The 107,120-nt window shown below is 38.0% G+C and overlaps 9 protein-coding genes and 3 long non-coding RNA genes across 31 annotated transcripts in view; 4 read left to right on the top strand and 8 right to left on the bottom strand.

The window, feature by feature from the left end:
* Window positions 1–5,713: 5,713 nt before the first annotated feature.
* LOC310737208 lies at window positions 5,714–8,386 on the bottom strand. Its single transcript, XR_014536782.1, has 2 exons — window positions 5,968–8,386; window positions 5,714–5,838 (listed from the first exon to the last, which is right to left on the bottom strand). It is a non-coding gene; the product is annotated as an uncharacterized lncRNA (long non-coding RNA).
* Window positions 8,387–8,774: 388 nt separating this feature from the next.
* On the bottom strand, window positions 8,775–27,334 carry gdpd2 (glycerophosphodiester phosphodiesterase domain containing 2). Its single transcript, XM_083560375.1, has 16 exons — window positions 27,232–27,334; window positions 15,647–15,858; window positions 14,560–14,663; window positions 14,280–14,373; window positions 14,123–14,182; window positions 13,357–13,455; window positions 13,098–13,191; window positions 12,679–12,818; window positions 12,148–12,230; window positions 11,910–12,069; window positions 11,615–11,812; window positions 11,172–11,311; window positions 10,648–10,795; window positions 10,422–10,504; window positions 9,545–10,157; window positions 8,775–9,376 (listed from the first exon to the last, which is right to left on the bottom strand). Exons 2-15 carry the CDS (start codon window positions 15,731–15,733, stop codon window positions 10,094–10,096), a joined length of 1,554 nt encoding a protein of 517 aa, XP_083416501.1. The 5' UTR covers window positions 15,734–15,858; window positions 27,232–27,334; the 3' UTR covers window positions 8,775–9,376; window positions 9,545–10,093.
* On the top strand, window positions 23,386–27,327 carry LOC310736737. The gene is made up of 3 exons (XR_014536642.1): window positions 23,386–24,688; window positions 24,878–25,515; window positions 25,685–27,327. It is a non-coding gene; the product is annotated as an uncharacterized lncRNA (long non-coding RNA).
* Window positions 27,335–36,838: 9,504 nt separating the features above from the next.
* pdzd11 (PDZ domain containing 11) lies at window positions 36,839–42,880 on the top strand. Its single transcript, XM_083560485.1, has 6 exons — window positions 36,839–36,978; window positions 37,577–37,675; window positions 37,766–37,906; window positions 38,669–38,767; window positions 40,411–40,471; window positions 41,285–42,880. Exons 2-6 carry the CDS (start codon window positions 37,583–37,585, stop codon window positions 41,317–41,319), a joined length of 429 nt encoding a protein of 142 aa, XP_083416611.1. The 5' UTR covers window positions 36,839–36,978; window positions 37,577–37,582; the 3' UTR covers window positions 41,320–42,880.
* A 2,927-nt stretch (window positions 42,881–45,807) lies between these two features.
* On the bottom strand, window positions 45,808–50,059 carry stard14 (START domain containing 14). The gene is made up of 6 exons (XM_083560458.1): window positions 49,362–50,059; window positions 48,575–48,722; window positions 47,954–48,057; window positions 47,653–47,770; window positions 47,097–47,149; window positions 45,808–46,300 (listed from the first exon to the last, which is right to left on the bottom strand). The coding sequence occupies exons 1-6, from the start codon at window positions 49,548–49,550 to the stop codon at window positions 46,094–46,096; spliced, it is 819 nt and encodes a 272-aa protein (XP_083416584.1). The 5' UTR covers window positions 49,551–50,059; the 3' UTR covers window positions 45,808–46,093.
* A 595-nt stretch (window positions 50,060–50,654) lies between these two features.
* rab41 (RAB41, member RAS oncogene family) lies at window positions 50,655–59,050 on the bottom strand. Of its 6 annotated transcripts, none has more exons than XR_014536617.1 (9): window positions 58,414–59,050; window positions 57,256–57,314; window positions 56,746–56,799; window positions 55,557–55,662; window positions 55,122–55,233; window positions 54,377–54,470; window positions 53,915–54,008; window positions 52,933–52,999; window positions 50,655–52,641 (listed from the first exon to the last, which is right to left on the bottom strand). XR_014536617.1 is itself a non-coding variant. In XM_083560476.1 (8 exons), exons 1-8 carry the CDS (start codon window positions 58,490–58,492, stop codon window positions 52,577–52,579), a joined length of 636 nt encoding a protein of 211 aa, XP_083416602.1. In that variant the 5' UTR covers window positions 58,493–58,899; the 3' UTR covers window positions 50,655–52,576. The 6 variants fall into 6 exon arrangements, 4 of the variants coding, with proteins under 4 accessions (XP_083416602.1, XP_083416601.1, XP_083416604.1 ...); XR_014536618.1 differs by lacking the exon at window positions 55,557–55,662 and adding an exon at window positions 56,259–56,364 and having other exon boundaries at window positions 58,414–58,600; XM_083560476.1 differs by lacking the exon at window positions 54,377–54,470 and having other exon boundaries at window positions 58,414–58,899.
* On the top strand, window positions 54,470–57,199 carry LOC310736730. Its single transcript, XR_014536634.1, has 2 exons — window positions 54,470–54,610; window positions 54,865–57,199. It is a non-coding gene; the product is annotated as an uncharacterized lncRNA (long non-coding RNA).
* A 1,428-nt stretch (window positions 59,051–60,478) lies between the features above and the next one.
* On the bottom strand, window positions 60,479–79,214 carry septin6 (septin 6). 9 transcript variants are annotated; one of them, XR_014536551.1, is made up of 12 exons: window positions 79,058–79,214; window positions 77,282–77,396; window positions 74,068–74,263; window positions 73,656–73,842; window positions 71,098–71,259; window positions 69,619–69,715; window positions 68,272–68,440; window positions 68,000–68,132; window positions 67,524–67,714; window positions 66,352–66,408; window positions 65,996–66,043; window positions 60,479–61,654 (listed from the first exon to the last, which is right to left on the bottom strand). XR_014536551.1 is itself a non-coding variant. In XM_083559912.1 (11 exons), exons 1-10 carry the CDS (start codon window positions 79,085–79,087, stop codon window positions 66,040–66,042), a joined length of 1,284 nt encoding a protein of 427 aa, XP_083416038.1. In that variant the 5' UTR covers window positions 79,088–79,214; the 3' UTR covers window positions 60,479–61,654; window positions 65,996–66,039. The 9 variants fall into 9 exon arrangements, 6 of the variants coding, with proteins under 6 accessions (XP_083416038.1, XP_083416034.1, XP_083416036.1 ...); XR_014536552.1 differs by lacking the exon at window positions 60,479–61,654 and adding an exon at window positions 63,490–64,390; XM_083559912.1 differs by lacking the exon at window positions 66,352–66,408.
* A 6,530-nt stretch (window positions 79,215–85,744) lies between these two features.
* Window positions 85,745–89,474, top strand: sowahd (sosondowah ankyrin repeat domain family d). 5 transcript variants are annotated; one of them, XR_014536613.1, is made up of 3 exons: window positions 85,745–86,052; window positions 86,144–87,568; window positions 87,711–89,474. XR_014536613.1 is itself a non-coding variant. In XM_083560425.1 (2 exons), the coding sequence occupies exon 2, from the start codon at window positions 86,326–86,328 to the stop codon at window positions 87,391–87,393; it is 1,068 nt and encodes a 355-aa protein (XP_083416551.1). In that variant the 5' UTR covers window positions 85,745–86,043; window positions 86,222–86,325; the 3' UTR covers window positions 87,394–87,599. The 5 variants fall into 5 exon arrangements, 3 of the variants coding, with proteins under 3 accessions (XP_083416551.1, XP_083416550.1, XP_083416549.1); XR_014536614.1 differs by having other exon boundaries at window positions 85,746–86,052; window positions 86,222–87,568; window positions 87,711–87,764; XM_083560425.1 differs by lacking the exon at window positions 87,711–89,474 and having other exon boundaries at window positions 85,745–86,043; window positions 86,222–87,599.
* Window positions 87,778–89,943, bottom strand: rpl39 (ribosomal protein L39). Its single transcript, XM_083560493.1, has 3 exons — window positions 89,787–89,943; window positions 89,372–89,475; window positions 87,778–87,999 (listed from the first exon to the last, which is right to left on the bottom strand). The coding sequence occupies exons 1-3, from the start codon at window positions 89,787–89,789 to the stop codon at window positions 87,951–87,953; spliced, it is 156 nt and encodes a 51-aa protein (XP_083416619.1). The 5' UTR covers window positions 89,790–89,943; the 3' UTR covers window positions 87,778–87,950.
* Window positions 89,944–90,973: 1,030 nt separating this feature from the next.
* upf3b (UPF3B regulator of nonsense mediated mRNA decay) lies at window positions 90,974–97,038 on the bottom strand. 2 transcript variants are annotated; one of them, XM_083560383.1, is made up of 11 exons: window positions 96,974–96,988; window positions 96,602–96,851; window positions 95,540–95,646; window positions 94,556–94,662; window positions 94,262–94,360; window positions 94,078–94,188; window positions 93,921–93,964; window positions 93,472–93,663; window positions 92,631–92,791; window positions 92,118–92,436; window positions 90,974–91,705 (listed from the first exon to the last, which is right to left on the bottom strand). In XM_083560383.1, exons 2-11 carry the CDS (start codon window positions 96,713–96,715, stop codon window positions 91,574–91,576), a joined length of 1,386 nt encoding a protein of 461 aa, XP_083416509.1. In that variant the 5' UTR covers window positions 96,716–96,851; window positions 96,974–96,988; the 3' UTR covers window positions 90,974–91,573. The 2 variants fall into 2 exon arrangements, with proteins under 2 accessions (XP_083416509.1, XP_083416508.1); XM_083560382.1 differs by having other exon boundaries at window positions 96,602–97,038.
* A 6,828-nt stretch (window positions 97,039–103,866) lies between these two features.
* Window positions 103,867–107,120, bottom strand: part of nkap (NFKB activating protein) — a 3,826-nt gene continuing 572 nt past the window's right edge. The window contains exons 1-8 of one of the 2 annotated variants that reach the window (XM_083559955.1): window positions 106,782–107,120; window positions 106,591–106,671; window positions 106,418–106,482; window positions 106,120–106,212; window positions 105,707–105,746; window positions 105,312–105,497; window positions 105,027–105,176; window positions 103,867–104,230 (exon numbers count right to left, since the gene is read on the bottom strand). The exon at window positions 106,782–107,120 is cut by the window's right edge and continues 572 nt beyond it. In XM_083559955.1, coding sequence (XP_083416081.1) covers window positions 104,056–104,230; window positions 105,027–105,176; window positions 105,312–105,497; window positions 105,707–105,746; window positions 106,120–106,212; window positions 106,418–106,482; window positions 106,591–106,671; window positions 106,782–107,120 — 1,129 coding nt within the window. In that variant the 3' untranslated portion in view covers window positions 103,867–104,055. The remainder of the gene's footprint in view (window positions 104,231–105,026; window positions 105,177–105,311; window positions 105,498–105,706; window positions 105,747–106,119; window positions 106,213–106,417; window positions 106,483–106,590; window positions 106,672–106,781) is intronic. The other variant, XM_083559956.1, reaches the window with a different exon arrangement.

The raw sequence follows: 107,120 nt of genomic DNA, 5'->3' as shown, positions 1-107,120 counted from the left end.
TAACATAAGGTTTAGAGATCGAATGTACAGCTAAATATAATAATTTCCTTGTATAATACACTGTGCTAAATAAATTAAGATCAGAACCTTATACACGTTATTTCTGACCCACCATAGAGTACAGTTGGTATTATTCTTTATTTCTCTTTGCTCTTACTCCTAATCCATTGACAATAAAACCTTTACTTTTTTACAATGTTTAACCCTGCATGGTTAAATGTAACAAATGGTAAATGGAGACAAAGACAAACTTTACATTTTAATTCACACCTTTACAAATAATTTTAAGGTCAGCTTATCTTTGTATCACCCTGAATATTTGTATAAATGTGTTTTATTGTAAACTGTATAAATTATTTAAGTACATGTAAAAAAAAAAAAAAAAAGAGAAAGTCATGCTTGATAAGGTAATAAACAGATCTGATTTGTGAGTGGGTATGCTCTTTCCAGCACACACCTTAAGCTATTGGCAGTTACAAAGTTTTGTTGTAAACAATGTTCTAACAATGATGTTCACATTTTTTCAAATATATTGCTCCCATCCCAATACTCCAACATCTGCTGCATCCATTTGTTGGCTGAGCATTCTGTAAGGATTTTCCCAGAAGATTGCTGCAAATGCAGACATATTATTCCAGCTAATAAACATAAAAAAAAATAAAAAGAATTAGCAAAACGAAAAACAAGAAAAGCAAGTCAATTTTGACAATTGATAGACTACTAATGGAACCCAGCCATTAGGGTTGCACAAGACAGTGCACTCTTACTGCCGGTCCCAACCCTGGATAAATGGAGAGGGTTGCGTTAGGAAGGGCATCCAGCATAAAACATGTGCCAAACAAAATATGCGGCTCACAAATCAGAAATTCATACCGGATCGGTCGAGGCCATTACCAACAACCGCCACAGGTATCGTTAACCAACAGTGGAAATTGGGCTACTGTTGGCTGAAGGAGGAGAATTAGAGGAGGAAAATGACTACAGAGACAGCAGAAAAAGGATAAGTGCAGGAGTGGAGGTTCGGTGGACACTTAAAATGTTGGCACTCTGACTGGTAAAGGGAGAGAGGTAGCTGATATGATGGAGAGGAAAAAGTTAGATATGTTGTGTGTTCAGGAGATCAAGTGGAAAGAATGTAAGGCCAGGAACATTGGAGGGGGTTTAAACTGTTCTTTCATGGTGTGGATGGAAAGAGAAATGGTGTAGGGGTGATTCTGAAGGAAGAGGACTGTAAGAGTCAAGTCAAGTCAAGAGGCTTTTATTGTCATTTCTACTATACACAGTGGCACACAGTAAAAAAGCGACAACGCTTCTCCAGAACCCTGGTGCTACACCAAACAACATAGAGCTACAACACACAACATAAAGCTACATAACATAAAGCTACATAAAGTGCTTCCAGTGAAACCTAGTGCAAACAATGCAGATGAAAAACAGGACAGACAGACAGACAGACAGACAGACAGACAGACAGACAGACAGACAGACAGACAGACAGACAGACAACACAAGACGGTGTGGGACAATACACATAACACAAGATAGCACCGACCAGTAAACCTGTGTAGTGGAGGTGAAGAGAGTTTCTGATAGGGTGATGAACTGGAACTGAACTGAACTGAAGCTGGAAGTTGAAGGGGTGATGATAAATGTCATCAGTGCTTATGCTCCACAAGTGGGTTGTGGAAGAGTGGAAAGTCGGTAGGACCAGATGACATACCGGTAGAAGCATGGAGATGTTTAGGAGAGATGGCAGTGGAGTTTTTAACAAGATTGTTTAACAAGATTTTGAAAGGTGAGAGGATGCCTGAGGAATGGAGAAGGAGTGTGCTGGTACTGATCTTTAAGAATAACGGAAATGTGCAGACCTGCAGTAACTACAGGGGAATAAAGTTTACAGTCGCACCATGAAGTTATTGGAAAGATTAGTGGAAGCCAGGCTGAGAGAAGAGGTGACCATCTGTGAGCAACAGTATGGTTTCATGCTGAGGATGAGCACCACAGAAGAGTGAGTGGGTGGAGAAGAGTGATAGCAGGAGTGATCTGTGATAGAAGAGTATCTGCAAGAGTGAAAGGGAAAGTTTATAGGACTGTGGTGAGACCTGCAATGTTGTAAGGTTAAAAAAGCTAAAGAGCTAAAGATGTCGAGATTTTCATTGGGAGTGACGACAATAGACAGAATTACAAACAAGATTATTAGAGGGACAGCGCATTTAAAAAGAGGACGAAGTGAGAGAGGCCCGATTGAGATGGTTTGGACATGTGCAGAGGAGGGACATGAGGTATATATGGATAGAAGAATGCTGAGGATGAAGCCGCCATAAAGGAGGAAAAGAGGAAGACCAAAGTGGAGGTTTATGGATGTGGTGAGGGAAGACATGCAGGTAGTTGGTTTGAAAGAGGCAGATGTAGAGGACATAGTGGTATGGAGACGAATGATTCGCTGTGGCGACCCCTAGTGGCGATGGGAAGAGCCGAAAGAAGAAGAGACACTGCAAATGGAAATATATTCATATCATCACAATATAACAACATAAACAACAAAATGCTGAATATATGAAATAACAATATTAAGCATGGATAAACATAATATGCCTGATGTTTATAAGAAAAAGTATTTTTATAGACAGAACTTACAGATTTATAGATATATATACCTCATATACACTCATTGTAAAATGGTTTACCAAATATTTACAAAAATGGCCTCTTTAAAAGAAAATAAAAAAACCTCATGAAAGTTATAATAATTTTAGAAATTAAGGTAAACATGTTCAGTCACCAAGTTATATTTCAGCCAGAAATGCAAAAATATGTTGTTAAATTTGTATGTATGATTAATACTGCATTGCACACATCAGTTGGCTTGGGGCTGAAGTAATATATCATAACCCTATCATGATCCAAATATACAACCAGTCCCAAAACTTTAAAACTTTACACTGATTAAAACCACATGTTGCCTGAGAGACAAGTTAAGCTTTTCTCTACCCTACATTGCTCTGAAAACACACATTGTGTTAGCATATAATAGTTTCTGTACTTTCTATAGAAAATGGCAGTCATTTACTTTCTAATAACAATAGAAATTTGTCAAAAATGTATCTGTGTACAGGGTAAGAGTTAAATTTCTCAAGATTTGCTCTGCTGTTATCATGTGTGGTTTCTAAACCCTTGATTCTGCTACTAAATTAAGAGTGTTTACATTATCTGTTAAACAAATAGTTTGATTAGCTAGGGTTAGGAGGGCTACAGGTGCAAGAATATATTCAGGGATACAAGAAAATGGACAATCTGCAACCTGGCTTTCACAAACAGCTAAATTTATTACATAATGTATTTGAGAAATGTATAAACAATGATTGATCATGCACATGATGATGGAAATCAACAAAGACAAAGAAGGCAGAGATGATGATGAGGTGGAAAAGGTGAGCTGTGGTAATAAAAATTATTATTATTATGTTGTACCAAAAAAAAAAAGTCACGTTGAGCCACAGACTGATAATTGTAATTGTAATTGAAAATTGCAGTGTTGCATTTGCCAAAGATCAAGGCAATCGATGTATATAGATGCAGAAACGTGCAAGGGAAAAAACTTGAAGAAATGAACAATTAACCAGTTTGAACAATAAACCTGTTAACCGCTAACCAGTTTCTCATGCTGCTGCTGATTTTTGCATACAGCTAAGGCCCTGTCACCTTCCGTACCAGCGCTCTAACATCTGTCGTCAATTAGTGAGCTAAGCATTTTGTAAAGATTTTCCAAAAGGCAGAAGCAAATGCAGACATTTTATTTTAGCTAATAAATGGCCCAGAAACACTAAGACAACACAGAGTACTAACAAAACAAGACAAGACATTGAGAATTAATTTTTAACAGATACACTACTTATACATTTATTATTTCATTTAAACAACATGCTCAGAAACAAGAGTAACAAACAGCAACTAATCAGTAGGAGTATATAACCAATGAGTATGAACACAGGAAGTGAGATGGATAGCAATAGAAAGGGCTGCAAACATGTATGGTGTCCCTATAGTAGTCTGAAGATGGAGACACAATTTACTAATATTGTAACTAACAAACTGACATGAGTGAGCATAAATAAACACTTGGTACTTTGGAAAGATTAGCCAGTCACTCATTTTTAAACAAACTCCAAACAAACTGTCCTGGTTTATTTTGTGTAAATGTTGACTGCTGCTTATCAGTATTTTCAGCTTAGCTACTGGCATTACTATGATTAACATAATAGATAAGCTTATGTCAGCTAGCTAGCAGATGATAGTTCAGGCATGACTGATTTAAAGCTATAAACTCCAAACCTGCCGATGGTAAAATAAATATACTTATGTAAAATAAAATTAACACAAATTAAAAATTTTACAATGTTAATAACATCACTTTGAGACATTTGATGTTACATGTTAAGCTGCTTTTAAGGTAGCAATGTGGCCACTCCAATGGAGCAGGGGTTATTAAAATGATCAGGTAAGAGGTAGATCTTCTGTGTAATCTACTGTGCAGACTGCCAGCAATTTTTCACCTGCTGTAAAAACTCAGTCAGTGAGGGTAACTTTCAGTCTAACCAAATGGCTTTCAAAACATACAAATGATGCTATGCTATACAATGATGCTATACAATGATGCTGTGTTGCCAACACTTATGTAGTCATGATCAAATTGCCTGAATGCTAGGTGCAAGAGGGGAACCTTTCTAAATTAACAGTACACTTCTTGATGATAGCAGTGAAAACAGCTTTGTGTCTGATATTACATGGCTCACTGTTTCTTGCTGACTGAAATCAATGATATTTTAATTTTGCTGATTTTCACCAACAGAGGGCCAAAGTGGTGGTAGTCTCAAAAACAAACTAAAAAAAAAACCCCTCAAAATGTAGTAAAATTATGTATGGCACTAATATAATATAACAATAATACTGTACGAGACTGATCTGGTGACATTAAATTCAATATTGAATTTAAGTGTAAGTTAAATTTTGTTAAAATCTGTATAAAATAATCTGAGACTCAAAGCACTTTTGTACGTCGCTCTGGATCAGGGCGTCTGCTAAATGCCGCAAATGTAAATGTAAATGCTGAATCAACTCTTTTATTAATGCTGGAAACACTATTGCTTTTTACTCCAAGTAAAACATGTACTGGCAATCACAATTTTCAGAAAAAAACTAAACTAAAACAACAACCTCCACAAACTTTCACATTCACTTTTTGACTTCACACCCCTGGACTCAATTTCACAATCACACTCCACAGTACATACTTATAGTCATTCCATTCTTTATTAAGTTTACACTCATTCTCCTTTCTTTGTGATAACAATCCTTTGCTGTTTCTGTGTTGTAATGCATATCTGGTTTAAAAAAATGTGTCTGTCGTTTTTGCCCAGTTTTACATTTACATTTACTTTTAGAATTGTGGCATGAATAGCGTTCCATGAAGACCTGCCAGCAGAGAGTAGTCCAGTCTTGAAATGTCAAGAGACTGAACAAGCACCCGGGCAGCCTGTGTGGACAGAAATGGTCGAATCCTACGGATGTTGTAGAGAAGATATCGACAGGAACGAGTCACATTAGTGACATGTGAGAAGAAGGACAGTTGATTGTCCATAGTTACCCCAAGGTTATGAGCAGTGGCTGAAGGGGAGAGCAGAGAGTCATGAAGAGTTTTTTGGAGATCTTGACCTGAAGATGAATCACCTGGGATGACCAGCAGTTCTCTTTTGCTGGGTTTGAGTTTTAGTTGATGAACACTCATCCATTAAGATATTTCTGTCAAGCATGCCGAGATCTGAGCGGAAGCTGTGGTATCTGATGGAGGGAAAGAAAAGATGAGTTGAGTGTCATCTGCATAGCAGTGGTAAGAAAACCCATGTGAGGATATGACTTCACCAATAGAGTGGGTACAGAGGAAGAAAAGTAGGGGAACAGATACCGAACCTTGTGGGACACTAGTGGTGTGTCTGCACGAGGCAGATGTGGATCCTCTCCATGGTATGGGCGACCTTCCAGGTAGGAAGCAAACCATTCCCATGCTGTTCCGCGGATACCGAGGCTCTTCAGTGTTGACAAGAAAATCTTGTTGTTGACTGTGTCAAATGCTGCTGTAAGGTCCAGGAAGATAAGTACAGATGACAGCTTGGCTGATTGAGCAGCATGCAGTTTCTCAGAAATAGTTAAAAGGGCAGTCTCTGTGGAATGTGTCACTTTGAACCAAGACTGGTTTGGATCATGGAGTTTGTTCTGTGAGAGATAGACAGACAGTTGGTTAAAAACAGTGCGTTTCAGAGATTTTGAAATAAAGGAGAGAAGTGACCGGTCTGTAGTTGTTGATATCTGATGGGTCCAGAGCAGGTTTCTTTAAGATGGGAAATTTTTTTTCAATGTCAATATCAATATCAATGTGCTAAATGTGTTTATCGCCAATGTGTGTGTTGTTGAAGATTTAAAATGTATTAGTAGTATCATAAGATTTATTTAGATTTAGAAAAAAGTATTGGGACACGAGTTTTCAAGCCATATATGGTTCTTCCCCAAAATTGGAGGCACACAATTCTATGGGATGACTTTGGATTTTCCCTTCACTTCAACTGGGCCATAGCACGTTTGCTATAGCTCAAGAAATACCATTGCATTGTCTTTGCAGTTCCATATTCCCAGTTTGATCTTGAGTTTGGGATACTGTGCTGAGTTTTACGTTTTCCCCATGTCTTTTAGGTCTCCTTTAGGTTCTCTGGTTTCCTTCCACCTCCCTAAATCATTCCAGTATGTGGACCGGCTCCAAGTTGCACTGTAAAATGATTGTGTATGCTCTGCAAATGGACTGGTATCCCACCCAGAGTGTAGTTATGTCATGTCTTCAGTGTTCCATATTCTTTTTCCAACCTGCTATTGCAAAACCATGTTTTGAGATGAGGAATGCATTTGGGAAATGCAGGTAGATTGTTTAAATAGTGGCATAAAGTGTTTATCACTAAGATTGAAACCGGCATTTTTATGCATGAATTAAATTGATTAAAACAACAGATAATTCTGGTTTTCAACTGGTAAAACAAGAACAAACCTCTTACACCTGTATGCACCCACTCAACCTTTTAAGAGAGGATTCAGTGCCAGTAAGAAAATAGTTTCAATTATAGATCAAGATAATAAACAAATTTTATATTCACACACACACACACACACACACACACACACACACACACAAAAAGAAAAAAATTAAGCATTTAAAAGAAAACCTTTCGAGTTCGAGGTGTTTAGACTCGAACTTATCCCGTAAAAAAATAGGCAAAAAACATTTTGGAGTATACTGGAATGGTATTAATTTTGTTCACGTACATGGTTATCATTGGGTTGTCAGTGTGTACTGACTTTAGTTATTGTTCTGCTTTTATTTTAATGTTTACCTTAAAGTAATATTGGTGACAGGAGACTACCACTTTCTTTCTTACACATTCCCAAGCAGATCACTGTTTCAATAACCACGTTTTTTTAAACATGAATGATCGAATAAATGTAAATTAATCTGCAAAACAAATACCACTGTAACAACAAAGACAAATGTAACAAAAAATTATTTATTTTTCATATCATTCTCAGAAAAAGTCGAAAATGTAGTGATGCAAAAACCCTTATGACACATAATAAATTCAGTTGCATTTCACAACCTTTCCTCAACCTTTTTTTCTACATTATTCTGTCATTAAGGTGCAGCAGCTATGATTCTATGCACAGATCATGCACAAAAAAACACCCAGAAAAACTGTTCATGTTAAATTGTCCTTCTTCTGAACACATTAATTGTTTTAGTGAACAATCTAAAAAGAAATAGGCAAGCTGAAATACCAAGTTATTTAGTCTAATGCTCAAAAAATACCATAATGTATTAAAGGCATAAAAATCCTTTAAATTGATGGCAAATTAAGAAATAAATTGTAGAAGTCCTGTTAAGCAGAAATAGAAAAAATAAATCCACAAGCCACCAACATTTGGTGCAGTTTAGTCCATTAGTCATTTAGTCCAGTGGTGTCTGGGGAGAAAAAAAGCATTGCTCAAATTAATCAGAGCAAAACCCTAACAGCAGCTTTCAAGCATGGATGAATGGAGTACAAAAACCTAAACCTAAAAAAAATCTAAACTAGGTTTTAAGATACAAACAGACTCATGAGGTGTCATGAGGCGTCTGATTAATCCAGATATACACTGGAATAATTTCACATTAATATAGAATTTAGGATGAATACTTTTGCAATGTGTAAAATTAAAACCAGTTGCTCATTAATACTTAATATTTCTACATATTAAATATTTATACCTTTTTAATATTTTAATACATACATTATATACTATTTATATATATATATATATATATATATATATATATATATATATATATATATATATATATATATATATATATATATATAAATATATATATATATATATTAGGGCTGTCAAAATTTACTCAAATTGATTTTAATGGCAGTAATTGTATTAACGCTTGATTAATGCAGCGTGCATTTCTATTTGACCATTTTTATTGAAAATATAAATAAATATATATATAAAAGGTAAAAAATAAAACACTTCAGTGCAACAAACATTTATTTATGATGTCCTTTCTTTTTATACGTTTAAAATAATTTATATATATATATATATATATATATATATATATATATATATATATATATATATATATATATATATATATATATAATATTTTATAATATATATATTTTTATACATATATGAAAAATCCACCAAAAAAATTTATTAATCACTAAACGCTCGTTTTACTGAAGTCTTAGATCAAGCACCAAAATCTGCAATGATGCAAACATCAGTCAACTGAAGCCGTCCATGTGGAAAAGTTAAATTTGGTGTCCTGATGATTTACTTCATTGAAAACACCATACTTACTTTAAAACATTTACAAGAATATTTTGTCTTCATGCTCTATGTTGAGTTTGGTTTCACTCATAATTAACATACATTTGCATAAAGCATCCATATCTGTCCATGGCCATGTTCAATAGAGTATTAAAAACTTGAAAAGTATTAACTTAAGGTACATTTATAACATAAAATGTGCGTTTAAGATTAATCGTGAGTTAACTCATTATAATCGTGCGATTATTCACGACTAAATATTTTAATCGACTGACAGCCCTGGTATATATAAAATGTGTTTGTGTATAATATATTCACTATTTGTTTATTTATTTATATTATATTACATTTTTTTATTTGTAAAGTATATGCATTTTTAAGCATTTTAATTATATACAGTACAGACGAAAAGTTTGGACACACCTTCTCATTCAAAGAGTTTTCTTTATTTGCATGACTATGAAAATTGTAGAGTCACACTGAAGGCATCAAGGGCTATTTGACCAAGAAGGAGAGTGATGGGGTGCTGCGCCAGATGACCTGGCCTTCACAGTCACCGGACCTGAACCCAATCGAGATGGTTTAGGGGTGAGCTGGACCGCAGAGTGAAGGCAAAAGGGCCAACAAGTTCCGCATTTGTTAATTCATAGTTTTGATGCCTTCAGTGTGAATCTACAATTTTCATAGTCATGAAAATAAAGAAAACTCCAAACTTTTTGTCTGTACTGTATGTATATATATATATATATATATATATATATATATATATATATATATATATATATATATATACACACACACACACACACACACACACACACACTGAAATACTCTAAACTAGACATTTCAAATTACAATTATTTTATGTTTCAATATCCAGTTTTTTAAGTCTGTATCCATGATAGCCACAAATTCTTGTTCTTTGATGACAAGCATTGTCACTCACTGAATGTGTTTTTTACATACATTAATTTTTCCCCCATGTTTTCCCCCAGGTCCTTTTTTGTGTTTTACCCTGAAACTATGTGGCTGATGTACATGTGATTGTTTGAGAACTGGGGTTTGTGAACTGGAAGCCAATTGTTAGCTTCCATCTACACCTCTGATTTGAAGCACTCATCTTTCATTATGGCAAAGATTACTGTATTTATTCATTCCTCTGTGATAGAACCATTCAGAAGGGAAGAAGGGGGACAGTCCTTTCCAATTCCAGGACAAAAATCTGGTTCCTTGCTTTCCTGTACACAAACAATTAAACACATAGTGGGTGTAATTATACTATCCTCACTGAACATATTAAAGTAAAAAAAAAAAAGAGTAATTGTAAAACACAAAAATGTTTTAACATTCATACATGTAGGATTTGTTTTCTTTGATGGATAGCATCATTGTTTTTTGTTTTTTTTTATTACTTTTACAAAAGAAATATAAATTAATTTATGAATAAATTGATGCATTTGGGTGTATTCATTTAAAATCAGTAACATTTAAATTAATCTTACCCTTGAACCAAAAACATGGTGATCATCACAAGCAAAGACACCGCATCAGCAGTGATCCATATGATTCTGTAAACACTGGGAACCTGAGGAGTTTCAAATTCACAACACACCCACCGACCCATGCACACACAGATACACACCTTGTTATAAGGATGTCTTATTCTAATGAAACTATGACATTTATTTCATATGAAACAGAAATTAAACAGGTAAAGTGGAAAATTACCAAATGCCAGTCAGGTTGAGACATGTCTTTAAAGAGATGGCATGTGTTAGTGGTCACTGAACTGGCCCCTGCGCACCACAGTAACGAGAAAAGCCAGCGCTGATTCACCACCCACAGGTTGACGGTCACATTATTTCCTGTGATGTTTCTGTACCATAAATGAACAACAAACATGTTTAATATACCTTTTCACCAAAACTGTTTTCGTCTCTATTTCAACCTCACAATTTTCATATGATTAAAGTTAATAGATCTTTTAATACAAAAGAAAACCTGATTAATTCTAGAAAAACCATGCATGACAGTGCTCCAAAACAAACAAAAAAAAAATTAACTACTGAGATCACATAGATTTAATGGATTCACATCATGCTTAGTGAAATAAACTAAATAACCTGAATAATTTCTCTGCTACATACAGCTCACGGAATTTCCTCATGGTGTCAAAATACAGTCTCTCAAGCCAACATTCTATTATGATCATGTCTATGCTTGCCTCAAACAGTGTGCAAGTTATTACACACCTAATCTTTTCAGTACTCAGTGCGTTGTAGTTTGCATTAACAAATTGTACATCCAATCCTTCATTATATTTGTAGACTTGGCGGAACCCTGGGGCTTGTTTCTCAACATATTTTCTACAATTTGAAGGAAGCCACCATATCTGAAAGGCAGTACAGAGTGAAGGATTTAGAACTTTAGAATTAGAAAAGCACAGCAAGATTTCAAAAGACATAAAAAAAAAAAAAAAAAAAAAAAAAAAAAAAAAAAAGCTTGCCCATAGGCACTACACCTGTGTATTTTGATTTGATCTACAATGTTTATTGTCACAGTGATTAGCTGATATGCACAGTATCTAGAAAATCTAAAATTAAGAATCGGGTATGTGAGATATTTAGCAGAGATCTGCTACTCTGAAACTAGCTAGCTGAAAATGAATGCAATACAGTTCTTAAGTTCGGCTTACCAAATTTTTTGAGATGCCAGATTTCAGGATGGTCATAAGTATGTGATTGCAGTCATCATTGTTCTTTAAATCAAAGATCACAGAGATGTTGCGCTCTTTTGCAACAGCTAAGAGTTGTTCGAGGGATGGTACTTTCTGCTCACGTGCAAGAGCCTTGTCCCGTTCCGAAAGTAATGACGATGACCAAAATGGGTTTGTCTGCATGCACAAAACAAAAAACATTCTTATTCTTAGAAAAATGATTCACATCTCACTCAGGTGTAACAAAATGATGGAAAAAAATCCCCTGGTTTACCTTAACAAACCATTCGCCTGCATTTAACATCTGTAGCTCGTCCCAGGTGAAGTCGCTGCTTGTGTTGTAAGTTCGATTTGGAAACACAAGATCTACGTTAGTTGTCCTCTTTAGAAATTTTTTACCATGGTCATGCATCAGAAAAGGAACATTGTCCTTACTGAAGTGAGAGAAAAAGTCGAATTAGAAAGCAGAGCCAAGACAAATAGTAGAAAAATATCACTTGGATTCGATGTACCTTAGCTGCACGTCTGTCTCAAAGGCTATCACACTGCACTCGGCACTCTTATTGAATGACATGATGGTGTTCTCTGGAGCCAACTAAATAAAGAGATTTACAATGTATTCAATACTTTAGTCATCTTAATCTATGCATATAATGCCACAACATTTTCTCATTATGAAATTTCTACACTACAAGATCAACTACTGCAAGTGACTTATAACGCAAATCGTTTACAAATCCATCCAATTTGAAGAATATTCCCACATTAGACAACAGGGTTATAAAATAATGACTTTGATTTACTGTCTTACAATCTGGGAGTGATTCCAAAGGTGATTCAATCTAACAGGCTTCAAACTGACAACTGCTTAAAAAAAAAGAAGTTGTCACACTAGAATAACTAAACATGAAACACATGAACAGATACACTGTTGCAAAACAGCCTGTCAGGTTTAAGCAGGTGTAACAAGATCCTGGCTACTGTTATATGTCAAAATAAATACAACACCACATAAATGAACTTTTAAATGAAGCGGTGCTTACCACAGGTGCACCACGATGGCCCACAAGACTGGGTTTCGGGGGAAGTGTATCAGTAAGACATGGACTGTGAATCAAGAGAGGACTGAGGAAAACTGTGAGCAAAACTGCCAAGAATATGCCAATTATGAAGATCTGTGAAACTGTGCCAACACAAACACACCAACATGCAGTGTTTAGTGCTTGTCAGAGTAACAATAAGAGAGAAAATTTTTAAACTTTATCATCATTTTTTTAAAATATCTCAGAAACGCAAAAATGTAAGACAACTTAATCACAGTATTAATATTTAATAGGTCATGTCACCTAGCCCTGCCGTCTTGGTAATTACAACTGATCTGAACGCTGTTGAGATCCTTACCAACTGCAATCTACAAAATGCCATGAGATATTTATGGGCCATATTGGGAGAAAAAACTCACTAGTTCTCCGAGCTCTGTAGAAACTTTGGAACACAATCCAGCTGATGATAGTCAAAGCCACAACAGCACCCAAATGCAGAAATGGAGCTGTGGCCTGTATTATACAGAATAACAGAGACAGTGGTACAACAAAATGCTTCTATTTCTGTACTGTCAAGATTTTAGGCATGTGCAAACAAAAGCTGTAAAAATGCCTTAAGTTTTTACTTAAAATGCTATAATAAAGAGCAGTAAACAGCAACAATCGTTTAGGGATTACCTGCAGTGATAAGTGGATAGTGGACCATTCTGTATCCCAACGTAAGCTCAGTGCAACTACACCAAGCACGACTATAATCAGACCCACAAACAAGAAAACCTGCAGAGTTAAAAAAACAAAAACAAATAGTAAGCAGTCGTTCAATTAGTAATCATTCAATTCTGTCTAGGAAAGAATGTTAACTAAAAAGTCTTCTAATCTGAACTGAAGTGCATTGTTAAAGGTCATGATTTAAACTTGATCCTTTAATACAGTGGTCCCCAACCCCCGGGCCGTGGACGGGCACCAATTCATGGATCAATTGTAACAGGGCAGCACAAAAAGAATACATAACTTACATTATTTCCGTCTAATGTACTATCTGATCATGGTTTTGTTTTGTAAAATTACAGGATTCTCTTCACCACATTTGTCTATGACTCACTCTTGATGCCTGTCATGTTACTTGCCTCGGTCACATGTCTTACCTCCATCCGCTACCTTCTTAAAGGGGCTGCTAAGGCCGCTAACACATAATACATTACCGCTAAATTGAAACCCCCCTAAGCTAGCAAAATGAACAAACAACATCACAGTGGATTCACATTTATTATTATATTTAGAAAATACCAGTTTTTATGCCAGTTGTATCATTTTATTTTGTTTTGTTGTATTTATCCACCACACCTTAAAGGCCGGTCTGTAAAAAAAATTGTCTGACATTTAACCGGTCCGTGGCGCAAAAAAAAGGTTGGGGACCGCTGATTACAAAAATTCATATCTGTACCTTGTGCAGCCAGTGTAACGCCAAAGGTTCTTTGACAGAAATGTGGACCAGTGCGAACACCTGAAACAGGTAGACCACTTTTGGTACAACAAAAACAATGCATTACAGGCATTTACAGAAAGAGAATTATTGTTAAAAATCTCTTCTTCATTCTTACCAGGATCAGGAAGCAGTAAGTAGCTAATACTGCTGACAGGATAGTAATAATCATATACCAATTCACCCAAACACTGAAAATACTAAAGGCTTTCCTGTTAAAAAAAAGAAATAATGAACAAATATATGTAAAGATAAACAGATTTAAAACGTGTATAAAAAACACACATTTTATATATATATATATATATATATATATATATATATATATATATATATATATATATATATATATATATATATGTATTTATGTTTGTGTGCACGTGTCTGTCTGTCTTCACCAGTTGACGTCGTCATGGTCATTAAAGGCAACGAAACACATATATATCCAGCCTAGTGTCAAAATGGACACAAAGAAAAGGAAAGCAAACCAACAGCAGCCACACTGTAAAAAAAAAAAAAAAAAGGATGAGAGAAAAGATGGTACAAGTTTCTACATGAACTTTCACTTGAAATCATCCAACCGGCTAAACAGGTAAACTCCATTACTCCCACAAACACGTCAATCTTTCTGTTTGGCTTTTAACAGTTCACATGCATTAGTAATTTATGGATAAAAAAAAATAAAAAATCTATCTAATACATTCTTGTTTTTTACAATATGTGCTCAGGTTACATGAAGTAAATAATAACTGCAAAGAACCTCCACCTTCTTGACTTGTAGTTAAGATCTACACAGCAGAAATATATGGAATTTCATTCTAATATAAAACAAGGATAAACCAAATATAAAATTATTAAATGCATTTTACACCTGTTTTAGTCTTATTTAGACTGATTAGTCATATTTCGGAGACAGATAAAAAATTTTTTACAGTTATTTCTAGAAAAAAAAGCAATATGAGAAGAGAAGAGATATTTATAAAATATATTTATAAAATAGAATAGATATTTATAGAAAAAAATATTTTCATAGACTAAAATAAAATTTTTGCAGTGCTGTAATCAAGTACCCTAAAATGACTATTCTCTTTTGATGCACTTCCTACTAAACCTTTATTTAAATATGGCATTCACAAAATGCTCTCATCTTTAATGTGTAAATATCTAACGTTTGTGTCTCAAAAATTCATACAGCCATGCCCTGATTTCTTCATGTTGAGTTTTGCTCAATCATGAGTGATGTGACACAACATGCTGGATGCATTCCACTAAACATAAGGTTTTTGAAGTTTCTGAATACATTCTAATTAACTTGTAAAAAAAAAAGATCTTCCGTGCTCCAGTAATCAGGCTTTCAATTAACACATCAGGACTAAATCATCTGTCCGGGAGCACTAAACCAAGAAACACAGTGTGAATGCTCATTAAGGAAGTATTCAATGAAATTACTGAAAGATAACTTGAGAGAAAATGATCAGTGCTCACTTTTTGTCTTCGTTCTTCTGAACGCTTCCAGGAGCAACTGTAAATCCCTCTGAGGCAGGTTCTGGGGATGCCTTCTCTCGAGTGCATTGCGTTGTTTTATTTCTCAAATTCACACACAGAGTGAAAGGTGAATAAGAGTTCCTTCGTTAGTTTAGGGCAGAGTGTGCGTGCGTGCGTCTCTGTGTAGGTATCCGTTAAATGACAAGTCAGACCTGAACGGCAGAAAGGCAATATATTAATGAAACACACCTCCCAACTTAATAGGCTGCTGACAATGGTTACTTAACACTTGTGGATGACTAAATACAGCTGTGGATCAACAGTTAAATAAATAAGCAGCAAGCATAGTGATGACTCTATTATGAAAGATAAAACATTTTAAAAATGCCTAATTTTAACAACATAACGCAGGGAAAGGAGGTAAAATAACAAATTCTTGAGAGTTAGATCTGCATGCCATTTATTTCATATTCATCTAAAGCCATATTTATGTATCATCCTGTGCAGCTACAGATTACAGTATATGGTTTACATTACTAGAGAGTATTTCATGGCCAGAAAAAAAGTCTGAAAATGATCGACTATGGAAAACACACAGCACACCAGCAATTATAGCTAGATTTTATTGAGATACAATAAACATAAAACAATTCAACAATCCTTTGGTCACCTAGTCCATAATTTTGTACTACTGGCAAAACATCTTTAAACCAAGTACACCTGGCCTCCTCAAACCAGGGCAAAGTAATTAACTTGCTCTGTGGTCCACAGTGGTATTATTCGGTTTTATTCAGCCAAACGAAGTACTTTCAATTCAACTTAATTCAATTCATTTTTATTTGTATACCGCTTTTAACAATCTCAAACAGTCTCAAAGCAGCTTTACACAGATAATGTGGTGATAAAAAATGAATATGTTCTTTATAAGTGTAAGTTTGTCCCTGATGAGCAAGCCGGTGGCGACTGTGGCAAGGGAAAACTCTCCGAGAAGGCATAAGGAAGAAACCTTGAGAGGAATCAGACTCATCTGGGTTGCACAGAATGTCTATTTATTGCAGATATACGATGTTGCGGGGTACAGTGATGTGATCAGAAGCAAACTGTAGTCCTGAGTCAATGTAGCAGACCGTTGACATTAACTACAGTCCAAATTCATCCTCAAAATTCCCCTTTTTACTCCGGAATTTCATGGAACCACCCAAGGCATTGATGAGAAACCGTCCCCAGCTGCACAGAGTGGCCTCCAAACGAATAGGACACTATCCAGAGGCAGGCCTGGAAAAAGTGGGAAGATCCGCAGAGGGAAGAGGGGCAGGAACAGTGGTCAAAGTACTGAGTAAAGGATCTGAATACTTATGTTGTTATGTTTGTTTTTTTATTTATTGTTTAAAACAATATTGTTTAAGACATTTCTATAACTCTGCCTTGACTTTATGGGGTCATTATGGGGTACTGAGTGTAGATTATTAAGAAAAAATTTATCTGAACAATTGTAGTAACAGGCTGCAACATAAAATTTGTAAAAGTGAGGGTGGACTAAATAGTATTGTACACAAATACCAATATAATTGTATGTGGGACACACGCTGAAATAATATTGGAAACAGAGTTATGCCTTAAAACAATTAAAATAAATGCATTAATTTAACAAATATCTTTACTTTAAGTAAGCATACAATAACAAAACCTGAAATATACGACCGGACACGTTCCACCTTAGGGGATGAATTACTGCCAATATTTTGTCCTGTAATAAAAAGATTTTTTGATTATAGTAAGTCAAAAAAAGTTTGGCATGCTACACGTGTGGATTCCTTTAAAAACAATTATCAGTTATAACAAGCAGGCTACAAGAGTTTTAAAACATGGTATGCATACTTCAAGTAACAAAAATAAAAAAAATAAAACAGTAAAAATAACACTGTTTTCAAAAACTACACTTAGCTATGGATTCTTGCATCTTTCATGCTTCCATGCAGACGTTTTTTAAACTTTTGAGCACAGCTTTATACAAAATAGGGGCTTTGAATTCAAAGGTATCTATTTCAACTCCACTGTTCTAACACGATGATGATCATGCAAGTATATTATGATATCCATTTTTAAAATTGTCCTTTAGACAGGTTTGTTCCTGCAACATAAAAGTATTTGCTTATAAAGGTCCAGATAAGCAATTATCATGCTGGTATAGTACAGGTGTAACAGTATACGTATTCATACTGAAATTTTCGGTACAGGGCTTTTGGTTCGGTACACACGTGTAACGAATGCATACCTTTTACCATGCAAAACAGAAAGTAAAAATTTTAGTTCCCTCAGGAACGTATAAAGTGGCGGACTACAAGTTTGTTTAGTCACCACCTCGCACTTTGAGCACTTTTATTTGAATTCTTATTATTACACTTGTAAACATACACAACAATGCCAGGGGTATTAAAAAAAAAAAAAAAAAAAAAAGGGAACAGTGTCACTGTGGCTACTCACTCTGTACCAGAAATAAGATAAAAAATGTATTTGTCACATACAGAGTATGACATATAGTAAAATGCTTTTATAACTGTCCAACTTGTAAAGATTAAAGAAATACAATTACAGGCCACTCCTGAGTTTTTCTTTTGGAATCGTCGTGCGTTTAAAAATCACCATCGGTGGAAGCTTTTCTCCCGATGCCTTGCAGCTCAGAACACAGGTGAAGTGCGTTTTTTCATGCCCGGTTGTTTTCAGCGTGATGAATGATTCGCATATCCTGTTGACAGTCTGAGTGAGCGGCAGGTCAAACGTCTGAGGAACCTCATCCATATTTATGATGTGGTGCGGCCCAATTCAGTGGGAGCGCACCCAATGTAATACCAGTTTCATTGGTCTAATATTATGGGTCTCAGTTTTTTGGCATGAAGCTTGTGAAACCAGGAAAAACCCAGGAAAAATCCATAAATTAGCCGCTTCGCTGTTTAAGCCGCGGGGTTCAAAGCGTGGGGAAAAAGTAGCGGCTAATAGTCCGGAAAATACGGTAGTCTCTTTCTTGTTTGTTTCTGAATTTCTTTGGACTTCGGCATGATGTCTAGCTTTTGAGGATCTTTTGGTCTACTTCACTTTATCAGGCAGGTCCTATTTAAGAGATTTCTTGATTGTGAACAGGTGTGGCAGTAATCAGGCCTGGGTGTGGCTAGAGAAATTTAACTCAGGTGTGATAAACCACAGTTTTAACAGAGGGGCACTTTTCCACACAGGGCCATGTAGTTTTGGATTTTGTTTTCCATCAATAATAAAAACCTTCATTTGAAAACTGCATCTTGTGTTCACTTGTTTTATCTTGTACTAATATTTAAATGTGTTTGATGATGTGACAAACAATAAGAAATCAGAAAGGGGGCAAACACCTTTTTACACCACTGTGTATTAAAGTGACTCGGTGTGATGTAATTGCCATTAAAGTGTCCATGTGCTTGTGTAAAAAAGTAAGTAAAAAGTGAAAGTAATGCTGTGCTAGTCCAGTGGAGTTAGACTGCCACTAGTGCAAGTAATGCAAATAAAAGTGAATATTTGTATTCACTATTAATGTGAATAATAGTGTACACCTAAGGAAGTGAGACAGAGAGAGAAGTCCAGGTACTAGTTGATGGGTGTCTCCTGGTTTAAACATCCAAATAGCCTGCGGAAAGAAGCTCCTCCTCCTCCTCATTCTCTCTGTGTTTGCTTTTAAGGAGCGGAAGCGCTTCACTGAACACAACAAATAAAAGAGTCCATTGTTGGTATGGCTGCACAATCTTCCTGGGAACCACATGGTGTAGATGTCCTGCAATGCAGGGAGAGCGGTGTGGATGGTATGTTCAGCTGACCGCACCACCTTCTGGAGGGTTTGTCTGTCCTGCATGGAGCATGGACGGTCTCAATGGTGCAGGTGTAGAAAGTCTTTAGCAACTGAGAGGGTAATTTAAAGTCCCTTAGGCATCTCAAATAGTACAGATGATACTGAGCCTTCTTCACCAGGGTGTTGATGTGACAGGACCAAGACAGGTCCTTTGTGATGTGAACACCTAGGTACTGGAAACTGTCCACTCTCTCTACTGGGTCCTGTTGATGTTTAGCAACTGCTTCGTGCTGAAGTCCACCATCAACTCCTAAGTCTTGCTGGCGTTTAGGAGTTTGTTCTCCTGGCACCATCTCTCCAGGTTTTTATTGTTCTGTAGGTAGGCCGTCTCGTCATTGTAGGAAATGCAGCCCACCACAACAGTGTCATCAGCAAACTTGATGATGGTGGTGGAGTTAGAAGTGGCCACACAGTCTTGTGTGTACAGTGAGTACAGCAGGGGGCTCAAAACACAGCCCTGAGGAGCTCCAGTGCTGAGGGTGAGAGTGGATGAGGTGTGTTTGCCCACCTGTATGGCTTGTGGTCTGTCAGTCAGCAAGTTGGAGATCCATTAAGACACCGTCAGGATGAGTCCCAGGACCTCAAACCTAGAGGTGAGTGTGGAGGGAATTATGGTGTTAAACGCTAAATTGTAGTCCACAAACAGCATTTTCACATAATTCCCTTTTCTGAAGTCCAGGTGGCTCATAGTTGTGTGGAGTTGATAAGCAATGGCGTCCTCAGTAGAGCGGTTCTGGCGGTATGCAAAATGTAGTGGATCCAGTGTGTCCCGTAATAAGTGATGATGTCTCTGACCACTCTTTTAAAGCCCTTCATCACTACTGAGGTCAGAGCTACAGGGCGATAGTCGTTGAGGCAAGTGGGCTGGGGTTTCTTTGGGACAGGAACAAATGGTGGACTGTTTAAAGCATGAGGGGATAACAGACTATTCAAGGGAGAGGTTGAATATCTCGTTGGACACCGGTGCTAGTTGGTCAGCGCAGGCTTTCAGAACCCGACCTGTGATGCCATCTGGTCCTGCTGCCTTCCTAGTGTTCACTCCCCTGAATGCCCTCCGCACGTCATGCTCTGAGATTTTAAACGTGCCTCTCTCTCAGCTTGCATGTTGTTTGTGCAACAACCGTGCTAGCGCCGCTAGCACGGTTAGCTGCAGCCTTGAAGCGAGCATAAAAGGTGTTTAGCTCGTCTGCCAGAAAAGCGTCCGCATTCCCCATTCTGGAGGATGGTGTATTCTGCGTATTCATGCATGAAAAGGCTAAAGAAACCATAGTGCTGGCGTTAGCCACTAACCAGGAAGTGGCCAGCTACTAACGCTAGCTCTATGGATTCTTTAGCGTTTAATGTCCAGTTTCAAGAATTCCTCTTAAAAGTAGAAATTCCTGACAATTCCACATATCGAGGGAACGAATTAATTAAAGATGGAAGGAATGAAGACATTTGTTAAAGTATGCTGAAATAAGTAACAACAAGTAGGAAATAAGAGCAGTTAAGTAGAGCATATCTTTAAATATTATATATATTAAATGTAAAAAACAACCACACACACACACACACAATCTGTATTGTGCCAATCTAATCGATTACTTGATTTTATCAATATAATAAAAAAGTATATTACATTAATTTCAATGATTATTATTTTTTTTTTATAAAATAACATACCCCTAACCATACCGGAATTGAATCGAACCGTGGATTTTTTTGTAACATTACACCTCTGACAGATTAGAATCTCCGGCGACAATAAACATTCATGCAAATCTTTCGACTGTACTCCCTAAATTCCATCAGAATGTGGACTTTGGCACCAGAGGGGAAAACATGTTGAATGTTGTTTATACAAACATCCCAGGCACATACCAAGTGAAGCCCCGACCCTATCTCAGCTACTCAGCCCACATCTCTGTTATACTGACCACTAAACATGCGTTCAAAACCAGTTCGAAAGCAGGTGAAATCTTGGACAGCAGGAGCCACCTCCCTGCTTCAAATGCCCTGACTGAGAGATGTTTATGGAGGCTGTAACCAATGGCAACTTCACCAACTTGGAGGAGTACACAGCAGTGACCAGCTACATCAGCCAGTGCATTGATGATGTCACTTTCTCCAAGAACATCATCTTACGCCCCAACCATTAACCGTGGATATTTGGAGAGGTGCGTGTACTACTAAAGACCTGAGACTCTGCATTCAGGGCATGCGTCAAGCTGGTCCCAAGGACAGCAAGGGCCAAACTGAATTGGGACAACATGCAAAGAGTGCACATGACCAGAGTATCCACAAATACTTCACGGACAGCGGTGACACACGGCGCATGTGGCAAGGCATCCAAGCCATCACCTACTACAGGACATCATCACTTGCCTGCGACAGTGATGGCTTTCTTCCAGATGCGCTGAACAGCTTCTACACCTGTTTCAAAGTGTAGAATGACCACCCCTACTTCCAGTGACCAGGTGCATTGTCTCTCCACTGCTGATGTAACGAAAGCTCTAAGCAGAGTCAACCCATGGAGAGCTGCGGGACCAGACAACATTTCTGGCAGAGTGCTCAGTGGATATGCAGACCAACTGGCAGATGTTTTCACAGACATCAACATCTCTCTGAGCAGTGCTGTTGTCCGAACGTTCTTTAAGACAGCGACCAACGTTCCCATCCTGAAAAAAAAAACATTTGCGTCCTGCTTCAATGACCACCGTCCTGTCGCACTCACCCCTAACATCATGAAGTGCTTCGAGAGGCTCGTCATGAGGCACATAAAGACCCTGCTGCCCACAATGCTGAATCCGCTGCAGTTTGCATGTTGCTGAAACCGCTCCACCGACAATGTCATGTGCACCACACTCCACCTGGCCTTCACTCAGCTCGAAGACAATTCATACGTACAAATGCTGTTCATAGACTTCAGTTCAACATTCAACACCATCATTCCTCATCACCTGATTGGGAAGCTAAGCCATTTAGGCCTGAACATTTCCCTATGTAACTGGATCCTTTACTTTATGACTGTAAGACCTCAGGCAGACTGGTTCGCAAATAGCTTCTGCAAAACCAGCCCACTGAGCCCTAGGACCCCTCAGGGCTGTGTACTCAGTCCCCTGCTGTTCACTCATCTGACTCGCGACTGTGTAGCAATGCACAGCTCCAATTACATCGTTGAGTTTGCTTACGACACGACCATGGCGGGTCTCATCAGCAAGAACAACGAGTCAGCATACAGAGAGAAGGTGCAGAGGTTAATGGATTGATGTAAAGCCAACAACCTGTGTTTGAACGTAGACAAAATTGACCATTTGCCCGCTGAACATCAACAAGCCATCCATAGAGATCATGGAGAGCACCAAATACCTTGGTGTTTACCTGGTGGAAACCCTTACCTGGTTCCTCAACACCTACTCCATAACAAGGAAAACCCAGCAGCACCTTTACTTCCTGAGAAAACTGAGGAAGGCACAGCTTCTACCACACATCCTCACAACCTTCTACAGAGGTATTATCAAGAGCATCCTGAGCATTTGCATCACTGCCTGGTTTGGGAACTGCACTGTCTTGGTGCAAGACACTACAGCATATAATAAGGACATCTGAGATCATCATCGGGGTCTCTCTTACTTCCATAATAGACATTTACGCCACACGTTGCATCCACAAATCCACCAGCATTGGGGCTGACTACACACACCTCTCACACACACTCCACTCTCCTGCTGTCTGGAAAGAGGTACAGAAGCATTCGGGCCCCCACATCCAAACTGTGTAACAGTTTCTTTGCACAAGTCATCAGACTACTGAACATGAAGGAACTGGACTGATAAACCCACACACACACACAACCAACAGAACCGTGTTGGCGCAAACTCCTGTTTGTTGTTATTTGATGCAGCACCTTGATCCTGGGGAAATGTTTCGTTTTTAATGTGTGCTGCACTGTATATTGTCGAAATGACAACAAAGCCTACTTAACTTCACTTCACTTTATGGTATAGTGATAGCATTGTTTTTAATGTGCCTAGTTAATTGCTAAAAATATGACACACCAGTTATATTATATTATATATATTTTCTAATATTTATATATTAGATATATTTTCTCTTCATCTGAACTAGGAGACCACAACTTGTTCAAGACAGATAATACCTCAGTAAACAACAAATGCTTTCTGATAATATGGTTTACACAGTTTAGGTTAGAAGAGCTTGAATGGCCTGCTATGGAATTCTGGCATCTACCCTACTGTAAATATTTTGGATGAATCAGAAAGTTGACTGCACCCTAGGCAACCTCACTCTAATCCTGACTTTACTAGTGCTCTTGTATCTGAATGAGCTAAATCTCTACAACCATACATCAAAACCTAGTAAAAAAAAAATTTCCAGGAAGATTATTATAACAGCAAATATGGACTAAATGTGAAATGAGATGTTTAAAAAGTACATATAATTCTTAAGGTCAGTTTTTCACAAACTTTGTGTACCAGATGTATGTTTCGTTTCACACTGGCATTTCACATTAACACTGCTGACTATCATTACACTACATAAGTGAAGAAAAAAAATGCATATTTTCTGTCATCTTTAAACATTCTAGTTTTGTTTTTCTTTTGACCTTTTTAGCTGTTTTTATCCTGTCTAACGTGCATGCCTTTGAGATATGTAAAGCTAGCCAACTGATTCTTTTTGTACAACTCATGGAAAATCATATCTGCACATACATAAACTAACAGATCTCCATGACTGGCAACGGTCACTGTGGAATTAACAACAAACAGCGGTCATGGTTTTTCCTTACATTGAGTAAGCACTGTTCAATTTACACACATAGCTCCTGCCAATGGATTGTTGTGGCATCATTTTAATTCACACTTCTGAGCTCTCATGGGGTGAATAGTTCAATATTGCAAGCCATGTCATCATTAAACTAACAAATCAAACTAACAACTATAAGCATCTTTTAAAAAAAGTTCATAAGCTCCCATCAGATAAATAATTACCTATAGCCATTTTTGTCATACATTGCTCAGGACAGTTATACCTATCCCACAAAAATAGTCTTGCTGGATCTACAGCCAGATTGCAGACTGCCAGTTTTTAACCCCTGGGCATGGGTGTCCAAACCTGCTCCTGAATCTCTACAGCATTGCACAGTTTAGTCCCAGTTCTAAATGAACACAGTGAATTAGTGATATCTGAACATAAAGCAGAGAATTAAGCATTGCTTATCTGCTAACAAACAATCAGCCCTGTGCATTTAGAGGTAGGGAATTAATTGATATTAAAAGATGTTAGGACACCATCTGCACCACAGATCACAATAGAAAAAGTCAGATCTTCAACATTTTAGCTTTTCTCTGGATCAAGAGCTATTATCATGGACCACTGAATACTAAAGACAAAGATTAAAATGTGTTACTGCCGCAAGCGCACCTTTTGTCAACAAACTGTGCCATTTGAATAATAACTGCACAATCAGAATTCATGCATTTTCTGCTTGTGAAGCTTAGCCATACAGGCCGGTCAAAAAATCTGTTTTCCAATTAATGCAGTCAGTGGAAAACACAAAGTCCACCACAAAACTACAACGGTGAACTTGTTGCACTAACCTTGACACAGAGTTCAATTCTATAGAACAAATCTGCAACTATGTAAAAAAAACCAAAAAAAACTCTTTTACTACAGGCAGAAGTCATGCAAATTCAGTTAGGACTTGATGAAACATTTAATCAGTGCCTGCCAGAGGTTGGGAAACACCTAGTCTTTAATCTTTTTTAAAGACACATGCATGTTCCTTTTGTTTATATGCAACATACTGGGATATTTAAAAAGGTATGAAGATTTACTTTGATCAAACAATTATAAATGTACAGATATTAAACTTTATTTTCATTGAAAAATCCTCCCTTATCATAAATAACAGCTTTACACACTCTTAGCATCCAGACAGTTCATTTCTCTAGACATTTAGCAGAAACACTTTGTCATCTTGTAAAACTTGCTAAAGGTTTTCTTCATAAAGGAAGAAAGGATATTTCTTTCTGACCTTGCAATCCAGTTTATCACAGAGCAGGCTTATAGGATTTTAGGTGTAGTGACTAGACAAGCCAAAGCTTGGATGTGTACTTCAGGCCATTATCTAATTGTACAATGAAGATGGTTCCAATTAGCTCTAGTCCAGACGGAACTGCATGGCATTAAATTAGAGAATGGAAGCAATGTTGATTAGTATTACCAACTTACCAACCTTCCCGGCTCCAACCATTTGTGCTACTGTCTGCTAATATTTCTCCTATTCTCTGTCTAACATAAGTTCTTACAGAGCTTTCTTCTAGTCACTAATTCTTGTGTGTTTTTGTTTTTCACCTAGACTGTGGCATTTAAACAAAATTAACATGCATTTGTTTAAAAAAATAAAAACAAAAAAGACAAGGTATATTTAAACTTTTACCAGACACTGTATATTATTTCTGACAGTGAAAACCACCTTCTGCATTGTGATGACAAGATAATGACTGAAAACCTTAAGCAAGCACCAACATTCCATTAACACAAACCTACATTTGATGTTGTTTGGGAACAATTTGCCTTAGTAACATAGTTGTCCAACTGACAACCATGTTCCATTAAGTCTAGTCTGCCTAGTCTTTAACATCCTTTATTTTAGTTCCATATCCAGTTCAATTCAAAAACAGGTATCTAATGCTAACATGGCCTCAGGCTTACAGAAAGTAGGCAGCTAACAATTTTTACAAAAAAAACAACAATCTGTCCATGCTGTCCCTTTAAATGAGTCTGTGCTCTTGATACCCTCAGATTTTACTTTTACTTTTAAAGCTTTTGCACATATTCTATTTTTTTATTTAGTGTACAAATATTTACATATCTAACTGCACTTTGTTAAACTGCACAATGTACTATGCAACGAAAAAGTTATTAAAACGAAAAAGGTATAAAAGTCCTTTATTTCTTGTTCTTTGCTTACTGCAGTGGATCTTTGATGCTTTTCTGCTGATCATGGTTGTAAAAAGTGATCATTACAATTACTATATATTTCCAGGCAGCTCAAACAATTCCGGTCAGTCAACCAAGTGTTTTTCACACCATTCTGCGTAAACTCTGGAGACCATCATGTGAAAATCACAGTTTACTCAATTCAGCCCATCTGGAATCATCAATCATGTACAATTATATGTATTTTTTGTGTTCTGTAACATAATCAACAGCTTGGACGTACAGATGCACAGATGTTCTCAATTAATCGCAGCTATATTTTTAAACAACTTGGGCTTGATTAAGCTTGCATTGGATTTAGATGGATTGAACAAGCTGACTGCTATTTCTCACCTTTATTGAAGATGCACAAATTTATAAATGAATGTGGTCATACAGAATTGCTGTGTACTCTATTACTCCAACTTCTTTTCACTTGTTTCTTATGAAATGATTGAACTAGTGTGGATACTAGCATCATTGTGTGTTACCGATTTATGTTCCTTGTCTACTTGATAGTCTGTGTGAATAAAAGCGTTTGTTCGAAATGGTTTACTCAGATCTGGCAACATACTATATCAGTATACTTGAGATGTACAGCCTCGGAGATAAGCTTTTTAGAACGGGCTTAAAAAAAGAATAATGTTAATACTTAAAAAAAAAAAAAAACTATAGGTAATGCAGTCTAAAGTGTAATTCGTTAAGCCGGTAAACGGTGAAAAGCACGTACCTTAGAAACGTAACTCCCGAACTTAACTTCGCCAGCATTCCTTAACACTGCAACACACTTCAACGTCCTCCTCCACTTAGACTGTTTAACACACACACACACAGCGTGTCGGGATTTGAATGCTAATGATACTACGTGATTGAGATTCCTTCCAGAACATGAATAACAAGTTGTTAAGGAAAAACCTGCAGATTTTGTCTAAAACTCCTGAAATTCTAGAAAATATAAACACAGTAGTTGCTGTTATTTCGCAAGTCTAAAAAAACTTTTTTTACCCCCAAAATGGTATGTTTTCCATTACATTCCTGTGGATCTACATTGATATCATTTCTACTTTTCTGTACAGCACTAAATGTATTGGCTTAAGCATGCCTTTGTCAGCCTGTGTCACTAACAATATAGACATATCACTAGGTTTCTTAATTTAGTCTCTTCACCTGACTTTTTGGGGTTCTGTATAATGGCTACAAATGTAGTTGCCATTGTAGTTGTAGTTGGATTGGTGAACATAACAGAGCATACAATAATATACATTTACAGAATTTAGCAGATCAAGTCAAGAAGCTTTTATTGTCATGTCTACCAAATACAGCTGACGCAGTACACAGTGAAATGAGACAACATTCCTCCAGAACCCTGGGGATACATTAAACAACATAAAGCTACAACACACAACATAAAGCTACATAACAGGACACAGAGAAAGAACTAAAGTAAGTGTCCTTGCCAAAAAAAAATCCATCACGAGCAACCTAATGCAAACAGTGCAGACAAAAACCAGTGCAGACAGACAACACAAGACAGTGTGGGACAGATACACAAAACACAAAATTGTGCTGACCAGTAACCCAATGTATACTTTGATTATACAGTAATGTGCAAAAGAGGACTATAAAGAACTATAAACAAGAAGGACTATAAGCGAGAGTATTCGTAAACAAACACAATGCAGTGCGAAAGCAACAGTAGCAGCAGTAGAGAGGTGCAAAATCAGCATGTAAACATTATAATATGATAAAATATAAATAATTAATGTGAGTGAGATGTGAGATGATTAATGAGTGTGTGTTGAGTTTAGGTTGTACAGTTCAGTAACACACAGTTGAGTGTGTGTGTGTGTGTGTGTGTGTGTGTGTGTGTGTGTGTGTGTGTGTGTGTGTGTGTGTGTGTGTGTGAGTTTCTGTTTCAGTTCAGGTCTGTGTGTTGAGGACCAGAAAAACTGTTGCACAGTCTGGATGTAACTGTCAGAATGCTTCTTAACCTCTTTTCTGATGGCAAGAGAGTGCAGTGTGTGTGGGGGTTGTGTGGAGTCGTCCACAATGAAGTTGGCTTTGTGGATGCAGCATGTGGTGTAAATGTCCGTGATGGAGGGGGGAGAGACGCCAGTTATCTTCTCAGCTGTCCTCACTATCCTTTGTAGGGTCTTACGTCCCAAGACGGTGTAGTTTCCTAACCAGGCAGTGATGCAGCTGCTCAGGATGCTCTCGATGGTCCCTCTGTAGAGCATAGTTAGGTAGGGGGAGGGGGATGATATTTCCTCAGCCTTCTCAGGAAGTAGTGACGCTGCTAGGCTTTCTTGGTAATCAGGCTGGGGTAGAGTGACCAGGTAAAGTTCTTGGCCAGATGTACATTAAGAAATATAGTGCTCTTCATGATCTTCACGGAGGATCCATCGATGATCAGCGGAGAATGGTCGCCCTGTGCTCTCCTGAACAACCATTTTCTTGATTTTGTCAACGTTCAGAGATAGGATGTTGGCTCCACACCTCCACTGTCCTAGAAGTTGCTGTGGATTCGCTTGGAGTGTGCACGATTCGCCTCTCTGATGGCACGGGACAGTTTGGCCCTTGCTGTTCTTAAGGCCGTCTTGTCCCCTGCTCTAAAGGCGGAGTCTAGCAGCGCAGCCTTTAGCAGCGAATGCACTTTTGCTGTCATCCACGGCTTCTGGTTGGAGCGTGTAGTGATGGTCTTGGAGATGCTGACATCATCAACGCACTTGCTGATGTAGCTGGTCACTGATGATGTGAACTCCTCCATGTTGATGGAATCGCCGTTGGTTGCAGTCCACATGCTGATGGAGTTTAGGGAGTACAGTCCTGAGATTTGCATAGTTGAAATCTCTGACGATAATCAGGTCACTTATAGCCCTATAGAGAATGCCTCCTTAGCATTAGCGCTGAGGGAATGTACACTCTGACACTGAAAGCAGTGGTAAATTCCCATGGTAAATAAAATAGCTTGCATCTTACAGTCACAAACTCCACTAGCGATGAGCAATAGCGGGAGACAAGCACAGAGTTCTTGCACTATTCTGTGTTGATAAAAAACATACACGCCACCCCGCAAGTCTTGCTGCACAGAGGTAATCCCCTTATCTGTCAAGGTTCTATATTTATTCTTTTGTTGGCCCTCTTTGTTTTCCCATGTTGTTGTCCCCCAGGTGCATTAAAGGTCATCATTGTCACCTGTGTGGTCCCATTTCCCTTTTGTATAAAATTTTCTGTCCTCCTCAGATTTTTTGCTTGGGTTTTAATGTTATTTGAATGTGTCTTTTGGGAATTGTTAAACTTTGTGGGTTATTTTTTATAGTATTCGTTTTATTATTATTATTATTAGTAGTAGTAGTAGTAGTAGTATTTTTTTCTTAGAAAAAATTATTAAATAAATATGTACACACAATGCACACAGAAATGGGCACACAGGCATCAGTAATGTATAAGCTGTAATAGTAATACAATGTAAATCATTAAGAAATATTAAAAAAGAACAAGAAAAACAGAAGCAATCATAGAAGGTGATTTAAAAAAAAAACTTTGAGTACATACATACTCCTTCGGTCAAGTCTGGTGAAACCAAGGGTTCGAATTGCCAACCTTTTTTCCACAATGAAAAATGCCCTTCTACAGACAAAAGATTTGAATGAGCCCCTTACTGAGGGCCTCCTGTTTTTTCTTTTCCTTAGCAGCAGTCCCTTCAATAGACAAAAGAGATGAATGTGTGCATATTAATGAGTGGCCACTGGTAGCTGGTTTATGCTCAATCCCAGGGTCTTTGTAAGGAGAATGGCAGTAGCACAGACTTTAAGACATCTATCAGATATCTGCCACCATTCTTTATCTGCCACCATTCTTTAGGTTAAAAGCAATTGAAAAAACTTGTGACCTTATTATTATGTCATGTTCCACAAAGCATGGGAAAGGCTTGTTTGTTTATTGTTCGATATAAGATATTTTTCTCCTGTTTATCAAAGGTTTGCCTCCTTTATTTGTGGATATTTCTCTGAGGGTGTGACCAACTTAGTCTGAGAACAATTTCCTCTGTTTGTTATGTCCATGCTTTGTCTAAGATGTAGATGATTGCTTTGTAGAGAACTCTCAACATAGAACTTTGGATAAATTCTCCTGCTTTTTTCCACTGATTTTAAGTCAAATAAAATTGAATAAAATAAAACTGAGATGCACATATCGATTATGCACATAATGCACGATTTTATGTATTCTGTTATCGGTATGATATTTGCGTTATCCATTAATGTGTAAGTTAAAGGTTTTTAACTTCTTTGTTATTTTTTTGCTGCTGATGTGGATAATGTGTGGGTGTGGGGGATTGCTGTCTCCGGGTTATAGCTGAAGCTTTATCAACAATATCCTGCTGATATCTGTCCACACAGACTTCTTATTTTTCTGCTTAACTTAGCCACATTAGATCCCAGGACTCAGTGTTCCCTTTCTATTGATTCAGCTGTTGACTACGATGACATCACTTCATGAATGAGGACCAACCAAAGAGACACCATTGCAATGTAGCTATAAAGATTCTTAATAGCTTCATACCTTCTTCAGTGTTGGTATGGTAGCTTAGCTAGATTTAGTTTTGCCCACTGTTACCTACATTTCTGCATATGTTTGTCACTCATCTCCAAAACTATTGATCCAACTCAATAATTATTGTTTAGTAAATAAAATAGTTTATATAAATATTTATAATGTGTATATAGTGTAAATATAAAAGAGGCAAAAATTAAAACCTTAATCGAACCACATTTATTCACCTCGTCCTTTCTTTACTCAGATATATAAAAAAAAACGAACTCCACAGAAAAAAAAACATTGTAATCACTAAACATTAGTTTTTTTGATGCAACAAGTCTCAAATAAAGCACCAAAATCCACCATGGTGCACACAATTAACCATCTGAGGTCGATAAACGCACCAGCGCATTTTGTGACATTTATTCCTCATAATGCCGAAACAAACTTAACTTACTCTGTCTTTGTGTCGTACAGCTAAGAGCAATACATCAATCGAATCTGTAAAGAGTCTACTTTTAATTTTATACACTCATAATTTAGCTTTTGTAAAAAAAATAAATAAAAAAAAAAACAGACTGGAGGCGCTCTCTCCCGTCTCTGTCTCTGTCGTCTCTATTTACGGAGACATAAATAAAACAACCTAAATCTTAGTGAATACATGCTGCACAGACATAACAATTATATGTATATAAAGCTTGTAATGTCTACTTTAAAATAAACCAATTCACAAACAATTCTCTGATTATGTAATCCGTATGAAAGTTGAAGCGCAGTTTCTCCGTTTTTCTCCTTTTGTTTTTCTTGGTGGCACCTCTGTGCTTAGAGTGATGGTCTTAGAAAAACATCTAAGACCATTACTCTAAGCCCAGGGCGGCCACAATGGTGTGTGCTTAACCCGCTGCTCTTCACCCTGTTTACCCATGATTGTGTACCCAGTTACAGCACCAACCACATCGTTTGGTACCACATTGTCCACCATTGGGTACCACACACTGTGTTTTTTTTTTTATTATTATTTGTTATTGATTTTTTAATCTTTAAGTACTATTACTTAACATTTAAGCAGGAGATTTTATCCTATGCTTAGGAGGACCAGGTTTTATAGACTGCCACACTAGTGGAGTAAGCTCTAACCCTAAAATGTGCAGGGAGACCAAAGGACTCATTAGGGGATGAGATGGCATCCACAATCCACCTGCTGAGGGTCTGATTGTTCGCAGGAAACCCCTTTTTATAGGGACTGTAGCAGATAAACAGCTGCTCCAACTTCCTTTACAGTTCCGTTATATGGATGTATGTGTCGAGTGCTCTCTGCAGAACTCCTGGGGGCAGCACGACAGTGGACCACGCCTGTACCCCAAACGGGGCTGGGTGAGTGAACCAGAGGGGACAGTGCAATGTCTATTGAGTTGCAAACAAATCGACTTGTGCTCTGTAATACTTCCTCCATATCTGCTCCACCATGACTCGGTGGACCCTTTTTTTCCCAGGCTTCGGCCCTTGCCTTGAGAGGGCATCTGGTACGTCTTAGGCACCCTGGGAGCAGCTAACTTGGGCCCACAGAAGGATCTTGAGGGAAAAGAATATCAAATCATGTTTCAGTATTTACAGGAGAGTTGCTAGCAATTATGATAGCAATGAATGAAGTAAATGAAATGGGACTAAACAATACTCTGATAGGCTAGGATTTAAATTCAGCACTATTAAGCCTGGAAGCTGGACAAACAGAATCTAGACAAGATATTGTTTTGCAGATACTTCAGTTATTAAACACGATGCAAAAGATAAGAGACAGTTCTTGTGAATACCAGCACATTGGAGTGCTGGAGTGGCGGGAAATGAGGATGCAGTTAAACAAGCAAAACAAGTAATAAAAACCAAAAGAATAGATAATGCAAATGATGTTGAGTAAAGCAGTAATAAAAAGGGAGATAATAAAAAATTTACAATCTTATTGGGATAATGAGCAAAAGGGCATGCATCTACATTAAATACAACCAATGGTAGGTAGAGGTAGGAAATCAAAAAGGGAGAATGAAGGAAGATTGTATTGTTTCTAGATTAAGGCTGGGGCATACAGAATTGAACTCAACATTGCAAACAATAGGAAACATCCAACAAGATTGTGTGATTGGTGTGGAGTTGGAGAAGCAGTGGAACATGTTGAAAGCAGTAAACTAATTGACAAACTACAAAGGAATGGTGAACAGCAGTTAACAGTAGCAGAGATTTTAAATCCAGGAGAAGTTCATAGGCTATTAATACAATTTCTAAAAAAAAAAGTACTTGGTTAATTCATAGAACATAGATAAGATTATTATTATTATTGTTGACTCGCTAGCCATATTCTCCGCTGTAGTGCACAGAACTTTGGCTGATATCCACCTGCCAGAAACAACCTGCATTCTCCAATACACAGATGACATCCTTGTTACAGGACTGACTGAGCAGGACTGCCACAAAGCTTCAGTGGTTGTTTACGTCCTGGCTCAGGCTTGATTTAAAGCTTTATGCCAGAAACTACAGTGGGTGAAGTGAAAGGTGGGTGAAGCGAAAGGTCTCATATCTGGGCATTGTGATCTCAGAAGGTCAACGTGAGATATCACAGGACCGAGTACAGCTTGTGACTAGGTTTTTAAGACCTCAGACTGTGAAAGATGCAGAGCTTCTTGGGGCTGATTAACTACTGCCGGGCATGGATCCCTGACTGCGCACGTCATGATAAAGTTTTGCGTAGATTTTTTATCACAAAGCTCCTCCATCACATCTAATTCTCTGGACTCTGCTCCAGCTTTATGTCTTCCAAATTATACTAAGCCTTTTTACCTTTATGTGCACGAACGTGGTGGTACGGCTGCAGGGATTTTGGCTGAGAAACATGTTGCGTATCTTTTCAAATCCTGCTGTGCCTGCTGTGGCTCTGATGGTCTGGAATGCTGAGAAAACAGTGCTGTCACATCTTTTGATACTGCACACAACAGTATCAACAGAGAACAAATGACAGCACAACGTAGATCTGGTTATAAAACCACACTCTTAGCAACAGAAAACTTAACCCTTAAGCCTATTCTTAGTCGCATTGAGCTGTAGTAGCGCTGTGCGATCTGCTAGACTTTATTGATTCAGATAGTTTTGATGACGCACATAATTGCTTTAAACACATTGAACAAGAGACCTCTTGTAGGCCCGATCTTTTAGATATGGCCCTAAAAAAGGGGGCTTGCCTCTCTGTAGATGGTTCGTGTTCAAAACCTTCTGATAGTGTGTATTTATGTGGAAATGCAGTTGCATATCCCGCCAAAAAAAATTTTTACATGCCGTTTTTAGCACATCTTCCGGGATTTGTTCTTTTGCACAATATTCTGTCCACATATTTTTGCCACTGTTCACTTTATTTTGAATGCTGCTATTGTTGAATTGAAAAATTCTGTTTACATTTTTCTGCTACTGTGCACCTTATTTTGTTACGACAGGTTTACTGGCGGAGCTATTTTGTGTTTTGTGTATTGTGTATTGTCCTGCACTATCCTGTGTTGTCTTGCACTGTCTTGTGTTGTCCAGTTGCACACATGCACTTTACTTGGCAAAGATCTTTCTACTAGTGCTTGGCCCTGTGTTTTTCTGTTTCTGTGATTGTTGTTTTATGTTGTTTTATGTAGCACCTGGGTTCTGGAGGAACGTTGTTTTATTTCACTGAGTATGGCATCAGCTATGTATGGTTGAAATGACAATAAAAGCTTCTTGACTTGACTTGACTTGACTCTTGACTTGCAGGATTACCTGCTGAAATAGTTGAAGCTAAATCATTATTATACACATCTGCACAAGCTGCAGAGTTGGTGGCACTTAGAAGAGCATGTCAGCTGTCTGAAGCTAAAGCAGTGACTACATACACTAATTCTAGGTTTGCTAATGTTTTTGTGCTTGATAATGCCTAAGCTGATGGAAAGCCTATAACACAATCTAATTTCATAGGTGACATAAGTCACATATCTCTAATATACCAAATATTGTGCCAAAACTAACATACATTGACCTGTACAAGATACTGCATTTACTTTTCCTGAGCCACCTTTCCAACACCTACAGATAGATTTCACGCATATGCCACCTGTAGGACATTTGAGATGCCTGTTGGTTATAGTTGACATTCAGTAAGTGGCCAGAAGGATTTGCATGTGTGACAGAGCATGCTAAAACAGTTGTAAAAAAATTAACAAAAGAGATCATTCCTAGGTTTGGTATTCCTAGTTTGATTGAAAGCGACAGTAGCACACCTTTTGCTTCTAAAGTAACACAACTTTTGGCTAAAAGCTTAGCATTTGATTGGCATTTTAATATTCCCCTTCACACAGTCAGCTGAGTGGTAGAGAAAACAAACAGAACCATTAAGGAATGTGTTACAAAAGCCTGCAATGACACAGGCCGAAATTAGACTGTTGTTCTCACGGCAGTACTCACAGAAATGAGAATGACCCTGTCTTCAACAACTAAACTAATCTTTTGTGAAGTTTAATGTTTAAGCCTTTTTTTCCCGACCCCATGGGTCAGGGTCAGCACTGGCATTTCTTGCTTAGGTAACCTGGAAGTGATGGTGGACGACTACGTTTTTGCACTGGTTGAAAAGTGTAAGTCTTTTAGTGCTGATCTGTAGTGTCTCACTAACTCTCCCTCTGCCCACAGATAAGGCAACACATTCTTTTGTGCCTAATCAGCAGGTCCTAATATGAAGCCTGAAGCCTACCAAGTTCTGTGAGCCAAGGTATCTGGGTCTAGCGAGTGTTCTAGCCATAACCAGAACAGGAGTTCTGCCTGATTATCAGCCACAGTGGATACACACAAGCAAAATCAAAGTAGTTAAATCTGTGCACTAATTGGTCTATTGGCCTAAGAAGCCTACCTAAGTGAGTACTCAGGGCTAAAACACCCGAGAGCTCATGGAAAGCTCCTTCCTTTGTAGTAGAAAGGGGGCCATCTCTGGGGTGAAGATCGAACTCAACTGTTTTGTTTAGTTTACCCTAATACCTGCTCTAGGTCTAAATTTTATAGCAATATGTGCATAGTTGTAATTACACGCCAAATTTTCTTATTCTTTTTAAACATCAATCACTGAGAAACATCACTGAAGCCTCTCGATGTCTTGGAGAATGTGAAATAACTGCTGAGCAAAGTTTTTTGAGAAGATTAAAAATTTATTTATGAGTGTTGTGTATATTTATAAGTATTTTGTATGTTTCCATGTTTGATAATGATTGTAAGACAAGCCATAAAGTTCTTGGAGTGGTAATGATAAAGGATTATATGTATGTAGGGACCAAATAAGATGATTTTTATTTATTTTTTTATTTTTTTATCTTTTCATTTGCAGTGTATTTCACCGATCCTGTTCCCATGAAGAACATCCTAAGTTATGGTGTGAGAAGCTAAATCATAAATCATTAGCCAATTAGGAAGAGTTTTGGGTCATATTTTATCTACCGTGTCTGATATCTGCATTAAACTGAAGAAGAACATACATTCTGTGTGCTGTGTGATTCTTCCCTGATCAGAAAAGACACCATCGTAGATCGCATGGGAAACCTCTCCAAGAGTTAGGTTTTTGTTCAGGCATGATAAAAAATAAACAATATTATTATTATTAATATACATATTAATATTATTACTACACATCTCTGGGCCGTGAGAGACTTGGGTGTGGATGGAGGAACGGAACACACAGCAACATCGAAAGCTCGAGCCCTGATATGTCTGGGGAATAGGGATTTAATCTCTAATTCATTACCACAGTAGGTGGCGGTAATGCTCTACTAACGATGCGAACCGCCAATAACGAAGAAGAACAAGAACTCACACCCACCGCGTCCATTCTACAACGGAAAGAGCAGCAAAAGAAGACCGGAAGTAAACGAAGAAGAAGACAGAGGTGCATAATTTGGTGAGTTTGGGACAGAGATAAAAAATATAAGGACAAAAACCAACCAATATCGAATTATTGTTGTTTTGACCCAGTTTTAAAGTATGGAAATATCGCACTTTTTTTATGAAGAACGTTGTGTTTTGTTGAATCTTTTTAGGATTTTTTTGGGGGCTAGTTTAGCTAGCAGACTGTGTTATGGAAATCTGATAGTTATTGGTTTGAACACGTAAATGAGTTAGTTAGTCTTCTTAACTGACCTAATGCTCCACGACTGAAAGAAACTTGTTTTGGTATATAATATATAAATATATATATATATATATATATATATATATATATATATATATATATATATATACCAAAACAAGTTCCTTTCAGTCGTGGAGCATTAGGTCACTCATTATATATAATAAATAATTATTATAATGATATTATTAATTAAACAGCTGTTGCAGCACTTGTATGGTTTGGTTATGCAGTTTGTTTACACCACCATTATTACGTTTTAAACGGTTTTTGTTTTCATGCCTTTTTTTATGATTACCCCATAATATTTCTGCATTATGTGCGTGTAAATATTAACCAACTATTAACTAATGCTTTTATATCTTTCAAGCATGTAATGGACCAGAAAATCCCTTATGATGACTATCAACTCCCAGTTGTGTTTCTGCCTTCCTATGAAAATCCTCCTGCATGGATTTCTGCTCAAGATGTAAGAAACTTTGTAACTACAGTATGAACTGTATCTATGTATTATTGTTCTTTTATTTATAAATCTTCCCTTTGTTTTTTCTCCGGTCAGCGGGTAAATCATCCTGATTATAACAACGAGCTTACCCAGTTCCTGCCACGCAACATCATTTTAAAGAAACCTCCTGGAGCACAGCTGGGCTTCAATATCCGAGGTGGAAAAGCTTCGCAGCTTGGTATCTTTATATCGAAGGTGAGTCATAGCTGCTTATGCGTCAGTTTCATCAATCTCTGATATTCCTTTCTTTTCTTTTCATCTTTGCATTTAAATCATTGTTTTAAGAAAAAAGTGATATAGTGCTATAATTGTGCTTTAATTTATTTTATTGTATAAAATAGCTTTCTGGGAAAATCAGATTGCTCCAGATACACTCCTGCTCAGTTTCCATTAAATCAAAATCAGCAAAGTTGTTGTGTAATTTCTAAATGTAAGAATCATAGCTTCTTAGACTATAGATTTTTGTAAAATAAAAATATTCTGAGAACTACAAACATTAACAATGAAGCACTGATGCACCAATTTTAAAATCCAGATGTAGCTTAAAGCAGGGGTCCCCCACCACCAGGGTGCACCGCTTATGCTCTGTATTAAGTGACAGAAAAATAAAGACCTAACTATTTTTTATTAAAGCTTAACTGTAATTTCCATTATTTCCATTTTATTTGTGGTCTGCAAGGTGTTTCATCATAAAAAAAAAATTAATAAATAAATAATTTCTTATGCCAATTTCAGACCACAATAACACACTTGAATTCCTTTAATAAATAAACTTTTATGTTTTAATGAACAAGAGCTGATAATCTTGATATAAAAAATAAAACCTCCAAAAGTAATCAGTGAAATCAAATTTGTGTGCAGGTTCACCGCTGTGCATTTGGTTATTAACAGAGGTCTGTGACTTGTCTTTTGTGGAAAGACTTTTGTTGAGCAATTTTTCTCTTTTGTTTTTGTCAGGTGGTGCCGGACTCTGATGCGCACAGAGCAGGACTCCAGGAAGGAGATCAGGTGTTATCAGTTAATGAAGTGGACTTTCAGGATATAGAACACTCAAAGGTAAATGGTCTCTGAATAGGACTTTTTTAAATGTATTTTCCACCACCATGTGTGATATCTGGTATTATGCATAGGATGTAAAGAATAGTGCACAACATGAATTTTCATATGAGAGCACAGGGTTTTTCTGCCTATACCAAAATGATTTTTCCAATCCATGTCGTACTACACATTGTAACAGTTTATATTTAGAATTCATGTTGCTGAAGCCTCTCTTTTGCTCGTCCTCTTTTGCACAAGCTCACAAAGCATGGTCAGTCATTTTATCTAGAAATCAGGAAAGCTTACCCAAGACATGGAGCGCTTATGACCCATTCCTTTCATGTTAAATAAATGTTTGTTTTTTTTGTTTTTCAATTCTTTATTTTTCAATGCAGTAACAGTGTAGTAGACAACCTGTTTTTAAACTTTATTATTATTAGTGTTACATAATGTGTGGCATCTATCGTACTGCGTATGAGCTGTTGCTCTAATAGATGAATGTACTAGTTATTCAGTATGAAAGTTAACATTACAGCCAGAAACAACATGGTGTTTTACAAAGACATGCCTTCTGACCAGTCACTTATGCTGTTTAAAAACAAAGAATAATACACAACATGAAAGTGATCAGGGAAGTGGTCTGAAGTGGGCTGAAATGTGTGTAGTGGCTTACACCATGATTCTTTACATATAAGAAAATAAATTGTACATTTGGAAGTTAAATGTCTAATGCTGTTGAAAAATATGCTCAGATTCAACAATTTTACAGCTCTGTGTGTTCCATTTCACATATACATTCTTTTTTTTTTTGTATTTGCTCCAGATTCCCACAAATACATTTATGCATGTGTGGACATTATGTGTAATGATTTAATCACCAATATCCAAATAATTTGAACACGGAAATGTCTTCTACACTACTGAGAAATGCTCCCCCTTTTGCCCTAGTGTTCAGGACACCAAATGTGTATATGTATTTGTGGAGATTTGGAGAAAGGGGTGGCATATGTAAGAATTTAAGATTTACTTAGTTTAGGTACAGTGGGGAAAATTAAATTTTTTTTCAACCCCTGCCGATTTTTTGTGTTTACCCCTTACAAAGAAATTAACAGTCTAGAATTTTCATGGTAGGTTTATTTTAACAGTGAGAGACAATATTTCAGGAAAATCCATAAAAAAAAGAAATGTTATAAAGTATTTTATTTGATCGAGTGAAATAAGATTTTGCAAATTGTTAGCCCATTCCAGCCTTGTGCAGGTCTACAATCTTGTCCCTGGCATCCTTTGACAGCTCTTTGGTCTTGCCCATGGTGGTGGAGAGGATTGAATGAAAGAGGTTGATTCTGTGACCGGTGCCTTATATACACATAATCAGCGCATATTAGGAGTTCTTTCTTAAAAGGGACATGACTAATTTGTCATTCAGAATCATTGCTGGTTGGTAGGGGATCAATACTTTATTTCAATTGATCAAATACAAAATACTTTATAAATAATATTAATTTATTTGTATATTTTTTTTCCAGAATTTTTTAATATTCTTTCTCTTTCTGTTGAAACCAACCTAACATAAAAATTCTACCGTTCATTTATTTGGATCATATATTTGATATGTAACGTTGCTGTACAATAATTGATAACACCTTATGTTTATGTTTTAGGCTGTGGAGATTTTGAAGACAGCCAGGGAGATAGTGATGAGAGTGCGCTATTTCCCTTATAGTAAGTTCTCTAAGTATTATTCCCTTATTATCCTGGTGATCATGATACTTGTGAAACGAATGTAAATGATCTCGAGTACATAGTTTACCGTAATTTCCGGACTATTAAGCGGAACCTTATTAAGCACCTAAATATAAGCCGCACCCACTGAATTTTATTAATTTTTTCTTCATTTTGAACATAAATACGCCGCACCTGTCTATAAGCCGCAACAACTTAACCACAGGCTTTAACGAAAGACAGTGCCTGTAACACGGCTTGTAACAAAACAGTAGCCTACCAAGAAAGTCATTGTTTACTGTCTTCCTCCTTCCTTTTACAACAATTTCTCTCAAGAGTTTATCTTTTGGCATGGTCGTGCGTTTAAAAATTACTATCGGTGAAAGCTTTTCTCCCGATGCCGTGCAGCTCAGAACACCGGTGAAGTGCGTTTTTTTTCATGCCCGGTTGTTTTTAGCTTGACGAAATGATTAGCTTTTTCTCTTGACAGTCCGAGTGAAAGGCAGGTCAAACGTCAGAGGAACCTCATCCATATTTATGATGTGGTGCGGGTTTAATTTAATATAAAGACTTTCATTGGTTCACCTTAACCCCTTTAGCAATTTCATTGGTCTAATGTTACGGGGTTCGATTTTTGGCGGCATGAAGCTTGTGAAACTGGGAAAAACCATAAATCAGATGCTTCGTTGTTTAAGCGACGAGGTTCAAAGCGTGGGAAAAAAGTAGCTGCTTATAGCCCGTAAAATACGTTAAATATGTCTGTCAATAAGTCCTTCATCAGTGTTCATCAGGTTGCTTGATTTTATGTGTTAGATTACCAGAGGCAGAAGGAGAGGACTGTACACTAGGTGGCAGAGTCATGCTGAAGGTTGACTAAGTGGCTTACTGAGGTGCTGTGGAACATTCCTTGAACCATCAGCTTCCCAGCTGCTTTTTTGACTAATGCAGCATTCATCATTCATGTGCTATGAGAGGTATGAAAATATTAGAGTGCATATTTCAAGAATTTACCCAATTTACCAGAATTTATGTTTTGCCGACACAGCTCTAAGAAGCTTCATCTAGACACTACTTCACATTTCCTTGTAATACAAATATATGGTTTCTGTTACTGTAACATACAAGTAAGAAACTATACATGATACAGGAAAGACCAACACCATAAGGATGCACTGGATGTGATTATGGCACTGTCTGAAACAACTACACTATATGACCAAAGGTTTGTGGACACCTGAACATTACACCTGAATATAGGCCTTCCCCACATAAAGCATACTGTTGTTTCAGGTGTCTTTGTTTACTGTAGCATTATGATAAATTCATATCCCCTCACTGGATTTCAAGGACATGCAGTAGTCCAAGCGTGTTCCACCATGATAATGTGCATAAGCTGAGGTACATAAAGACATGGCTTCCCACAGTTGATGTGGAAGCACTTGGGTTGGGGTATACAGAATCGTGAACACCTATATGATGAACTTGAAAGCAGACTGCACACTAAACCTTCCCGCTTAATCTCAGTGATTTACCCCATTCATTCTATAGATGCTGACACAAATCCAAAATGTTGGACTCTTTATAACTGTTCATGGTGTTCAAATGGAATGCTCCATAAGCACATGGTCAGGTGTTCACACACGTTTGGCATTAAAGTGTTGTATTACACGGTTCCCTTTTTAAAAGTATTGGAAAGGCAAATCTTTAGTTTTTGCTATGTACTGAGACGTTTGAAATCAGATGATAAATATGTAACAACACCAGAATTTTAATATTTTTTTCTTTCGTTCATGATATTTAATTTTGTTATTTATATTGTTAAGTTTATTTTGTAACTCAGCACAACCTTGTTAAGTTTAACTTCTCTAAGGCCATTAATCAGTCAAAGCTGACATGGGCTGAATTTATGTTAGAAGAGGGAACAGGACTTTCTGTAGAACCGGGTTTTACAGGGTTGCAAATACCTGTTCTTTCAAACACGCTTTGTTTTCCAATGCCGTCAAGCCCCCCCACTCAAACCATTTTGTCAAACAAGATATACGTCTTTTGGAAATGTACATTCTGGTACAAAGCTATAAAAAAATATATATATCAAATTTTATGAAACATAGCAATACTTATGATGGTAATGTAGCGGCACGTTTAAAAACCATGTCGTGTCCAGCAGACATTTGGCAAACACCTTGGGTAAAAGTTCAATGTGCGGTTGCGTATCTTATAAAAGGAAAATGCCATGACTCATTCAGTTTCTTTCAGCAGCACCACATCAAGTTGGTTTACATTCTTCTGAAATTAGTTAAAAGCGTCACTGCATTTAAGTCTAACAATAACTTCATAATGTAATAAATAAAAAAAAACTTTAATTAGAATTAGAGCTATGTAAGAATTGGTACTAGAAATAACTAATTATATAGATTTAGAAGCACCATTTATTATTACAACTTTTTAACAGCAATTCTCTGTAGTGTTTTACATATAGATCATTCAAATGCTTGAGAAGTACTCGTGATAATGAATCATAATTATTTATATATAGCTACAAATATCTAAATGACTACAGACCATGAAACACTACTGCAGTGTAATAGATGATCAGTGGAAAATCCTCCACAGGCTCAATGGTCAGAGATTCCCAAGTTAAATAGTGTGCCTTCTACAGTTCCCAGAATGAACTATACTGGTTAAAGAGACCAGCAAGATATACTGGTGCTAAAACATTTAGTGATTTAAATTCAATATGGAAAACACTGGCCGCTGTATAATTTTTTTTTATATGATTTTTAATAAGACTAATTTTTATTAAAGTATTAAGTATTATGCTTTTATTTTAATAAATTTTTTTGGTAATTGTGTAATGGCTTCCAGAACTATTTAAAGCATAGACAGCAAGCAGCAACTTGTAACAAGGGTCCAGTTACTAAATTAAGTTTTAGTACTGTTAGAGTTTTTCACTGTCGAATTTCTTTTCTTTTCTTTTTTTCCTTTTCACCGCATGTAATTAAACAACCCTGAACGCAAATACAATGTTGTTTGAAGGGCAGGTTTAGCTGAAATTCACACTTAAAATGCCTTCAGTCTTTAAACGAGACACCAAATGGAAAAATAAAGCTGTATGCAAAATGAGTAAAGATCATAAAGGCCTGAGTGTGGAGGACTTTGAGATGGACCTCAATAAAGTACTAGATAATTACATACATACACACATACCGTTGAGGCCAAAGGTTAACATTCATTTATGCTTAATATGGGTCAGATGCTTAGGGTAATTTAGTACAAGCTTCTTCGAATAATTGGTGTGACTCACTCGGGTTTGTGGTTGTCCTTGCGCAGACACGCCCACAATTCTTCTGAGGTAAAACTTCGGAGGTAATCTTATCACCATTGTCCTACTGATTGTGTTTTGTGCAGCATTTTTTTTCCCTAACACAACTCCCCATGACTACTCACTTTACAGTTTTATTGTTTTTATTTTTTATTAAAAGCTTCAATTACTTGTACCTTGGTGAATTCATCTAGACATTATGTCACGTTAATACAATGTGTTTTTAAAATCTTTATGAAATTTGTAAGTGAAAACGGAGTTTAAAATGTTATTCCTAACGTTCCTGAACATTCGGTCCCGCTGCGGATTGCCACGAATTTTTAGATAATCCTCAACCTGCTGTTAGTTAAGATTCCAAACGAGAACTCACGAGTTCCGGACCGTGAATACTCGGGGGATGACTGCGATGTAACTTTTAATCCAGTTCTCACCTGCCTGAATGAGCCACACCAAAGAGAAAAATGCACAAGGCTTCAGTTCAAATGAACTAAACATGCATATGTGAAAGTTTTCTCATTTTCATTTATTTAAATAATAATAGATAAAGTAGTGTATTTATGTGCACTAATGGTTGTGTATGTATATGGCAACAATATGTCTCCAAGAGTCAGGTAATCAGATTTCATACTGTAGAGTCACTACAACAAAAGCTATTCATTTACTTTCAGTAGTGACAAGACCATGCATTTATGGTAGCTGTGCTGCGGTTTTAGTTCCCCGTCATGTTTCAAATGCTTGCTACACTTCACTCCACTCTGAGGGCTTCTGGGCTTGGAGTTTGACACTCCTGAACTATGTGAAAGAGGTTATTATGAGCAGTTTTATGTTTGCTCTATGCTTTTTGTGCTATAGTATGCTTATATTATTATATATACCATGTTGCTTCTGCAATAACTGGATGAATGACTGTAGTACATTGAGTGGGTTTATATGCACACGTATATGAATTTTCCGTTCGTTTCATGTTTCTTTTTATTACATTATTATTAATATCCTGCTGACTGACTTTGTACTACTGAAAAATAAAACCAGTTTAAACTAATCAAGGACAACTAATGAATAGCACTGATCTCTACTGTAATGTGTAATTCATTCATAAAGCATGGTCAAATCCAGAATGCTTGCCTTTACATTGACTGTAATATTACTTTGCTTAATGATATTAAAACTGTTTTTTCCCCCTTTAACTGCCCCACACTAATCTACATGTAGAATGTAACCATAAACCCCTTATGCCCTCTTGTTAAGAGTCTGTGGTTTGAGAGAAATAGCATTTCAATTATATTCGAAGTGTGTCCACAAGACAGAAGTCTTAGTGTTTCAGAGATTGTGTATGGTCCGAGGTCTTAATAAATGTGATTTATTTTAAATATAATTGTAATAATATTTGTAATAAAAAAAGAGAACTGGAGAACATTGCCAGAGTTTTAATAAATGATTTTTATTATTATTTTTTTTATTTTTTTAAAAGGCAATGGGGAAAAATGTTCTGTAAAATCTTTCAACATATTCTAAACATCTGTCCCAACTCTTCTCCCACTTAGTGTACAGATCATCTGTCTGGTAAGGAAGACAAAACAATGGTTGGGGACATCAGTGTTAACATTATAAAATATTGCTTTGTTCTTTTGCATTTCTGTAAATCAGTGTTGTCCGTCGTACCTTCACCTCATGCTACATGCAAAAAAATATTCAACTCATCAGCTATTTCCCAGCCCTTTGATGAGTAATGCAAGTTATTTGTCCAAAATATTTGTGTAATTTACCAATAAATAAACCTGGCATAATACAAATGAGTCATATTTTGACAGCTATACAATCATAGTAAACACGAATTACTAAACTTCCCGCTAGAGTCACGTGCAATCGCGTTCGAACGCACTCTTGCTGTACAAACAAATGTACAAACAAATGAGGAGGCCTCTCTAAATCCCTTCATCAGTCCTCGTAACCTTCTCACTACTCTGCAGTGGTTTTTACTACATGAGCTAAAGAGAAATAAATAAAAACATCATAACACTTAATAATTTAATTACACCAAATTATTTACAGAAAAAGTTCATTCACTTGCCTTCATTTGTAATAATGTTAAATTAAACGATGAAGGTTGCCAAAAATGAGCTTGGCTTTTCTGTCTCCCACCAATAAACAAGACAATTTACAGCTTTTTATCATCAGATTAGTCCTGGTTAATAAACCATGGACCGCCTTCAGTGACCACCACAGTGCCTATAAAACACTTCTGATCTTAAAAAAAAAAAAAAAAAAAAAAAGAGTCCTTCATCAACTTTTTCTGTCCTTCAACTGCTATCCTCGCTCTCCACCGCATCACACGTCAAGGTCTCGTCCACATTCTCCAGAGAGTCTGCATGCTGGATCCTCAGCTCACTTGGGTCCATCATGGGAAGTTCACTCTGAATAGGGTAGAGCCATGGTTTATATTCTGGAGAGTTCTGGGCCTTCCAGGCAGGGTAGTTTTGTCCCGCCTTATACACACTTTTCATAATCTGCGGAATGACGGAGGAAGGGAGGGACTGAGAATCGAGTATCAGCACATACAACAATGGACAGTAGTTCTTTCTGTTTACTTACAAGGTTGAGTAAGAGCTATGACTTTGGAATCCTACTTTTTAGGCCTTGCCTCGACGCATGCAGACTGAACTGAATTTGTTTCTTTAGTATCGTTTAAGTTCAGGTTGAATAACAATTTCGTTGACCTTTAACTGTATTTTAATTCTTATTGAATATAAAGCATAATAAGAGGTTACGGTGCAATCAAAATTTTTTCGGTACGATCGGTCAAGAACAAAATGCACACTTTAAATAGTTTTGGTGGCAGTGGCAGTGCAATCATCCTAAAAAACCAGAACAGCCGGTTCAGCTTGATTCTATGCAAGTTTTAAACACACTGTGCAGGAACTTGATATGGGTCTCTATGGATACATCAATCATCAGGTGGGATTTCTGGTTTCTATGGAATTTCTGCACATGTTCACGTAACTCCCACGTAAATCGCTACAGATTATGGCACGCTTGCGCTCAGACCCGTCACTAGTCATGCTGACATGCAATTGAGTTCAGAGCCTGAGCTCAGCAGGGGATTAAGAAAACAAAACTCTCGACTCGAATCAAAGATTAGACTAATTATGATCTAAACACACAATGGCAATCTTTTTTCTACACTATTCTTTTTGACAAGGCAAGACCTGATAGCAGCTGTGCCTGACTGCGGAATGAAACATCACATCACAACCTTCAGAATCTTCAAACCGGGCTAAAATTTTAACAAATGTATGTACTTACTCTGGGTGCTAGGACCTGAGTTGCCTTATTTACTGCCCATTTAGGAAGAGAACCTATTGGAAGAGATAATCGGTTAGACACGTGGACAAGACTAGTGGGTGAAAGAGTACAAACACTTCAAATATGATCAATGTAAAAAATAAATACCATTGTTTCAGATATTTAAACTAAATATAAATGTTGCATAATGCAGTAGCAAAATATTCAGTCATTCGGTTTGTGGAGGTGCTAAGATTATTGTACACAGCAACACACTGCTTGTGTTCGGCGTGAACGGTTTGTCGAAGACAACTTTCGCTCGGTGTTTTAAAGCAAGTTAAAAAAAAAAAAATGTATTCTGAATGATCTTTACACCACTACACAGTGCACATTATAATGGAAATTCTAAATACACATAATTCACTTGTATTTAGATTTTTGTTCCATAATTCTTACACTCTGCAAGCTGCTTTGAGGCAATGTCCATTGTGAAAAGCGCTATAGAAATAAACTGAACTGAACTATGTTCTGGAGAACACGATGAGCCGTTTGGACAGAACTAACGAACACCTCTTACCTTTAGGATCTGCTTGTGAGAGGTAAATGAAGGTGCAGCTGTTAGCTCCTGTTGGTATCACCAGGTAACCAGTCAGAATTGAGACGGCTCTCACTAAGTCTTTACGTGGAGGGTATTTCTGTAATAAAGAAGAAACAACATGATCCACACATCTGGAAAAAAACCTAGTTAATTATACAGATTACAAATACTGTCCAGCTCAAGTGTTTATTTCAAAGAAATGCACCAGTATAATGCAAACATGAAATCTTGTAGGATACACAGAGAGAATGAATACTTCTCTATACATTAGCCCACATACCGGATGCTTGACTGAGTAGTTGACAATTATGTATTCATCTTCAGAACTGTGCCAAGAGCGAATGGTGATGACATCACGGTTTTTCAGTGGTTTAGGACAGAGCCCTGTGAATAAAATGCAATTTTTTTTTTAATGTACATGTACACGTATGAACATTCTTAAGTATATGTAAAATGTATAAAGACACTAAAATACTGTATACATGCTAGATTGCGCTAAATTTTACAATGCATGCCCTTAATCTGAATAACACACATTTCAATATTTCATTCACAGCTTTAAAATCCTCCACTTGTGAATGTTTTGACTCCTATAAAGCACAGAAATGAATATCTTATTGCATTAACAAACTTGCTGATTATATTTAGTGGTAATGCACATTTAGAAATAGTCAAAAACTATTTTAGAGGTAATGTATTATTTGAGACTTCTGGCTTATATAAGCTGCTGTGCAATGGCCAAGCCCAGGTCTCTCATTACATCATTTGAAAGCCTAAAAAGTCATTAAAAGAAGTAACAGTTGAAGGTGTGTGAATATAAACGGGATAAAGTGATTTTAAGGACCTGAGTGATCTCAGCATATAAAAAAAGAAATCGTATGTTCTATATGATAGGACTCACATGAATAGTAGCCCACATCAGTATTGGGAGCGAGACGGGCTATTTCAAAGCTCTCGAGCATTGCAGGATCCCATGTTTTTCGATAGACGTTGTCATGAAGCACATCATACATTGTAGCCGCAGACACATCATTTATGGCAATTTTACACTGTGGAAGACAAATAATACTGAATTCAATATGTCCATTTATACAACACACACACAGATATCTGAACACAAGTATGAGTTATGCCACGATCCAGTCTAGGGTTGATCCAGTCTAGGGTTGGGCCACACAGTGTGATTAAAGGCACAGGGTGGTGGATGTAAGATGGATATATTGAGTATATGTTATAGTGAGCGATAGAGAAATAAGGCACGAACACTGAGATATAAAATAGGAGGTATGTATTGGAATATAGGCTTGAAAGTACACTGGGGTCAGCTTCATAGTGGCCAAAGTAACAAACAAAAACTACGTTACCTAGAAAATTAATGAAAAAAAAAAAATACAGACTTCCCTGAACTTAAAATAAGTGGAGACAACATGTAAAAGTAAACGCAAACCTTCTACAAAGGGAGTTATTTCCATACACTATTATATAAAATCACATTCAGGGCAACAGGTGTAGTTTGTAGACTGTGACGTTGCAGATTTAAGGAGGCAGAATTCTATTATTTAAGGGGGTATTACGTATTCCGACGTTTGTTGTATATGACAAGACTTCATGAATAAGTCTGATATCAGAGATATGATTAACCTGGAATCTTCTCACCCTGAAGGATCTACGCAAAAGCCACTACTCACCTTGACCTTGTGCACTTTGGAGTAGTTGTTTTTGTTTATTTGGGGCGAGCTGTTTAAAGTGGGCAGCTCGACCCACACCTCCATCTCGTTCTTACTGTACTTGTTCACCCAGTTCTCCGTCGCCAAACACTGTCTCCTGAAGTCAGTGAAAAGAGCCTCACCGGGGATAATTTCTGATCCTCGAGACATGACTAAAGGGGACTTGAAATATCCAAGAGTCCTCTTTTAGACACAATTAAGGCAAGGGGAAGAAAAAAAAAAACCCACTTGACCCGTGTGTGACTCTCCCGCTCTGCGACTCTTGAGTTCGGTCTCCAGTTCCGCTCCGTGATTTAAGCAGCGGGACAACAAAAGCTTATTTTCACTACTTCCGGGGTTTTTCCAGGTGTCCAGCGGTCGCCGCCGCACACGCACCTACATACCCGGTAACACCTGACTGAAGCCTGTGTAACACTTCCTCGCCGCCTTGAGCTTCACTGTGAGGTTTGTGATGTGCGCCGTCGCTTTTTATAGGTAAGACCGGGTCTCATCTCACTTCCTTCCCGCTTCAGGCGTGTCTGCTGAGTTTTAGTGGTTGGCTGACAGTGGGTGTAGTGATACTCGGGTCCATCCAACACACGTGTTTACGGGCCGGAAATGAAGGCAATAATGTGAGACTTGACGGAGCTGTGATCGGCTCTATTCAGTAACCGAAACCGGTTTGAGGGAGAAGATAGAGGTGTTAATAAGCCTATGTAATGGCTCAATTACAAATCATCAGGACTCGTTACCCAACACTTCAAGTTTCATTAAATTCACTTAAACGACTTTCATACGGATTATCCAGATCATTCCACTGATTCTGAACTTGGTAGACTTGTTCACCTGATGCACTAATATTTCCCCAGTTCCTCATTCTGTTTCTAAACACACACCGCTCCAGAAGTGTTCTTGCATCAGAGACCACGTTCACGCAAGAAAATGTTTCCCCCAATCGGGCAATAATGTGCCTATTGTATTACTATCATACATGTGGTTTAATTATTCATTGAATGACATATAATGAAAAGATAACTCGCCCTAATGTGGAATCCGTGCGAGCTTAATTTATAGATGCTTAGCTGCGACTCAACCATGCATCTATAATATCACATTTAACCACACAGACCGTCAATGAAAGAAATAAAATAATCAAAAGGCTTTTATTCACTCTTTTCGACCCGGTGGTTGGGGGGACCCCTGCAGCACACACACACACACACACACCTGAAAGTCGAGTTGCATGCAAATATATGAAAATATTCTCAAACAAAATTAACGCTTGGTGAAATATCTTTATTTCATGTGATACACTTCAGTGTTTCTTTAACTTTTTTTTGTTTGTTTTTTAACAGCAGATAATGCATTTTTCCCACATATATTTTTGCTAAACACTAGTAAGACAGCATATTTCAAATAGACAAACACACTTCAGAATAGCACACAGCGGAGTATTCAATCAGTGACAATAAGTGTACAGCTGTTCAGGAGAAAGAGATGTTTCTTGTAATTAAATACTTCCATATCGAAACAATGTTAAATGCGAAGATTTGAAAACAAGCTGTGTAGTGGCGCCGTCAAAGAATGTACATTGAAATGCATGTACACAACTATAGATCCGGTCTGGCCAGATCCTCAAAACTACACACTGAGCATACAACCGAGAGAAAATGAGCATGAGGAGAAAAAGAATTACACAACCAGGTCTCTGTGATACAGTAGCCAAAGCAGAAATGCAAGCCATAAATTAACTGACTTTCCCAAGTGTTTAATAAGTGCCATTCAGGCCAAGCACACATCACATGTTCTTTTCTTAGTGAGATAAATAAATTAACGTATAAAAACCACCAGTCTTAAAACGAGCATTAGCAACACATGGTTCAACTCTTCAAGACGTTTCGAAACACTAAGCATTAAGCTGTGCATAAGGGGAAAAAGCTCCATATACTCAACAGAAACCTCTGCAGCTTTATGCAAATCAGCAGGCCTCTCGAAACCACAACGTTGTGATTTGGTGCTTGTTTTTTTTTTGTTTTTTTTTTTTTAAACAGTGTAAAGCACCCTTTAGATAGCATGCTGGTCCTGCTATGGTTTACTGAACACAAGGCAAATATCGAGCGCAGTGAGAACAGACACCAGATGCAGCTGCTGAAATCTGGTACACCCACTAATGTGTAATTCGTTCCTTTGCTTCCAAGAAACCATCCAGGTATTTTCTAAAAAGTAATTAATTATAGTTTACGAGGTTCTTATGATTACAGGTTATGGGTAGTTATAATGTTTAAAAAAACAACAACAAAAAAACACGTTTCTTGAACGTCTTCTGAATGTATATCCACAGCTTTTCACCCTCGACTAGGTGCAGTGAAATTCCATGCAATTTACCAATGAAGTGTGGAAAAGGGTGGAAATGATTGAGACTGAACAGATGTCTAAAATGATCCTATTTATAGCAAGTCTTCTTTGGCCAAAACCTATACCCTGAAATAAAAGTCTCTAACTGTACCGATCTTCAACACCAAATTCATTAACATTCAATTACAATATGTTTAGGGCTTTATTTTGTGTCATATTTCATATTGTGAGACTTTTTAGCCTCACAATCATCTAGAGGGAGAAGAGGTCCCTCGAGATCCAAGTCAGAACTGGCCTTTCAGCGGTCATATGAAAAACTGTCAAAACTATGATTTGTAAAAAAAAAAAAAAAAAAAAAACAACACAGTAACACACGTTTACAGTTCATCAATAGACAATGCTATTTAGTATGCCATTGCCTTTCTGTTCACTTAAATAAAATAGCAAGGCTTTAAGAGATGAGGATCTTGGTCCAACATAAGTAAGTTAGGTAATCTGAAACAAATTGATAATGATGAGCGTGATGGCACTGATGCTCAAAAATAAGTGCAAGAGCAATTGAGCCTTGTCAGTCTGCAATCATACACAATGCCATGCAGTCAGGATAGATATGAATCCAATGAGGGTATAACCTATGCTTAAATTTCTTTACTGTTTTTCCTTTAACATATATATTTTTCGATAATCTGTTTTAATACAGAGTAATAGCACATCCACACGGTTACTCCGAAAAGTCACTGAGTCAAAGGGGAAATAAAAGGCTCTGACTAATGGCACAGGGCCACTGTGAGACAAGCTGTTGGTGGGGAGGAGGCCGAGCTGGTGCGAGTCTGAAGCGGTTACTAGCATGAGCAGCTGCTCTCAGTCACCGGCAGTTCTGGAGATTTCTCCAGTTTGATATCAATCACTGAGAGAACGCTGTCAAGGATGGACACATATACAGATTCATACACACAGCTTTTTCTTAAAAACCTAAATGAAATATGAACACAACATACTGACTAAGACTAACAAGTCAGTAGTTTTGAGCAAACATATCTTAAAATCAGAAATGCTGAAACTAAAGTCTGACGTTTCAAATGTTTGCTAATACCTATAATGAGATTCTCAAAAATGAAAGGTTTTAGTACATTATGAACCCAAATAAGACAAAGGAGATCTGATGCGGAACACACACGATATGCCTTTTAAAGGATACTGTCTTCCTTGCTTTTCTCTGGTGCACTATCCATCCCAGGCAAGGCTGCGGCAACACGTCTAAAAAGCTGTACAGAGTGCGAAATTCACCATTTTAGAATACAAAGTTGTAAAAGAAAAGGATCGACAGATTTCATATACACATAACCGCACTGGGGGATTATCCGTTATTAATGAAACTTGCGATATAGAATGCAGTATTCATTAAACACAAAATTATTTTCCACAGGAAGTCAGAAAAAAAAATCCTCAGTATCTTAATGAAAAGAGCAGCACTATCAAGGTGCACTAGTTGAGGTGATGAGGTGGCATCAGGACTAAAGCTAAACAAATCGTTTTCAACCAAATAAAACTATATATCATCATTTAAAGTGTTTTAATTGTTATTTATGTTTCATTCACTGTTATAAATATTCAGATTCTAAATTATTATAAATGTATGATCAGTGATCGGTAAAAATTTGTACTCCAAAATCCTGTTAATACGTTCACTAATACGTGTGAATTTCACCAGGGCCCTTTGCTGATAGATAGATAGATAGATAGATAGATGGATAGATTTTCTTTATTATTACACATATATAACCAGTCAAATATGAATGAAGGCATATCTCATAGGTTTTAATGATGATAATGGCTGCATGATCTAAAGGTTCTGATTAATGAGGAATGTGTAGAGTTTTATAAGGGAAATCAAGTCATCCAAATGACGGCATGATGCACTAACATGCAGAAAACCCTCAAGGCAAGCAAACAAACCAAAGCCTACAAGCCAGAGCAAAGCAGACACAGCTGTAGCCCTTAGCATAGTCTTTTTGCATATTAACTGTGGAGAAAGTGTCTTAAAACATTGGGTGAGGCAGAAAAGGACAGCAAAACAAAAGCGAGTGAAAGGTAGTAGTAGAAAAGGGTTGGCTGGAGGGGGAGGGGTGGGGTGGGGGTGGGGGGTGGACTGGGCTGTTCTCATTCCGTCAAGTCTATACCTGTTTGACATTGTAGCCAGTTTTTGCACTGGTTTCAATGAACATGACATTCAGTTCCTTAGCCCTCTGCTCGCCCTCCTCCGTGGTGATCTGTCTGCTCAGGTCCGAGCAGGGAGGGTGGAACAAACAGAAAAGGGGAAGATGCCAACAACAACAAGGAGGAGAAAAGAGAAAAGAAAAACTCAACTTTAGATTAGTAAGAGGAAAAAAAGGAAAGATTAGTTTTCCTATAATATACTCTTTTTTTTTTTTTTTAGCTGAGAATAAAGAGACAAGGCAGTGCGGCCAAGAAACATCATCAAAAAGGGTCAATAAAGTAGAACGATGATTAGAACATTCATACAGAAAAGAAAAAAAAACATTACTGAAGTGTAATCAAATCCACATCAGAAATTAAGATCTTTATGGGAAGGTGACAGACATGATCAGCTCCTGTCTACACACCTGTGCTGTAAGACCCACCTGCTTGACGTTATAACCAGCCTTGGCGCTGGTCTCTATGTACATCACATTGAGCTCCCGTGCTTTTTTCTCTGCAGCTTCTACTGAAACTTGTCTGCCATTGTCCAGTGTAAAGGGAGTGGGTGAGGAAATGGTTCAAATCAGAATGGAGAATGGAAAGACAAAAATTGATAAAAATAATAATAATAATAAAGGAATCAAAATAAATCAAATCAAAATGTAATTTTTTAAAAAGTTAATAAACTTTCTTTTCGGCTTCTCCTGTTAGGGGTCGCCACAGCGGATCCTCCGCACGTTTGATTTGGCACATGTTTTACGCTGGATGCCCTTCCTAACGCAACCCTCCCCAATTTATCCGGGCTTGGGACCGGCACTGAGAGTGGCTGGGGATGGTTCCCTGACCGGGAATCGAACCCGGGTCGCAGCGGTGGGAGCGCTGCATCTTAACCACTAGACCACCAGGAGACCTTTATTTTTTTTTTTAAAAGTTAATAACGATTTAAAAAAAAAAAAAAAGATTAACATGACTCCAAGGTTGGTGATGAAAAGGAGCCGCATCAAAATCATAAAGAACAAAAGAAGCAATTAAAATGAAATGAGACACTAAATACACGTAGCAACTTAAAAAGGAAAGACGTATTTGTAGCTGGAGGCTGCGAGAGAACTTTCTCAAGTGTGAAAACATCTCTTTATAAAACATTGTGTGTTTGAAGAGGTTTTTGATCATTTTGGATCAATGCTTTACCTTTTATCTGCCAAGTCTGTTTTGTTTCCGACCAGCATGATAATTACATCACTTCCTCTCTCCGTTCTGACATCATCTATCCATTTTGAAGTTTGCTGGAAAGAGTTGAGATCTAAAAGAGAGAAACAATCATTTCAGCTCAGCTGTGGTGAATGTGTCATTTATTTTGGCTTTGATTAATCACTGCATAAAGAGATGAAAGCAAGCAATCCGAGGAAACGGAAAAGTGTAGACTATTAGTGTAAAGTTTGGGCAATCAGTGAACAGCAGTTTAGATGAAGCATGATATCCTGACAAGCTGAAAACTCAATCTGTGGCCGAGTTAGTCGATTACATGTGCTTTTACAGTGTCACTATCATGTATTATTAATACCACACTAATTCTGACACTAGTGATCCATGGCTCTGCTAAGCAAACGAGTGGCTCTGACTCACTGGTGATGTCATAAACCACTACAGCGATAGTGGAGTCACGGATGTAGCTGGGGATGAGGCTACGAAAGCGCTCCTGCCCTGCAGTGTCCCACAGCTGCAGCCGAACCTGAGGACCCAGTCAGCAGCATGCAACAGAGAAATAGTAGCAGCGAAATAAATGAGATTCAGTGAACAGAACAGATTGAAAGAAAGCTTGATTAAAAAGAGGGTGGAAAAAAAAATTAGAAATTCTTTATAATTGAGACAGACGCACAGTTCGTGGACTCTTGAAGATTTCAAGATGTTAGGAGGAATCATTTCATGCAAACAAGCAGTTATGATTTCAGTGATGAATTTCTTCATTCGAGCTCCTGACAAGGCGATTAGAAACGACACTCTGTGCTCAAGTAATGCTGGACACTCTGCTTTGTCATGCATGAAAACGTCTGGTTGTGTTAGCTTTTGGCTGTGAAATGCACTTAAACACCCCCCCACCCCTAACCCTAAACTCTTAGATAAATTGCTTTTTTTTTCCATTGGCTACTTTGTTAAACACTGAATTCAATTAGTTTACAATCAGCTTTAATTAAATATCCAATTCATCCAGACATTCCGAGTGGTCCAACATACTCCGTGCTACGAGAGTGCCATTGACCCCAAATCTGCTCCACCATGTGCTGCACCGCATCATGATGGGGTGAAGCAGGAGCCCCAGCTACCTACTTGCTATATCATAGACCACCACAGCGGCTGCTGAGTCACGAATGTAGCTGGGGATGAGGCTACGGAAGCGCTCCTGCCCTGCCGTGTCCCACAACTGTAGCCGAATCTATCAGCATCCGTGCGACACGAGTCACAAGAACCCCATTTGGCAAAGGGGCCATGAGTGGACAAAGACACAACCAAACCAAAATGAAAGACTAAAACAAAATGGCATGACACAACGGCTGTATTAAGGTGTGCACTAAAACAAATGAAAACACAAATGCTGTGGCGTTGTACAAAATTCAATAAATAGATTTTAGAGTCTGATGGACATGAAAAAGCATGCTATTTACAAAACACAAACATTACAAAGGGCAGTCTTTTGGAAAAACAAAAACAATTTATAATAATAAATCAGTGTTGATTTCAGAGGTCCTCCAACATCTGTGTCATACAAAATACACAGTTTACATGCTGACAGTTACGAACAATAAAATCGGCTTACCGTGCGATCTTCTAGGTACATGGTTTTTGAGAGGAAGTCAATGCCAATTGTTGCCTAAGAGAAAAAAACAATTATGGATGAGCATGGCAAGATTATATCTACATGTGCTCTGTAATACTGCAACACTGATTTACACAAAATGCATTGTACTCTCATCATCCAAACACCGTTACTACAAACTACCCAAGAAAGTAAATCTGTGTGATACACACAGCTATTATTGACATCTTTTAGAAGGGTGAGAGAGGCATTTATCCTTTATCTTAGTCATAGTCAAGAAATCATTCACCACATGAAAAAAAATGACAGAAGGAACAGACAGTCGACATGAGATTATGCAGGAATGTATATCGATCACAGCAACATCGTATAATCGGTGCATGACTACTCATTTGTATCAGTTTATTTCAATCTTTTTTTATAACCCTCGAATAAAATCCAGATGAATAAGAAATCTGATGATGCTGCTGTTTCTGGATGTACGCTGACTGAGGTGGTGTTCTGTTGTACCTGGTAGGTGTTATCAAAGCTGTCATACATAAACCTGGTGATCAGAGACGTCTTCCCAACTGCAAGAAACAAGCACAAAAAAATCGAATGCATTTCGAATTGTATGCAATGTATTTTGTAAATCCGTCAACGCCAAAGCATGAAGGCAATGATCAGGGGAACATTGTGTGTACTCCAGTCGCTGAGTTGGCAACATGGGTGGTGTCAGCTCTTAGCGTCAGATCCTTTCAATACAGAACAAAAAAAACAGGAGCCATGCTAGCTGCGTGAAACCGATTTAAATCCTGCTTCGAAATCACGAAAGCAAAATGGAGATTGGGTGTATTGGGAAATGAATCACCCATCGGACACATCGATGATTAAACCTGATGAGCGAATCCCAAGCTGGCGGTGATAGAAAATGTTAGATCACCTGTAGCCAGCTAGCTTGAATTAAAACCGCCAGCATATAAGCAACTAACTATATCCAATGCAAACATTTAGATGTCAATCTTCTCACAATAAATTTTCAGCACGGATATGACAACTTCACATCCGAATTAGACCGAAATTCGGCCAGCTACATCGTGTTCCCAGTCATTGCTATATTAGCTAACTAGCGTTAGCTACCTGCGTTGTCTGGACACGAAGCAGGCTAGCGACTGCGTTTAGCTAACTAGCCGTCTCTGTTAGCTCAAAGAATAAGACCTGTAATCGAAAGAAATATAACCGAAAATAACGAAATCTCTTAAACTAATGTATAAACTATATAACGTGGTTTAAATATCTACGTAAAGAACGTAGTAACACGTAAAGGAGGCGAGTTTATGTGGGCAGGGTGGAAGCTAATCCAAATCAAACCCAAGCAATGATTACAATAGCTGAATGTAGAGTTCAGTGCAATTAATTATACATTATAACGGGAGATTATTATAGTTCATGGTGGGTAATTATTATCTATAATCACTCACGGTGTGTGTAACTGTCATCTCCAAAGGGGAAATATTTTTGTATTTTCAGGAGAAAGGCCTCCGGTAAGCTAACTGGCTAATGGAGCCCCGGCTGTCAGCTGGAGGAGCATCCTCTCACTCGGCCTGTCTAATCAGCGCTGTCACTGCAGCTCATCCCAAATATTAATACATTTTTTTATATATATATTTGGTCTCAGAGGTCACTCACCGCTCTGCTCGCCCAAAAAGACGAGCTTGAACTTTCGCAGAGGATTGCCGAACTCTCCGCCGCCGGTGGTAGTAGACATATTTATCAACCTAAACAGACAGCGACTATATGCAAGACGTAATTCAGTGTGCAGGCGAAGGACACTCACTGTACACTCCAGCAGCAGGAGCCTGTTCGCCAGCTGATGGGTGTTTTTTTGTGCTTTAGCACCGCGTAGTGACCAGTGATGGAATTACATGTGCTTTTTCAGTGTGTCGATTGCATAAACTGCTTCTTGTGTTTCATAAGATTGAAATGGACACCTATAAGAAGCCTAAATATATATAATCTAGACAAAGGTTTGTAGATACCTGACCATCGCATCGATCTTTTGCCATATAGGCAGAAGCACATAGTTGCACCCAAACCTGTTTCAGGATGTCAGAACCCATGAGCACAAAGCAAGCTCCATAAAGATGTGATTGCCAGGTTTGGAGAGAGGGATCTCCTGTAACCTGACCACTGAACACCAATGAGATGAACTGGAAAGCTGTCTGGACAGCTGGTCTCCTCAGCTAATATAAGTACATGAGTCCACCTCAATAACACTCATGTGGATGAATGAGCAAATCTTGTTCTCATGTAAAATCCTCTCCAAAATCTAATGCAAAGCCCTCCCAGAAGAGTGGAAGAGATTTATAACAGGAAAATTGGAACTCAATCCAGAATGGGATGCTCAAAAAGCACAAATGGTTAGTGGTGATGGTCAGGTGTCTACATATGACATTTTTGGCTATACAGTGTTTATTAGGTACACATACACTGTAACGCTTACCATAATGTTGGTATACAGTTGCTAATTGTAGTGTGTAGGCTGCTTTGTACAATTTATTAATCTCATCTCCTGCATTTATCAGTGCACTCATTCCCAACCCTGGTCTGGATCTGGAAATCCCACCTGTTCTGAAAATATGAGTGCTTTGCCTGCTTGAACACTATTCTGTTTCTGAAGAAGTGTCGCTAATTAACTGATTCGCAGAGGGTTTCAGTCTACTTCATTAGATACTTCCTTCCTCATCCACTTAAATTCCATAGTGCATCTTATTTCATGTAGAATTTTGTGTTACATTCATCTGTTAACCCTCTAGACTTATTATTGTTAACTCAGCAATGACACTGTTTTCACACACACACAAAAAAAAAGGTGCAGCCCTTTTGTATTGATGCATTTGTGCCAAAGGAGGAACAATTAACTTATCACTAACAAATAACTCTAAATGAGGCAGGCCATCTTAGCTGAACTAATTTGTTCATTTATTTACTACAAGAAAGTCATTTTGATGATGTTTTGTTCCTCTCTGCATTTTTATTGTGTGCTGTTAGGCTCACTATATCGAACAATCAGGCGCAGGAAAAGACATTCTAGTCAAGTAGATTCATTACACATCATGATGGATCTCTTGGGCTTTTCTTCAGCTGTTCAGGTGTGATGGAGCCAACTGGATGCCATAAAGCTTGTTTATGGAACAATATGTATACTATTAATGTATCAGCATCATCATTAATTTAAAATAGCAGGAAGGACGACAGCCACATGCCCTCTATAGCAAATGATCTCAAGTACCATGGCAGCTCTGTGAATGTATTTGCAGCAAGTGGCCTTAATGAATTTTGATGAATGAACAAAATAATATATAAAATAACAGTTTTGCTTAGTTCTAGTCACACTTAATGAGACATTGAACTATGTCATAAAAGACAATATTGGTAATAGTAAGTTACAGAGAAAATAATATGTACTGTATAATAATTATTTTGATTTTTTTTTAATCCTGTGTAATAGTTAAAGTATCTAACTAATAAACACAATGCATGATGACTAATTACAAAACTTATTTACTGTATATTTAAACATCCAATAGCTATATTCTTCTATTTTAATATATTCAATCGACAGATAGATAGATAGATAGATAGATAGATAGATAGATAGATAGATAGATAGATAGATAGATAGATAGATAGATAGATAGATAGATAGATAGATAGATAGAGATAGATAGATAATTAAATCACTAAACAACAGTTTCAGACCTTTTTTTATTGAAAATGTACACCATTTAAAACCACAATTAAATCATTTCACAACTTTGTTAGGACAGGCGCTGAACGTAACCGATTAAAGACGATAGGATAAAGATGCAATCTCTCAACCAGAATGACCATCTACCTACAGCATGATTGATCAACACATTTCTACTTCAATACACAAAATAGAGCCTTATAAATCATGTATAAATATGGACGGATATCTGGATCTGCCATTACGTATTTTTAAACTGCCAAAATAACATCTAAATGAGTAGTATTTCCAGGACATGTTTTGTTTTTTGACTGAAATCTGTCGACACGTCTAACTGCCCATGAACATGTAATAGCTACCTATGAGGAAAGAGAGCCAAAAGAGAAAGAGTTTACACCATAGAAGCATATAAGGCATGCAAAGGCTGATTAGATAAGGCAAAGCAAGAAATGGGGGGAAAAAGAAATTTGGCTCTAAATGTGACATACACAGCATTTAGAAGGGCTTTTTTTAACCCTGAATTTTAAAAGGTATCAAGTTAGAGGACAATAAGAAATTAAGATTTAGTGTTGCATCACTGGAACTCAATTTAAAATCAGCCTGACTTAAATAAACTGTGCACTACAAGATTAAGATTTATTCCATTGTTTCATTATAAAGAATCTAATAAATGAAACGGGTAGCATGCTATTGTCTTTGGGTCTTTCTATCTCACAGTCAGAGTCACCGCACAACACATCATCTCAGGAGAAACCCAGATGTGGAAATGCTAAAGATTGGGGTGTAAAATGAAAGCTGAGTATGCAAAAGCAATATATAATGTAATTAAATGCATAAAAAATGATTTTTTTTTACAATAAATACTTCCATCATTCTCCATTTTACTACCAGAACTTTGGTTCCAGTATTTCACAAAGTCTATAAAAATATTAGTGTGGGACCATGTGCTGTGCCTAAATAGAAAAGAGCGAATACATTTATGGAAAATACATTGTGAAGCCCACATATGACTATGATCTAATAAGACAACCAAGTTTCCAAAAAAACAGAAGGAAAAAAAACAAAGAAAAAAACAAAAGGCTGACAGGGTGAAAGGCAGGAAGAGGAAATAGGTGCTTAGTTCTTGAGGAAGCTGCAATCCCCTCTTCAGACACGTGGCGGCGAGAGAATTAAAAGAAGCTAGAAGAAAGGGACAGAAACACATGTTAGAGAACGAGTCAAGCAGCCGTAAAGAGATCTGGCCAACCACGGGAGGAAAAAGATTACACAAAGGAATCTGAAATTCTCTTACAATATTTGACAGCCAAGATTGTTAAATATACTGAGTATATGTGCACATATTCCATCCACAGTACTGTGTGTAGACAGACTGCGATTTGAGGTAACACCTGTAAACCAGTTAAAAATCATCATGATCCTCATGGAAGGTGGTGGGCTGTTTAAGAAATCAAATACAAATGCACACTTATAATTAAAATCCACTAGAAGTTTCACATGCTTATATTAATAAATATTAGAAAACCAGAGCTAGAACGCTATACACGTGTATTCTTTAGCCTGAAAAACATTTAACTTTCCTGATGAGGTGAAACATAGTAAGCACACAGTAATGCATACACTTCAAGCAAAGTGAGCACAGCCTTAGGCAAGTGATTTAGTAGCACACAAAGCATTCTTTGCAAAAGTCGCTGTAACTAAAAGAAGGCCTTCAATACACAAGGAAGCCGTTCTATTTGGAAACCCTCAAGATCCGGCATCCACAATGTCTTGCTTTGACCTTAGAGCAGAAAATGACCAATAAAAACTCATGGTCAGGTCCATTAGCAAAGCTGTGCAGCGGTGAAGGTACTATTCAGTGCAGAGCCAGGGATTACTGCAAAGGAAAGTAAATATACATACACACAAAACCGTGAGCAGGCAATGTGTAGTCAGCTTCAACATACTTCAAGTCTGCTCACACCCATCCCACCTAGGATTAAAGAGGACACACCTGCCGAGTGCCATTCATCAAAATGCAGCAGATCAGCCTTGATTTTTTTTTAATGTATACAATTAATTTTTGAATATATCTAGTATTTATGTTAAGAATGAGAAGTAGTATAAGGAAATTTGATGCCTCACACTGAACGATTAGAATTCCAAAAAGATGTTTGTGGCAAACATTTTTTCAGTCATTTTACACTTAAGGACAATGCAACGCTGAATTGCCTGTTTAATATGTACACACATACGTATTTACTGACTGTAGCAAATCTGCTGGTGTGCACAATTTGCACAATTATGCAGTAGAAAGACATTATTTGGGTGGTAAAAAATTCTCATCGCAGCAGTGACACAGACAATGTCTTAGTGATTGGTGTACTAGAACATGGATCAGATTTAGAAGTGTTACTCCACATTGTCTGTTGCAACTGCATTATATACCTACCTTGTTCTGTTCATTTTAGTTAGAGACCACAGCTCAAAATAGAGCCTCAATCAGCTTCTGGCCACGGTTCCACTGTTGGTTGGCTTGCCACCCCCCCCAAAGATCCACTCGAGAGCCACACCCATTAACGAGTCTCACTGCAGTCCACTTAAATATCTGCTCAACAGTGCTGTCTTTCACTGAAGAATGCAACGTAGGCCTAATGAACTATACATAGCAGCAGATGAGCTGCAGTCAGTATCCACCTATAAAGTGACCTATAAGTTAAGTGTTTAATAAAAAATTTATAAAGATGAGTATAAGGAATAAAGTGACCACTGGCTATATATGCAGCATTGGTGGAACAGTTCTGTAAAACAAAAATGGATTTTTCTTTTTTGCTCTTGTGAAGCTGTTTGAGAAGAGCAAAGCATGTTGCCAAATAAGTAGTGATGAACTGATGATCCATTTTTGTCTCAATCCTGAGAAGGTTTTTGTGATGTTTACGAAGAGTGTCAAATGAATAATCAAACACTAATCTATATAATATAAAATTATTTATATGTGGTGTTATGAAGAACGCAGAATTCAGAACAAAATATCAATGTTTGGTCAAAATGGCCCTTTATTATTTGTTTTAGAAGACTATTTTGTACACTGACAATATTGATCTCTTGGCAATACTCTAAAACGTTTCTAAATACAAAATACTCTTTCTGAAATAATGCGTCACAAAATAGTAAAGAAGCAGGTATAAGCAGGTGCTGATATAAAAAGTTGCACAGCAAAAGTTCACCTTAATACACACCTCCTACAAGTGTGCTCATCTATATATATGTATATCAATATATATCTATAAACACATTGAGGTATGAGATGACTAGAAAACATTCTGATAACATGCATAAGGGTAAAATGAAACATACACCACATGCCAAACTCCGTACTACTGAAAGCCTAATGGTGTACATGACAGCAATGATTTAAGGAATCATTTGCACCTATTTTGAGTGTAAACGTAACGTAGTCATGCACACCTTCAGTATTAGCAGTGCAAAGAAGGTTATCTTGGTTGTAGCGCTGGAGCCCAACCAACAAAGTCATTACAGCTGTAACTGCTGAGGAACAGCAAACCATGCCCAGCTGATGTTAGTTTCATTTTAACCTGCTATTAACACAACAGTATTCACGTTCATTAACATTAATAGCAAACCAGGTCATGCATTACAGATCAACCAAAACAAGTCATTATAAAGAAGAGAAACAGCGACTCAAAATATAAAAGAAAAAATAAAGAATAATAAGGAAACAATGCATTTAAGTCAACAATTCCATTCACATTAATGATCCCTCTTCAGCATGGTTATGTATGAGGCTTGGGAGAGGAGGGATTAGAGGGGAGGGGGAGCAGAGCAGCATGGCTCAGTAGCACTGGGGAGGGAAGGGGAGGGGAGGGGGCGAACTCATTCACAGCTGGCTGGAAGAGCACTTTCTACAGGAACCCTGAACTGCAAATGAGAGAGAACGAGGATTATTTTCGCTATCTTTTACATAAACACTATGTTTACTTACACACAAGTCTTTACGGTTAATGCAATGCGTTAAAGATGCTGAAAGGGATTATGGGAAAAGTGTACGGTGAAACTTTCTTGAAAATAAAACCTAAAGGATCTATGCTTTTCTAAACAACCACCATGATGTTTCTGAACTTCTGTACAATAGATTACTCGTGTTCAGACGGGGAGAAGATTGAACGTATCGAAGAGCTTTCAGACCCAGATTCAATGCTGCCACAGTGTGTACTGGTTTTCAAATAAATTGATCATAAATAAGGACACTCTCACTCATGGATACATTATGTAAATAAATAAAAAAAAAGGGTGTATGGCAAAACAAAGTTTTACAGAAAATTTACATTTACATAATGGTGCTTTTTAGGGTCGAGTGTTGCCGTGTGAAAAACGGTTGCTTGTGTGGAATCATAGGACAAGCAGCAACAAAAAAAAAAAAACACGTAAGGGGCAGCATATCAAATAGGCTCAGTGATACACCAAAAGCCTGCTAATAGTGCCAGGATAACTACTGCCTCTGCCACAGTTCTGCCCAACAGATGCAATGAATGATTTGTTAAAAAAAAAAAAAAAAGCAAGTGTTTTAGTTTTTCAGGATCAAATATATTCACATATTCAATATGTGGTTACTAAAAACACTTGAGCTAATAATAATAATTTGGGATTCCACATCAAAGCATTATTATATATATTAGGTGGCTATTGCTGTAATCTCTGACTGCATACACTACAAAACCCATGGAAAAACTGGTTACAGTTTCAACATGGCTCAAAGAAGAAATCAAATGGCGACAGACGCACATATTCATTCACTTTTGAAGTCTCAAGAAACATTTTGGAGGACTATCAGGGTCATAATATTAAGGTTTTTGAAGAAAAATAATAGTAAAATATTCCCTTGCACTGCAAACACTTTTGCTTTCTGTTGTGTAATTCTTTTTGACATGTTTTTTGCATGTTGCTGGGAGATCAATCCGCATTTCCTACTGCCCTTCGAGGTGACTTTTGCAACAAGTTCAGAATCATACATGGTGTCTTAACAGCCATGAAGAATATAATGAAATTTGAAGTTTTAGTGTGATCCTTACTCAGAATTTCCTAAACATTCAGGAGCTGTGAAATGCTACAATCCTATTAACTAATATATATATATATATATATATATATATATATATATATATATATATATATATATATAAAAAACATAACCAGATTTGCAGGGTTTGTATGCAAAACAGGGCTTTTTGTTGCACCAGCCATATGTTAATCAGGCAACATGCACCCGTGTTTATCCGCATCCAGGTTCTTATTTAATCGCCAGGTAAAGTAACCACCCCTGCTAGAACGAATGCAAACTGAAAAAGTGCAAATGATGCACTTGCCTTCAAACTGTTATACTCCCTTAATGCATTCCGGAGCGCATTTCTCCAGGTCCACTGAAGTACAATGAATCTCTAATTCAATTTCGCTAAGCACAATATCTGCTGTAATGGATTCCTTTAGATATGGATAAAGCTGTGCATTAATGTTTGAAAGCCTTACCAGCTTAAGGCGTCTCATGCAGCATGCAGCAAGCAGATGAGGTATTAACTGGAAGAAAGCATGGATTTAACATGCAGGAATTTGACCACACAAGATGAAGAGAGCACAACAATATTCCAACATACATGCCATGCCCTGCTTGGTTACCGAAGTGAACTGGACACACATACATTGTGCACAATAATCAGTGTTTCCTCAGTAACAGGTGAGTGAATATGAAATGTACTGAAATGTAGAAGAATAGTGGGCAGGTTTTAAGGAAACCTGTGGATTCGCTCAAGAAGCAAAGAAAACCCAAAAAAACAAAATAGAAAAAAAAAGCCAGTGAGAAAAATGAGGAAGGAAAAAATGTAAACCTTCTCAGTGCAAGTGTCTTCCTCCTTTATAATGGTCTGGAGAAGTGGCCAAATCAGCTTGAATACACAACCATGAGTGGTTATCAACATGTTATGAGCAGTGGTCACTTTGACGTTATGTTTCTATCATTCTTGTTGGGGAAATGACTTAACGCATACATCCAGTCAGCGTTAATGCAGAAACAAGAATACCGGATATCACGTGAACACTGATTAAAAGGAAAAACTTCACCCTGAAGGACATTATATACGTTCGTGTAAAATATCTATGATGCACTTAATGCTTAGGTTGCAATTTGTCTGCCCTCCGTTTTGTGTATTCTCTATTTGTTTTTGTGGCATGCCAATTCCAGAGGACATTGTCAGTGCAGTCACTATATTTTTTGAGTTGTAATTGAGTTGAGTTGTATGACATGACAATGCTGAATTACAGAAGAAACTTGGCTGGTAGAAGTGAGAAAGCTGTTTAGTCTGAAACGTTGCTGCACATGACATTCTGAGCTGAGAAAAAGCCTGAGCTGATTCCCACTGGGGCCACGATGAGAAGATGGTCAAACTGCATTGTGGGTAACGCAGGAAACCATTCAAGGAAATAAACTAGCTCATTAGTGAACGTTTGCAATATTGTCGAGTCAGTCAGGGTGGAGTTTCTTACAAGCTTTAACATACGTTATCCTATAAACAGTGCAGCTGTGCAGTAAATAATATAATTATTTAAATGACTAATTTTCATATTCAAATAGCAGTCATTCTAAATTGTACTAATAATAAATAGTGTATAAGGGAAGCACAATTCTTTTTGCTTGTATATACAATCAATATTTGTGTGTATTTATTTATGTTGGGAAATAACTGATATTGTAGTTCAGTTCAGATTTATTATAGTTATTAAAGTTTAGAATTAAATGTATCCTTTACTAAAAAAAAAAAAAAAATGTACCAGCACATAATTTAACAAAAGGGCATTCGAGCCAATAAGAAGCACAACTTAAACATAAACTGATATAGTTGCTCCGCTTGCCAATTTAATGATTTCGTGATTTCATTTCATTATACTACAAGAGTTAACCAGATCATTAAAGCAAACCTCAAGGCTGTAAGCTTTTCAATATCGGCATGTTGAAGTTCAAAGTGAAAAAAATGCTCGGTTAAAGACGGAGAGCGATACTTACTTTTTCCTCTCTTTGTCCCTCTTGAGTGTAGTGGAGCTGCCTGCTTGCTGGGCCTGGGACTGCAGGAGTTCAGCTGCCGTTTTCTTTTGCTTGAAGATGTTCAGCTCGTCATCAAGAGCCTTCTTTTTATCTTCTAGTTTTTTCTTCTCATCCTGGTGCAGTTTCTTCAGACGGTCGAACTTTTCATGCAGCTAAATATGAGGAAACCTGGTCAATTGTCTAACGTAGCAAGGGGAAGGACTTATTACACTGATTTTGGTTTTACCAAAAAGATTTTAAGGCCTACATATCAGATGTGCAGAAGTACAGAGGATGATATAATAGTTTTCTAAATATTCAGACTAGCATTCTTCTACATTTTTTGCTTTTGGTATTTCCCGTCTCACCAGTCATCCACACCATCTGCAATTACTTTTCAAATCGAATACCCCAGGTCTAGGTATATTATGTACAAGAGACTTAAAAGGTAACCAAACCTCTTTCTCTGCCTCCTTCAGCTCAGACTCTTTCTCCTTCACTCTCTGAACAAACATCTGCCTCATCTCTTCTTCCTTCTTCTGCAGCTCACCCATGAACTCATTTCTCTTGGCCTCATAAGTCTCCTGAAGGCTGTGAGGGAAATTAATCTAGTTGTGATTTACAGCAATTCTTCATTCATTCTTTCCATTTTAAATGAAAATAATCAAAGTAAGAATTTAAAAATAAATAAATAAATAAATAAAGCTTCGGTGTAACTTCGTCTCCTCACCTGAAAGGTTTGCTATCAGGATCGGTGTCTTTGAAACCCATTTCCTCCAGTTTGCAGCGGCGGTAGAGCTCATAGTGACGTGTGTGGGTCTGCTCCCTCAGATCCTCCATGTTCACTCGGATCAGCATCTCTCTCAGTTTCACAAAGTCACAGTGGTTTTCATTTTCCACTGAAAACAAAAATATTTTTTGAACAGCAGGGAAACTCAGTTTGTAGACCTGAACATTCAAACTTAACACAGGCCACAACTCAGGCATTTCATTCAGCGCACATGAACTTGTAAAAATATTAAGAAACAGTTACACAACAGCCATCATCTAACTGTATGCACATTTGTGTTTCGGTTGGTCCTCGTCTTTCATAGAAATAGACTATTCTAGTTTCAGAAACTGCACTACTGGTCTTAATTGATAAAAATTTATAAAAGAAAATAATGAATTTTTTTAGCTTTAGTTTTTAGTCCTTCAAGGTGACAACAATACTGATGTCTACACTAAAAGCAGATGGTGCTCCAGAAGCCATGCAGAAAGCATCAACAGTGAGAAGTTAATATACGCATGCGTTTCATTTATACATAATGCTGTATTTAAGAAATATGCATTCTCCTTAAAATCCCTATGAAAGATTCTCCTGTTGTTTTTTTAAACAGTAATTTTCAATTGCAATATGGTACACATGCAGACCGTTTTCGTTTTTTATTTATTTATTTATTTTTTAAATCTAACTAGTCGTAGAAACACCTTTGGTAAACTTTATACACTGCCTTTATTCACATTCACAATGCTTATGACTCACTCAATAATACAAGGGTAATAGGGAGATAAATATCATTCCATAAACTCCATCACAGCAGATTAGTTGAGCTCACAGTTCAGAGAGGCAGATACTCATACAATTCGATTCACCTTAAATAGTGGTTTATATGTAGTATAGGCCCAGATGTCAATGCATTGTCATGAATCAGACATTAAAACACACACAATCAAGAATTAGCATGCATTTTCTTTGTTAGGACAATCGAAATTTAACACTAGCCCACTTGCAAATGTATGATGTATTGACCAAGACAAAGAGAGAGACGGAGAGAGACAAAGAGAAAGAAGAACAGGAGGCATAATGCCAGAAACAGCTTGCTGGTTTTGTAGTTTATTGTGCCATAGTGAGAGTCAACAAATGTTATTTTCCATCTGAGTTTGTGGCTGTTCTCTGCCTCCTTATATGGAAACCGGCCGAAAAATGAACCAGTAAAACTGTGGTTAATGTGGTGCAGTTATGCGAGTAAGAGTCTGCACCAACAGCCCTGATTCTCAGAGCGAGTTTCCTCTGTAAGACAAGACTGAAGCTTACCCTGAACAGTTCCCCAAGGGTACTGCCGTGCTTTCACCATCTTGTTCCCGATCTTCACTTCCTCAGTACTTCCCACTACTGCAAATGGCAAATGGCCCTAAACAGCCCAAAAAGGACATGCAAACCAGAAATCAGTGCTCTTTGTACAACCACAATTTTTACATACTTTCTTCTCATTTGTACAGCATTATTATATATATATATATAAAATACGTTACTTAACACAAAGGAAGTTTCAAAGAAGAAACAAATGGATATTCCTGATATTCATTAACTATTATTAACCGCACCGACATCATCTGGGGCAGGAAGGTTACAGTGTTCTCACTCTTACGTGAATAAAATATTTTGGACTGAACGATGTTGAACGAGAGCAGTCTCTAAAGCAAACAAATGGTCATCACCTCATTATGACAATATTTACTCACTGGAAAACCAATTACAGCAGTACAGTATGCAATGAGATCACAGACTCTAAATGACAAGTGTCTGCTGTACTGCACTCAATATATATATTTATTTACTGTCGCACACTGACGTCTTTGTTCTGTCTATGGGTGTGTGTGTGTGTGTGTGTGTCCTTCCCACACTTCCTGTAGTGACAGCATGCTGATTATACATTCCTGTCCTTCTGTACCATTTCCTGACAGACAGACAAAGCTGGCAAGCTGTATACCAGATGGGATGTTTCCCTCGTCATATAAAACAAAATATGCTGCCATTCCAAAACCATGGCCATTACCACACAATTGATTCCTACTTTGTAGAAATATCAGCCTCCACTCATCTGGAAAGAGTTTACATTACATTTTGAAGCATGAATGTATGGAGTTTTGCCCATTCAGCCCCAAGAGCATTAGTGAGGATAGGCAGTAATGTCAAGTGAGGAGGCAGTTTACGTTTCACCTCATCTGTAGGTGTTCGGTAGGTTTAAGAGAAAAAAAAAAAAAAGGTTCTTTCACATCAACAATGGCAAACCTTTATAAATCCTATAAATCTCTTTTTGTGCACAGAAATATTGCCATGAAGAAAAAAAAAACATTTGTTTGAGTAAAGAATGCTAGGAACGTGTGTTTACAACTTTGAGTGACTACACCTTTAGTCGTATGGTGTATTACAAGATAATATTGTCAATAAATAGTTATTGTGTATGGCATTAATTATTTATTTTCTGTTTGTCATTCCAGATCTAGACATCACCAGATAATTCCACAGCACTCCACTCTGTCCCTTGGCTCAGTTTGTTTAGTTTAGCAGCACAGAACTACAGCCGACAGCAATGCAAATTAAACAGAATGTTTGGTTCTCTTCCTGTATTCTGGTCTTTAAGGATTTAATGACTTTTTCTCTACAGTTGAACTACTCTTGACTTGAAGAGTTGAACTATAAAAAGATCAGCTTTGCTCCGTCAGTCTCAAAGTGTTCTTTTGGTCCACATCAGAGCACGACTGCTGTATTCTCAATGCTTGTGTGACTTACATTCATGGTGGAGTTGATCTCTGCCACAGTCTCATCATCAGTGGGGAACTGGTAAATCTGCACTCCGTTGCTCACAAGCTCGCTGGTAATCTTAATCTTGAACTTGGCCAGTTCACTCTTCGACACGGCATCAGATTTAGCAATGATGGGGACGATATTAACCTGTATAATTCAAGAGAAACAAAACATTAATCAGGAGATAAACCTACAATTATTTCCTCTTTTGGTAAACAGCATGGCCAACAGAAACAGACTAATTCCCAATTGTGTGTGAAATATTAGCACCTAAGCCTTTACAGTGATGTAGCGAATTTTCAAGTCAAGCGAAATACAGTGTGCAATGTTTATAAAATATCCAACGCTTATGAAAAAGCTCAGGCGAGGTTGACCCAACACGCAGTTTAAAATTACATTTTTATGACCGTCCCAGAATCATCTCAGGAAGCTATTTTAATCTTCCCAAAGGAAGGTTAAATGTCCCACATACAAAACTCAGCCTTTTCATGTCTAATAATGTAATGAAATGAATAATGGATTAACATCTTTAAATGTTTGGCAGCATGAGGCTGGAGAATGTCTCAAAGCAGCAGGTCAAAATAATTACAGCTGGTTAACTTATAAATAAATATATACATTCATTCATTCATTCATTTTCTCCCGCTTATCCGTAATTCGGGTCGCGGGGGCAGCAGTCTAAGCAGGCCCCCGTCTTCGACTGCTGCCCAATCCTCAAAGCACCGTCCCTTACGGTCCCTCCTGCAGGTGGTGAGCCCACGGGAAGGCGGCCCCACGTCACTCCGACGTCACGGACCCTGATATTTCCCTCGTAAGTGACCCTCGGAGCATAGAGGGTTAAGGGCCTTGCTCAAGGGCCCAAGAGTGGCAGCCTAAATATATACAGTATATTGCATATTGTTGAGGTGACTGATAGTATTTGAGCTGCACAGCAATAACATTTCCTTTTAACTATCTAGAATGATGTATAGCAGAATTTAAAGGGTTTATCTAAACGTTCAACGCTTACACTTCGTTCACACACTGAGCCAACGGAGTTGAGCATACACACCACAGTAATCACATTAGGTGCACACGCGTGTATGTATGTATGTATGTATGTATGTTTGCAACCAATGATTCTGTTAACACAATTAAACGAGTCTGGTGGACAATGTTCCCATCCCTCTTTTCCATGTAACATAATGCAAAAGCATGTTTATCTTTCTTTTCTTCTTGCAGTGTTTGTTGCTTTTATTATTCATAACATGTGTGCACGTGCGCCAGTTTGCGAGTGGAGGATGGAGCCTGACGACCCTGATGAAAGGCGATAAAAAAATAAAAAAATAAATAAATAAAAATATAGAAAACAGTAAAAATCCTGAATCTTGTTGACTGCTGGTGAGAGCAGGAGATGCGTACATCCAGGCAGCAGCTCAAAGTAACATACAACAAATTAAAATGCTGTGCAAAAAATAAAAAGATCTTTTAAATTTTTTCATATTGTTATAATCATCGTAAGATTGAAAAATGTAAGTCAAAGCATCAAAACTCAGGAACTACTTTTATATATGAATAAATACATATACACACTTTATATTTATTCATTTATATTCTTAAATAAAAATGGTCAAACAAATGCGTGCTGCATTAATTGTGGTAATAAAATTAGTGCTGTTAAAATTTAATTGTCTTTAACGTGTTTTATAACTAATATTTCGTTGGACCGCCTTTAGCTTCGATTACGGCACGCATTCGTGACATCGTTTCCATAAGCTTCTGCAATGTCACAACATTTATTCCTGTCCAGAGTTGCAGTAAGTTTTCATCAAGATCTTGTATTGATGATGGGAGAGTCAGACTGCTGTGCAAAGTCTTGAACAAAGTCCAAAGATTCTCAATGGGGTTAAGGTCTGGACTCTGTGGTGGACAATCCATGTGTGAAAATAACGCCTAATGCTCCCTGAACCACTCTTCACAAATTGAGCCCAAAGAATCCCGGCATAGTCATCTTGGAATATGCCCATACCATCAGAGAAGACAAAATATTCAGGTAGTCAGCAGTCTTCATTTTTTGTGCACATAACGTTGTTGAACCTCGACCCGACCAATTGCAGCAACCCCAGATCATAGCACCACCCCCACAGGCTTGTACAGTAGGCACTAGGCATGATGGGTGCATCAGTTCATCCACTTCTTTTCTTACCCTGATGCGCCAATCACACTGGAACAGGGTATATCTGGACTCATCATACCACATGACCGTTTTCCATTGCTCCAGATTCCAATCTTTATGCTCCCTAGCAAATTGATGCCTTTTTTTCTGATTAGCCTCACTGATAAGTGGTTTTCTTAAGGCTACATGGCGGTTTAGTTCCAATCCTTTAAATTCCCTTTGCATTGTGTGTGTGGAAATTCTCTTACTTTCACTATTAAACATACTTGTTAGTTCTACTGTTGTTTTTTTTACGATTTGATAAGTAAAATGTGTCAAACAACTAAAATTAATGAAACAGTTTAATAACACAACCTTAAAATCCCATCAGCAAGTCTATAACACTGACCTTACTGTCCAGTTTCTTCATGGTCACAAGGTCCAGAGATTTTAAGGAGTGTCCAGTGGGTGCGATGAAGTACAGACAGGCATGGATGCGTGAGTCGTGATAAGTGTGCAGGGTGCGCTTGATCTTCAGCTCTTCTTGAAGGTAGGCCTCAAACTGAGCATCGATGAACTCCACAATCGATTTGTAGCTGGAAGAAATGCCAAGTAGTAAAATTTAATCTAACATGAAATAATATAATCTAAAAATAAATTGTGACTGTGAAAAATTGGGTGTTAACACCAACAAGATGGTGTGTGTGTTATAGTATAATTAGCATAATTTGCTAACTTTTATACTCTATTAAACTAGAGTCCATATGTTTCTACATAATCAATGCCAAATATTCTCATTACTGAATACACTTCATTCACACCTTTCCTCTTTGTTGATCTGGTCTCCGAAGCCAACCGTGTTAACGATGGTGAGCTTAAGACGAACGTTGCTCTCCTGCAGCTCGTACGTGTGGGACTTGAGCTGCACTCCAGGCTGGTTGTGCTGAGTCGGCTCGCTCTCAAACTTGGTGTTGAACAGTGTGTCCATGAGTGTGGACTTTCCCAAACCTGTCTCCCCTAAAATCACAAAATAACTGCATTAGATCAGTGGCAAATTAAGCCCTTGAATATGTGGATCAGTGTACAAGTGGCCAGCAGTAATATACATACAACCTTCCTTAGTTACTTAGTCCACAGTCTCTGGCTACTAAAGTGATTCAAATTCAAACAGTCCCTCACATATTTCCTTTTCTGAAGATATTATTTACTTATTTATAGTAAATTTTCCATGATTTCTTTCATGACATGCTAGCTTTCAAAACAAACACGTTCATGTCAACATTTTCCACATCCATCGCTGCTCATGGCACTCGTTCCTGCCCTCCAAAAAAGCAATAAAAATGAAACCACCAGAATGTTAATTATACAGGGGGCTCAAACTGGCCACTACCTTATATTTATTTCGTATTCAACTTGCAAGGTTCTTTCCAATGGATCACACTCCTGCCTGCCTACAGGAAGTGTGTTCACACACTTGTTGATGCTGAAAATACATTAAACCACAGCCTAAACACAGTGATGGGATTCACTTTACCAACCAAGCAATTAGCCCCATTCTTACTAATCCATTAAGAAGGATTTGATTGTAACAAGTCATAATTTCCCATTCTCTACATAATTTATACATATTTCTGGGTCATAAAGTATTTGATGTATGATGTGACTTGCTTTCTTTTGGAAAAAATTTCACAAATACTTTAATAACAGTTATAGAGTGGAATAAATCTCACACAGTGAACTTTCTAAAATTACATGTTACTTATCGGAAAAATTACAGATTCAGTGTCTGCCATTAATAATTAAAGTGATAGTACCAGACTTTAATTGAAGCTATTATATTCCCAACTTTTCCACTTTTGCCTAGCACATATTGATAATCTGATCTGCTGCTTCAACATCACTATTAACATACTGCCAATGAAGGCTCTGTGGTTGAAGTAGTAAAAATTTTCAAGCCTGTGGTTAATAAAAAAAAAAATGCCATATATAAAATCCATTACTGCAAGCTTCATGAAGATCAGATAAAATCCCACAGCTGGAGGAAAACTCAGTACAGTTACTTCATGCAATTTTAGGGGTGTAAAGGTATTCGTATTCGTAACGACCTGTTACGGTACAGGGCTTTCGATTCGGTGAACATTTGTACCGAATGCAGTGCTTTTTACCTGCAGAACATAGTTACAGTTAAAATTCTGACAATTCTGTGTATCGAGTGAATGAACGAGGGATGGAAGGAATGAAGACATTGGTTGAGGTATGCTGAAATAAGCAGAACAGATAAGTAGAACATATGTTTATATAATAAAATATTAAATGTAAAACACACACACACACACACACACACACACACACACACACACACACACACACACACACTTGTATACACTATCTGTATTACCTAAATGGGGTGCAACAAATATTAACTAATTTAATTGTTCCATTTATTTAATTAAATGTAATTTGTGCCAATTTAATCAATTACAGAATTTAATTAATATAATAAAGTGTATTGCATCAATTGATTTATTCCATTTTACTATTATATATTTTATTCTTATAAAATATTATAAATTAATATTTTATATATCATTTAACTGAGCAGGCATTTTAGTAAAATAGTATAAAATGTTACTGTTAATGTTCAAGTATGTCAATAAGCTATATTTCTACCCCCCTAACTGTACCGAATTTGAACTATACCAAACATTAAATATTGTGTACCATGACACCCTTATGTAATGTATGTTTTACTTTTCATGTTTTAAAATCAAAGTGAATGAAATGTATGTTTAGGTGTAGACAACGGTCACAAAAAAGACAGATCATCCATAACATTGTGTTGGTCCCCCTTTTGCTGCCAAAACATTCATGAACCGTCCAGCATTAACTTCCTCAGCAGTTTGATTTACAGAAGCTCATCTGTTGGATCGGACCACACGACCAGCTGTGGATCAATGGGTCTTGGTCGCCCATGAGCCTGTAGCAGGTTTATCACTGTTCCTTCTTTGGAGCACTTTTGATAGATACTGACCACTGCAGACCAGGAACATCCCACAAGTGCTGCGGTTTTGGAGATGCTCTGACCCAGTCGTCTAGACACCACAATTTGGCACTTTTTAAACTCGCGCAAATTCTTACACGTGCCAATTTTTCCTGCTTCTAACACATCAACTTTGAGGACAAAATTTTTACTTGCTGTCTAATATCTCCCACCCATTTACAAGTGCCACGATGAAGAGATTGAAGAGAGTGTCATTCTCTTCACCAGTCATAATGTTATAATGTCATAATATTATGCCTGGTCGGTGTAGATCACCAGCATATGCCTTATTAGCACCTAATTATTACACTGATACAGACTATGTTTAGTGCAGTTTTAAATATTTTACACTGTAAAAAACACCAGTTTAAAAAATCTTTAAAATATACTATTTTACACAGTTCGAATGTTCATACACCCTGGTCAGAAAATAAATCATAAAAAATAATATTTTTACATTTTAAAAAAGGGTAAAGGGAGAATAATTAAGTAGATTTGCAAAATGTTGTAGAAGAGGGCTCCAAAACAGATCATATGCTAACTTGATAATGCTCTGAGCTGACAGAAGCATGCAAAATAAATGCACTGTGACCAGTGCTGTTCTGTTTAGATTGATAATGGACTTTATATACATTTGATTTTTAACTTGGACCCTTTCACTCAGACCAATGCCTCAACCACTGAGCATCACTGCCCATATCATTCAACCACATCACATCATGTCACATTTATATGCATCAGCATAATGTCAATATATTATTTTGTTCATTGCATACAAGTTTGGTCTTTCTTGCATCGCTCATAAGCACAATTTCAATTATCAGCTGTCAGCAAGAAGTCAGTATCCAGTGTGAAACAGCAGAACTTCAGTTGCCAGATGTAATAAGCTATTATGAGTAATATTCAAATTAAAACAAAGCTAGCAGGAAACAATTAGAACCGTTTTAAACAGGCCAGCTGATGGCTGAAAACAGGAAGAATTTTGACACACTTACCAACACAGAGGATGTTGAAGCAGAAGCCATGGTTAACAGACTTGTTGACCAGCTGGTCAGGCATGCTGTCAAAGCCAACATGGCCAGAGAGCGGCACTGCACGCGCTCCTTCTCCCTAAAAAAACAAACCAGGTCAATATTTATTACAAATCTTTTGACTCTGAAGTTTATAAGCATTCAAATGAAACCAAAGGCTGTGATCAGTTCCCAAATCATTTTAATATAAAAAAAATATTAAAGGAAAACTCATTCATTTAATAAAACTTCATAGGCTGTGTGCATCTCATGTCCACGAGTACATAGTGTTTAACAGCAGAAAAGATATACAACTGGGAGAAAAAATAAAACTCTTACGTGGCTAGGTTATTCTCATTTTGATAAACCAGGTAGGGAACTGTTCACTTCCTGTCTAACAGCAACGGTTTAAAACCACATCTAAAAGATCAGGCCTTGTGCATAGCAGAGTTAATACTGTCGCCAAACTAGAAATGATGCGACCTGTGAAAAAAAGGTATTAGTATACACACTAACTCTAATGAATTGGGCCATGGGTTCATCTGCCCAACAATTATGCATTTATACAGGTTTGCTTTAGGCTTGGGCCTTATTTATTTATTTATTTTTGCATTTTCGCAGTCATTATTTTTGCAGATCTGCACCTGGCCTGTGTAAACTCAGACAGGAAATGCTGTACTTGTGCTCACCACACAGACATGATGTCTGACAAAACGACAACGATGACTGGTTTACAAGCTGAGGAACCTGAATTTATCATCACACCAAACAAATAAGGCCAAATGAAGCTGAAAGCACACAATTTCAAATTAGGGTAAGACTTAAAATGTGGACGCCATGTCAAATTGAATAGAAGAAGATTGGGAAGTTTGGGTGAATCTTTACTTGAGATGGTTCATTAAAGCTGGCATTAGACTGATTATACAAACATTAGACAAACTATAGATTGGATAGTCACTTCGCAGCTCGTCCAAACATATTCATGATATAACCTGATCTATTTCCCAACGTAAATCCTGGTGTAACACTGAATAATGTAATCCAGTTTCTGTATAAGTAGGAGAACAGAACAAGCGTTTCTGTTGCCTGAAGTCACACAGAGACTGAAAGCTTACTGCAAGTCATGTATTAAACATTTCTCACAAAATATTATTTCTCGTTGATTTAATTATCCGCTCGGTAGCAGACAACGCCCACTGAACCAGCAGAACCGGATGAGAATGAAAGAAATAAAATAACGGTACCAGGGGCGCAGTACATGGCCGGATCTTCTTCCTTTACAACTAGCTGGCGGACGCCATTATAGAATCGATGATATGCTGTGTATGTGAGAATCCATCAATTTTTAGAGATTTAGTCTGCAATATGTTCAATTCGAGTCGGAGAACAGCTCAAAAACGTCGACACACAAAAGCCATCAACATGTGAGAGCGAGAAAGAGCCGAACCACACAAAAACACACCCTGGATCATGAAATAAAAAAATACACTCAACCCCTAATTCAACAAAGTCGAATTATCTAACAGTTAGAGGCCTCCGGTACATTTTCATCCGCTGTGTGTTTCCTCTGTAACGCGCTAACCTGCGCTACGACTGACCGCTTATTGTGCAGCAGCACCACTACACACTGAGGAGAACCCAATGATGTAGCGGTTCCCCCTCAACTCCCAAAAACGCAAAAGAAACATTTCGAGCCATTGTTGCAAAATTTGTGACATGTTGAAACAAAACGCATCATTCTGAAGTTTAGAGCGCACTCACCGCTTGTCGGGCGATCTCAGTGGCCGCCATGCTCCGTCTTTGGATAAAAGAGCCTGCACAGGAAACGGTACAGAGCGCGTGCTCGCGTTCTCACACACTCACGTACACGCGCGGGCGCGCACGCACACGCGCAAGCACGTACGCGCCAAGCAAAACCTGTCAGCCAATTTCCATACGAGGGAACACGATTATATAAAACGGAATACAAATACGTGTGGGCACAAATTCTTACATATTGAATCACACACATACACGAATTTGACTCGATTTTATTGCTTAATAATAGAATTGAGCCATAAAATAACGTTGTTTTTTTTTTTTGTTTTTTTACAAAAAGCTTTTCCTGTTTAATGTGACCCCCCCCCCTTTTTACAATGGTTCATTCTCTATATAAGAAATGAAGAATATATATGAACTTTAATATGACCAATACCAATTACTTTACTTCGATCCAATACCAAGTACTTTGAAGACAAGTATCGTCGATATCGACACCGATACTTCTATGAAATATGTGTAAAATGTTTTAATAAAAATCTTACTGTTTAAAACAAAGTGCCCAGATGAAAATTTATACTAATATGCAGTGTAATATTCCACATGAAATACTATATGTGCTATAATTATATATGAAACAATCTGTATAGTATAATGTATAGCTATAAATAAATATGACTCGAATTTTTTTATTTAAATTTGAGAATCTATCCTTTTGATACAATGCCAGTATAGAAAATATCGATACTTTAGGATCGATCTGCCCCTGCCTAGTGACCAAGCAGATTTAGACATTCAGTGATTTGAATATAGTAGTTTTTTTATCCTATACCAGACCATTTTATGTAGTCAAAAATTCTCTTAAATAATGCTAATATTTATTTCTTCTTCTTCTTCTTCTTCTTCTTCTTCTTCTTCTTCTTCTTCTTCTTTCGGCTGCTCCCATTAGGGGTTGCCACAGCGGATCATCCATCTCCATACCACCCCGTCCTCTACATCTGCCTCTTTCACACCAACTACCTGCATGTCTTCCCTCACCACATCCATGAACCTCCTCCTTGGCCTTCCTCTTTTCCTCCTACCTGGTGGCTCCATCCTCAGCATTCTTCTACTAATATAATTCATGTCCCTCCTCTGCACATGTCCAAACCATCTCAATCTCGCCTCCCTCACCTTGTCCCCAAAACATCCTACATGTGCTGTCCCTCTAATAAACTCATTTCTAATCTTGTCCATCCTCGTCACTCCCAACGAAAACCTTAACTTCTTCAGCTCTGCTACCTCCAGCTTCACCTCCTGTCTTTTACTCAATGCCACTGTCTCTAAACCATACAACATCGCAGGTCTCACCATAGTCCTATAAACTTTCCCTTTCATTCTTGCAGATACCCTACTATCACAAATCACTCCTGTCACTCTTCTCCACCCACTCCACCCTGCTTGCACTCTATTCTTTCCTTCTCTAACACACTCTCCATTACTTTGCACTGTTGACCCCAGGTACCTGAACTCCTCCACCTTCTCCACCTCTTCTCCCTGAAACCACATCACTCCACTGCCCTCCCTCTCATTCACACACATGTACTCTGTCTTACTCCTACTGACTTTCATTCCCCTTCTCTCCAGCACATATCTCCACCTTTTCAGGCTCTTCTCATCCTGCTTCCTACTCTCACCAAATATCACAATATCTACTGCAAACATCATAGTCTAGGGAGACTCCTGTCTGACCTCGTCCGTCAACCTGTCCATCACCACTGCAAACAGGAAAGGGCTCAGGGCCGATCCTTGATGCAGTCTAACCTTCACCCTGAACCAGTCTGTCGTACCTACTGCACACTTCACTGCCGTCACACTGTCCTCATACATGTCCTGCACCACCCTCACATACTTCTCTGACACACCTGACTTCCTCATACAGTACCACAACTCCTCTCTCGGCACCCAGTCGTACGCTTTCTCTAAATCCACAAATGCACAATGCAATTCCTTCTGTCCTTCTCTATACTTCTCCATCAACATCCTAAAAGCAAAAAAGGCATCTGTGGTGCTCTTCCTCGGCATGAAACCATACTGTTGCTCACAGATGGTCACCTCTTCTCTCAGCCTGGCTTCCACTACTCTTTCCCATAACTTCATGGTGTGACTGATCAACTTAATTCCCCTGTAGTTACTGCAGGTCTGCACATCTTCCTTATGCTTAAAGATCAGTACCAGCACACTTCTTCTCCATTCCTCAGGCATCCTCCCACCTTCCATAATCTTGTTGAACAATCTGGTTAAAAACTCCACTGCCATCTCCCCTAAACATCTCCACGCTTCTACCGGTATGTCATCTGGTCCAACCGACTTTCCACTCTTCATCCTCTTAATCGCTGCTCTCACTTCCTCCTTACTAATCCTATCTACATCCTGCTTCACCAACTCCACATCGTTCAACCTTCTCTCTCTCTGATTTTCCTCATTCATCAGCTGCTCAAAATACTCCCTCCACCTTCTCAACACACTCTCCTTACTAGTCAACACATTTCCCTCTTCATCCTTTATTGCTCTAACTTGCAGTACATCCTTCCCAGCTCGGTCCCTCTGCCTGGCCAATCGGTATAAATCCTTTTCTCCTTCCTTAGTGTCCAACCTCTCATACAGATCCTCATATGCCTTTTCCTTGGCCTTCGCCACATCCCTCTTTACCTGCTGCCGCATCTCCTTGTACTCCTGCCTACTTTTCTTATCACTCTGTCGATCCCATTTCTGTTTTGCCAACCTCTTTCTCCTTATGCTCTCCTGCACTTCCTCATTCCACCACCACGTCTCCTTGTCTTCCTTTCTATTTCCAGATGTCACACCAAGTACTTTTTTAGCTGCCTCCCTCATCACTCCTGCAGTAGTTTCCCAATCACCCAACACCTCTTCACCACCACCGAGCCCCGTCTGACCTCTTCCCTGAACCTCACACTACAGTCTTCCTCCTTCAGTTTTCACCATCTTATTCTTCTTTCAGTCCTTACTCTCCTTCTCTTCTTCTTCGCCTCCAAAACCATCCTACAGACCACCATCCGATGCTGTCTAGCTACACGGTCCCCTACCGACACTTTACAGTCTCCAATCTCCTTCAGGTTGCATCTTCTGCATAGAACATAGTTCACCTGTGTGCACCTTCCTCCACTCTTATACGTTACTCTATGATCCTCCTTCTTCTTAAAATAAGTGTTCACCACTGCCATTTCCATCCTTTTAGCAAAATCTACCACCATCTGCCCTTCCACATTCCTCTCCTTAAAACCATACCTACCCATCACCTCCTCATCACTTCTGTTCCCTTCACCTACATGCCCATTAAAGTCTGCCCCAATCATCAATCGTTCTTTCCTAGGTACACCATCCTACCACTTCATCTAATTCACTCCAGAATCTTTCCTTCTCCTCCATCTCACAGCCAACTTAGCATAAGCACTGATGACATTTATCATCATCCCTTCAACTTCCAGCTTCACGTTTATCACCCTATCAGAAACTCTCTTCACACTCTCTTACTGTACTCTTCCTTCAGAATCACCCCTACACCATTTCTCTTTCCATCCACACTATGATAGAACAGTTTGAACCCACCTCCAATGTTCCTGGCCTTACTCCCTTTCCACTTGGTCTCCTGAACACACAAAATATCTACCTTTCTCCTCTCCATCATATCAGCTATCTCTCTCCCTTTACCCGTCATAGTACCAACATTTAAAGTACCAACCCGAACCTCCACTCTCCAACACTGCTCCTTTTACTGCTGTCTCTGTAGACGTCTTCCTCCTCTCCTTCTCCTCCTTCGGCCAACAGTAGCCCAATTTCCACCGGTACCCTGTCGGCTAACGATAACTGTGGCGGTCGTTGTTAACCCGGGCCTCGACCGATCCGGTATGAAATTCTCATTTGTGATCCGCATATTTGATTTGGCACGTTTTACGCTGGATGCCCTTCCTAACACAACCCTCCCCATTTACCCGGGCTTGGGAACGGCACTAAGAGTGCACTGGCTTGTGCATCCATAATGGCTGGGTTAATGCTAATATTTATACATTTTATTTTATTCCTAATCTCATGCCTTTGATGAATAAAGCTACATCATGATATTAGGGCTAGTGTACAACATCTGGAAATCCCATCATCAATGACTTCAACAAACAGACCTTCTCTACTTGTTTTTGTGCACAGAAAAATGTGCTTTTACATATCGCTGGTAAACTCTCATCCCTGGAGCTATGAGTATTAACAGGGATGGAGGGTGCATGTCTCTTTCCTTAACATTGTGCTTTTAAACAAATACTTGATTACTTGATCTTTTATGCCCATTTTTTGTTTCCCCCTATGCTCTCTGAAATTCTATTGTACTTTCATCCACACAAAGCTGTAACCCAACACCCACCAAACATTTAAAACAGCCCCTCACTGGTTAGTAGAGCATATCTGCCTCTTTACTTGCTCTTGGCCCAGTCACATTTCAGTGTACTAATTCAGAAACCACTTGCATTCCACAACCAGCTTGTAGTCTAACAGTTATGTGAAATCTAGCGAGCTTGTAGCAGCTGCTCCAGCACAACTGTTAGTATACTGGAGCGTGCTGCACAATAGTGCTTTTTGCACTCACTAAGATAGAGCATGCTTTTTACTTCCCTCCAAGAAACTCCATGCCCGCCACCCTTTCATAGACCATCAGCTGCACTAAATTCAGAACTATTATATACACTATGAAGACAGTGCTTGAATAATCTGAGGTCCTTAAATCTTATGACAACCAGAGACTGTATGTAACTACTCAGTATGAAATTAACCAGGCTGGTATCAAAATAAAGTTCAGGCCCACCACCAGCCAAAATGCTGAACAAAAGTAGCAGAAATGACTTGAGGTTCTCTCACTTAGCTAAAATAACAAATCTGAAGTCATAATGACAATATATCTGTGCCCATGTCAAACAAAATCTGTCTGGTAGATCTACAATCTAAGCTGTGTTATTTTACTTGGGGTTCAGATGCAAACAGGGAGAGGTCAGGATCAGCTTCAGGACAACACACAGATGCAGCTGAGAAGTTCTGGATCATCTGTTACATTCACAAAATTTATTTTCACACTGCTGAAAAAATGAAAAACAAACCTGTGATTTATATAAATGTAATTCTATTTTATTAGTATAGCACTTTTAACAATTGACATTGTTCCAAAGCAGCTTTACTGAGATAAAGAGGCTATAAAATATGAATTTATAAGTTTAGTGCTTATAAGTTTATCCTTAAGAAGCAAGCCAATGTGGAAGGGAAACAACTCCCTGAGAGAAACCAGACTTAAAAGGGAACCCATTATCATTTGGGTGACACTTAATGTCCATTCATTACAGTTTTATTATTGTTGAGGTGTACTGTTCAGTGATGGGTGCTTAAATGCAGAAATGTTTGTGCAAACTGTCCTCATCAGCACAGAGTGGTCTCCAATTGAAGATAATTAAATCCAGAGTTAGGTCGTCAGGATGAATGAGGCAGATCTGAAAAGAATAAAGGGACAGGATCATTGGTCACTGGTCCTGCATACCTGGGCTGCTCTTTGGAGCCTGTTGGGTAAGATGTCCTAGATAGGAATGTAATTCTTCTTCTTTTTCTTTTGGCTGGTCCATTTAGGGGTCGCCACAGTGAATCATCCATTCCAATATCACCCTGTCCTCTACATCTGCCTCTTTCAAACCTGCATGTCTTCCTTCACCACATCCAAAAGCCTCCTCCTTTCCCTTCCTGCAAATGTCCAAACCATAATCGTGCATCGCTCACCTTGTCACCAAAACGTCCTACATGCGCTGTTCCTCTGATAAACTAATTTCTAATTCTGTCCATCGTAGTCACTCCCAATGTAAATCTCAACATCTTCAACTCTGCCACCTCCAGCTCCAAATCCCGTCTTTTTGACACCACTGTCTTTAAACCATCCTAGATAGGAATGTTAAGGTTTTAAAAGGTGACACCAACAGAAATTACAGGCTTTATAGAAATTACAGGCTTTAAATCAGCAATTTAACATCAGAACCATTAACCTGACATAATGGCCTCATCAAATCCATGTGTATAAAAAAACAACTCAACTAAACATCAGGGTGGCCTGGTGCCCCATGTGGATCAGACTCTAATCCAAACCTACTTAAGAGTCTTCTCTAAACTAAACAAACTTATTGAAGAAAAAAATTGTTGGTGTTATTGGTCTACTCAACTGATTTATGTTGTCCCTCATGGTTTTGATCTAGATGCATGTAATGTGCAAAATTCAACAGATCTTTACATTATAATAAAGCATTCTTTAGACGGAAATGTTATTACAGTAATTTTAGCTAATTAAACTAACCAAATAAACATAATAAAGATCTTCCATAGAACTGCACCTATCAAGAATACTAGCAATAATATAACCACTGACTGAAACCTAACCTTGATTAATGTTTATTTATTAGGCCAACAGCAAACCTGTTATGTACCGTAGAAAAAGATGCATTTCCACCTAAAGAATTGGGTATAAAATCCTACAGTTTAAATACGTGGATATGATAAAGATACTGAGCTTCGAGGTTGCAGTGTGCTTGGTGAGAATTTCTCTTTATTGAAGACAAAATAAAAGCCATGTCCCAGTCTGGGGGACACACCACTGTAATCCTCCCAGTTGCAATAAGTAACTGATTAGTAGTGTTTCCTATTCTGTAATCTTAGGCAACTTGAACAGTCATGTGATCGGCGTGTCTGAGTTGTCAGAGATATTATCTGACCTTTGAGTCAAGCAACACTTGAAGGCTGGCGCGTACCGGAGCCGGTTTTAGTGATGCCTTCGTTGGAAATGTGATGCACTTCGGCTCAGACATGATAATGAATCGGATCATTATCTTCTAGATTTCGGATTTCTGTTCAAGTAAAGTTTGTAAGGGACCTGCTGACGGAGAGTTTAGTGGAGCGCGGATGAAATCTTTGAATAGGTGAGACAGGTGAGTCGAGTTTATTGTCATAGTGAAAGTGTTAAAGTGAAAGCAGGTTCTGTGTGGATTATAAGAGTTTGTAATTTTATTATGTTGGTAGATACAAGCGGAGATTTAAAAAGCGGAACAATTAGCGTAAATTAGGAACTTCCTATGTCATGTTTGTCTCCTGGAACAGAAAGACGAGCAGAAACGGGGGATTTCTGAAGAAGACATTTTGTGGATATGTAAACTACTTCGGCGGATATGTAAACAAGTGAAGACGAGGCCGATAATATAATCATGTGTGACAGCGCGCGCAGCCGCGAGCTGTCAGACAGCGACGCCATCAAATCTGAAACTCCCTCGGATCCTCAGATGGGCGAATCCGCAGGGCTGTTAGACGGACAAGAACATGAAGCGAAGATCCACAAGGACAACCCGATCGAATCCGATACTGGATTTGCGGCGGCACCGAGCACTGAGAAGCGCGCGGCCAAACTTGTGGCGCGCGCGGCGTCGCTCCCAGCCAGCGCTGCTGCGCGCAGGTCCCGGTTTCAGAGACAAGCGGAAGCTTCTGAACCGAGAACAGCGACCGAGCTTCAGGAGAAAGGCTCCATCACGCCCGCCGTGCGGAAAAAATACCTAAAGGACCTGTTTTTGAACTATAACTCGTATGGTGGCCTGTCGACCATCTTATCGCTGAGGAGCGCGAGGGAATCGTCGAGGGACTGCGTGGATCCGCCGACGCTGGGCGCGGACGAGAGCAGTGCATCCTGGGTACTGGACCCCACCGAACACGCATGGATGCTCTCGATTGTGGATGGAAATTATGACACAATAACTGAGTTTCTCTTGGAGGACCGCAGTTTACTAACCAGGAAAGACTTTGTCAGTGGTTACACAGCTCTCCACTGGTTAGCTAAGAAAGGCAAACACGAGACTTTATTGAAGCTTCTCAAAGACGCCGAGAGGAACGGCTCTCCAGTGAACGTGAACTTAAAGGGCAGTGGGGGTGTTACACCTCTTCACGTTGCCGCTATGCACAACCAGTATATGGTCATAAAGATCTTAGTTGGCGCGTTTAGTGCCAGTGTAGATGCCATGGATAACAATGGGAAAAGGGCATGGCAATATCTCAAAGGAAACGCACCAGCAGAGATGAAGGAGCTTCTTGGTGCATGGGATGATGAACACACGAGTTGGCAGCTAAATGCAAACAACAATAATGCGACCTACACTGAAGGAGCGACATCAGACGACTACCAAAAGGACACAAAAGGCGTCGACACCCTCAATAGAAATAGCCTATGGCGCTTTGGGTCATTTAGAAAGTTACTCTCCCCCTTTTTATCCAGAGCTAAGAACTAAAGGACCTCGGAAACAGGCTAATTATGTACCATATACTACTGGGAATACTAAAGGTCATGCAAATATACATATTTCAAATCATCGTCAATACTGTATTGGTTTTAATACTTGAAAAGCTAACAAGTAAACATGGTCATATTTTGTATATTTGCTATTCCTTGTAAGTATGTATAATGTACATTAAATTAAAAGTAATTGCATCTAATGTACTTCAAGTTGAATCCTGGACATCAACCCACTCTCACTCAGTGCATCATCTGTGAATTAATAACTACATTACTGCACTTGAAACAGTCCGATAGAACAGACCCATTAAGCCTTTACCTACACAGTGCTTCCCTGAAATAAAGAACATAAAAATAAAAAAAAAAGTGGGCAAAGGCATTCCTTTATGGTGCGATCTTTTTATTGGTCACCAGCATTTTAAGAGTATCTGTACAAAAAATGACTTGATCCACATAACAGAGGATCTCTCCAAACATCTGGCCAGAAGCAGAGGTGGTGATGCTTGCAGGATGCCGATGTAATCAATGATGAAGAGACTTCGATTACTGATCTTACAAGCCAAGCTTCGTCCTCCTCCAGTGTCTGCGCTTGGAGTTGTACCTGCAAGCAAAAAACAAGTCCTATTAAAGCAATCCTTAACACCGACTCTTCCGTTTACATACATTGATTTGTTATACCCAAAGGGGAAGAAAAATAAATAAACCTGTGGGAACAAAGGCATGTACTGAACAAATGAAGCAAAGACCTATAAATATGCATCAAACTAAAGTAACACGTTCACAGCAGGGAAACAACCCTGCATGTGTGAATTGCAGAGCCCGGAGCATTGCAATATGTAGACCAAAAGAAAATTAATATGCTAATTATTTTAGAATAATATACAGGGAAAATTTACAGACATTACAAGTAGTCTAAAAATACTACACATTTAAAAATAGTGCATATAGCAGGCAAAATTAAAAATCAATTTAATCATATATTTTTATTACTATACTGAACCATACCAGTAGTCCAACCACCAGGCTACAAAAAAAACCCACATTTTTATAAGTAAAAATACATTTTGACTTTCACAGCCTGCAGAGTTTTTTTTAAAAAAAAGTGATATATATATATATAAATATATAAAAACCACTTCAGCCACCTGTTTCATAAAATAAGTTCCCACCAATTTCACATGATGAATTGATTTGTATAATAAATGTGTGAGACAATTAAATTAATAATTAAATCATATATGTAGAATAGGAATATAATATTCAAGTTATTGCCTGCACCCTGTGAAACAACTATCTTGCATGAAACTGGTCGGTGATGCAAAAGAAAAGGTTGGACTACACTATCAAAAGGTTTCACATGTAAGCTGCAGTGAAGCCTCTATGCCTTTCAGATCCAATTAGTGGATGTTGATAACCTGCACATAGACACCACTATAAAAGTTAAAACCAAACTTCTTGAATACATATAAAACAAGAAAAGTATATATACACGCTTCTGTTCTTCAACCAGTTGATTTAAGGTACAGCAGCATTCATTTTACATGGGCAGGTAATTAGAAGTGAAAATCCACAAACACCAGACATGAAAGCCTCTCTGATTCAGGTGCACAGTGTACATGCAGGTTATGATTTATGTCTTAAAAAAATAAATCATGCAGCTAATAAGTAAACCAACTCTAATAGCTGGATGAATGTGAAACTTTTAAAGTTGTCCCTGCTACAGAGTGAAGGTTTCCACACAGAGGTGAGAAGCTGATACTCTGAAGCAGGATGAGACTCTCAGCAGGGTAATGGCAGTCCTTCCACATAAATGAAGCACTGTAATTGCGTCCTGCTCGCATTCATTGAGTTGAATATAACTTTTACACACGCCAGAAGAGGCTACAGAGACTACAGGTTCTTTAGCAGCAGAGAAGAGAGCGTGTGTACAGAGAAGAGAGTGTGTGTATAAACCCACAGGTTTGGTTCCTCACCTGATCTTGTTGCCGGTTTTCATGCGGATCCACTGAGGGATCGGCCGGTTCTGCTTCTGCTTCTTGGCCAAGAAGCGTTTAATCCTGAAAGTCTTGTGTGACGCCTGAAACAGTGACGAGACGTGCATTAGCATGGTAATGTGAAATACCAGTAACATGAAACATCAAATGGGGAACTTTAACCGAAGTTTCATTAAACATGGACCAACAAATCATTATTTCTGGGCCTGTAAATCAAGCCGCTAGCACTCAGGTCAGAGAGACCATCTCTTTAAGCTATTTTAAACCCTCCAAAAGCGAATAGTCAGTGTAATTCTTAAATATACAGAAAAGGAACATTCTTTGACACGAATTGGTAATGAAAGATAGAATAAAATCCTGTCATTCACCAGGATGGTTACTGATTATTGCTCACCATTCTAGACACACAATCCTGGCCCCACAATGGCGGTGGCTGAAGAGGAGGAACTCCGCGGAAACGGCCGTTTTGTATTTCCGAGTGTATGGGGCGGAGCTACAGCAGCTCACAAAGACACAGCGACCCCAGGCGGCGAGTCACTGCATCGCGCTTACAGCACAGAACATCTTATCACTTATTTTACACACATTCTTTGTTCATGTGTTTTAATATTAATAAATGTATATATTTTTGCTGATGACACGTTGTTAATGCACTGCAAAAAAAAAAAAAAAAAAAAAAAAAAACGTGCAAAACCAGAAGACGTGTCCTGGCGAAAGCGTACTTCATAAAAAAAAAAAAAACAACATGGACCAACAGCTCGTGTGAGGATTTGGCTACACCGAATATATTGAGAAATTACAACTTTAATTACGTTCACATTTAGATTGAACTTTGGCTGCTTAAAATAATTGATGTTACACATTTTATAAATAAATGGCAAAACCTAGAGCTGTATAGACAAACCATAATTAAATGCCCTTTCAGTTGTCTTCTGTCCGTTTAGTCAAAATACTCCACACTTCCTCACTCAAAATACACTCACTTCCTGTCCAGCTGCTCTGCCCTACAATTCACTTCTTATCAAATTTGGTAATGATGAAAAGTGAACAGAAATGTACCTGGTATAAAATTCAGTATGGTAGAACCTAATAATAATAAATAAATTATTTATTAATAAATAAATAAAGCATTTTATGGGCTGCCATAGAGACCCACAGGTAATATATAATATTATTAATAATAATAATAATAATAATAGCTTCTATTTTTAGTGATCCACCATTATTCTGTTTGGTGTCCTACAGGAATTTCATTTCCTCTGTTTTTGCCTTTTTTTTTTTTTTGGGGTGTGTTGCCAGTTTGCAGCATACTGGCCCTTTAGCCATAAATATTCCCCATGTAAGGGTGGATAATCTCTAAAATCTTTGTATAAGTAAAATATGCATTTCTGCTTAGTTAAATTGTAAATTATTGAGTTTCACCAGAGCAAACCTTTTCCATTTACTGAAAATAGCAAAAGGACATTTATTAAAACCATACGTACTGGTAAATATGCTGTGATTTTTGACTGCTTTTAGTTGCATATTACCTCGGTCATAGTATTTATTTAAAAAAAAAAGGAAGACAAATATTTGATGCAATTTTGATTTTCATCAGGTAAAGCTTTATTTCAAAAGTAGGGAAGGCCACTCAAATCTAACAAATCCAAATATTTCCTGGTTTAAAAACAAATGGCAAAATCTTTTATAACAAAACCCCATCCCATGTGCATCTCATATTCAAAAAATATTCTCTTCAAATCAAGTCTGCAAATGTGATACATGCTATGTGTCTTATAAAGCACAGTCCTTACTGTTTTAAAACTTAAATATTGCAATGAAATAACAGTTTATTTATTGTAAATGTGTGGAACAGGAAAAGACTAAATTGGTAACCTTTTCTATCAGAAAAGCAGAATATTTGGAATAGAGTGTGTTTGATTGTGTACCAAGATTAAGGACACTTGGAGTGCTCATGGCCCAAATACTTTGGCTTCTTTCAGTCTGCCCCACTGCTCAGCTCTACTATAAGCAAACAGAAAGTAATAGGGGCTTATTCAGGCACTGTAAGGTGGCAACGTCTACTTCTGTGTCTCTGACTGAGCGCTCTTGTGAGCCACAGGAACCTCTGGCTTAAGCAGCACTGCTAAATAACCAGGATTTGCCCAGAATTCGATCTCAGAACCCTGTGGTGGGCTCTCTTCACTCTTCCCCTTTCTCTTGGCTATTTTTGGCATCCCTCTCAGCCTTCTTATCCCCAGCCTGGCCTTCTCCTGGAGCTCCTTTGTTGCGGCTTCTTGCTCCTGGCTGGTAGAGCTGTATGGCAGGGCGGTCCTGGGGCGAAAAGGAAATTTTAATGAATATACATATATTTATTTTTGCACTTTACTGAAGCAAATTAATTTACTGGTAAATACCAAGGACACTGCATTCATAGAGACAGAGAGAAAGATAATTATGTTTAACTGAAGAGCTGTAAAAAGGGCCCCATTTATAAACTTGTGCAGCATTACTTTGTTCAACATATAGATTAGTATTATTATGTTCTGGTGTCTCAGAAGGTTTGAGTAACTGTGTATTCGAATCAGGACGTTTGGACTACAGAACAACACATTTCTAAATTGTGTTCTATTTGACCATGAAGACATGTTAAAATATTTTACTAGCAATAAATAAGTTGGACGTTATTTGTTTTTTGTATCGACCACACATGCAATCTAACAGTAATACATGGTGAAAGTTGTACCTTGTTCCTTAAACGGTCCTTTTTCCCATTTTCTTCCTTTTTAGCATCTTTAGAACACTTCTCAAACTTCTCAATGTGACCAGTGAATTCGCCGGAGTTCTCATTCCTTCGCTTTTCCCACACGTATTCCTTTTTGCTCTCGTCCTCTCTCTTTTTATAGGCATTTTCTCCATCGTGACGCTCCCTCCTCCTCCGCCGCTCCTCGTCCTGCCTCTTGATTCGCTCCTTTTCTTTCTGCCGTCGCTCCCGGTCCCGTTCGCGGTCTCTCTCCCTGTCCATATCACGATCCCGATGCTCCCTGCGTCCATCTTCGTCGTATCTGCAATAAGACGAGGAACAGTGACCATTTGTGCAATACGGCTCCAAGGTAAAAGATGATTTCCAGAAATATTTGAGAACCACGATACCAATCAGTGGCATGTTTACCAGACAACAACTACCGTTTTTTTTTTTACCTTTAAGGCAAAAATAAATAAATTAATAAATAAATAAAGGGAGGTTTTGAATACAAACTTTCTAGGCTTGTCCTCTCGCTGTTCTCCATTTTGACGCTTTTTTATATCCGCTCCTCCTGGAGCTCTCTCATCCTTCAGTTTCTCTCGCTCTGGCTTCTTGGGTTTATCCTTAATCTTCTCATTTTCACTACACTCTTGCTTTTCTAGCTTCTTCAAGAGCTGGAGCAGAAAACAATTACATGGATGAAAAAAAACCCCTCAGCATCTAATTCTCTGTGCACAACAATTTAGACATCTCTAACCAAATCCATTTAAATCTAATCTCAAGTTAAATATGGAGTAATGACAGGCTATGGAGTACATATGTTCTGTTTTTTTAACGTTCCTGCCTATTTACACATTTCAACTTTTTCCTCCCAACATCTATACGTGTACTGAGCAAAATGTGGCAATTCATTCACACCATTTAAATTGGTTTCTATTGGAAAGGCTTCAAGTCATTATGTCAATAATTGTTTCCTACATTTTATGAAGGTCATTGCGCCAAAACACACTTGAAATATCTAGAAGTTAACTTGCCCGAGAGGTCTTGTGACTTGTAATGACAGTAGTGCATGATGCACATTCTGATCAAACAGACTTTATTAACCCTAGAGTTCATTATTAATCAAATAAGAAAAATGCATGTGAAAGAAAGTGTAAAAAGGTTTGGCTTGTTTGCATGCACTGTAATGAACTACTGATATTTTTGACAATGTAACACCAGATAGTGTAAGCAAACTTGTCAAATATAGTAAGAACTGAAGTCGAATTATTTCACGTACATAAAAACAGAAAAAAGAACATTTATTTCAAGCTATTTAAAAAAAATTCAGAAATTATTCTATTAGTTGTTGCACCTTAATTTTTGGCTGCTCCTCTTTAGGCTGGTCTTTGTCCTTTTCAGGTGCCTTTTCTGCTTTCTTCAATTTCTCAGCTTCCTTGCGCTTCCTTCGGTCCTCCTCTCTCCACTTCCGCCGCTCTTCATCACGTAAGCGTTTGCGCTCCAGTTCTCTCCTCCTTCTCTCCTCCTTCTTTTCCTCTCTTAACCTCTGGAAAGTGATTGTGTATTAGTATGTCTAATTATGTGTGATACAAAACTGCCCGGTAACATGCAGGCAGGGTTTAGTCAACAAATACAATTCTTTATGCTAAATTTAGTAGAAAACATTTTGTGATTTGCAGTGAAGAAGTTGGAATTGAACTCAGCATGCAGACGGACACATTTATAATCGTGGTCTGGAGCAGTTTTGGGTCATTCAGTCAAATGAACTTCAACCAGAGACATAAATTCCGACATAATGCTTACCTGCTTATTCTTAAGAAAGTCCAAAAGAGGAGTTGTTTTCTTGGCTGAGGTAAAAAAAAAAAAAATAAATTAATTAATTTAATGTTGATTCTGGAAATAATTTTGCATAAATCTATAATCAGTTATATTTTGCTGTTTAAGTGAACAATTAACTAACCAACTAGTTCCTTTGTCTTGGCCTCTATTTCTTCTAATAATGTCTCGGTGGTTGAAGTTAACTTCTCATCATCGCCATTATAGATCTCCAAAAACCTCTTATAATCAGCATCTATGAAACGTGTAGTATTATTAGCAATTAATTAACAATAGCAATCTGTTTATCTGTTTAGTTAATTTATTACCTTCTTCGATTGTTCCATTTTTGGAATCCTTTTTCTTGCTCCTCTTTTTTGCAATCTTCTGGAATGGTGCGAACTCAACAATGGCAGGGTATTCCTGTCCTTTTAGCAAAGATACCATATCGTTATTACAGGTTATACGATCACATGAGGCAAAGTTAATTCGCCATAACAAATTAATGTCCCAATAGGACATTAACATCAAAATAGTTTATTAATAAGTTTAATAGTTTATATAAAAAAAAAAAAAGGGGGGGGGGTACAAGATGGCAATTCTTTTTATATTTATATACAAACCTCGGTTATCAATGAACACATAACCATCGAAGCGGTCTCTGAAAAGAACAATGTCCTCCTGGTTCTTGAAATTTAGATATGCTCTTGCAAAGAGATGAGGGTAGAGGCTGTAAAAAAACAAAAAACAAAACATGCAATCAACTTCCACATCAGGGCTCATGAGAGAATTTTTAAACTGAATATTTCTCATTACATTTTGCTAGATTCCTACAGACACTGATTGTCTGCAGCGATGAACTTGAATGAAGAACTTTCTTTAAAATAAAAAGTAATGCTACAAATATATGAGAACTATATTGAGCTGCAACAACTAATGTAAAAATGGTCCAGTTTAATGAGTTGCAATTGTGTAAACCTTGGGACAATCGCACCTGATCTGTCGCGACTCGCGAACATCAGGCTGCGCAATCAGCTCGCGTACAACATCGTGATGGATTCAATTAAAACAACGTGAACAAACACTAAATCTAAAAGCAGCAAGTAACAGCAGCGGTAAACGAGTAAATTTTTAGTCACTGTTGTGGTTTTCAGCGAATGCTTATGCATTTGTTCATTTATCAATATATCATTCAATCATTATACAAAATGTTATTGATTATATTCTGGATGCTTATATCTTCACAAATAAAGAAAATGTCTGTAATTTGCCATCCGTAATGATCATTAAAAACAATACAAATGTTGATTTACACAATTTACACTTTGCATATTCAAATTTTTTTACAGAACGAAACAACCCAGCTTGAGTGAATTTGCTCAAGGAGAAATCCTGCATGCATTTCTCAACAAGCAGCTACTATAAGCCGTAAAAAGGCTAAATTAAAGATAGTTAAACTCAATATCTGGCGTTTGCATTTTTTTTGCATTTTTATACATAAATACCCTGAATTAGGGTTCTATATAGTTGTAAAAAAAGCACAGTAGCATCGTAAATATACGTTGTTACTGTCAACATCGGTTGTCCATGACGAACCGGACACACACCTGGTATCACTGGAGAAGAACTCGAGATAATCCACATCTGGCAGAGGCTGTAACTGCTCCTCCAACTCTTCTTTAGTCAGACTCGGAGGGAGGCGTCGGATCACAATCTGATTAAAACAGAAACCGAATTATCATCAGGACAAATCCTGCAATTTATTCAGGAGCATTAGATCTTATTCGCTTGTCTTGTGCTTTATTGTTGCCACTAAGACTGTTTTAACTTGGAGGAAAAGCAATCTGTGTGTTCAAGATTCATGTCATATGTACAAATGTCAGTGACAGTTTGTACAATAAAATTCTCAAATGAGACTAAACTACAGCAAAATTAAATATTATATAGAATGAGAGAAAGAAAAGGAAGGAAAGAAAAAAAAGGTAAGAAAAGTCATAATGATTGAATGATGGATAAAGAGATATTTACAATAAGACTTAAGAAAAAGGCATGCGGTTTAAATGATTTGTTTCTTGGGGAATGAGGAGCTCGGAATATTTCATTCTGCAAAACTGAAGCTCTTTAAATACAAAGAAACTGACAGTCAGACAAAAATAAACACTAACAACAAAAAGCTAAAATAGCTGAGTCTTTACATGTTCAAAGTATTATTATATGGACATTATACGTATAGTTTAATGCTAAATGCTGCAGTATCACTGTACTGTCTCAATGTCCGCTTAGTCTTGTGGTTTCCTGTGTTTTGTTTATTTATTTTTTATTTGTATGGTTTAATGTAGCGCCTTGTTTCGGGCTGAACTCGGTTTCTTTTCAGTGTATTTGGTTTAAATAACAATTAAAGCCTACTTGACTTCAGGTGCGTAGCGTTCAATACTATTTGCTAACTGTTCCACCAGATTAGCTCAAGATGAACATTATTCAGGTGATGTATTTAACCATGGCTAACAAACACAAACGTAATAAACGAAGCCATAAATCAAACCACCTGTTTGTTTAAACGTTTGTGCAAAACTGCGACAGGAGTGAGAATGTTGTTGTTATATTGCTCGATATTACAGCTGGGCTAAGAAGCTAACTGCTCGTAACGTAGCTATGAGCAAACCAGCTACCTTTGTCATTGTCTCCTTTTTCTCTTTATTCAGCTTCTCCGTTTTTTCATTCTCGTCACATTTGATCTCCACTTTCTTCTCTTTGGGCCGCGTGTTCTCCTTGTCTTCTTTCATGGTTCAGTGTGCAGTACTGAAGCAGGGAAGCAGTGCGGAGTTCAGACGGACTTCACCCAACTTTCTAAAGCAGTCTCTCGGTAACACAGACGGACGCTTCTGATTGGCTGCCTGGTTTCAGGCCTACCTACAAATACTGAAACATTTAAAAACGAATATTAAAAAGGAGATATAAATCTATATATAGTTATAATAACGCATTTGTTTCCACTTCTTAGCATCTTAGATGAAATAAAAAAATATATATAGATTTCCTACGTAGAAATAATGAATGCACCACACGGGGGAGCTGAACAATAATGGCGCCGTTTGCAAACCGGAAGTGGAAATCTGTGTGACGTAAGTCGGTGCGTGACCGTCAACTCAGCAGACATTTTGGTCAAAATAGGAGAGTTGCAGCTAAGCCTCTCTTACCTTCATCATGTGGTATGAAATATTGCCCGGATTAGGTATAATGACGGCGTGTTTGATCGTCCCCGGACTGGCCACTACATACATCCACAAATTCACTAACGGTAGCAAGGTGAGTGTTTACGATGAAGTTATCAGCAAATTTATGCAAAGTCTAGTCAAGTTTATTTCTATAGCGCTTTTCACAACAGACATTGTCTCAAAGCAGCTTTACAGAAATCATCAGTGGAGGTAAATTGTGTGCATTTATCCCTGATGAGCAGTCATGGTGACTGTGGCAAGAAAATACTCCCTTAGATGTTATGAAGAAGAAACCTTGAGAGGAACCAGACTCAAAAGGGGAACCCATCCTCATTGGAGTGACATCAAGAGTGTGATTATAGTCTTTAAACAATACAGAACACTGGAGAGTGAGAACTAACATGAGCACTGGAGTGTAAGATTATGAGTAATGTTCTTTCTACGGTCTTATACAGTCATTTGTGGTTATAAAACCAGGAGCTACTGAGAAACTCAAAAAATAGCTCAACATTTGCGATCATCACAGATCCAACACAGCTTCTCCATGCCAGAGTCTTTAAACACTCCATTAGGTCCAGTGTCAAAACTCCACGCATGAAGTGGGATCCAATTGACACTGGTACGTCTCTAGATGGTACAGGATGTAAAAGGCACACACTTTTGAAAGATCCATATATAATATAATCCAAATATACTGGACGGTAATGGAGTATTAAACGCTTGCTCTTGGGTTCAAAGACTCACTCCTGGGATTTGAATTTATTTTTCTAATCCAACTCTTCATCAGACCTTAAACCTGAACACCACTATCATAGATATGTTTTTGTTCCTTCTCAAAGGGAACACAAATGATATGTGATTGATATTAAGACAAGAATACTTTAATAAATATCATGTCTTTGCAATGTAGTTAGTGGGGATTAGATTGATGCTAATAGATGATATAATATAAAAGTGGATATTGTCTCTGTCTTTTAATTTGAAGAAATCTTAGCACTATTAGAAGCTTTTAGTATTTAATTATTATAATTTTTTTTTACATGATTTATGGTAAACCCAACTATTTACCATATTTTGTTCTGTGAGCATATTTGCTAAATTGTAATGCCATTTAATGTTCATGCCAGAAGGGAGGAAACTTCATATTCTCACTTATTTATATGCATCACAGTCTGCTCAGATTGGTCATTTGCTCTCTTCAGCAGTCTCTATTGTTATTAGCATGCAGCACTCAGAAACCTGTTTAAGACAATCAGATGCAGAAAGTTAAGTTTGTGACAGATAATTTTGTGTATTTCTTAATAGTAATAGATCTTTACTCAGTACAATCAGCTCCATTCTGCAAGGATGGTTGGTCTTAGTTGTTCTTGAAGACTGACGTGATGATTTTTTTTTTTTTTACCTGCGGTTTGAGTATGAAGTAAAAATAAAAGGTTTTATTCTCTGCATTTGTTGAGATTTGACCTAATTTTGCTTTTAGGAGAAACGAATCGCAAGAGTTCCTTACCATTGGTACTTGATGGAGAGAGACAAGCGGGTCTCAGGCACTGGACTTTATTACCAGTCAAAGGTCAGTTTACTTATAATATTTTCTTCAATATTATTAAATGTACAAGTTTTATTATTAAAATTTTTTTTATTTGGTTGGTGTGTCATTAGGCCTATTCATACATTTTATATATTCCAAGTCATTCTGGATAACTGCTCATGCCAAATACCATGAATGTAGTGTTTGATTGTATTGAAGAGCATTCTGAATTGTTTTCTTGTTTTCACAGGGACTTGAAAATATTAATTGAAGATCTTGCCGTCCCCCTGCCCTGTGTTTCACAATGTGCATATTGACCATTTATTAAAACAATGTATATATGTTACCTGTTTTGTGTCCATGATGCAATTGATTTATATCAAATATATACTAAATCTCACATTTAATGCTTATACATGAACATTCACTTTAGTATCTCAGTGATATAAAAGTAAACTACAGAGCCATTTACATTAATAATGTATTATATTAAAGCTTTAATACATGACCATCACATTGATTTGTGTCTTCCCCAGACTGCTACATGTAGTTGCCTAGAATGTATTTGAGCACAGTAGAATTATGAAAGTTGGTGTGTTGAAGGACTCTAGTAATCTCAGAGCCATAACCTCAACCCCACAGAATACCTTTACGTCAAATGAATTGTAATACTGACCGCGTTCCAGATCTTCTCACTCAGCCTCAGTGACTGACCTCCTCACTTATTGCTAAATAGGCAAATTTCTATAGCCATTCTCCAAAATGTAACGGAAAGCCATTTGAAAATAGCGGAGACCATTTTAACAGCAGCAGGGAACTAAATCCAGAATGAGATGCTCCAAAAGCACATTTGATTGTCCTCAAAATTTTTGGCCATATAATGTAAATGAAAGCTATTCTTTTTACAAAATGCACTAGAGATATGGCTAGCTTAACATTAAACTATGTGTTTGACACCTCTTAAAATGATCAGGATCAGAATTGTCCTGCAGATGTTAAAGGACCTCAGCCTGCTCAAAAAATAAAGGCTGCTCTGGCCCTTCCTGTAGAGTACATCAGTGTTCTTAGTCCATTCTAGTTTATTGTCTAAATAAACCGACAGGTATTTATAATCCTTCACCATCTCCACAACGATGCCATCTCCTAGGTCTTGGTTGTGGAAAGTTGTCCTCACACCAAAAGAAGAATATGCAAAGAATCATTGGAGAAAAATACATTTGCTGTTATAAGAAGCATAATTATTGTACTGAATTCAGCACAGCTTTGAAATTAAATATATATGTGTATATTCACACACACACACACACACACACACACATACAGAAACACTGCTACAAATGTTGCTGACCTGACCAACAGAAGCAACCTGAGATCATACCACTGCTGCCACAAACTAAAGTAGTCACGAGATATGATGTGTGCATTACTTTCAATTGCTCCAGAGTCCAATTTGTATGCTCTCTAGCAAATCTTTTTAAAACGATTTATTAAAATTATATATATATATATATATATATATATATATATATATATATATATATATATATATATATATATATATATATATATATATATATATATACAGTGGGTACGGAAAGTATTCAGACCCCCTTAAATTTTTCACTCTTTGTTATATTGCAGCCTTTTGCTAAAATCATTTAAGTTCATTCTTCTTCCTCATGAATGTACACACAGCACCCCATACTGACAGAAAAACACAGAATTGTTGACATTGTTGCAGATTTATTAAAAAAGAAAAACTGGAATATCACATGGTCCTAAGTATTCAGACCCTTTGCTCAGTATTTAGTAGAAGCCCTCTTTTGATCTAATACAGCCAGGAGTCTTTTTGAGAAAGATGCAACAAGTCTTTCACACCTGGATTTGGGGATCCTCTGCCATTCCTCCTTGCAGGTCCTCTCCAGTTCTGTCAGGTTGGATGGTCAAGTCAAGTTTATTTGTATAGCGCTTTTCACAACAGACATTGTCTCAAAGCAGCTTTACAGAAAACAACAGTGAAGATGAATGGTGTGCGTTTGTCCCTGATGAGCAAGCCGTGAATGTTAAACGTTGGTGGACAGCCATTTTTAGGTCTCTCCAGAGATGCTTAATTGGGTTTAAGTCAGGGCTCTGGCTGGGCCATTCAAGAACAGTCACGGGGTTGTTGTGAAGCCACTCCATCGTTATTTTAGCTGTGTGCTTAGGGTCATTGTCTTGTTGGAAGGTAAACCTTCGGCCCAGTCTGAGGTCCAGAGCACTCTGGAGAAGGTTTTTGTCCAGGATATCCCTGTACTTGGCCGCATTCATCTTTCCCTCGATTGCAACCAGTCGTCCTGTCCCTGCAGCTGAAAAACACCCCCACAGCATGATGCTGCCATCACCATGCTTCACTGTTGGGACTGTATTGGACAGGTGATGAGCAGTGCCTGGTTTTCTCCACACATACCGCTTAGAATTAAGGCCAAAAAGTTCTATTTTTGTCTCATCAGACCAGAGAATCTTATTTCTCACCATCTTGGAGTCCTTCAGGTGTTTTTTTAGCAAACTCCATGCGGGCTTTCATGTGTCTTACACTGAGGAGAGGCTTCCGTCGGGCCACTCTGCCATAAAGCCCCGACTGGTGGAGGGCTGCAGTGATGATTGACTTTCTACAACTTTCTCCCATCTCCTGACTGCATCTCTGGAGCTCAGCCACAGTGATCTTTGGGTTCTTCTTTACCTCTCTCACCAAGGCTTTTCTCCCCCGATAGCTCAGTTTGGCCGGACGGCCAGCTCTAGGAAGGGTTCTGGTCGTCCCAAACGTCTTCCATTTGAGGATTATGGAGGCCACTGTGCTCTTAGGAACCTTAAGTGCAGCAGAAATCTTATTGTAACCTTGGCCAGATCTGTGCCTTGCCACAATTCTGTCTCTGAACTCTTCAGGCAGTTCCTTTGACCTCATGATTCTCATTTGCTCTGACATGCAATGTGATCTGGAAGGTCTTATATAGACAGGTGTGTGGCTTTCCTAATCAAGTCCAATCAGTATAATCAAACACAGCTGGACTCAAATGAAGGTGTAGAACCATCTCAAGGATGATCAGAAAAAATGGAAAGCACCTGAGTTAAATATATGAGTGTCACAGCAAAGGGTCTGAATACTTAGGACCATGTGATATTTCAGTTTTTCTTTTTTAATAAATCTGCAACAATGTCAACAATTCTGTGTTTTTCTGTCAATATGGGGAGCTGTGTGTACATTCATGAGGAAGAAGAATGAACTTAAATGATTTTAGCAAATGGCTGCAATATAACAAAGAGTGAAAAATTTAAGGGGGTCTAAATACTTTTCGTACCCACTGTATATATATATATATATATATATATATATATATATATATATATATATATATATATATATATATATATATATATATATACAGTGAGGAAAATAAGTATTTGAACACCCTGCTATTTTGCAAGTTCTCCCACTTAGAAATCATGGAGGGGTCTGAAATTGTCATCGTAGGTGCATGTCCACTGTGAGAGACATAATCTAAAAAAAAAAAAAAATCCAGAAATCACAATATATGATTTTTAAACTATTTATTTGTATGATACAGCTGCAAATAAGTATTTGAACACCTGTCTATCAGCTAGAATTCTGACCCTCAAAGACCTGTTAGTCTGCCTTTAAAATGTTTAAAGATGCACCTTTTGAGGTCGTTAGCTGCATAAAGACACCTGTCCACCCCATACAATCAGTAAGAATCCAACTACTAACATGGCCAAGACCAAAGAGCTGTCCAAAGACACTAAAGACAAAATTGTACACCTCCACAAGGCTGGAAAGGGCTAAGGGGAAATTGCCAAGCAGCTTGGTGAAAAAAGGTCCACTGTTGGAGCAATCATTAGAAAATGGAAGAAGCTAAACATGACTGTCAATCTCCCTCAGACTGGGGCTCCATGCAAGATCTCACCTCGTGGGGTCTCAATGATCCTAAGGAAGGTGAGAAATCAGCCCAGAACTACACGGGAGGAGCTGGTCAATGACCTAAAAAGAGCTGGGACCACCGTTTCAAAGGTTACTGTTGGTAATACACTAAGACGTCATGGTTTGAAATCATGCATGGCAAGGAAGGTTTCCCTGCTTAAACCAGGGGGTGTTTTTCTGCACATGGGACAGGGCGACTGCACTGTATTAAGGAGAGGATGACCGGGGCCATGTATTGCGAGATTTTGGGGAACAACCTCCTTCCCTCAGTTAGAGCATTGAAGATGGGTCGAGGCTGGGTCTTCCAACATGATAATGACCCGAAGCACACATCCAGAATAACCAAGGAGTGGCTCTGTAAGAAGCTTATCAAGGTTCTGGCGTGGCCTAGCCAGTCTCCAGACCTAAACCCAATAGAGAATCTTTGGAGGGAGCTCAAACTCCTTGTTTCTCAGCGACGGGCCAGAAACCTGACTGATCTAGAGAAGATCTGTGTGGAGGAGTGGGCCAAAATCCCTCCTGCAGTGTGTGCAAACCTGGTGAAAAACTACAGGAAACGTTTGACCTCTGTAATTGCAAACAAAGGCTACTGTACCAAATATTACCATTGACTTTCTCAGGTGTTCAAATACTTATTTGCAGCTGTATCATACAAATAAATAGTTATAAAATCCTATATTGTGATGTCTGGATTTTTATTTTTTAGATTATGTCTCTCACAGTGGACATGCACCTACGATGACAATTTCAGACCCCTCCATGATTTCTAAGTGGGAGAACTTGCAAAATAGCAGGGTGTTCAAATACTTGTTTTCCTCACTGTATATATGTTTTTAACTAATTAGCCTTACTGGATTAGCTAAGTGGATTTCTTAAGCCTCATGTCCTTGTCATATAGTGAACAAAAATTTATTTATTCCACTAATATTTCATGACTTGTTCTAATTGCATAAGATCTTTCCAGATATATTTCTTAGCAATGATAATGTTTCTGATGGCCATTATAACATCTACATGTTTTATGTTAAGGGTCATAAATGTGATTGATAAAAAAGGATTTTTATATTCTTTGAATCTATTTGGAACACGTGCACACACTCCTTCTGTCAGTTTCCACCATTAGAAAGGATTTGGGGAAAAAGGTATTTTGCCATTCTTTTTGTTTGTGTGTGTGTATTTATAACATTTTAATGGTTCAATGAACTTTAATGCAACAGATAAACTTCCGAATCAGTTTTTATTTGACAGAAAAAAAAAAAAAAAAAAAAAAACAGCAACAGGTTGACAGTAATTTCAATACATTTTGCACAGTAAGAACACGAAAGCATTAATCTATTTTTAACCATTTGTGCTAAATTATAGTACATCGCAACCCAGTGCTGACATCTTAGCACTGTGTTTACCGTTCTACTTCTCTTCCTTTCCTTTAGTCTTTCTGTACACCATTTCCCTGAAACTGGAAAGGATTTTACTTTCCCTCTTTCTTCTTTCTTCCTGGTTGAAGGAGGCAAGGGCTCTCTTTTCATCTGCGCTGTAGATCTGGTTTTCCTTTCTCAGACGCACAGCCTCCATGCGACGATGTCTATGGGGTTATCGAACACAAGTCATTACACAGATTTTGGGTTGAGACGGCACGCACACAGAGAATAAAGAAACCGTGGAATAATATACCACTCCAGTTGGTTCCCCAGTTAGCCTACACGTGTCCCTGGGATTATACGTTATTTTGTGTATTCATGCTATTGGCTATACGTTTAGGGCAACATTCAGAGCATGCAAAAACAGCCCAAATCCATTCCTTTTTTCCTTCAAATGTGACAAACATTTGCATAAACATCCGAAAACACACTAAATCTGACATTTTCAAATCTGATTTTTGGACCACTTTTATTTGATACTGAATGCGATACGCATTTGACAACGTGACCTCTGTCTAATGAGGCAGATCACATTTGATGTGACTTTTACATCAATCCAACCTGACATATGGAAGAATTGAGAGAATAGTGAGGATACAGACCGTATCAACATTAGGCTGCTGTACAAGCAGGATTAGAGAACATCTCAAAAGAAATGGCAGTGATAGTTTAAAAGCAATATTTTTAAGAAACCAATGACACGAACCAAAGAAGTGGCCGTGTTCAATTAACATGCCACAGCAAGTGTGTGCATGTGATGCATTGATCATTTTGCATATGGGCCCGTTCAGAAATGTTCAGACTAATTTCAGCTATAGACCACATTGAAAACAAAATGTGAACTAACTAAGAAAAAAAGAAAATCTGATTTGGGTGACTTTTGCCTGCAATGTGAAAGTAACACTTTTGTGTTTATCGCCAGTTTTTTGTTGATCAAAATCAATATAAAATCCCACATACCTGCTTCCACTCATCACAAAGCCTGACTTCTCAAAGTCAGCAATCTCGTCACTGGTAAGGCCGATTTCACCTCTCCTTGGAATTCGCTTGCCTGCTTTTACGTACTCCGCCATGGCAGCACCTTCACCGGGTAACAGAGCATGGCCAAAACTATAAAAACAGAAAGAGGAAGGGAAACTCTTGTAAACTTTAGACAACAATGATATTCAACAACAGTCCACTGTAAAGGTTTTGGCTGCACAACAATAACCATAGTGAGTAAGAACACTCTAAACAGATACTCACTCTAATGGTCTGTCATCCTGAGCCATGTCAGTTAGTGGAGCCTCAGGTCCAAAAACATGATCATCGATACGCGTTTTCTCAACCCACAATTCTCCGAGCTCATCGTCTTCCTCTGCGGACTGATCACTGCTGGAACTGCTGGTCTCTTTGCGGCTCTTTTTAGCCTTCTTCTTCTTTGATTTCTTCCTAAAATAAAGATACGTTACAAGAAAACATCCTTATTTATTGCAAGGGATGTCTGGGGAGCCACAGCACCACACACACTGTAGCATTTTACCTTCTTCAACACCTGAGAAATCTAATCAGAGGTTTTCCAAAGTCTTTGAGATAAATTTGACATAAAAGAGCAATTATACAATTAAAAAAAAATACACCATGAAGAAAATCTTACTGACTTTTTACTTTTCTTCTTTTTCTTCTTCTTCTTGACTTCTTCTGTAAGCAACAAAAAAACCTGTTTATATATGAAGACTGGTCTGATTAAAACAACGACTCTTTCAAAACAAACAAACCCCCAAAAAAACACTCCACATTCGACGTGACGTACAACAGATTAAAACCAGTGTGACTCCAAAAACATTTCCATGTTTCCCAACAGACTTCACCTAGCTCTTCAGCTGATTATTAAAAACGATGAGAGTTTGTTATGACATGTTGAGGATAAGAAATCGTACAACTTCGCAGGACAAGAGCTGAGACCCTTCACTGATTTATTCATGCGTGTACTGGCTATGCTGTAAGCAAGACAGAATACTGAGAGAAAAATATGCAACTCAGATTAATTGTTGAATAAAGCAAAATAGCCAACCTTCTGAGTCACTTTCTGATTCACTGTCCTCCGAGTGCTTGCGGCTTTTCTTTTTTTTAGATTTTCGCTTCTTTTTCTTTTTCTTCTTTTCCTCTGCAAAAGAAGGAATTAAGGCGTTAAACAACAGTACTCTTTCATCACCCGGCAAGATCATTAGCCCCGTAACCACAGAACAGTTTACAAGTGCTCTTTGGATCCTTCAGAGTATGTGTGGGTCTGCTGGGTGAGATTGACTGTAAGACTGTTTGTTGATGGAGAAAACCTCCTCTATGTTATGCCAGTGTCTCTGTACAATTACCTTCTGAACTTGTCTCAGTGCTGCTGTTCTTCACATCCTCTTCTACTGGAGTGTGTTCATCTGAGCTGTTGGGAGGAAAACAACACTGGTTAAAGCACATCCAGCTCCCACACACAGCCTGCTGCTGAAGACCAGGTGGAATGTTTTACACCCAAACTTTTACTCGTGCTTACTCTGGGTCTCGGACTCTTGGTGAATAGCCCCAGACCTCAGGACATCCCAGCTCACCGATTCTCTCACGCTCCTGCAAGCGCCTGTATGGAAAAACATACACGATCTCGTGTTAAACAGGACGCCACCAGTAACTATTTAAGTTATTGTAATATAATCAGAAGACTGCGACTTCACAAGATTGAGATCATACCTAGCAATGAAGGCTTCCTGTCGTTGCCTTTGAATGTCGTCTCTCTTGTCATAGTAATCACCTCGCGATCCTGCATACTGTCCCCGGTCCCGCTCATCAGCCCAGGCCATCTTCTCACGTTCTCTCGATCTGGACCTACTGCGCGAGCCACCAACCCGGAAGCGGTTCCGACTCCTCTCTTTGGTGTCGGACCATCTCGACTTTCGCTCCTCTGTCCCATTGTGTCTGTGGGTATCTGCCGGAGGACTCGGGACGCGCTCCCGGGAGCGACTCCGCGCATTTCCGCTGTTCGAGCGGCTCCGGCGGCGCCTTCTCGGGCTACCGGCCTCTGAATACTTG

Source organism: Silurus aristotelis, assembly GCF_946808225.1.
Source record: "Silurus aristotelis genome assembly, chromosome: 14".
Classification (NCBI taxonomy): domain Eukaryota; kingdom Metazoa; phylum Chordata; class Actinopteri; order Siluriformes; family Siluridae; genus Silurus; species Silurus aristotelis.
This window is presented reverse-complemented; position numbering and strand designations above follow the sequence as displayed.

Bases quoted from the DNA above. Each gene is read 5' to 3' on its own strand.
- rpl39 (XM_083560493.1), bottom strand. The intron at 88,000-89,371 runs GTGAGGAACCAA...TTTTGCTTGCAG, and splicing joins AAAACCGGCAACAAGATCAG to GTACAACTCCAAGCGCAGAC.
- pdzd11 (XM_083560485.1), top strand. From the start codon at position 37,583: ATGGACCAGAAAATCCCTTATGATGACTATCAACTCCCAGTTGTGTTT. The intron at 37,676-37,765 runs GTAAGAAACTTT...TTCTCCGGTCAG, and splicing joins CATGGATTTCTGCTCAAGAT to CGGGTAAATCATCCTGATTA. The intron at 37,907-38,668 runs GTGAGTCATAGC...TGTTTTTGTCAG, and splicing joins TTGGTATCTTTATATCGAAG to GTGGTGCCGGACTCTGATGC.
- gdpd2 (XM_083560375.1), bottom strand. From the start codon at position 15,733: ATGCACTCGAGAGAAGGCATCCCCAGAACCTGCCTCAGAGGGATTTAC. The intron at 11,813-11,909 runs GTAAACCAGGGG...TTGTGCATGCAG, and splicing joins CAGGCGAATGGTTTGTTAAG to ACAAACCCATTTTGGTCATC. The intron at 10,796-11,171 runs GTGTGTAATAAC...TTTATGGTACAG, and splicing joins CTGAGTACTGAAAAGATTAG to AAACATCACAGGAAATAATG.
- upf3b (XM_083560382.1), bottom strand. From the start codon at position 96,715: ATGAAAGAAGACAAGGAGAACACGCGGCCCAAAGAGAAGAAAGTGGAG. The intron at 95,647-96,601 runs GTAGCTGGTTTG...TGTTTTAATCAG, and splicing joins AAAAGGAGACAATGACAAAG to ATTGTGATCCGACGCCTCCC. The intron at 94,663-95,539 runs GTGTGTGTCCGG...GTTTTTTTACAG, and splicing joins TTCTTCTCCAGTGATACCAG to CCTCTACCCTCATCTCTTTG.
- rab41 (XM_083560476.1), bottom strand. From the start codon at position 58,492: ATGTCTACTACCACCGGCGGCGGAGAGTTCGGCAATCCTCTGCGAAAG. The intron at 55,663-56,745 runs GTAAGCCGATTT...CTGGGTCCTCAG, and splicing joins TGTACCTAGAAGATCGCACG to GTTCGGCTGCAGCTGTGGGA. The intron at 52,642-52,932 runs GTATCCTTTAAA...GCGTTCTCTCAG, and splicing joins AGAGAAAAGCAAGGAAGACA to TGATTGATATCAAACTGGAG.
- septin6 (XM_083559908.1), bottom strand. From the start codon at position 79,087: ATGGCGGCCACTGAGATCGCCCGACAAGCG. The intron at 71,260-73,655 runs GTCAGTGTTATA...TGAATTATACAG, and splicing joins TGAAGAAACTGGACAGTAAG to GTTAATATCGTCCCCATCAT. The intron at 67,715-67,999 runs GTTTGGTTACCT...CCTCATATTTAG, and splicing joins TGAAGGAGGCAGAGAAAGAG to CTGCATGAAAAGTTCGACCG.
- stard14 (XM_083560458.1), bottom strand. From the start codon at position 49,550: ATGTCTCGAGGATCAGAAATTATCCCCGGTGAGGCTCTTTTCACTGAC. The intron at 48,723-49,361 runs GTGAGTAGTGGC...TGTCTTCCACAG, and splicing joins CCAAAGTGCACAAGGTCAAG to TGTAAAATTGCCATAAATGA. The intron at 47,150-47,652 runs GTAAGAGGTGTT...CTCTTCCAATAG, and splicing joins CTCACAAGCAGATCCTAAAG to GTTCTCTTCCTAAATGGGCA.
- sowahd (XM_083560425.1), top strand. From the start codon at position 86,326: ATGTGTGACAGCGCGCGCAGCCGCGAGCTGTCAGACAGCGACGCCATC.